General features: G+C 57.6%; 1 protein-coding gene across 1 annotated transcript; it reads left to right on the top strand.

Annotated features, from left to right (window-relative positions):
* Positions 1–28,165: 28,165 nt before the first annotated feature.
* BMP7 (bone morphogenetic protein 7) lies at positions 28,166–99,530 on the top strand. The gene is made up of 7 exons (XM_081288732.1): positions 28,166–29,198; positions 54,559–54,751; positions 74,757–74,905; positions 87,696–87,893; positions 94,045–94,121; positions 95,416–95,526; positions 97,717–99,530. Exons 1-7 carry the CDS (start codon positions 28,781–28,783, stop codon positions 97,864–97,866), a joined length of 1,296 nt encoding a protein of 431 aa, XP_081144858.1. The 5' UTR covers positions 28,166–28,780; the 3' UTR covers positions 97,867–99,530.
* The last annotated feature ends 41,195 nt before the right edge of the window (positions 99,531–140,725 follow it).

Here is a 140,725-nt window from a genome sequence, read left to right as displayed (position 1 = left end):
GTGAAGCCATCAACGAGCATGCTGCAGATGACTTCACAGAGACATCCGAGGATATGGCCAAGGGCCGGCATGCTCCTCAGTCCTCAAGGTCACTGATGAACATGGGCCTTGTGGTAGACTCAGGCTACAACATCCTGGGGAGAGAGGGTCAAGTTTATAGTAGTAGCCATCAGTGCTTCCTCTGGGCCAGGCCCTCTTTAAAACTCGCACGAGAAGGAATTATTATATCCACATCCCAGGAAAGGAAACTGGATCTTGGGGAGGTTCAGAAACCTTCCTGGATCCCACAGCTGGGAGGTCGGGGTTTGGTGTCCTCACTGGTGGGATGGATGACTCCAGATTCCGTATCTGAGCCCTAACCGGTCCACAGTTCTCCTCCTTAGGAAACAAGACCACCTCTGAAGGAGAGAAGGGGAGAAGACGAAGAGAGACAAAGGATGGCAGGTGACAGGGAGTGAGCTGGTGGCCTTAATGGTTTGCCCCAGGCCTCCCAGAGGAGCCAGACCTGTTGGGCAGGAGGGTCAGCGCATAGCCATCTGCAGAACTTGGAGGCATATCTTGGAGGTGTGGTCACCAAACCAGATTCAAAAGCAGCCAGTCACATGCTGCATAACGACCCCGCTGTGCAAACCCCACTTGATCCCTGCAGCCCAGGTGGGTGGTGGGATGTGCCAGGTTTGAGCAAGTGCACTGGGATGTCCACCCACCAGGAAAATCACCCAGTGACGTATTCTCGTTAATCCAGGGTGGCCGTGTGTATGAGTGTGTGTGTGAGTGTGTGTGTGTGTGTGTGTGTGTTCTGCCTTTGGGTATCAGCATAATCAGCAGGACTCCAGGTTGCAAGTGACAGAAAACCTAATCGCACAGCCCAACAGAACAAATATTGGCTCATGTAACTGAAATTTGCTGAGTAGATGCTTCAGGCAAGGCTGTCTCCAGGTGCTCCGACAGTGCTCTTCTCTGCCGTCTCAGGCAGGCACTCTCCCAGAAAGATGGTGGTCAGGGCTGCAGCCTCGTGCCTAATATTCTCAGCAACTCTGTAGGAAAGAAATAAATGCCTCTCCCAGGATTTCAAAGGGCAGCCCAGGCCTGAGTGGCACTGGCTCTGACTCACTGGCCTGTTCGGTGTCCATTGCTGAGCAGTCTCTGTGGCTGGGTGGGGATGCCACCCTCTGATTGGCTCCTGCACACACAGAGCCCCCGCCCCGCCTGAACCTCTTGCTGGCCTGGAGGGTGGTCTCCATGCTGGTCCCCCACACTGCTGAAGCCCACTGCTGTAGGCTGGGGCTCAGGCCACAGAGGGGCACCTCCGGTTCTGGAGGCTGGAGGTTCTGGAGCAGGGCACAGCGGGGCCAGGGAGTGGGGAGGACTCTGCCAGGTAGGAGCACACGTCTGCCTGCTGGTGTGGCTCTTGTGTGGGGAGTGGGCAGCAGGTCGGAGGGGCACTGTTCCCACCAGCTCTCCCCTCACCCTGCCCCCCGCTCCCCCAAAGCCTCCTCTTTGAACACCACCCCCTGGGGGTCAGAGCTGCAGAACCAGGGTGACCCCAATGTTCAGTCCACATCAATCTCCAAAGAAGCACACAGAGGAGGGCGTCGAACAGGACGAGAAGGCAAAGGACTCCGTCTCCCACTAGGACTTTCAATAAACAAAAATCTCATGTCCACACTGCTGCACTTCCAGTGTCACCACGGGAGCCACCGAAACCCTGGCTGTCACTCCCAATGTACCACCTACTGTTCCTCCGGACCCTGAGGGGCAGGCTCTTGCTAAGGGCTGCTCAGGAATCATTTCCCCTCCTAGCTGATCATGTGACCATGTAAGAAAAAATAGAGAAGAACACACCCATAACCTTGCACCTGAAAAAGCCACGTGTCCTTCCAGCCTCTTCCGTGAGCAGAGGCCCTTCTCCATCGCGGAGCTCACTGGGTGTCTCAGTTGTGCGTCTCCGCGGCTTAGTGTGGAGCCATTTCCCTGTATCATGAAAATCTTGTTGTAGGGCTGCGGCTCAGCGGTAGAGCACTTGCCTAGCATGTGTGAGGCCCTGGCTTCGATTCTCAGCATAGGAATAAATAAAATAAAGGTCTGTTGATGATGCAGGGTTGGGGTCCTCCCTCGAGAGGCTGACAGGAGGGTGTGTGCCCCTTTACATGGCACACCCAGAAGGCACTGTCCACGAGGAACAGCCCTCCCAGATGCCAAATCTGCCGGTACCTCCATCTGGGACTTCTCTGCTTCCAGAACTGTGAGCAACACATTTCTGTTGTTTATAAAGAATCCAGTCTAAGGTATTTTGTTACAGCAGCTCAAACAGACTAAAAATCAGAAGATAAACTAGCCCCAGGCATTAGTCATGCTTTCCTGCAGAGCAAATGACCATAAACTGAACAACTCAGAGCCACACATGCATATGATTTCAGCCTGTGGCAGGAGTCCACAGCCAGTCTGGCTGCTCTCGGCCACCTTGTTTCTTTGAAGGTTGCTGTCAGGCCATTGGCTGGGGCCGAGGTCTCATCTGAAAGCACAGAAGGTGTGGCTACGTTCCTAGCTCCCTGAAGTTGTTAGCAGGATCTGGTGTCTCCCAGGCTGTGCAATCCAGGGCCTCAGGTCCTTGTGGTGGGACCTTTCCAAGCACAGAACCCCGGAAGCCCCCATCATCAGGGGGCAGCTGGTCACATGGAGAGCTACGGTCTCCTGTGGCCCAACCAGCGTGGAACACCCCTATATCACTGCCAATTGCTGTTGGTTAAAAGTAAGTCACAAGCCAGCAGGTTCCTGGGGAAGGGTCACACAGGACTTGGACACCAGGAGGTGGGGATGGGAGCAGAGTCTTGGAGTCAGTCATCTGTGCCCAGTTTCAAAGACGCAGGGCAAGCGAAACGGTGGACTTCTCTGCCGAAGATTCCAATCTTGGGCAATGCATGGTGTGAGAGCCCTGGAGAGGAGTTTGACAAACAGAAAAGGTGTCCTTAGTCCTGCTGCTGGTGATGGCTGGCCCTGTGGCCAAGGACCAGCCAGGAGGGCTTCTGGGGTCCCCAGCTTCACTGGGCTGCAGAACTCTGGGACGAGGTCTCCGCCCTGGAGTGGCCCCTCCCTCCCAGCGCACGAGGGCGCCAAGTTTATCGTCTGCCCAGAGGAGAACAACTGATTTGTTCCCATCAACGTCTGAGTCCGGCCTCCTCCTGTTGGATGGGTTCCCTTTGTCTTTCTTTCATGTGTTCTTTCGAGTCACGAGATGAAACACAGAGTTTATGGTCAGTTAGCTCATTAACAGATAGACATCAGCATGAGTAATTAAGGCCACACCTTAAGATCTGCTCCATAAAGAAGCCCACATGTTTTTTTCTTTTGATCATGACAATTTCAAAGACATAAAAAAGTGGAAAAAAAAATCACAAACAAAAGTGAGAAAAAAAATCATACCATCGACACCCCTAGCCCCGTAGCCCCGGTTCCATCAGGAACATTTGACTCAAGTTGCTGTCTCTCATAGCTCACTCCCCGTCTCTCTGCCACCTGTCACTCCATCTTACCTTCTGGACTTGTTTCAGAATAAGTTCTAGACACCAGTATAAGGAAATATAGTTTTAAATGATATTGTGAAAGGCTTCAGATATACCTGAAGCTCAGCAGACTAAGGTTTCATAGGATCAGGGTGGAGAATTAAGTTGTACACTCATTTACGTTTTTGAAAATGTGTAGTGTGTTCCCTTTCCCAACTCATCGAAATGCATCTACTAGGTTTTGACCTAGGAATTTTAAAGTAAACTTTCGGTATGGCAAGTGCAGGTGAAAGATCCTTGTTCACAGCCACTCACTCATTCTTGCATTCACTTCAAAACACTAATTGAAGCTGGAAGCAGTGGTGGATACCTGTAACTCCAGCTACTTGGGAGGCTGAGGCAGGAGGACTGGAAGTTGTAGGTCAGCCTCTGCAACTTAGTGAGAAATCTCACAATAAAAAGGGGCTGGAAATGTAGAACCCTCCTGGATTCCGTCCCCCAAACACACAAAATAATAAAATAAAATATAAATAAAACACTAGTTGAAGTCCTGGGAGGTGTTGGAGCTGTTTGAAGTCCTGGCAGCCTCTCGGGACCTAGAGCAGGTGGACAGGTCGCTGGGTGGCAAAGACATTTGGTAAAAATGTTGGGCAACAAGATGAATCTCTGAAGAGCTTCTCCAGCAAGGACATTCTTGTTCATTGATTGGTTTACTCATTGTTTTGTTTTGTGATGATTTCAACAGGCAGTGAGTTGAAATTCTAGCATTTACAGTTTCTGACAATCGTACCAGGAACCCCAAGATATTCAAATTTGTGAATGTCACCATTTCTGATTTGTGTGGCTTGAGATAAGTCATTTCAGTCTCTTCAGGTTCTTGACCTCCACCCACAGGCTTGTTCCAGGGCGCAGTGTAAGGAACACAGCAAGGGTTCAGCACGCTCGCGGCCCCCGGGGGACCCACGATGACATCCTCAGTGCCCATGACCCAAAGGGCCTGTGTCATTGCATGAACTCACCATGGCTGAGAATGCTGTGTGAGGGACGGGGAAGGAGGGGTGGGTGGTGGCACCCCAGGGTGGAGGAACCCGTCTGTCGCCTCCAGACCCAAAGACACCATCCAGTGATCTCGGTAGGTGGCCCGGGTGGGCTGGTAGCACTGCAATCCCACTCTTAATCGCCTGCACCTCTGACCAGCAGACCATCTCCCAGCCCGGCCCTCGGGTCACCCATGTAAAGCCACACTTGGCCCTTGAGAGTCCCTCTGAACGGTATGTGACAACCCTTCCAGGTCACTGCAGTGGAATCTGACCTCTGTGGCCAGCTCTCCCGGCCAGGCGTCCTCCCACCCTCTCTGGGAGCACCGAAACCCTTCTCCTGTCCACGGTCTTGATGGTGTTATTTTTAGACGATAGAAGTCCTGCGTCCTCCTGATAAAACTGTGGAAATGTGAAGGTAGGAAGCAGATCCTGTTCTCCAGAAATGGGCTGTTTGGGAATTTCCTGCCTCTCCTGGTGACTTTTTTTTTTTTTAAACAAAAAAGGGACAGCACCCTGCACGTTCCTTGGTTTCCTCCTGTCCACTCCAGGCCCACCTTGAACGTCATTCCAAACTGACACCTTCTTTGTCAACAGCTGCAGAGAATCCCACGGTGCGGAGGAGCTGCGTGCACGGCCCTAGGGGTAGGTATTCAGGTGGTGCCGAAGCCTTGCTCGCCCAGGCACTGCCACACGGGCCAGCCTAACACTGTGTTAGAGGGTATTTGAGGAATTGAAAAGGTAACGCTGAAATCAGAATTGGAAAAATGGAGTCCCTGGTGAAGTAGGAGTGATAATATTCACCCAGCGCTTGCTCTGGCCTGGGCAGGAGACACTGCTGGCCCCATTTACAGTGGGGGAAACTGAGGCACAGAGCCAGGAGGTCAGGTGAGATCACGTAGCTGGTAAGGTAGGTTTCGACTTGGGCTCGTGGACCAACAGACTTCCAGGAAGATGGCATCCAGGTGTGCTTCTGTCACCACCCCCCATCAAAGCAGGGCACTGAGAACCGCAGCTCACAGTGGCCGGGCTTTATTTATTTATCTATTTGGATCAGACCATTGGGATCCTCCAGCCCACCTGCTGGGTGGGGGCTGTCATGAGCCCACCTTTCGGAGGAAACCCAGGCACAGAAGTTAAGTGTTCAAGGCCACCGGGCGGGTACAAGGGGGTTTGGGGGTATGGCATCTGTTTAATATCTAAATTAGAAACACTTTACCTGATGGTGATTTTAAGATGTCCATGGCCATTTATTTGATGATGCCCTGGAGGGTGGCTGGGCCCAGATGTCAGAGTTGGGCAGCAAACGGCTCCAGGGTGAGGCTCTGATGTCCTGGGGCAGCAGGAGGAGGCCAGGTGAGAACCTGCAGAGGTGAGGAGGCAGGGGGGCTGTGCTTGGAGATAACAAGGTCAGCCCTGTCCCAGCAGTCTGGGGCGGTTGGTTCCCTTTCAGCCCTCCCTGACTCCCGGTGGCTCTCCTGTGGCCTGTAGGTCCTCCTCAGGGGACCTGGTCACTCACACCCCAGTGCCAATTGCTTTACTGGTTAATGAGATCAGCCCTCCCCCCCAGATGTCCCCTGGCTATCTGCCTGTGCACCTGGGCTGAGAAGAGGACCGCCTGCCCTGAAGGCTTAGCAGGAAGCAGACAGGCTCCTTTCTAAGGAGCAAGTGGGAGTGACAACCAAGACACCTCAGGAGGGCCGCACCAGGAAGTGGGCTTAGTTCCCAGCCACTGAAGAAGGAGGCGGGTGGAGTCGCCCTGAGGTGGGCCAGAGGAAGGTGCTGGGCCTGGGATGGCTCGGAGGAAAGGTGGGAAGGCCCGAGGCTCCCGGTGGCCTTGTGCCTGCACCAGGAACACCTGTCTGATGCAACCCGGAGCTGAGCCCATGCCCTGTCCCAAGTCTGTCCTGGGAACCTGGGTCCTCAGCAGGTTCTTAGTATCTTTGTTGAGTCTTGGACTCCGTCTTCACTCATTCCCTTGGAATGAAGATGGACCCTGAGAACTGGCCAGGGGTCCCCCTGCCCACGGGAGGCTGGGTCTGCCTCACGCCACCCTTGCCGCCCCTCACCCCACCTCTAGCTGCGCCCAGCAGACCACAGCGTGCTCCCCACTCTCTTCAGGTGCTCCTCCTCCGCAGACACCGTCATCCTCCGGGAAGGCAGGATCCACCCTCTGGCTAACCTTCCCACCCCTCAGCTGAGATGACCTTCCCCCCAGCTCACCGCTCCTTGTGGCCGAGCACAGCTGCTCCCACGGATGCCTCAGCATGAATTTTTAAAAAAGATGCCCTTGAATGAGATGATGTTCAAACGGGGGAAAGGGGGTGAGGGGTGCACAGAAACTTGGGATGATCTTTGCAAATTTACTGTAAACCTAAAATTGTTTCCAAAATAAAAAGTTAATAAGCAAAGTTGTTTGTACCTCCCAACAATCTCAGTGGGCTTGATTCCAGTCCCCACTGGTCCCATGAGCGGGGCAACCTGGGTGGCCAGACCTACTGGCCCCATGAGTCCCATAGCCCCAGCCCAGGTGAGTAGCCCCAGCCCAGGTGAGTCCCCAAAATGCACACACTGGCTCATGGATCCCCCTGGACTTGGCTTCCAAACACCTAGCACAGTCTGCCTCCTGACATGCTGTTCGGAAGGGCTGTGCTGCATGTCTCTGCATCAGTTCCCCGAGCAGACCCTGAGCCACCGGTTCACATGCTGGGGCCGGGGAACAGGTCAGGGAAAGGAGGAAGCCCAGCCATGCCGCCTGATCCTAGGCACAATCCCAGCCTGGCCTGACCCCTGAGGAGCTCTGGGCTGTGGACACCCTACAGAACTGGACCAGCCCAGAGGCAGGGACTGCACTTTCAATCATTGGTAGTGGATTGTGGGCTGTGACACTGGGTACTTCTGTTCCTACACCTGCAGGCAGAGCAGCCTGTCGGGCAGGTGCGGTGCCTGGGGGTGTTGGGAGGAGAGTGCAAAGCAGAAGGGTCTCCGAGAACACGGGTCAGAACAGTGGCTCAAGATCCAGACCACGGACAGGAAGGGAGGGCAGAGGCAGAGTGGGGACAAGCTGCAGCCTACAGGTTTGGGCTGCAGCCCAAGAGAATTGGGGCAAAGCCCAGGTCAGCTCCTGTGGCCTCTGACTGTGGTGCGGAGGGTGTCCTGGCCCCTGCATCATGAAGCTGATCACATACCTGCGCAGGGTTTGGAAAAGCTGCAGGAGCTGGAGAAGGTAGATCAATATCAGCCCAGCTGCCGGGGACCAAGGGGCTGGGCCAGCAGATATGGTCACCACTCCTTTTCTGTGGGGATGTACTCTGAGAGCCCCAGTGGTTGCCAGAAACCATGGACAGTACCAAATGCTATATATCCTCTGCTGTTTCCTGTACATACATGCCTCTGATGATCTTTGATCTTTTTAAATTAAAGCACATTGTAGCTTCTCTTTGGTTGGTATATCCAAATTGCCAGCATCACTGCTCTTGCACTTTGGAGACATTATTAACATTGAACACAAGTGATACCAGGGCAGTCGGTCTGATAACTGAGACTGCCACTAAGCGACTAACGGGCAGGCAGTATATACAGCACGGATACACTGGACAAAGGCACAATTCACTTCTTGGACTGAACAGAATAGGATGGTGAGACACGTCAACAAGCTGCTCACAATGAAAACTTGTGAATTGTTCATTTCGGGAGTTTTCCATTTTGTATTTTCAGATCATAGTTGACTGCAGGTAACCAAAACTGTGGAAAGTAAAATCAAGGATAAGCAGAGATACTGGGAACCACAGATTTCAACCAAAGCTTCACTTCACCCTCCAGGCCTTATCCAGGAATCTCTCTGAAGTGTGTTAAAAGATGTCGGGGTTCTAACCCCCAGCACCTCAGGATTTGGAAGTAGTCTGGGTGCACGTGTAGTCAGTTGAGTTAATGAGGAGAATCAGGGCAGGATGGCCCTTGATCCAACAGGACTGTGTTCCTCCTGAGGAGCAGGGCATTTGCACCTGGGCACATGCAGAGGGAAGACGGTGGGCAGCTGGGGAAGGAGGCAGAGCCAGCAGCCACCAGCCAGTCTCACTGGGCTTTGGAACCTGGAAAAGACCGGAAGGACCTGCCTGCAGAGTTTTGCAGGGATCCCGGCCCAGCCAACATCTTGATTTTGAGCCCAGCCTCCAGGACCGTGGGAAAAAAAACACTCCTGTGGGTGAAGCCCCTGCATTTTTGAAAATGTCACAGCAGACACTTAGCGAAGGGGACCCTGGGAAGTGTGGTTTGGCTGGTCATGTTGATGCATCAGAAGCTCCACAGCCTCCCAGATGAAGTCACCTCCTGGTAGAGGTCCCTCGGAGCACCCAGCCTGGCCGGGCCACTGTGGCTCCTTGCTTGGGCGAGCATCCTGGAAACAGAGCAGCAGACTGGACCTGGACAGCTGGCCTGGCTCTCTGGAGCCTCAGGAAGTGTCCCGAGGGTGAGCAGGCCCGCTGTTTCCTTCTCCCCTGTGGCCCGGAGAAGCACCAGGCACCTTTACAGAAGCACGGCCGGGGTGTGCGGGAAGAGACTCGCGCTAGCCCTGGTGGCATGGCAGCACCTGGCCTGGTGGGAGGTGGCCACTTCCAACATGCTCTGTCCAGCCATCAGTGACACCATGCCCTGGAGAAGCCCCAGCCTGTGGGACGGACAGCCCCCACCTCTGGCCTCCCCATTTCCTCCCAGTGTTAACTGATCGGGATAGTAATAATCCTCCTATGATTTACGGTTTGGAGGGATTAGCAGGCCTCCGCGGAGCTGATAGGCGTTTATTACCTCCTTAGCCATTTAGGTAGAACCCCAGGAACCTCCGCGGTGCACAAAAGGTGGTGAGGGTTTCTGCCGAGACAACGATTAAAATGACTCACTAGCGTGACAGAGTCCCCGGCCGCCACACAGCCAGGAACATCGGAGGGACGGGCACTCTTGAGAGCCCAGGAATCGGGGTTGTTCCCTGTTGGGGGGATTCGTGGGCTGGCTGCCTTGTGGGGTGTGGGTGTTTGGAGAACCCAGAGGTCCCACAGTCTGCTCCTTACTGAATCTTCTGCCCGACAAGCACCACCACTGTGCTGTCTGAGGACGGGGCTGGGGGCCCTGCGGCTGACGTGTAATAGGCTGACTGAACCTTGGAGCAACTGACCACCTCGGAGCAACTGACCACCAGGGTTGAAAAGTGGGTCGCGGTGCTTTGGACTGGCCTGGGTTGGCATGCTCTCTGCCCTGCCCTTGCTGTGTGCCTTGAAGAGGCGACTCCTCCTCACTGAGCCTCAGTTTCCCCACCTGTAAAGTGGAGCCGTACTTGGACTTTTTTTTTTTTAAAAAGAGAGAGAGAGAGAATTTTTAATATTTATTTTTTAGTTTTTGGCAGACACAACATCTTTGTATGTGGTGCTGAGGATCGAACCCGGGCCGCACGCATGCCAGGCGAGCGCGCTACCGCTTGAGCCACATCCCCAGCCCCCGTACCTGGACTTTGATCCTGGGTTGTGGCCAGGGTTCAGGGAGAGAAGAGCTGCGACCTGCGGGACAGCTCAGGGTTCCACCTGCCCAGCACAGGGACCTGCTGCCAATGTCACGTCCCTGCGGGTCTCTTCAGCTGCCATGGGGCCTGCCCAGCTCCCAGTTCCACCCTGTGCGCCTCCTCCTCCCCCAGGCTGCAGGGTCCTGTTTCCCAGGTAGGGAGAAGCGAGGCTCAGGAAGGGTTAAGACAGAGACTCTGCCAAGGTCACACGGCCAGTCAGTGATGTGTGTCCAATTTGAGCCCTAATCTGTCTGAATCTTTGCCTTCGGTATTTACAAATGTGTCTTGCCAGTTGGGAGAGGCAGGAAATGGGCAAAGGCTTCTTACAGAATCACAAACCAAATCTCTCCTGCCCTTTATCTCATTGAATCACCACGGCAGCACTTCAAAGTAGATACTCCGTCTTGATTTATAGCTCCTTGCTCAGAACATGCTAGTCCTTCAGTGGGAGGAACAGACTTGGGGAGGGAGGGAGGCTTTGGAAGCGAACCATGTTTGGGGCCCAGGTCACTATGGAGCTGTGTGACCCATGGTAAGCTGCTTAACCTCTCTGGGCTTCAGCTTCTCCACTGGATGTCTTGGCATCCGCCTTCCAGGGTGGTCCCAGGCTCAGTGAGTGTGTATCTCTAGGAAGGGCTCTGCCCAGTGCCTGGTCATGGTCAGGGTTGGGCCTCACTTCTGGGGACCATTTGGCAGCAGCAAACTGGCCACCTTGTCATCGCGCGGTGGACCACACTGATCTATGCGGCTTCGCTGCTGGAAGCCGTCCACACTGACATGACCCACTGATCACTGCAGCCAGCAACACATCTCCCCGTTTCTTTATAGTTTGGAGATGAGTTTATATCTCCACTATCTTCTCTAGGTGTGTCTGAGAGGCACAAAAGGAAGGAAAGAGTAGTTGAAGGGTTGGAATTCGAAGCCCTCGAGCCTTTGAAGCCCCAGCCAGCCGCCAGCCGCGGTGGACTGCAGTCACTCAGGATTATCAGGGAGAGGAAGGTGGACTCCAGACAAAGGCCCTTACCAGGGCGAGGGAAAGTATGAGAGGCATTTGGTCAGATGCCTCAGCACCCGGCCTGCCCTGAGCGCTGGCCAGCAGGCTCCCCACTGCGCGGGCCTCCCCACGCCTGGGAAGTTATTGAGTCGAAAATAATTCAGGTTGCTAAGTGATTTCGCCCCCTGCGGAGCCCCGAGGAAAGGAATCCTGTCGTTGTTTAATTAAAAAATGAAGGGGAAGAAGGAGGAAGAGAGGGAAGGAGGGAGGGAGGGAGGAAACGTGGGATTTGCCCATGGACGGCCCTTTTTGGGGGACACCTCTTCCTATCACCCTGCCATTGCCCTGGGCTGGCTCCTTGCTCCGCAGGTGCCTCCTCCCTGTCCTGGGGGAGGAGGAGGCCTCACGGGCTGACTGACGTCTAAGGGGACGAAGGGACCCAGCGAGAGTCCAGCAGGATTCTGACCCAGGGCCGGCTCCGGCTTCTCGGGTCCTGTGTCCGTAGGGACATGCCCCGTGCACTTGCTGGACTGTGATCTTACTTATCTGCAAGACCCAGAGAGCCTGGTCCTGCCCGGGTGGAGGTAGCCCCACCACCACCTTGGAAGGTCATTTGGAGGGCGGCGAGCAGGGTGCGTGGCGGGCTGGAGGTGGGCACGTGTCCGTGAGTGGAGCTTCTGCAGCAGCCACCAGGCCACAGTGGCGCATCTGTGCATGCTCCCGAGTCCCTGCCGCAAGCAGAAGCTGTGGGACTGCCCCTGTGTGTGAAGCAGGAACCCGAGGCTCCCGGGGCGCAGGGCACGGGCCTGGCGTGTTCCCCGGGGGGGGGGGGGGGGGGCAGAGCAGCCAGCCTGGCTTGAGAGTCTGGGCCCTTGACCGCCTATCAGTCAAGCATTGGGTATCTGCCTTCATCTGTTCAGGAAATGTTTACGGAGGTTTTTAACAAATGTGGTGATGAGGAAGTCACTGTCCACTCGCTGGGGCTGGAGAGAAAGCCCAGCAGGTCAAGGAGAGGTAGGGCCGAGGTGCGGCCCCTGGAGGGCAGGGGAAGTGGGGCTGTTTTGATAGGGAGGCCTGCGTGGTGACGTTGGAGGAGGAGTCAGGGCGGCTGGATATCTGGAGTGGGTCAAGAGAGGGAAGGGCAGTCAGACAGCGGGGCAGGTGCGGACTGCAGTGTGGACTTGAAGGGCCGGGGTGGATGCCTGGCTGCCGTGGTGGCCTAGGCAGAGGTAGCCAGAACCCTGCGGGTGGAGGAAGTGGGCGGAGCCAGCATCTCCTGAGGTCAAGGCCGCGGGACATGGTGGGCCCGACATGCAGGAGAGAAACCAAGTCGACTGCAGAACAGGTTCTAGAAGCCCAGCTCCCTCACCGGCAAAGTTCTCTTCACCCTCGCGCCTTCCTGGAGCATCCATCAAGCGCTACCGTGTGCCTGGCGCGGACACCTTCCACTTTCCTTCACCAGCGCCTTCGGGACCTGTGGTCCGTGGGTGTGGAGAGGGCGGGCCCCAACAACCCACCAGGGTGGTCCCCAGCACTCCAGGCCCCCTGGAGCCTGCAGAGGAGCGGCTACACCCTCAAAGCAGCCAACACCTATTGACCATGTCTCGGGGCCAGGAGTGCACCGAGCAGTGGACACTGTGGTCCACTCCCTGGACCCCAGGGGCGGGGGCCTTTCTCACTCCCTTTGAAGGGATGAGGGATCCCAGGTGTGGAGCCGAGAGGCAGAGAGGGGCGCGGCTGCCGGGGGTCCCATGCCTGAGACTTGGATGCTGCATCTTACCCCGCTCTGTTCAAAACCCTCCCCTACGGCCTTCCCGGAGCTTCCTGGAGGAACAGAGGGTGGTGAATAAATCAATGTGTCAAGTAGGACGCAGGTTCCATTGCAGAGGGTCCCTGGCGGTGGAAGCAGGTGCGTCTCCAGGGTCGCAGGGGAGGTTGAGCCCGAGCAGAGCTTGGTGAAGGGCCAGCGCTGCCCCCGCAGGCTGCACGTGAGCCCCAGTCACTTACGGACTTCACAGGACATGGCTCCGCGTGATTTATCCCTCTCAGAGACGGTTAAGTATCCTAACGTGAACTGGGCTCCATCTCCCTGTGTAGCTGAAGAAGATTTAGTGCCACGTACAGGTGAACCCCAAAGCCTTTCTTCTGAGAGCCACAGGCTGCCCGTGGTCCGAGGCGCCTGGGAGGGAGATGCGCTTCTGTGGGTCAGAAGACAACTTGGCCTTCCCTGACCTCCGAGCCCCGAGACTCCAGGTCCTTCCACCCTGAGGTCAGGGGGTGCTTTGATGGGTCTGGGCACCTCCTCCAGCCCAGGTTCTCGGCCCCAGCCCTGTGGACGTGTGGGCAGACCCCTCGCTGTTGGGAGCTGTCCTCTGCCGCTCAGTGCGTTAGCAGTGCCCCCACCCCCGCCCCGTAGATGCCCTCTTCCCACCGTGACAACCAGAAATGTCCCCAGACCTTGCCACACATCCTCTGTGGGGCACGATCGTGCCCTGCTGGAGACATCCACCTAGATGTCAGTCCTGTGAGGCACGGGGCGCACTCGGAACCTCACTGACAATTACAGGGGCAACGTCTCTTGTCCACGTGGCCACTGGCTTTCAGGTGCCACCTGGAGGCCCTCAGTGACGGACCTCTGCCCACCAGGGCTTCGTGGGGTGTGGAGCAGAAGGCCAGCTCCTGGCCCAGTGCAGGGGTGGCTGGTGCCCAGGGCCTTTTCCTCCCTCTGGGCTCCAGGGTCTTCCTGAGCCCGAGGCCTCCAGACAAAGGAGGTGGCGTGACTCCCCCGCGTGGCCGAGAGCAGGGCAGGCCACACATGTTACTCCACTTCATGGACCTTCCCCGGGCAGTTTCTGGGAAACCCTGTCCCTCCAGACGACGTCTGACGTCACCAGGCGTGCATGCGTGCGTGCCTTGGTATGTGCGTGCGTGCAAGGCACTAACACTTTACAGGCACTAATTATTGAAATTCGAGGGACAGTCCTCGCCTCACCCAAGCCCTTCCCCTTTTCCATCTTAGACAAACAAAAGGGCCCGCTCTCCTCTGTGGCGGGACCACCAAGGCTGAGCAAAGGGCCGCGGCCCCTCCCGTGGGCTCCCTCGCGCCCTGCCCAGCTTGGCTCTTTCAGGGCGTCTCAATGAGCAGCCTTGTTGAGCCTCCGCTGAGGCCCAGCCTGGAAGGGACCATTAAACACAGTTTCATCAGAACAAAAGAAGTTTTGTTCTTATTGTCCCCCGGCTGCAGTTTGGACGCAGCAGCTGAAAATCTATCTGGACCAAGCAGCAAAGCCGAATCCAGCCGGGTCTCTGAGTTCTGGCCTGGGCAGAGCTGTCTGGACAGATCCTTGGAGCAGATAATTTACGGCTGCAGCAAAACACAGGCAGAGGCCTTTTTATTAGGCCCAAGTGTTTTCTATTAAAAGCCTTCGGAAGCCCCTGGAAGCTGGAGCTCGGGGTGATCGCCTGTGTGCACAGAGCCCCCACCCGAGATGCTGGTTTGGACGCTGCTCCCGTCTGTGGGGACAGTGCCCACGGGGCAGATGCCTGTGGAAGGAGAGGACCGTGGAGTTCCAGGGCCTGCCCTGGAAGCGCCGCGGTCGGGATTTTCTGCTGCTGAGAAGTGCCAACAGGCGGGGGCATTGGTGGTGAACCTCCAGAACCTTCCGGTTGCAGAACTACCCCAGAGGGGAGCTGCTTGGGTGTCGCAGGGGAAAGTGGGGGTTTGCAGCCAGCTCTGTGGGTCACGCGACAAGGTCAGTGTCAATCATCTTTGGGGCAGACCCCCCGGAAGACATCATTTAAAATGTTCTAAGTCTGTTCTGGATGGCATTGGCCGTCCCTGTATTGGCAAAGGGGAGGTCTTGAGGGGCCTGGGCTCTGGAGCTCCTCTTGAGTGACCTCTGAGTTCTCTGTTCAGATGTCCAGATGGTCATCCTGAAGCTGCTGGCTTCCCGGGCTGGGCAGGGCCTAGTACAGTCCAGAGCCACTTGCGTTCAGGCTCCTGGGTGAGTTCAGAGGGGTCAGAGGGACAAGCCACAAAGGCGGAGGAGGACCCGCAAGAACTAGCCAGAGAGCGCCGGGTGCTGAGCCATCCTGCCTGATACAGAGTAAAAATCCCAAAGATAACTCCATGCCGGCGGGAGTCGCGAGACTTCCATCCGGGCACCAGCCGGGCAGAGCCAGCTCCGCTGCCCCTGAGGAATTTGGAAGTGCCCACGAAGGAAATATCTTTTTATCATTTTGGTCCTGGGGATTGAACCCAGGAGCACTTATCCACTGAGCCGCGTCCCCAGCTGTTTTTATTTTCATTTTGAAACAGGGTCTCGTTAAGTTGCTTAGGGCCTCACTAAGTTGCTGAGGCTGGCTTTGAACTCCCCATCCTCCTGCCTCAGCCTCCCCAGCCCTGGGATTGCAGGTCCCACTGCACGTGGCTGAGGAAATGTCTTCTGTGCCTCTAGCGATTAGATATGATCCTGAAGCAGGGATGTGACACTTCCTGTGGGTTATCTCAGGGATTCTCTGAGGCAACACGCAGGAGATGAGCAAGAGGAGGAATTCTGCCCAAGATGCAGGAAGGTTTGGGAAACCGTGGGGTCACCCGGGAGTGGCGGGTTCTGGTTCAGGCCCCGGGGGTTCCGGCCACAGGTGGATGGCAGGGTTCAGCGCAGGGCTGGACAACATTTCCTGTAAAGGGTGGGATTGTAGATCTGTTCTGGCTCTGTGGACTACGAGGTCCCGGTCATGACTTCTCACCTGACATTGTAGGAAAAGAAAATCAGCCGCAGAGAAGACGAAGCAAAAAAGCAAAGACCACGATTGTCCAATGAAACCTTTCAGACGAACCCAGGCAACTGCAGCTGGTCCTCGGCCATTTGCTGGCTCCTTGTCCAGTGAGGGACCTGGTCCCTGCCTCGGATGGATGCTCGTGGTGAGCAGAGGCAGCCGCTGGTTGCTGACCTGGCATCCTTTCTCCTCTTTCCTGTCTACCACAACTGGCACCGTGCCAATTAAAAAGACTCACCCTTCTGCCTTCCTTGCAGCTAGGCGGGCCTGTGTGATCCTGTGCTGGCTGAGATGTGAGGATAAGATGTGATGATATCAAGAAAGGCCATTATTTTCTTCAAACAATGGGACAGATTCAGCCAGCAGTTGCCTCTCATCCTTCTTCTTTTTGCCATTCATTCTTACTGGAAGGGTGAGGTGATACCTGGAGCTGGAGCAGCCACACTGCATACCATAGGCTAGGAACAGCCAAGCAGTAAGCTTAAGAGGAGGAGGGTACCTGCAACTCTTTCCAAAAAAACTGCATTAGTCTTCCTCCTTGTAGAATCCCCGCATGGAAAAAAGTAAATAAACAATCAGACCCGCCTGTTGGCATGACGGGCAGGTTTCTGTTACAGCCAAACACCATTCTCCAGATTTAAATCCTGAGCTCAGTGCTCTGCACACGGTGAACGCAGGACAAGCACTCGGTGCGCAGTGCTGGTCAGGGGGAGACCGCGCACCCTCTGGGGCGTCCTGAATGATGGGGTGGCAGTGAGGTGACGTGTTTGGGCACGGAGTTCATTGAACACCTGTGTTTTTCTTTTTTTCGATTCAGTGAGCAGTCGGGTGGGTAGGGAGGTGCAGAGGGCCACGCTGACGGCCCCTCTGCACAGTGTTCCCACTGGTCAGAACATGGCTGTGCCTCTCCCTGGGGCTGGCACCTGGAAGTCGTCCACCACGACCTGCGGAGCCTTGTGCCCAGCGGCCTCTCTCTCCTGCCAGTAGGGTCAGGGCTCGGGACAGCAGGAGAGCCAGACAGGACCTTCCCTCCCAGCCTCCCTTGCAGCCAGGGATGGCCATGTGACCTGCTCTGACCAATGAAGGGCAAGGGGCGGTCCCTGAGCACCTGGGAAAGGTCTCCTCCCCAGAAAAGAGAGGCAGAGGAGGGGCTCTACCCACCTGGCTTCCATCTTAACACCTGGAGCTATGGCAGCCACTTGTGACCTTAAGGTGTCAAGTCCAAAGAAGAAAAGCCAACTGCTGCAGGGGCACACTGTGGGGCGATGGAGACACTGGACTGCCCTTTGCTCAGCTGCTCAGGCCCCCACCTTAGTGCCTCTGGGGCCCTGTCTTCCTCCACCCACGTCCAATCCATCTGAGGATGTTGGTGACCTACTTTCAAAACGGACCTGGAATCCTGCCACAGGGCCTTTGCACTGGGGCTCCCTTGACCTGGATGTGTCTCCCCAGTGAGGCAAGGCCTCCTTCCTTGTTGCCTTCAGGGGTCTCTGCTCAGATACGTCTTCTCCACAGGGCTGTTCCTGAATGTCCTTGTCCATTTCTGAGTCTCTGCTCTGTGTCACCGGCTCCCCGGTCTGACACCCTGTGAGGGTAAAATTCCCACCAGCCCTCAGGACTGGCCACGCTGTTCCCCCTGGACAAGCCCCTCTGCGCCTGGCCCAAAGCGACGCTCACGGATACTTACTGTGTGAGGATGGAGCAAAGCCCTGGAAACATAAACCCGAGAAGACACAGAAGTAGGATTTAAAGGTAGGACAGAGGCGGGAGGCGCCCACCACTGGCCCGAGTAAGCCCGCGGTGCCGTCTGCTCTACTTCAGCTGACCGGGCCCTGCCTGCCTGCCCTGTGGAGAGCAAGGTGGGCCCCCACCCACGGAAGCCCCTTCCAGGAGGTGGGGGGGCGGGCGGGGCGCAGGGCAGTGGGGAGCTGGGCGGGCCGGGGTGGTGGGCAGGGGCTCGTCAGGGGCTGGGCCAGCAGGCGTCCACTGGACACTGACCCTGCAGGGTCCCATGTTGGGCACAGGAAGTCCCGGAGCCTGCAGGCCAGTGGGATAGCCGGGCGGGACAGAACTGTGGGGTGGGCGTCCTGCCAATGGCGGGCGCCGATCCCCAAGGCCAAGCCCCGTGCTGGCCACACAGAGCCCCCCCCCCCACCAACCTGCTTTTGTTCTCTCCCTCTGGCCCCTCCCTGGGCTTCCTGTGTCCTTGGGGACAAGTGCCCCGTGCATGACCTGGTGGGTCCCACCCTGTGCACTGACCCCGCCCCGACTCAGGGTGAGCAGGTGGCTGAGCCCCCTCCATCGCTGCCCTGCTCCAGGGGCTAAGGCCTGGGTCCCCTCCCGGCTCTTCCCCTCCTGGGTCACGAGCCAGCACTGTCCACCTCTAGCCGTGGCCGGGGCCAGCAGTGCTGGGCAGCCTGTCTGTGGCAGGACAGAAGGAGGCCAGCAGACAGGCGCAGAGGGAAGGAGACAGTGGTCGCTCTGGCCCTGGGACCAGCAGGACTCCCCTCTGGGACACCACTCTGGTGGGCATCAGTCCATCCCGGCCCCTTGCTCTTGGCAGACTGGGGTGTGGCTCAGGGGAGAGCCCTGGTCTGTGTCCAGCACCACATGCACACACCCAGACAGGGACAGAAGAGGACAGCTGGGGGCACCCCCCGCTCCCCACCACACAAGACGAGAAGTCCTGGTGGGGGAGCCTTTCCTGAGTGTGGGGCAGGAAGCCCACGGGACAGGTACGGGCATTCTGAGGACCTGAGAGAAGGGACAGAGCGAGAGAGAGTGGACAGGGGAAGAGGGCGGCCCCGGGGAGGCCCAGAGGGCAGTGGAGTCCCCACCTGCCCACACTGTCCAGGGCTGGGGTCAGAGGAAGGAGCTTGCTGGCCACGCTCACAGCGCCACCGCTGAGTCCTGTCCCCCTGTGTCACCTATGGAGACCTGCCCGGAGACGGGCCTGGCTTCTCAACCCGGACGGCTCATCTGCTGGGACGGCTGCTCAGCGCCTTCCCAAGGCCTGGACTCCTCGGCCCGTCCCCGGCCGGGGGCCACTCCACTGGTTTCTTCCCTTCTCCTTCAGACGTGGAAATGAAAGAACCAAACGTCGGCAAATTGAATTTTCTGGTTATAATGAAGCTTTTGAAGCCCGTGGCGCTCCCCTCTGTTCCTGCCCCCCCCCCAGCACCACCACATGGCGTCTGGGAATCAAAGCAAGGCCAGGGCACACGGCCAGAGACGTGGGGGACGTGGGGAGCCGGGGGTCGCGCCCGAGTGGGAGTGGGGAGCCGGGGGTGGGGAGCTGGGAGGGGTGGGCGGTTTCTACTGGGAAACCCCGGACCTGAGCCGCAGTCCCGGGATGTCCAGGTGGGGGCCACCACCTCCTCTGTGAGTCTCCTGTGTCTGGGGACAGCAGGGGCTCCTGGCCTGGCCGCTGCAGCCGGCTCCCTGGGACGCGCTGGGCAGCTGGGCCTGGGCAGGCCTGATGGAGGAGGAGACCAGAGGTGGGCGAGGCCCAGCAGCACTGTGTCTGGACCTTGTTCCAGGTGGGGAGTCTGGGCCGAGGGTTGGGGCCTCCTCACTGCCCCCAAGGAACAAGGGGCACAGTGGTGTCACCTAGACGTGCGGGGCCTGGCTCTAGGAGCCACCAGGCCCCAGGGGAAGCCCGCGTCAGAAAGCGTCTCTGGACCAAGCGCCCATTGTTCTGGGGGCTCCCTTTGGACCTCTGTTCCAGCCTGGGCCTCAACTCTTGGTCACCTGGCAGCCTTGTTCCCAGACCTGACTCTCAGAGAGGCCTCTGCCTCCTTCCCTCTTGGCCCCTTGCCTGGCTCTTTGTCTGTGGCTCCTGTCCCTCGTTTGTTTCCTGTCTGTCTCCCTCAGCTAAACAGAAGGAACCTTGCATGTCTTTCCACAGCTGCTCCCTCAGGGCTTGAAAAGAGACTGTCTCGTGGTATAAATAAGAAGTGCACATGAATGAATCAATGAATGAATGAACTTCCAGGGCAGCTGGGCACAGGCACCCAGGGTGTGCACTGCACAACTCTGGAGGTCACCATTCTCAAAGATGAGAGAGTGGCAGTGATGATCAGAGGGTGTCAAGTGCATGAAGTATACCTTCTGACATGGTGGCCCGTGCTCCTTTATGATGCCAGCCTGCTTGTCATCTGCTGTGGCCCCACTTGTCCCACTCACAAAGCCTCATTTTCATAGAGTGTTCGACCTCAAAAGCCCTAGAGAGTGAGTCTGATAACTCTGATCACTGGTCTGGCTTTGAGCAATAACATTGGTCACTCTGCCAGCTCGGGATGGTGGCCCTGAAGTGATACCGTCTTGGCTGATCATTTCTGCCTGGGAATGGGGCAAGGTCACCTGTGTGGCCACTGCTCACAGCCCCGAGGCCCACACTGTCTCCACCTCGTCTCAGGAAGGCGCATCATTGTGCCCATTTTCCCAGTGAGGGACTGGGCGGGACTGTGTCAGGCTGACCTGGTTCCAGTGTGGCTCACAGCTTCCTGGTCCTGCAGCCCCATGCAGACCGCCTAACCACTCTGAACCTCAGTTTCCTTGTCTGTCAAAGAGGCATCGAAGGAGACCTTTTCTGAAGGTAGAATCTAGGAAAGAGCAGTGTTCCCGATAGCAGCGCATGCTCTCCGAGTTCATGAATTGCCCCTGCAAGCCGTCGAGGCCCTACTGCGTGTGAGGCGCTGTTCTGTGTTGTGCTCACAGTAGTGCACAAATGAGAAAAAATCCACGCCTATATTCATGGGGGGGAGGGGTGACCAACAGATAGGTGACTACTATTTTGGGTGGGGGGTAGGCTGTATGGAGAAAAAGACAACATGGGTGGTTTCCCGCAGGTGGGAAGGGAAAGTGTCCCTGCTGAATGGCATCTGAGCAGAAACCCAGAGGAGGTGAAGGAGGGATGTGGGTGCTGGAGGTGAGCTTCAGGCAGCTGGAATGGCATGTGCAAAGGCCCTGGGTGAGCATCTTGCTGCAACGAGGACAGAGCTGATGCTTCTGGCTTTACCCAGAGGAGCCCCTGGTATAGAAGGGCCGGGGGAAATATCAGATGCCTGGTTACATTTGAATTTCAGGTACAATAATTTGGGACCTACTTGTACTAAAAATGTTTTTCTTTGTTTATCTGAAATTCAAATTTAACCGAGTGTCTTGCATTTTTATCTGCTAAACCTGACAACCCAGTTCAGAGGCCAGTCTTTATATGAGCTACGGAAATAAAATCTTTGGGCTGGCTCTGTGAGGGGGACAGGAAGGGTCAGGAGCCTGAGAACCCGGCGGCCTGGGTTTGAGTGCTGGCGTGGCCGAGTACACAGGGCTGTGCGTCTTGGCCCAGCCTCTGGCCTGTGTGCCTGCCGTATCGGAGGAGGGGGAGACGCAGCGTCAGGCTGCGGGGTTGGGGGTGCCGGAGCATCACAGGCAAACCGCACAGCCCCACAGCAGGTCCCCAGCTCTCAGGAGACGGCGTGAGTGTGCCAGGGGCCCACATCAGCTGACCCTAAGGATCACCTTTTCCACGTGAGTCAGGACTGACCTGTGTAGGGCGAGGGTTGACCAAGGGAGGCGTGAGCGATCAAACCACAGAGGGCAGAAATGGATGATTAAAAAAACAAAACAAGGAGCTGAAGCCCAGCGAGGGAGGTGAGAGAAGGGGGGAAAGAGCAGAGAGGGAAAGAGGCACAGCTTCCAGGACCGGGGCGGCTGCTGACCCAGTTCTGTCCTGGAAGTTCTCTCTAGGTCTCAACTTCTCCATCTTTAAGGTGAAGGAATTTTCCTGGTGCAGTGGTACACACCTGTCACCCCAGCGCCTTGGGAGGCTGAGGTGAGGCAGGAGGACCTCAAGTTCAAAGCCAGTTTTAGCAATTTAGTGAGATCCTGGTGCAGGATAAAAAATAAAAAATGGGCTGGGGACGTGGCTCAATGGTTGAGTGCCTTTGGGTCCAATCCCTGGTACCCTCCCAAGAAAACCCCTCCTAAAATGACAGAGCGGAACCAACAGATTCACAGGACTTTGGTTGTACCCATGACAGCTTGAACTGAAAAGTCCTAGGTAGGGTTGGCTTCAGGCACAGCAGGCTCCAGGAGCTCACCAATGCCGTTGGTCTGCTGCCTCTTTTGCTTCCCTGTCCCCATCACTTGTTTCCAGGTGGGCTCTCCCTGGAGGGAGGAGAACTGCTTCCACACTCTGACCTGGCAACCCCTGTGGGAGGGAAGGACTCTTTCTCGGGAGTCCCAGCAAAATTCTAAAGTTGAGTCTTGCTGGCCTGGATGGAATCAAACCTGTGCTGAGCCAATCACATGCACGGGCTGGAACTGGCCACGGGCCCACTCTTGAATTTGGGAGTGGGGTGGGGTGGGGTTGGGGTTGTCCCACCTGAAATACAGGGACTGGGAGAGAGATGTTGGGGGCACTTTCTCTGGCCACCCTGGCCTCCAGCCCTGCTCTGTTTAACCAGAGAAGCTCGGTTGCTGTTTTTGTGTGTGTGTTGGTGTCTGTGAAAACCTTCCCCATCAAAAGTTTGAGCGGCTATAAAGGGAGATCGGTCAACTTGATTGACAGGACTTTCACCACCCCAGCAGCTCCGTGCCCAGGGCCCCTTCCTGCAGGCGGCAACAGCCATCTTAGGCTGACTGGGCCAGAGAGGAGCTCACCAAAGGATCTTGGGGGGCTCCCAGAACCCCAGGAAGGCCAGGGAAGCAGGCCTGGGGCCTCTGTGGCCCGGAGCATGGCCTCTGTCACTGCGCGGCTTGCACCGGCAGCTCGGGAGGACGCCTCTGATTGGCTGGGACTTGCTCACAGGCCAGCACCCAGCGGCAGGGCTGGCTGGGACAGCTTGTGCTGTCTCCCACCTGTTCAGCTCCTACCTACCTCGGGGGCAGGTTCTGCTTCAAAGACGGGAAATCCCCAAACATAAGGAAGGATGTCACTGTCACGGAGGAGGGAGACGAGAACACTCCTGCTCCTCCACAAGGAATTCTAGGTGTCCATGTCTCTGCAGGGAGGGGGTCTCGTGGAGCAGTCACCAGGGCCTGTTCCGCCTCTCGCTCTGTGCCCTTGAGTAAGGAATCCCACGCAGCTACCTTGAAAAGTGCCAAGCTCGGGCCAGGGGCGTGGGCGGGTGCCAGGGGCAGGGTCTGGATCCATCTTTCAAGCCCAGCAGAGCCCCCCCTTAGGCCAGGGGCCCACTGGACTTGCAGAACCACACCAGTAGAAGTGCCTTCTTTGACATCATAGTTAAAAACAAATTGAGTTCGATGTTAACACAGAAATGTTGAGAGGTGTCACACGGGAACTCAGGTGGCCAGCTGCTCTTGCAGTCAGAACCGTCTGGTAACACTGGAATCACACCCCTGCACTCACCGCCCAGATTGGAGAGGGCTCCAGGTTTCCTGGTCCCCCCCATTGCATCCAGGCTGGTACCCCTTGCCACCTATCATTGCATCTGTGCCCATGGTGCCCTTCGGTGGAATTAGGAGGAAGCGTGTCTTCCTAGGGCTTTCCAGTGTGGGCCCTGCGTCTCTGTGTTGGCCACCTGACTGATGCCTGTAGACATGGAGGTGCATGACTGACTTCCGCTAAAGGAGGGATGGGAGAGGGGCTCAGAGGTACGATGGGCATTCATCCAACACTGACAGGCCTCTGCTAGCACAGGGAGATGTGCCAGACACACCCTGTGTCTTGGAGGCCCTGGAACCAGAGGGTTTTCACTGGGCATCAGTGTGACTTCAGGCAGGTGACCTCCAGTGTTTAGCTGGGATTGCTCACCTGTCCAGTGTGGATAATAATAGTGAATATCTTATAAGGTACTTGGGAGGGACAATCCTTTGATTTAAAAAAAAAATCTAGAAGTGGAGGTGCAGATATTTAATTTTCAATTTGAAGTCTCCGTTTGTTAGTGGTAACTTCAGAGGTCTAGAGCTTTGCTCCTCAACACAGTGGGAAGACAGCAGCTTCAGCAGCCCCGGGAACGGGTGGCTAGTGCAGAGCGGCAGCCCCACCCAGACTTCCCATTTGAACAGATCCTGGGGGCTCCCAGGTCTCTAAGCCCCGCTGAGCACCTGGGCTGTGCAGACGGATGTGGGTTGGGATCCTGGCTCATCCTGGGGTTGTTGTGGGAAGAGGAAGACGTGGGCGGAGGCCTGTAATCACAACAGGAGCTGCTGCAGGAGCCAAGGAGCAAATGATTCCCGCAGGCCAGGGGCTCTGGGTCCTCTCTTGGAAGGAGCAGAGCGAAGGGCTCCTTCCTCAACTGCTCCAAAGACAGTTAATGCTCCAAACCAAACTGGGCTTTCTCCAGTAGAGGAAAGAACAGCGGCCATGACAGTAATGAACAAAACCGCGGCTCCCCTGTGCACCATCCCCTGGAGACCCATGGTGACATGGCCTTTCTCTGGACTCCTGCATGTATCTGTCTGTCTGTCACCTGTCTTTCTGAGTTTTCTATTTGGAACTGGCCACTGCCACAAGTGCATAAGGCCAAGGAAAGATGTTAAGTCTCTTAGTTCACTGTTTTAAAAATTGTGCAAAAAGCACCCCAGAAGGCGCAGGCACCAGGAATCTGCATCTGCGGTGCAGGGAAGGCCTTGCACGGGATGGAGAATTTTGTGACAGGTGTGCTAAAACAATTTCCTTTGCAGGGTGGATTTCCTGGCTGATTGCAGGATTTCCGAAAACACAAGGATTTCCAAGTGTGTGCAGGAGCTGGCTCAGAGGTCCAGGTCATCTGGCCCTGGCCAGGTGGGGTGGGCAGAGGGAGTAGACTCCCAGGCCCCCTTGGCTGTGCTGGGTGCCCCCCCACCCCCGGAGCCCCTGGCCTGGCTGAACTCCCCTCTCCTTGCCCCGTAGATGGAGTAAGAGTCCTGCCTTCTGAGGGGGAAGATGAGGTTCCCACCTCGCAGAACGGTGTGTGTCAGCAGAATTCTTTTCTTCTTTTTATTGCCTTGGAGACATATGCTGACTTGGTCAAAATCACTTCTGCAAGATGTGACGGATGATGGATGAAATGAAAACTCCTCGCCCAGCGCTGGGAGGCCAGCGAGCCCGGGGTGTGGGCCCTGGGCTGGGGCCCCAGACACAATAACACCCCTCCCCACTCCAGGCCATCTTTGATCCTGGCAGAGGCAGGCCCAGGTGTGGAGCAGACTGGGGCAGATCGGATTACGGCCCTGGAGCCCAGAGCTGGGTGCCCTGGCCTGGGGAGCCACAATTGGGGGTGTGCCGGCTGCTGGGGAAAGAAGATAGGCCCCAGGGGGAGTCCCTGGGCCCTGGCCGCCCTGAGCTGGGGGCTGGGGGCCACAGTGAGGAGGGGAAGGCCACGATTGCCCTTTCATCTCTGGTGCCACCTCCCTGGGCCCTTGTGGAGCACCATGGCTCCCCTCTGAGTCAGGACAGTTTGGCTTTTCTCTGCTTGGCTCCTGCCTGCCCCTAAGCAGACTGTCATGAGAAGTTTTGTGGCTGTTAAACTCAGGAGGCTTTCCCGTTAGGACGCGTTCCTCCTTATCCAAGGGGTACGCATTTGTCCAGGGGGGTTCTTTGTGCCCTTAGTTTCTGAAAGCTTACAGCAGTCTGAGGAGCCAGGTGCTTTAGGTCCCATGGGAGAACTGAAAGACACCAGGCTGCCCCCTCCCACCCAAGGCTTTCCCCCAACAATCTTGAAGCCTTTCCTGGTGCCCTAGCTCCCACACCAGTGCCAGCTGCCCCTCCGCAGCACAGTGCTGGCCTGAGGTTGGCATCTGCACTGGCTCACAGGCATTCCCAACCGTCAGGCGCAGCTCTGGGGACTTCTTTGGGGGAGGAAGCAGAAAAATGAAAGAAGCTGCCCCTCCCCCAGCGTGATCACAGGGAGATAAGGTTAAGGAGGGGGTGCGGGAGTTCAGAGGGAACCTTATCTCCCCAGAGCTTGGGTATGGAGAGCTCCTGCTCTCTCATGTCTCCAGAGAAAAGATGCTTCTAGGAGGGGGTGAGGGGCCTGGGAGTCTCCCTAGCCAGGACCCTGCATGGCAGCCCCAGCCAACCCCCAGGCCCCTCCCTTCTTTAGGTTTGCCTGTGCTGATTGCCATTCACTCAACAGGTAGTTATTGAGCACCTGCCATGTGCCAGGCGCAGGGGAGATGCACAAAGAACTCCAGAGCTCGCTGCAAGGCCTTCCCTGCCGCTCAGGGAGGACAAGACTGGCCCCCCGGACAGACTGGCAAGCATATGTAAATCATATGTAAATTGCAGCGCCCAGGGTTGCTGCCCTGCAGTGGATCAGCCTTACTTGCCAGTGAGATGCCCACAAGAATTGGAGGGTGGGTTAAAAGGCAGAGAAGGCTCTGGAAGGAAGCGATCTCTTTGTCTGGCAAGCCAACACTGGGCACAGGCAGGGCTGGGCGGCAGGCTTGCTCTCTGTCTCCACATCCTCCGCCTGGGATGCAGGTCAGTGGCAGCCCACCCCCATCACCTCACCCTGTTCACCTCCCCCTCCCTGTTGTCACTTAAGACAGGCTGAAGTGCCCTGGCTTTTGAGTTGCACATTCTCTGATGGACACTGGACACCAGTGACACTCCTGCCCCTCCCCAGTAGTCTCTGGGTCAGATCTCCTCACTGCACAATGCCATACCTGGTGTGCCTCCTCTGCCTGCTCCAGCACCCTTTCTGGAGAAAGGTGATGGACAAGCACACCTCTGCCCCAGTCCCCAAACCGAGCTGAAGGCTCCTGCTCCGTCTTCTGGGCCTGAACTCGTTTCTCCATGGAGGCCGCACACGGGCCCACTCTCCACTGTGTCCTCCTGCCCAGCACTGGACTTGGCAGTGGGACTGGCCACATAATGTCTGGGGTCTAGTGCAGAATGAAACTGGGGTCCTTGATTCATTGTTTATTAAGAACTGCGGTGTGGTGACTGTGCAGCAGGAGACCAGGGCAGCTGCACAAGTTGCAGGCCCTGGGCCACCCCGCCTAGCCTCGGTGCTGAGGGAGAAGTCAGGAGCCTGGGGTGGGAGCGGGCCTTTCTGTGGGCCTTGACTGGCCCGGAGCTCAGAATCCGTGGAGTCTCCCAGCCTGAGGCCGATGTAGGAATGACTGGCACCTGCAGACTTCAGGTTGCTGCTCCTAACCTGGCCTCAAGCCTCCCAGGCTGCCATGCTATCTGAAAAACCCAAAGGGAGACCCACAGAGCCTCATGCAGGCGACCTGTGCTCAAGGAAACTGTAGAAGACCAGGATGTCTTCCCCAGCCCTCCTGCTCCAATCCCCAAGAAAGGCCTAGCCAGAGTGTCCCCCAACAAAAGCCCTTTTCCCAAGCTCAGTCCCTCTCTGATCGTGCCAGCCTGCCCCAGGATTCTTCATGGAAGCCCAGCTTCTGGGGAGGGGGCCACAAGGGCCAACCTGGGGTGAGGTTCAGTCTTACAGACCAGGAAACAAGCTCCATGGAGAGGTGATGCCCTCAAAGTCCCCCAGAGCACAGATCTTCAGTTCTGAGTTGTGAGGGGGTCTGCGTGGTGGGGTAGGCCAACTGTCCTTTGTGATGGACAGAAGATTAGAGGGAGGAGGGAGGTCAGGGAGGTCTCTGGGCTCAGCCCCCAGGGGGCCCTACCTGCAAAAGCTGTGCTCAGGCAGGGTCAGGGGCGGACTGAGGGGTGGGTGGAATGGTCTCAAAGCCCAGCAGGGCGTGGGGGACAAAGATTTCTCTTATGCACTCAATGAATATGGAATGTGTGGCCACAGTGGCTCCCAGGTTCAAGGCACCTGGGTAGCTCCTGGGTTTCTAGTGAGGGCGACAGGAGGACAAAGACGACGTCATTCCAGACAGTGAGAGAAATCACAGAAAATAAAACAAGTGTACTTGGGGTGAGGGGAGGAAGCGACCTGAGCTCTGCTGGTCCGAAAAGGTCTCCTGCAGGAAGTGGCACCTGAGCGGGGGAGGGGACCGGGAGACTTCCAGGCCCTGAGAAGGGCCAGCGCGAAGTTATGCTGGGGGAGCTGTGGAGGGGTCGAGTGGCGGGAGTAGGGGGAGTGATGGGAGAACCCAGTGACGAGTCGGCGCCAAGGGTCGCCGCTCCCTAGCAGCCAGCTCCTATTCCCGCGCTTCCCCCCAGCTTTCCTTTCCCCACCGCAGCCCTACTCCGTGGGTCGGCTCAGACCTCCTTCCTGGTCCCAGCTGCGAGTCCCAGGAAGGCAGGGCGGGCACGGATTCTTCCCTCCGCATCCCCACGGCTATCGTTCCGGTACTGGGCACCCGGTGGGCGCTTGGTAAATATTTATCCAGCGCACTGTAAGGAATGAATGAACCCATTGGGCACAACTGGGGGAGGGCGGGGCCGAGGGCAGGTGGGAGGCCGCCGGCGCGGGAGGGGCCCTGGAAGCCCGTCCTCCTCCTCCACCTCCTCCTTCCAGGCCCCAGCGCTTACCACTCCGGGGCTCCCGACGCGGCCTCTCGTGCGATCCAGCGCGTGCAGGGCTGGAGGGGCGACTCCGGGCTCTTGCTCTCCCCGCCAGAGGTCGGAAGAGGGTGGGTCGCCCGCGCCCGAGGGCGAGGGCGGGAGAGGAGCCAGAGGAAGGAGCGCTCGATCGCCGCCGCCTCTCTGCCTCCCCGGCACTCGCTCTCCGGACTCTTAGGTTTGCTGGCTGCTCCTCCCACCCGCGCCCGCCTCCTCGCTCTCTCGCTCGCTAGCTGGAGCTGGTTTCCAAGCCCTGCGGTGCGTCCCGGCAAGTGCGGGGCGAGGGGCCCCGGACCAGCGCCGAGCAAGGGGCGGGGGTCCGGGCAGAGCTCAGCCGGCCGGGGAGTGGCCATGTCTGGCGCGGGCGCAGCGGGGCCCGTCTGCAGCAAGTGACCGAGCGGCGCTGACCGCCGCCTACCCGCTCTGCCACCTGGGGCGGCGCGGGCCGGGGTGCCGCGAGCCCGGATCGCGCGTAGAATCGGCGCGATGCACGTGCGCTCGCTGCGCGCTGCGGCGCCACACAGCTTAGTGGCGCTCTGGGCGCCTCTGTTCTTGCTGCGCTCCGCCCTGGCCGACTTCAGCCTGGACAACGAGGTGCACTCAAGCTTCATCCACCGGCGCCTTCGCAGCCAGGAGCGACGGGAGATGCAGCGTGAGATCCTCTCCATCTTGGGCTTGCCCCATCGCCCGCGCCCCCACCTCCAGGGCAAGCACAACTCTGCGCCCATGTTCATGCTGGACCTGTACAATGCCATGGCGGTGGAGGAGGGCGGCGGGCCCGACGGCCAAGGCTTCTCCTACCCGTACAAGGCCGTCTTCAGTACCCAAGGCCCCCCTCTGGCCAGCCTGCAAGATAGCCACTTCCTCACCGACGCCGACATGGTCATGAGCTTCGTCAACCTCGGTGAGTGAGGGCAGGAGGGAGGGGTGTGCATCTGTGTCAGGGACGCTTTGGGACAGGGAGGGGACCTCTTCTTACTTCCAGCCCGCCCATCTTTCCATTCCTGGCCGTTTGCAAAACCGCAGTGCCTGACCGAGGGTCTCCCACCCCGGGCCCCAGTGGACTCCAAGCTGAGCGCCCCCCTACCCCACCCCAGGTAGTGAGGGCCGGGCTCAACTTGGTCTGTGGGGGTTACTAGGAGGAAGGGATCAGTCCGAAGTCTCCTCGGCATTATGCCGTCGGCCCGTCTCCTGGGCAGGAGGCGCCCGCCCGCCCCGCCGCGGCTCAGTTCAAAGAGCCGGGCTGGGTCATGTGAGCTGTCCCGGGCCCGCGCGGCCCGCGCTACCTGGATTTAAAGGGCCCTTTTCGGCGAAGCTGCCTTCCGGCCCCTCCTCGACCCCACGGAGGCCTGCCTGGCCGGGGCATCGCGGGCGTCGCACTGCCCTCCCCGCCGGGCAAGCCCTACCTGCTCCCTCGCGGTGCGTCCGCCTTAGCCTGCCGCGCGCCCCGAGCGCCTCCGGCCCCTCGCCCAGCCGCCGGGCGCCCACCTCAGCTCTCTTGGCTGGAGCTGGGGAAGAAACGTTGCCATTGCGAGCTATTTTAAATATTTAATGATAGGTCCCGGGCGGGCAGAATCCATTTTCAGCGTTTATCACGTGTGGCGCGCAAACCACGGGTTTTAGCCCTGGAGTGGCGTGGGATCTCCGAGCAGCCGCCGCGGGGGTGGCTGGGGGGCCTGGTTCCCGACCCCAGCCTCAAGGACCCCGGGACGTGAGGCTGGGGCTGCAGCGCGCCCGGGTGGCTCCCCCTCCCTCTTTGCTGCATGTTCACCGGACTCGCTCAAACTAACCCCCGGCAGCGCGCTGTAGGACTGACGATCAAATATTTGGTTTCCGAGATAACGCGCCCGGATAGTGCTGTTTCCTGAGCCTCTTTCATTCTACTTGTGTAACTTGCTGCGAAAACCCCGAACTAAGTCAAGAAGGCAAACACGCCCACGGGCGCTGTGTCAACTTGGAAATAATGTTGCTCGGAGCCCCACGCTGGGCACCTGGGGCGTGGAGGGGGCGCTCCGGGAAGCGCGGGTCCGCCTGGAGGCTTCCATTCCAGATAAGGTCCCTGGGGTTCCCGGGAGCCCATTGTCTGTCCTTAATAATAGTCAAAATCAAATAGTGAAATGAGGTTCAGCAAGCAAGGGGTGGGGGAGGATGAGTTGGCAGAGTAACTGAAGGTTGACACTAAAGCAATCAGGTAAGAATGAGGCAGCCCCCTATGACCTGGTTCACAGCCATCTTCCAAAATGTATGGGAAAGCGCAAGGTGCGGGCTAGTGAGGTGACACTTGCTCTCCTACATCATCCCTGCTCCACTGGAAGAGGACCTGGTGAACTGGAGAGAGATTTTACTGGGCTGGGGGCGGGGCTTTGGGTGGTGGGAGCTTGGGTCTGATTTTTCATTGTCTGCGCTGTTGTCTTTGAGATTTTAACCTGTGTATTTATTAGCAATAGCCAAAACGAAAGGAGAATTCTAAATCCATGCATATCAATACAATAATGAATGTCAGAGTTCTGTAGTTCTCCTGAGGCCAGGGTTGAGGAGAGTCCTTTCCTGGGGGAGGTGGGGGGGCAGGCATGTATTTAGGGCATCTCCTGTTCTGCTTAAGTCCTGTGACTCTCACTGAACACAGCAGGTCCCAGTGGATGCATTCAGAGCCTGGCTAGGGTCATTAAAAAAGTATTTGTAATCCCTGGCTTCTGTAGCAGGCTCTGCAAACCCAGCTCAAATAGTGCCCTGGTGCTTCTGGACCTGCGGTGTGGTGGGACCTGGGCTCTGCATCCCAGAGAAGGACCAGGCTGCTAACTGGGTACTCCTGGGAACTTTGGGGCAGGGCCTGTTGCTCCCCCCAAGGCTTTGGGAGCAAGCTGGGACTTGCTTGGGCAGGCCAGAGCTGGGTGGTTTTCCTCCTCTGGCTGTACACCACCTTTGAATCCATTTCTTTCATCTTGAAAGGACAAAGACCAGCTTGTCTGAGCCTCTTAATCAGTCGGGCTGGCTTGGGCTTTGTGGGAGGGTCCTGACTTTCTCAGGTCTAGCTTTCTGGAACATCACTCCAAATTAGATGGCAGAGTGGCTTTTAACAGCACACACTGACCTTATTTTCTTTTCCACTCTGTCCCTAAATTAGTTAGGGGAAGACCTGGGCTGCCGTTTGGCAAGAGGCTTCCGGTAGGTGCCCCTAAGGGTGGCCTTTAATTTCTGCCCAGGATTTAACTAACTGCCTGTTCTTTCTGTTGTGCATGACTTGAAATTTCTCCATAAGAGGGATTTGGGGGTGACAGTTGGGAGAGAGGTGGGGGGGGGGGGTGGGATGAGTCTGCTGGGTTTGCTGAGGAAGGGCATGTCTTTCCTGGGACTGCCAATCCTGTTGACCTGCAACATGCAACGTTTTCTAAGGCCAAGTTTATTCTCATGTTGTCCCTAAGAGTGAGAAAGTTCCACATGTTTGTGTCCAGCCCCGGCTTGTTACCATGGGGAGGATTTCTTGGGCCCACCATGAGGGTCTTGGGGGGCGGCTGACTTACTCTGCTGCCCCTCCCCCTCCGGCATACCTCTGCTGCCTGGCCAGGCTGCCTGCCTGGGGACCCCTGCCTGGATTCTGAAGGCTTTTGCAGACCTGGTGCCTTTATTCTTCCTCTGTCTGCAGCCAAACTGGTTTTTGTTCCTATAAGTCGTTCTTGGAATCCGAGCTTTTTGCCAGGCTGAGCGGGATCTAAACTAGAGGGGAGATTTTACGACAAAACCAGGTGCTGGGAGTGGGAACTTTAGGCTGCACCCATGACAAAGATCAGGGTGTGAGCAAGCCCCGTGGCACTCCAGCTGAGCTACAGGAGGGGGCTCACCTCCTCCCAGCCTGGCCCCCTTAAGTTCAATGGCAAGATTTGTAAACTGGTTTGGATTAACAAGCCCCTGACTCCTCTGGGTAGACTTAATTTTGGAATTCAAAACAGGCTACCCTCTCTTAAAGAGTCCCCAGGCGATGGCAACCCTGTGGACTGCCTCTCGAACTCTGAGTCCTCCCCACTCTTTCTTTGGAGAAACCCAGCAGCTCTGTTTGGAATCTTCTGAGGACGCCGGCTGGCATGGGGTGTTCGACTCGTGTTTATCTCTGGGTCAGGTTATGAAGGAATGAAATTTGTTTAATCTTCGAAGCTAAATTGAAAAAAAAAAGGAGAAAGTTGGAAACCTATCATTATTGGAGTCAGCGTATAAAAGTGGCTTTTGTTAATGCAGCCTGAGAGGAGGGGAAGGGCGTGTAGTTCTGAGTTTTGCTTTATACCATCTGGCTATCCTTTTTGTTGACAAGTGTTTGGCATTACGAGCTCTCCTTTTGCCCCTTCGGAACAGGCCCTACCACTGTAGAGTATTAGAGAAAGATTCTGTTACAGTTTAGAAACGTCCTTCAGGGAGTGCTCCGCGCGCATGGCCGCAGGCATCTGCAGCTGTAACCTGGCTTGTGTTAGAATTTGGAAGGGGCTGCTCCGCATTCCAGCCCTGCGCGGCCCTCCCTGGTAAGCAGCCAAAGGTTAATATAGATGTCACACAGGCTTTCTTTCCTCTTCTTTCTTCCTCTCCTTCTTGCTACAGGAGTGTACCAACAGCTGTGTTTTTAGTAACCCTTTCAAAATCACTTCTTTTAAACCTCATTTTCCTGCTTATATAAATCAAAGATTCTCCCCCCCCCTTTTCCCAAGGATATATGTGACCCAGATTTGAACTTTTTGGATCTTCTATGTATTTGCCTCCTGGAATCAAGGCAAGGTCCGCCTGAGCCCTTGGATGGCAGCTTGGATGGCTGCTTTGGGTTTTTAACTCTAGGTCGTCATTTCTCTTGTCCCACCCAAAGGCCCAGATAAGAGCTGGTTCCGGGGCAGCGAAGGGGGATGATTCTTTGCATCCACAGAGAGGAAAGCTCTTCTGAGATGCAGCTGGTGAGAGCTGAGATTCAGGCCTCACCTTGGTGCTGCAGACACATCAAGCCTTCGCCCAGATAAACACAGCTGGTGGACGATCCCCTGACCACCGGCATGCCTGTGATGTGAGCGAATATCACATGTCCGCTGAACTCGGAGGCAAGTGATGATTTCATTCCAGGGAGAGCCCAGTCTAAGTTGATTGATCACGCGTATCGCTTTAATATCTCGCCCTCCCCCCCCTCGGTAAGGTCATATTTGGCCCATGGTGAGCATCAGAGTGTCCTAATGCTGCCCTCCTCCACCCTTCTCCAGCCTGCCCAGGCATTGCACACTGGGGATGGGGAGCCCTTTGCACCAAACTGCTGGCCGTGGTCATTTCTTGAGTTCAGTCTTGGGAGTTAGCTGGGGGCTGTCGACACGCTGGTTTCTTGGCGTTGCTGCTGCAAAGCTTCGTCTTAATGCGCTGTGGCAGTGTCGCTGGGTGAGGGCACAGGCAGGGATGTGTGGGACCTGTCATGTTATTGTCAGCAGGAATGTGAGGATTAGCCTTGGAGCTGGTGGCGGGGAGTGCTGCAGCTGTGTACACTTATTATGAAAGATTTAAGCCCCACTGGTAAAATCAATATATTGAGTTGCACGACCCTCTGCTTTTAATTAGTTTAAATCAAATGCGCTGGTGCCATTGCGCCTCCCTTGCCTCCGTGGGGTGAGGAAATACCAATATTTACATAGAAACTGTTAATTTGTGGTGAAAATGATAACACATTTAGCTTTACACACCCCAACGGCTCCAGCCTGATGGATCCCAGATCGGTGTGGACTTGAGGGCTGACGTCATCGGGATGACGGAGCAGGGAGGAGACGCAAGTGACATCTGGGGCTTGGGTCCCAGATGCCAGGACGCAGGTGGGTATGTCTTCAGAGGCCGGTCCTGAGGAGGCTGGGCTTGCCAGAGACTGGCAGGTCAAATACTGGACCCCCGCTCACCCGTCTAAGATCCTTTCCCCTAGCAGTTTTGCAAACTGAGAAGTGGCGCTTGCTCTGCGTTGGCTGTGAGTCTGTGCTGCCAGCCTGTGGGTCCTGCGTGCTGGGCAGCCTGGGGCAGAGTGCTCTGTTTATCACAGAGTTTTCCTTCCCAATCCCTGCAACCGTTTATCCAGGCAGGAGGGCTTGCTCACTGCAAATGATCCCGTGTACAGCCGCGGCTGTTATGGGAGCCAGTTGCTGAGAGCTGTGTGCTCAGCTGGGATGGAATTCCGGGTTTTGCAGCAAATGGCATTTGACAAATACTATTTGACAAAAATGCAACTCGGTATTTCTTAATGGGGAACAGACATTTCGTCGTTAACCTTCTCCACGAAAAAATCGCTCGAACCCCAAGTGAGAGGGCACTGCCAGTGAGCCCCAGAGCTGCCCCGCACCCCCACCCGGGGGAGTGTTTATGATGGGGGTGTTAGGCGTGCCCGGAGTCTGACACTTCCTGACGTCAAGCCCAGGGTAGTGTGTGCCACACTGTCCTTTCAACATTCGTGTCGGAAGGCGTTGTGGGGAGCGGCGCAAAGCCTGCGCTGATCCTCGTGGAGTGGATTGAATTAATGGCGACTGGAGAGAGCACCAGTTTTAGGGTAATTGCTTTATTGTTTTGGAGCCAGGGTGCTTATAATCCGGTTCCTGTACAAACATGTTTAACGTGTGTTAATGCGTTTCCAAACCAGAGCCTCTCAGCACAGCCCTGCTTTTCATTAATTGATGTCGGTAGCATGGTACAGTATTTCAAAGGCCTGGCCAAGTATAGACTGTGTTTCCAATTTCCTTCCTTTCCTGTGTTTGGAATGCCAATGTTAATTTGTTCCCATGCAGCCGCGGGGGCTGCCAACCGTGGCTTTCTATAAAGGGCTTCACAGTGAACGCTTCCAGTCCTCACCGATGCTTGGGGCTGCCTGGCCAAGTTTCCTGACACTTTGCAGCTAATTCTGGGTGATATATGGAGTGGGGGGTTGGGGGGTTTCACTGCCGTGTAACGGAAGTTCTTGGTGACAGCCGTGGGTGTGGTTTGGCAGGGAGAATGGAATGGCATCCACAGTGATTCTCTGTAGACAGTTTAAACCCTCGTGTCTGTTTCCACTGGTTGCCTATTAGCTGTGTGACCTTGGGCAAGTTACTTAACATCTCTGAGTTTGTCTCCTCCCTTTATAAAAGCTGGTTGGTAATCTCCTCCTCAACAGATACTGAAGAAGCGCAAATTGTATCACCCGTGCGCAGAGTAGGGCACCATCAGTGGTAGCTCTTATTGGGGTGGCCAGATCAAGCTTGGCTTTGATATGTGGGTCCATATTTTTCAGTCTTGAATTACTTACTCTTAAAATACTGAGGTTAAGCTACTCAGGTTATTTTAAAGATGTCAAGAAAGTAGCCCTTCAGTTGTGTCCAAACTGCACTTCCCTCCTCTTTCAGAGAGCGATGAAATTCAGAGGACACCAAACTCTTTTGAAGATGAACAGAATGTAATGCTGACTCTCTCCATTTTAGCATCGATGGGCATTTCAAGTTTTCAGGGCTTGAGGACTGAAACTGAGGAAGCTGGCACTCAGCTCTCTCTGTATTATCATTGCACCTGTAAATAGGAAGTGATTCCAAAACGAAAAGGCTTACTTTTGAAAAATTGCATTACTGAGAATTTCTTCCCTCCCCTTTCTGGACGCTGGTCTGAGTGCCACAGCCGTTCCCTTCGGGGAGCGACCCGCACCTCTACTTCCTACCCGAGCAGGTGCCTGCAGCCCACTGCTTCTGCAGCAGGGCTGGGGGACAAGGTTGAGGCCCTGTGTGGCCCCGGGGCCTGAGCCCTGCTCTCTCCGGCTGCCTGGGACCCTCCGCGCTCCTGTGCTGTCTGAGAATCTGACTTCGCGAGTCCAGGCCGCAGGGGTCAGGTCTGTATCTCCCCAGTAGCTTTCCAGGGTCAGTCTTTTGTTGTCTGCCTTAATTCAGTTTGGCTCTGGATGAGAACTTGCACCGGTTCCCAGCGCGAGGACTCGCCTGTTTTGAGGCCTGGGACCGAGGCCTGCGCTGTTTTGTAATCCCAGCTCTTTCTGACTTTCGTGTCATTTGGCAAAAAAACAAAGCAAAACAGAAGCTCTGAGCGCCTCGCCTGGCACTGCACCTAAGGGTCCCAGTGCTCAGCACCCGGTGACCTCGCACACCGCCCCTGAGGTGTCTGGCGGGCTCTGTGGCCGTGCGCTGGCCTGTGGTCGGGGTCTCTTCCCCGAGGGGGTTTTCCCACACATCCTCGCTCCCTGCTCCGGCTGGCGGACGAGGACATCCTGGGCAGCGTCCTTTGTGTCTGATTCTGCATCCCACTAGTGAACCTTTGAGAGTGCACCCTGAGTAACCTGGGTCCCACACGGTGTTGCCGTCCTTTCTACTTCATAAAGCTCCGGTGACGACGGACGATGAGGCAGGGGTCCTGAAGAGGAGCCGTACAGATTCTTCAGGAATTAATGCGACGCTGACTGATGGTGGCCAGAGGCGAGTGGTGTCGTAACAGATGCCGTTTTAATGAACAAACTGTATTAGTTTAATTTCCTTTGTGGTCCCTAAAATTCGCAGCGGGATGGGATGCCCTTGGCTTCCTTTCCACTCCATGTTTAGCAGTTTGGGATCGACCGCCAAGCTCAAGGCCTGGCCCCCAATTTGGATGATTTTTGAGCCTTTTCTCGTCAGTATCACTGAAGTGGTGACAAGACGCCCACAGCCTCAGTGTCTGGCGGTCACAGAGGTGGGTTTCCATGGCTCAAGTTACGGCTCCACCCAGAGTGCCCCCCCCACTTTGGCACATCACGGGCACAGGGCAACGCAGGGCAAGCTTGGGTCCTGAGTGTCACTGGTTTGACTCCAGAGGGAAGAGGTGGGAATGACACTCCAGGTGGCTGGAGACTGTGGTCTGGGCTGGGAAGGGTGGGGAAAGGGTGGTGGTCACTGGGCCGGTCACTGGGCGCAGGCAGGCATGGGGCGCAGGCGTAGGGGGCGCAGTGGAAAGGGGAGCCGTGCTGTTCCCTGCGTTATACAGACAAGGTCCCTGTTCCCCGGTCTAGCCTTGGGCTTGGCAGTGTGTTGACACTGGGCTGGTAGATTTCCATGATGTCTGTCATTTTTCGTATTTATTTAACAATTGTAATTTTTTCCTGCGTCCAATGGAGCCCTCTTGCTTTCCCCCAAGGACTCATACCCCCTTTGGAGACCAGTGTTTCTGGAAGCTTCCATCTCACAGGTACTCACGTGGTTCCAGAGGAAAGCTTCTCTCGGTTCCCGCTCGGGAATGCCTGGCCCCTTTAGGCCCTGTCACTCAGCCGAGGGGGCTTCAGCCTGGGCCAGGCGCTCTGCTCGGAGACAGGAGCCCTGTGTGGTCCTGGAGACCCAGGCCACGGCGGCTTCCTCCAGACGGACTGGGTGGTTTCCTCCTCCTCGCACCTTCGCCCGCGCTGGAGACCTGCTTAGGCTGCCTGGGCCTCGGAGGCTCTTCCCAGCCACACAGGGTCTTGTGTGGCTGGATGTAGACACGGATTTCAGAGACACTGTCCTAAGCCACTGCAGTAGGGGATGGTGCTCGGGCGGAGGGTGAGCAGGGTCCCTCCCGTCCTATGGAGGTGGGTTCTGCAGCAGCCCAGTTGGGTGTGGCGGGCAGTGTTCACGTGAGTCCAGCTCTTGCTGAAGGCAGAGCCTTCACTCTGGCCCCCTGACCGGGTAGGGCTGTGTAAACGGGGGGGGGGAGTGGAGGAGACCCTGGGAACGAAGCCCCTCCCATGACCTTGGCCTCTAGTCTGTTCTGGTGACTGAGGTGAAGATAAGCAGGCCCCCTCTCCTTCTGGTCACCCATCCTGCTGTGATGACGCCTCTCCCCTCTGTCTTTATGGCTTGGAAATAGATGTCAGGGCAGAGGCCCTGCCCGCCCACGTGTGGGCCCCTCTGTGCACCTCACACCCCTCCGTGGGGAAATTCCAGAGGCAGCTGTCGATGGGCACTTAATAGCCATGCCTCAAGACTCTGCGTGGGAGAGACACAGGAAGGGCCTCCCCTGCGCCCTGGAACACCTGCCGCCTGTGGCTGGTGGTTACACAGTGGCCATGGGTCGGCTGTCCCTGAGCAGGGACTGGAGGGGGAACCGGTGCAGGTCTGGGGAGCAATGCCATAGAGTGCTCCCAGTGCAGGGGCCTCCTCTTTATTTATCTAGGTAGACTCAAAACAGGAGGTCGAGAGAAAGCAAATGTGACCTCCGTCACCTGAACACGCACCCAGGGCACCACAGGCCACTGCCTGCTCTTGGTGGACCTGCCAGGAGGCCTAGTTGGAAGGACCCTTTCTCTCCAGGGTGACAGCAGCCTCTGGGGAGGTGGGCGAGGGAGCGGGTGGGGAGAGGTCCTAGACAGATTCTGTCTGCGCCTGTCACGTTTTCTTTCTTTTAATAATAAGAAAAGGAAGTGCGGTGTGGTATTCTGGGCCTGATCTTGGAACTGAACAGGGACATCAGTGGAAAGACTGGTGCCAGCTGAGAAGAGCCTGTGGTTTGGCTGATGTGATGCCGGTGCCGATTGCTTAGTTTTGATAAATGCCCTGTTTTCGGAAGACGGGCCTCTTGGGGAAAGGTGCGCACGTGGGACCACACTGTGTTCTCTCTTTGCCACTTCCTTGTAATTCCAAAGCTTTCCCAAGACAGAAAGCTCGTCTAGAAACGAGAAGGGAGCCACCCTGGTTATGGCACCTGGTCTCGGCGAGGTTTCCCTCTGCATTCTTCTTTGTGATGAAGCTTTTCCAGGTCCCAGCAGACCAGAAAACCCCTCTGCGGGAGGCGGCAGGACGCAGCCTGAGTGTCCTGAGGTTCTGGGGAGTGCTGTTTCCAAAGCCAGGGGCACGAGGGTCAGTCCTGCAGCGGACATGGGCGCTGGGCCCCACAGGCCACAGTGAGTCCATCTTCAGCCCCATTAACATGACGGGTCTCGGCGAGAGCAAGGGAACCCCACACGCGGGGCCCTGGGACCTTTAGATGCCCGACGGGAAGCAGCTTTTGTTCACGGGTGGGGAGAGCCTGGGGTCTCGGTCTCCCTCCTGGCCCCGAACTTTGTGAATGCCCCCCACCATCATCCCCTTCTCAAGTTCCAGTTTCTGACTGACTTGCCCTCAAAAGAAAAGCCCTTAAAAAATGGCAGCGGGGCCTCAGAACCTTCCAGGGCTAGTAAATGTTTATGGGACCGAGGCGCTGGCCTGTCGTTTCCTCTCAGAGGAAACCATAAACGGAGCTACTTGCCTGTGCCCACTGGACCCGGCTCCTAATCGTCGTCACGTTCGGTGGGGAGGGGGCAGGGAGGAGGTGGGACAGGGCCGGGACCCAGGGACTTGGAAGCGGCCTGACTTGTCAGGTAAGTCACTGGGGACATTTTAGCCAGGTGTTCTGGGGGTGGGGTGGGGTGTCTTTGCACTGTGGGGTGCTCAGTGGCATCCCTGGCCTCTGCCCTAAGCGCCAGCTGCACCCCTGCCAGACACTGCAGATATGCCCTGAGGACAGTCACACCCAGGGACAGTGGCCCCCACTGAGAACCAGAGCTGGGGGACGCCTTTCTCACTGGGGTCCTCTGGGGAGGCTTTGCCTGTGCTGAGCGGGAAGCGTGGCTCCTGCAGAGGGATGGGGCACAGTGGACACGCAGCCCTGTCCTGCCCGGAACACCCTGAGACCGAGGGAGGCCCGGGTTGTCCTCCGCTCCTGGGATCCCAGGGGTTTCCTGCACCTTTCGCCCGACCGTGCTGAAAGACCATCATGGACACACGGGGTGGCCTCTCTGGTTCCCCTCAGCCTTCCCTGAGGGAAGCTGGGCAGCTGCCCCTCATCGTGCTCCCTGGGGCCAGGGTCCTGGGGGCTGGGCAGGGGCGGCAGAGGGGGTCTTTCCCACCTCCCCTCCAGGCCTGCGGCTCCTTCAGGCGGAAGCTGCTCAAGGCAGGGGACCTGCTGGCGGTGGTTCGCGGCTGTGGGCCACCTCAGCCGCTGCCTGGTTTAGTAGCCGGCGAGCCCAGTGCGGTTTGTGATAAACTGTCAAAAGGAGGTGGACATTGCACAGGGAGAGGACAGGAAGTCCACACACGGGGCTCTAGGTGCAGGTGTCCCCTGCTGAGCTGCTCTCTGGGGCTCCTCTGCTCCGCAGCCACAGGGCAGAGTGGATTTGTGGGGCTGTCTGACGCCCAGGGCCTGGAGGGGTCAGTGTGGGCCCCTGAGGATCCCTGTCCCCTACCCGTGGTGGTGAGCTTCATCTGCCCTTTGGTCCTTTGTGGGCTGGCTCCCTGGGCTCGCCTTTCTGGCTCACTTCTCTCTGGAGAGGGCCCAGGAGTCCCCCGTGGGCCGTGGGTGCCCCGCGGTGCCCACCTCTGCTTGGTCCAGGCCCATCCCTGTGCGTGGCCGGGAACAGGGGCTCCGGTGGGCGTCAGGACTGAGGCGCTGGGTCTGACCACCTGGTTAGAATCCCACCTCTGCCTTGGGTCAACCCCGTGACCTTGGGCAAGTCACTGAGCTGGAGTCCCGGTTTCTCCCCTGGGGGGGGACGTGGGGCCTGGCCTGGATGTGGTGCAGACCCCCATTCCCTGGGGCCGCGGGCCTCGTGGGACTTGTGGCATCAGCCCTGGCTGCCTGCCGTCACTACGCCGCATGCTGGTGCCTACCTAGCTCCCTGGCAGCCGTGGAGGGGATGTCACAGGCTGTGTACATGATGGGAGTCCTGGGCGCCGCCTGTCTCTGGGGATGTGGGTCTGTGGTGACCCTCCCAGCTGTGACACTGGCTAAAAGGGGAATGGACAGGTCCTGAGGCAGGCGGGGAGCTGTGGAGGGCCAGAGGCCTGCTGTGCTGGATGGCCAGCTCCTGTGGACTCGGATCTGTTCCTCAGCACTGGACCTAGATCCATGGGAGCCACCAGACCTGCTCTAGGTGTCCCCGCTACCCCAGGCCCTGTCACATTCAGGCTCTTTAAACACCCCATGAGTGGGGTTCCCCTGGAATAACGCCCGGGTTCCTCCTCATCTCTCGGGTTATTGTCCTCTGACTTGGGGGTGGCATGTCCAGGTCCCCTCCACTCCCTGACCTGGACCTTGCCCTCTCTCTGTCCTCAGTGAGGGCCACCGGCACCAGCCACTCTGAGGGCGTGATGCCCTGTTTATTTTGAGTGTGAGGAAACGGGATCAGGGTGACCAGTGGCTTTCCCAGCCTTGGGGACGGCAGGCCTGTCTGCCCAGGAGTCCAGGTCACTGGTGTGTGGCTGAGGGGGTCGGTGTGCTCTGGGCCTCAGTGCCCCTCAATTGCCAGGGGGCTCGGGGCTCAGGTGGCTGAGCTCCATGAGATTGTGGGGCTTGGCCCCCTTGCAGGGGGCCCTTCTGGGGGGCTGTCTTTGCACTGGGGGTGCTCATGGCATCCCTGGCCTCCGGGGGGGCGGTGCCTTAGTCCGCTGCAGGGCGCCTTCCAGGCCCGCCTGGGAAGTGACGGTGACCTCGGTGGTGGTTTCTCCGCCCTCTGAGTCCTGGGAGGTCAGTGTGGCCTCGTCCGTGAGGCTCTGCGTGTCCCTGAGAAGCCTCCTGTCTGGAAGCCTGTGTGATGTCGTTTCTCAGTTCCCGCCGTGGACCTGGGCCAGGGCCAGGGCATGGACACAGCGCTGCGCGTCCCTCCCCGGGGTCCAGGCTGACAGTGGGGGCAGGATCGAGTGGGCAGAGTGACCCTCTGTGCCCTGGTCATCTGCTCCCTCCTGGGTCCCTGCATGGAAGGTCCTTCCTGCTGCTTGTCTCCAAGCTCAGGGCCACGTGGCACCAAAGCCCTCTCCCCACACCCTGGAGCTGCCCTGTCATGGTTTGGAGTGTCCCCCAAGACTCTCGAGTTGAAGGCTTGGTTCCAGGGCAGCGGCGTTCAGAGCCGGGGACGTGGGGAAGTGACGGATCATGAGGACCCTGGGCTGGTCAGTCAAGGCTGAGGGGACCACTGGAGGGGGTGGACATGGGAGGGGGTGGGACCTCGCTGGAGGGCGTGGTTGCTGGGGCCTGCCCTGGGGACTGTGCCTTGTCCCAGGCTCCACTGCCGCGAGCTGGCTGCTCTCCGCCCGCCTTCCCTGTGACGTTCTGCCTCACCTCAGAGCCTCGGAGCTGTGGCCACGGATGAAACCTCCGAAGCCACGTGCCAGAACAAAGCCTTCCTCCTCCACATGGTTCTTAGGGCTCCACCACAGTGATGGCTGCTGACGGTCACCCTCTGGAGATGTCATGAGATGCCCAGGTCAGCTTCTGTGCAGAGGAGCAGTGGCTCATTTAGGGCTTTCTCACTGCGGGTCACATACCCGGGGTGGCTTCAGCACACAAGCACATCATTGTCCCCCAAAACAGCAGGTCTTCAGGGGCATGAGTGCAAGTTTAGGGTAGAGCTCAGTGATTCCATCCAGGTAGCCATAAGCTTCCCTCAAGCCCAGGTCCTCCGACCAGCCAACCCTTGGATATAAGATAGCTGCCACAGCCCCAGGCATTGCATCCTCATCCAATCTTACATTCCAGGCAGCAGGAGGAGAAGGGTCCAAAGAGCTCTCCTTCTTGGCCTGGTTTCCCTGAGGTAACTAGAAGACCTCTTGTCTCATGGGCTGAACAGGTTCATGAGGATAGCTCTTGCCACAGGGGAGGAGAGGGGAGGAGAGGAAGCTGTAGAAATGCCCTGGAGCCTACGCAGCGGGAGGTGAGGCACACAGGCTGGACGTGCTGCTTGGGTGGCTGCATTTAAGCCATTTAAGTTTTTTCTCTCCCTCTGGGGTGTGTGCTGTGTTGGATGTTGGTGGATTTAGGAAGTGTGTGCATGGTTTGGCTCCACTGTATGCACAGACAGATGGAGGCCCTAGCCGATTTCCAGCCTCTGATGAATAGAGTCCCACAGTGAACACGCAGAGTGGGTTGCCGCTGGCCTTGACTGCGGCCCACAGAGAGGTCTCACTCTCCAGGCACACCGTAGCTTTTTGTGACCGTGCCCGGTGCTCAAGCCAATGGCAGTGGTTGGCTGAAGATCCTCCTCGAGGTTGGCACTGTTCCTGGAGGAGGCTGAGGCTGGGGCAGCACTTGGCCTGAGTCCTGCTGGTGGCTCAGGTGCTCCTGCTTCCTCTGAGCAGATGACAAGCAGACAGAGGTACCCCCGACAAGCTGAGGCTCCTCCAGTGCCTGCTAGCCAGGGGTGGGCTGGTGGGAAGAGAGGTCCACCCTGGTGGAGGCTTTGCACTCGGAGCCCGGGGAGCTTCTCCCAGCAGGCAGGGTCCAGTCCAGGCACCCGGGCGCTTCTGCTGCTCCCCGGGGGCACTGATGCGACGGGGTCTGGGGTTGCAGGAGGAGGGGGACCGTGCTGTTTCCAGGAGCTGATTCTCTGCAGTGTACACTTGGTGTGAACAAAAGTACGTTTTCCAGAATTCTCTGGCTGCAGGCAATAGAGGTTGATCCCGAAGGCCTTGGTGGTGTGGGATGGGGAAGGCTGCGTCCCGAGCCTTAAGGAAGGACCCGCGCAGCTGGAAGGCACTGGAGGATGTGGGGATCGCCCTCTCCATGCCTCCCGTCTCGTTGCTGGACAGCTTCCCTCCTTACTCTGCCTCACTCATTCCTCGCTACCTGGTCTGTGGGTGGGAGGGGGCCACTCGCAGCAACCTGAGGTCACAAGAGGAAATCTGCTGGTGGCGGAGGGGCCAGGAAGTGGTGCTGAAAAACATTTGCTTCCCGATGAGGGAGATGGTTGAGCGAGCAGGACTCCCTGTCCTTCCTGCCTTTCTTGCCTCGTAGGGGGCTTTATGGGGTGTGATGCTTGGAGCCAACCCACGGTGGAGCCCAGAAAGTGATAGAAAGAAAAAGTCAGAGTGAACCTGAGATCCTGGGGGTGAGTTGCAGTGCTGCGTTCAACTCGGGTTTTTTTGGGTGGGAGGTGGCTTGAGTCACATGTTCGCCCATGAATCAGCTGCTGTAAGGTACATGGGACACATCACAGCGCTGTTGGGAGCCAGCCCCGGGCCCCCCGTGGCGGAGTTGGGGGCGTAGGCGTGTCTGCTATCTAATTATAGAGGAGTTACTCATTATAATAATAATCCAAGTCGCTGAAATTTGTTGAGGGTTGACTGTGCCAAGCGCCCACCCACCCCCTGCTGTTATTTATTTATTTAAACTTTTGTGACCTCTGTTTCAGGGGTGGGGGGTGCTATTATCATGCCTGTGTTACAGACTGGAAAACGGAGCACCGAGGTAAGTGGCTGGCCGGGGGAGCACGGCCAGTCCATTCATTTGGATTTGGAAGTCCAGTATCTGAGCTTCGTCCCGACACCCCTGTTCCTGGTTCAAAGGTCGGGGTTGGAGCAGCTAGCAGGAGCACCCCGCGGGTGGGAGGGGCCCCGTCAGGCTCCTGTGGTGCTGTGGGTTCGGCCTGGTGCTCCGTCCTTGGCTTTAACGCTTCTGAAGCCCGACGTCTTAACGCTGGTTGAGGTGTTGGCGTCTCCTTCCAAAGACCTGTTGTCCGTCGATGGTGCCTCTTATGCAGAGTGGGGTGACGCGCATGCCCAGCAGACCCAGGTGGACGAAGCCCAGGCACTTACTGCTGATGCAGCTGTTTGTGGAGATGAACGTGTGGACAGCACGGTGTGAGATCCAGAACGCTGGTGCTTTTTGAGGAGTGAGCACATGACCAGCGCGTGCCCAGATGGAGGCACACAGTGTGTCTCAGGGCCGTGGGACCTGCACCCGCTATTACCACCGCCCTGTTCTCACGGCACGGATTTCCTGCCTGTTGGTGAACCTGATTCAGATTTAGTTGTCCAAGAATCCTGTTTGAAATGAGTCCTAGGAGCCCGAGGGCTGCCTGGGGTCTGCGTGCAGATGTTCTGGTCACATCTGTGCAGGACACAAAGTGTGACTTAGAAGCTGTTCGCTGGCTGGAGCTCACACCAGAGACAGGCTCAGGGTCTGCAGTGCTGTTTCGCGGGTGTTTTAGTGGTGCAGACCAGGAACACGTGGGGTCCTGGGAGACTTCTGCGTCCCCCACAGTGGCCCCGCCATGGCACCCCTGCACCAGCCCCTTCCCAGAGGTGATGCTGACACTCTGGCCACGTTCTGGGGCAGGCTTGGCTTTGCAGGATACTCTTATTTTGAAGGGGAGGTGGGGGCCCGTGGAAGGCAGCAGGACCGTCTCTTCTTCTGCACCTGCGTGCCCTGGGCCTAATGAGCCTAGGTTGATGGGACCCAGACCTCAGGAAGGATTATAAATTCTCATTTGATTTGATTTGCTTCTGAAGTACCTTAAACCAGCTGTGCCTGCCCAGCTGACCCGGGCGTCTGGCTGCCTGTGGGGAGGGTCTGTGCCGGTCCCTCCTGCTGTGGGGGGGGGGAAGGGAGGGCGGGAGGGACACAGCTCTGCCCCACCAGCTGCTCTGCCACTGTCACATCAACCCCTCACCAGGGGTCTCTGTATGTCCCCATTTCACAGGGGACGTTGAGCCTCCTACAGGTGGGTTAACTTGTTCTGAGTCCTTGTGGGGGGTTGGCAGAGCCTTCTGTCCACACTGCCAGGTCCGAGGGCCCGTGGGGGACCCTGCAGCGTCCTCAGTTGAGTGGGGTCAAGGGGGTGAAGTTCTTCTCCCAGGGTCCTGGGGGGAACTCTAAGACTCTCCCCCGGGTTGCTCGGGAAGCTGCCAGGCCAGGCACGTGGTGTGGCGTGGTGGTGGACTGGTGCTCACAGCCAGAGACGACAGCTCACGTCTCAGGGCTGTCAGTGTGTCAGAGACTCCAGGACGCGCTTTCAAAGTGGGCCGAGGCTGGCACCGTGGCCTGGGGGTGGGCTGGAAACGCGTGTTCTCCGCCCACCTCAGGCCTGCTGGGGTGGAAGTGCTGCCCGTGGGGCCCAGAGGTCACTGTGTTCCCGGGCCCCCGAGGGACCCTGGACCACACCAGAGCCGGAGAATCCCGGGTCTGTTTCAGTCCTGCAGTGCGAGTGGCGGTCACTCTTGTCACAGATGGGTAGATGCCCACCTGGCCAGGGGTGGTAGGGCCAGGACTTGCTCTCTGGCTGAGTGCCATGGTGGAACCCGCTGGCCTTCTCCCCTCAGTTGAAATCAGCAGAGAGGACAGAGACGGAGCAGTCCTCAGGCCAGGCGATAGGTGGCCTCAGCGCAGGTCCTGGGTCGGCAGGTCCTGGGAAAGGAGGACAGGCCGGAGGGCAGCGTGGGATGGGGCAGGGCTGTGCGGAGCCTGGGGTTCCCTGAGTGTGGCGTGTCTGCCCAGGGACCTTCGTGACGCTCCCCTGCCTGGGCTTGGCAGTGCACGTCCCCTCCCAGGGACCTTGCGACTACAGCAGGACCGTCCTGTTTTACAGAACCAGGAGCCATGGGCCACCAGCCACCAGGGCCAGCCGGGCCTGACACCGCAGCTCCGGGGTGAAATCCTCCCTGCTTCCCAGCCTCGCCACCCTGGGATTCTCTTTTTAAAGAAACCCCACGTCACCTGTCTCGCTCCTGCAGTGGGAGCCCTGTTTGCAGTAGCTCATAGAGACCTCGGCCTAGTGCGGCTCTGCGGCCAGTGCTGTCCATAGAACTGTCTGCCGTGAGAGTCCCGCTCTCTGGGCTGTCTGGCGTGAAGGCCGCCACACGCAGCTCCCTGGGTTTGAACTGATCACAGTGAAGTGAAGGGACGCTCTCCGGTCCCCAGCCTCAGGGCCACCTCTCCATGCTCAGTGGCCACCTGTGTTTTGTGCTGGGAGACTGGACAGTGCAGACCCAGGGTCTCAGACCTGCAGAGGCCTCGGGCCCAACTGTACGTAGGCCACAATTGGAAGATGCTGGCCGCCGTGTGACATAGCCCACCGGAAGGGAGAGGGCTTTCAGAGTGACCACTCCATTCCTTCACTGAGGGAAACCTGGGCCGTGCGCCTGGTCATACCCAGCCAGGTGACAGCTGGAGGTGTCCTCGCCAGCTTTCCGTCCTGGAGGTCTGTCTGGTTAGCTTGGGGGTTCTCAGCTCAGCCCTGTTGACATCTGGGGCGGGTCTCGCTGTCCTCCAGGTGGCCTTGAACTCCTGGGCTCAGGCGATGCTCCTGCCTCAGCCTCCCAGGGGCCTACGACCACAGGGGCGTCCTCTGTTGTGGGGCCATCCTGTGCATGGTAGGACACACAACAGCGTCCCTGACCTTGGTCACTCGATGCCAGTCCACCTACGCCAGCTGTGACAGCAAAACTGTCCGCAGATGTTGCTTGGCGCACCTGGGTGTGGGGAGCAGGGTGGTAGCCGGAGCACCCTAGCCAGGGGTCCATGGCTCTGCTGAGGATCTCCACCGACTTCCCTGTGTCCCCCTTGTTTTCCATTAGCTGTGGTGAGGGCTAGGACCCAGGGAACCTGGGGACGGGTTCCTGGCTCTGAGTGGGATGCCGCAGGTCAGGTCAGGGCGGTGCCTCGGTTGCCCTGGGGGCTGCAGGTGCGTCTGCGGCCCCTGGGTCTCTCAGCTCCAGGCGTCTGGGTCTTAGACAGACAGCTGGGCCCAGCTCTGGAGACCATCAGGTCTTCCTCCTCTCCCTGCCCGAGCCCTTGGGTGCTCGGGGTTCACAGTGACGTCGTTTAGCAGCCGTACACGTGTGGACGCTGAAGCGTTCAGTCCTGGGTTCAGTTGCTCCCTGACCCCAGCCCTGCCCAACACCTGTGCCAGCTGCCAGGTCCAGGACAGGAAGGCCATGAGCGATGCCTGGCCTGTGGTCTCCCTGGCCACACCCCTGGACATGGTCCTGTGTCTTGAAGGTGGCAGCCCCTCCCAGTCCTGCAGGGGGAGCTGCAGTACACCCTGGGGTCTGGGTGATGACTGGCGCGTTTGGTGGAAGGTTCCAGAGCAGCGGGCAGTTCGGTGGTGGATGGGGTGGCTTGTGTGCTGCTCCAGGCAGGGCCCTGTTCCTGGCTTGGGAGAAGGGGACACGGGTGATGCCACGAAGCCTTCGTGCTGTCGACTTGAGGATGGTGCAGGCACAGGCAGGAGCAGTTGCAGCCAGGGGACCTGGTCCCTGGGGAGGCTTCTCCCTCCATGTGGTGTCTGAGGAGATGGACGCTGTGACCTTGAGATGGAGCTTCTGTGAAAGCAGGTGCTGGCAGCGACTCTCCTTGCCCCTACAGAGGTTCTCCTCCCACACAGGGGAGGCCGGGAGGCTTGCCCACAGGGCACAGGGCACGGGAGACCTGGTGCTTTCCTGGTGCTGTGCGTCAGTTCAGGCTGCCGTGCCCTGTGTGTCCCCTGGGCCCCGGGAAGCGTCCTCGTCCTCCGGACTGTGTGGCCAAGTGCTCAGGTCCCCAGGGAGGCCTGGCTCACGCTCCTGGGAGCACGATGCACGTCCTGTTGGAACGCTGGCCCTGCGAGCTCCCACGGCCGGCCTGCGGGGCTGTCTCAGGCTCCTTAATCTTGCCACGTAAATCTCGAATGAATGAACAGCCCTGGTCCAATTTCATACCCCGGAAGCGGCAAGGCCATGAGTTGCCTCTCAACAGCAGGTTGGTAAATTAAGTCAGTTCCGGTGAGTTCTGGTGGGTGCCAGAACCTTCCAGATGAGTCTTGAGTTGTGTCCCTATCGGAAGGGAAGGCGCTTGCGTTGGTGGCTTCTGAGTCAGGACTGGGCAGGTTCTGGGCCGTGGGACCCTCAGTTCTGCTGTGGTTCTAGTGTGGACTTCAGCGGGTTCTATGATCCCTCCTCACTGAAGGAGTCTGTCCCCAACCCGCCCAGGAGCTGAAGAACCCGGAGGAGTCTGAGCTCAAGAGTGAGGAGCACAGGCCCCTAACAGGGTCTTGTGGTTTTCCAGGTGTCCCCGACCCATGGAAGATTTCTTCCTGTCTCACAGCCTAGTGGCCTCTTGGGGGCAGGGAGAGAACCTCGTGGTCTGAAAGGTCAACCAGTTTTCTTAGGAAACCCGTAAAGTTCAGGAAGGTGCTGGCGGGTGACTAACTTGCTTTATCTCTCACGGTGCGCGGGGAGGGGTTCAGAACAAGTGAGGACAGCCCTGCGTGGCTGACAGTGCCCTCCGTTAGCACAAACGTCCCTCGTGGGCAGCTGGCTCGGCTCTTCTGCTATCTTTTCTGCATGGCTGTCCCCAGAGAGGTACTTTCCAGGGTCTCTGAGCAGCCAGTGACGAGGTCTAGTAAGCAGCGTCCCTATTCCCTTGACCTGAACTGGCCACTGTTGGGTCATATGCCCTGCCTGGTCCTGTTGCCTGGTCCTGTCCCCCCGGGCCGAGTCCTTAGGTGTTGTGGTTCTCCATCTCCCACAGGCCCCTGTGTGTAGGGGGAGGAGGATGGTGGTCCCTTTGGAGAGGAGGGGCCGGTGCTGGGAGGGAGCCGCGCGCCTGCGTCCCAGGTGCTGGTGGTGAGTGCGTTGGGTGCTGTCTGGGGCTGGGGAGCTCCTGCTGTCTGTGCTCATTACTGAATGCACATCATTAATCAAATAGGAGGACTAGATGGGAGCTCTGCAGAGAGGACTCTGTTTGACCCAGCAGAGCCGGATGGAGACGGTCATTGTCCCTGTTCCTAAGAGAATGCTCAAGGCTGACATCTTGTATTTGGAAATCATCCACGTCTAAAGAAGGCCGTTGGAGCTGACCGCACGACCACGTGCCTGCTGCCCACTGCTTCTGGATGTGCGCTGTGCTGGCTCAGGGCTGCATCTGCAGGGGCCCGCACTTGAAGCAGCTTGGCAGAGCTCCCGGGTTGGGAGAACGGAAGCCCAAGCTTCAGGGGTCGGGGACCACCAGACCCGGGGACCCAACCTGGCGCGCTTTGTCCTCAGTTCTAAGCTCGCCCACCTGTCCTGAAGCTTCTCGCTCACACCCCAGCCTTCTCTGCCTAGTGGTGGGGAGCAGCTGCCCCGTGAGCTGGGTCACATCCTTAAAGTTCAAGCAGAGAAAATGAGCCAAAATAAAAGAAACGCCATGTCTGGTTGAGCTCCCATCCTATTCCTCAGGAGAAGGGCGTCATGGGACAAGATGGTGGCCTCACCACCCCGTGGCTTGACTGGGAAGGTGACTGGGGACTCTCCAAGAGAAAGATGTACCACCTACCTGTGGCATCACACAGCTGTGTGCCCGCTGCCCTGCTTTCCACCTGGCTGTGCCCCAGCTCAAGGGGATCCACTGGGAAGGAGGGGAACTATTGCTATTTTCTGACATTTGTAAGAATTTGTTGCATCCATGTGCACCTGTGTATATCAGGGTTCCCACTCCTAATTTTTAGGGTGTTGGATCCAGTTCTGTAAAGAGGTTCTGAATTCTCACACCTGGTTCCCTCTCAGCACAGGCAGCCTGTTGCCGGTCTACACTGCAGGCTGCTCTGCGTGGGCTATTGTGACCCCCTTGTATGGAGGTCTCTCACCTGCTGCAGGGTTTACCTGAGCATTTTCTGAACATGCAGGTGGCAGGGAGGTCTCAAATGCCCAGGGAAGGCCAGATGCTTCTTGGTGACACTGGGGGATTGGTGTGACTTCCATCTGGGACCCAGATCTTCCTGACATGTCAGAGGGTCGTGAGAGAGTCACCCAGTTTGGAGGCTTCTGTTCCTTCCTGCCTCTAGCCCTTTACTGATGCCTTCTAGCACAGAACTTCCCCTCCCAGGGTCAGTTCAGGGCTTGGCTCAGCTTTTGGAAAGGAAGGGTGCTGGACCTGTTTTTGGGGACGAGCATGGGGCAGTTGCCGCCAGGATGGTGTTTTCTGGAATCCACTTTCTTTGGACTTATCCTTTGGTCTCGGGGATTTGGGCCCCTTTAATCCTGGGAAGATGAAAGTCCTTTATTAGTGCCTGTGAGCTCTCTGGTCCTAGAACTCAAAGGCGGCCCTGGCTCCAGGGCTCCAGGGCTCCAGAGCAGGCTTTTCTCCACGAGCTTGGACAGATATCAACTCTGGACACTTATTTAAACCCCAAATCCTGGGTAATCAATTCTGGAACTTAAGACAGCATCAGCCACGTTTTTTCACTGTTAAGTACCTGCAAGCTTCGGTGTGCTTTAGTCTGTGAGTACAGCAGGCCTGGGGTGACCTTGGTGCTGGCAACGAATTCACTTTGCACCTGAGTTGAAAGTGCGTCGAGTGTAGTCGTAAAGTGGGAAGATGAAATTTGGAATTTGGTTTGTACTTGGAATCACTCACGGCTCATTTTGTGTGCGTGTGGTGGGGCGGTGAGCTCACAGTGACAGTTTCAGAAAGAAAAGGAGGGACATCCATGGTTCATGCCTCTCCATGTCTTCAAATAATTAATGAAGGCAATTCACCTAGGAAGCTGTCCCAAAGCTCCCACAAGTATTTACAAGAAATTTAGTTGCCTACTTTATCTGTGAGTTCCTTTAATTAAAAAAGAAAATCTTTAAAACCTCAATAGCTGACCTGTCTTAACAGTACCATACACATTAAACGTATTTTGCATAAGCTGGGCGCCGTGGTGCACACCTGTAATACCAGCTCTACCAGGGACTAAGGTAGGAGGATCACAAGTTCGAGGCAACTTGATGAGACCATGTCTCAAAATAAAATAAGAAAGGGCCCAGGAAATAGCTCAGTGGTGCTCTGGGTTCAATCCCTAGTACCAAAAGAAAAAATAAAGTTACATTTAGCTGCTGCAACAACCCCAGGTTTGTGATTCTGTCTGTCTTTGTCGTTGGGTGTGACTTTAATGACTGTACCTGTGCTTATGTCATGCTTACTCAAACGTGGCCTTTCTGTTTGGTCTATTACAATTCTTGTTTTCTTTTGCAAGTAAACTCGTCGCAGCTGAGCCACGGGGTGCCCACGTGCACCCTGCCTCTCCTGCACTGGCACTCACCAACCCGGCTCTCCTTTTAGCAGCCCTATCACGGTGGCAAACACGTATTGCTGCCATCTGCCAGGCACTGTCCCAAGTGCCAACCCCGTGGCTCTTGGAGGAAGAGGAGGCTCACAGAGCTTAACCAGCGGCCAAAGGCACTGACAAGACAGTGGTGCAGCTGACACCTTGGCCGCTGGGCTCCGGAGTGTGAAGAGTGTGGGCTGCAGAGCTCAGCACCCGCTTTGCCCGAGGCCTTCTGGAGCCTCACTGGGTCCCTCAGATGGTGGCTGAGCCTGCGCAGTGTGGGGCACATCAAGAGGGGCACTCAGGAGACATGCTTTTTGCACCGTGGTTCTTCAGCATCCTCAGTTGTTCACTGGAGGGCGCCCACCCCCGTGCTCGGCTCTGGTGGGTCACTGGGTTTGCATTCTGATGGCGTGGTGGCAGGGTCCATCCTGCAGCTCAGAGGATGCGGTTTGCTGGGGACCCCCTGCATTCCAGGCAAACACCCCACTGGGCTCCTGTGTATGATTGCAGGGCGGCCCCTGCTAAAAGCTGAGGGTGCTCAATGAGAGACTCTGCCAGCCCTCCTCTGCTGGGGTAGGAGCAGAAAGGGACTTCATGAGAGCTGTCTGCAGCAGGGCACCTGCAGTGTCCCCATGCTCCAGAGCCCTGTGCACACCTCTAAACAGAATTAGCTAAGGGCATGTTCCCACAGTAGCCCTTCCCCAACTCCTGACAGAGTCCCTGAGACTTGAGTTGGTGGAGCTGCAGAGAAATGAATGATTGAAGAGCTAATTGATAGGACCTGGTGTGGACATGGGACCGTGACTCTGGGGAGTCTGACTTGAGCACAGGCATGGATGAGGGTCCATTCAGCTGAGCAAATGTTAGAAGAGAACCAGTTTGAGCAGAGTTGATTCATGAGAGCTCTGGGAATTAATTTGGAATTGCTTTTTGAGTCCTACAACTGGAGACATGAAGAAGGTAATTGGATGCATGTGCAGAGTCAGGGGAGACATCCTGGCTTGAGATAAAGCCATCTGCACGTGAGGGTTGTCTGCAAGGAAGGGCCATTTGTTTGTGGGGTCATTTGCATGTAGGGAGGGGGACATTTGTATGTTGGGGTTTTCTGCACGCAAGAGATTGTTTGTATGGAGGGGTCATTGACATGTAGGGATCATCTGCAGGTAGGAGTTGTCTGCCCATAGGGGTCATCTGCCCACAGGGGACATCTGCATGTGGGCTAGAGCCACCATGTGTGGGTGGAGGAGTTCTCCCATGGGAGCCTGTGGGGTATGAAGAGGTCAAGCCCGTGTCTGGTTTGGGTGGGACCTGGGTTTGAGTCCCAGCTCTGTGACCCTGGGAAGGCCACTTGACACCTCTTGGGTCTCAAGTGCCTTACCCATGTGGTCGCTCACCACCTATGGTGGCATGGGGGCTGGAGGAGGAGCAGGAGGCAGGACGGGCCCAGGCTCTTTGCCTGGCCTCCTTACCTTGGGGTCACCTTTCTCTTGGACTGTCTGTGTCTTGGTGTTGGCCACCTGGGAGATGGACGTGCTTTTGCAGTCTAACGTCAGTGCCAGCAGAAGGGGCTGGGCTGAGTTCCTTTCCCTTGTTTTGTCCTGGAACCAATTCCAAAGCTCCCGGCTCCGACCTTTGCCTTCCTGCTGTCAGCCCACGGCTGTGGTTGTGACCCTGGCTGCTGGTTAGAAATATCTGGGGGTGCTTTAAAAAGAGTGCGCTATCCCCTCCCCCAGAGCTGTGGCTCCCAGCTCAGGGCAGAGCATGAAGCCTGAGTTACTGTCCACTCCCTTCCCAGTGCCTCATTCAGGGGCCTCACCAAGGGACCTTGAAATCTGCCTGGATTGTGGCATTTACACCATGGAAATTGGCAAACTCTACAGACCAAGGCCCAGAGAGCTGGCCAGTAAACGTTTACCAGCCCACCACGGGTCAGGGCATCCTTATTTTTTCAGAAGCGTCCACAGTGACTTATGGGCAGCGGGCCTGAGAGCCACTGGCCTAAGTTCCCCCGGGTAGGCCCAGTGAGCTCCGTGTTACCCACAGTGGCTAACAGTCATCTAGTCCTGAGAGAAGGCGAGCTGCTTCTGTGAATCAGGCCACTCACTCCTTGCAGCATCCCGTGAAGGAGGGTCCTCATCAGTTTTTAAAATGGTGAAATGGAGTCCAGATGGTCTGCCTACACCTTGTCCAGGGCCACCCTTCTAGTTAGTGGCTGAGGGGGGACTTGGAACCAGGTCTGAGCTGCTGGAACTTGAGTCTGGTCAGGGCCTCCTGGGTGGCTGTGGGCAGTGCCCACTCTTCCCAGCGGGTTGGATGAGAGTGAGGCTCTGGTTGTTCCTGATGACCATGGGGTCCGAGCTGCAAATAGGTCAGCATGGGGTGGGGGAGGTTGTAACCAGGGCCGCGGTGGGCGAGTCTGCCTGGGCAGGGTGCTGGACTCTGAGCCGGGACAGGGAAACCCAGAGACTCACGGGCACTGCTGTGTGCTTTCCCCCTCCAGTGGAGCACGACAAGGAATTCTTCCACCCACGCTACCACCATCGGGAGTTCCGGTTTGATCTTTCCAAGATCCCAGAAGGGGAAGCCGTGACGGCAGCTGAATTCCGGATCTACAAGGACTACATCCGGGAACGCTTCGACAACGAGACCTTCCGGATCAGCGTCTACCAGGTGCTTCAGGAGCACTTGGGCAGGTGGGTGCCGGGGTCTGGGGGCCGTATTGCCTCCAGCTACTGAGGAAGAAAGGGTGCAGGCCCAGGATGGGCCAACAGGGCAGCGGCCGTCACACAGCTGCCACCGTGGGACACCAACCACATCTGGACTTGGTGTCTCTTTAAAAGAGGGTGCATGATGTGTGTCACAGTTTTCTAAGATGATGATCATCAGCAAATCTGGGCAGGAAGGCAGGAGTCCAGGAGGCCTGGGGTGTGTGGCCCATGCAGGGATTTATGGTTGGCCTGGATCAGGCGGGCCCAGGGGGAGCATCCTGGTGATGGTCTCCCACTCTCTGATCTTCACTCTGAGGCCCCACGTGGTGTCAGGCCACCAGTGAAAGTGGCCATTGTAATAAAATGTAATTAGAGGGAACACAACCCTAATCCCCCCCAAACATCCAGAGAAGTCCCAGTGTCAGAAGTCCCCAGGTCAGGAGCCAGAGTTGGTGCTGAGAGACTTTAATTTCGGGCTGTGACACTCCTACTGTCCCCTGCTGCTATGACATGCTAGTTCGTGAGGAAGGGTGGTGTTTGCCTCTGATGGTCAGCCCTTGCCCTTCAGGTAGGAAGGGGACGTGTTGACCACAGACAGCAACCTACAATGCACCGCCGCATGCCCGCTGAGTGTCGCTGTCACGGGGGTCATCTTGACAGTGGGGAACACGAAACGTCAGTGGGAGGGTGCTTGCCTGGCATGCGTGAGGCCCTGGGTTCCATCCCCAGCACTGCAAATAAAAGAAAAAACAAGACAAGAGAATGAGGCTTGTGTGGGGCGTCCCGTGTCTTGCCTTATCTCATGTCACGCTCACATAGCCTTCTAAGGAAACTCTGCAAGGTGAGAGTGGAAGTGGCCTGAAGCCAGAGCACATGGCCACCTGGTGAGAACTTGGCCACATGGGGACCTGGAGCCGTGTCTACAAAAGTATTTCCTTAAAAACTTGTATTTGGATAGGTAAGGCTCCCCCCGCACCTTGGAGGCCATTCCTGTCCCTGTTATGGCCTCCTCGGGTGCCTGAGTGTGTGGGGCCTCTCATCCTGCTGGTCAGGGTGGCGCCATGGCAGGTGGTCTCCTTCACACTTGCCTGTTCATCTGAGGTCCTAGACTGTGGGCCACTGGACACACACGGTGTTGGCTGTGGTGCATGTTTCTGGGTTGTTCCTGTGGACGTTGTATGGTCGTCTCTCCTCGAGCCAGGGAGGGGACAGGGCCGGCTCCTCTGCGCTCACCAAGGTTGCTTAACCAAGCTGTCAATCACTGTCAGTCTTACAGGGGACAGAAGGTGTCCCTGTGTGGTTTAAATTTTCCATTCCAGAGGGCCCCGCCCAAGGCCACCCTGTGCCACTTCCCTGCTGGAGGAGATGGTACTGGGAAGGAGCTGGGATGGCCTGAGGGGCAGGGCCAGTGTCTGTAATCACCTCTGGGTCTTCCTAAAGGCTTTCGGGCAGGTGCCCTGGCAGCCTGGTGGGCCGTACCTGGTCCCTAGGCACAGCTTCCAGAGAAGTTTCGGATTCATTCTTGGGGGTTTTAGAGGTTTGTCTACCCTCTGACAAACGCCCCAGGACTTTATTGTTATTTTGCAGAGCTGGAGATGGAGCCGGGGCCTCAGGCATGCTTGGGGCTCCAGCACAGCCTCCCCCCAGGACTCTTGGACAGACCTGTGCTTGATTTTTCTCATGAAGGCCGGTGACTTGGGGCAGGGCAGGCACCCTGAGGCTGTTGGTCAGCAGCACTAACTGGGCCCCCTTGTGCCATCCTTGAGCCCACTCCCCCCACCCCACCGACCTCCTGGCAGACTCCCCAGAGCTGCCCTCAGCCAGCAGTTCTCTTTGCCCTGCTGCGGACCAGGTGATTGGGCCTGGGGGCGCCTCTGCAGCCCCGTGCTGCTCTTCCCTTGAGGGGTGTCTCCATCCATGGCTCCCAAGTCCTGTGCTCGCCTGCCCTGCTCCACCTGGGGAAGGTGCTGGATGGAGGGTCAGGGATCCGCAAGTGGGGCCCGGGCTGCTGTCGTGGAGGTCAAGGCTGCAACGTTTGCGCAGAGACGTGGGTTCCGTGATGTATTTGTTGAAGCTCCACTGAGCACCCCACGCCAGGCACCGTTCTCCGAAGTCAGATCACCAGAGCCAGTGAGAGGGGCTCATGAGGGCAGGCCTCATCCCATGTTGTTTTGGGTACCGGGGATTAAACTCAGGGGCACTCGACCACGGAGCCAGCTCCTCAGCCCTATTTGGTATTTTATTTAGAGACAGGGTCTCACTGAGTTGCTTTGTGCCTCGATTTTGCTGAGGTTGGCTTTGAACTCGAAATCCTCCTGTCTCAGCCTCCCGAGCCGCTGGGATTACGGGTGTGCGTCACTGCATCTGGCTCATCTAATGCTTTGATTGAGGGCGTTATCTTTCCTAAGGAGGCGATAACAAGACCGCAAATTGGGGTGGCTTAAAGCAGCAGGGCTTATTCCTTGAATTCTGGACTGAAGCTCTCAGGGTGCCCTGTTCCTTCTAAAACCTGTCTGGGGTCTTTGCTTATCTCCTGCTTCTCGTGGTGACCACTGGCTGTTGTGCTCCCAGGCTGCACATGGACCAGCCCCGTCTCGGCTGCTGTGGTCATGTGGCTCCCTGTTTTCCCATGGGTTCTCCTTGTATGGCTCTTCCTCTTCTCACACAGGCCTGGGTGCCACCCATAACGGATTACGCCTGCAGAGACGCTACTTCCAGATAAGGTCCGAGGCCAGGTGCCAGGTGTTAGGACTTGAGTGTCTTAAGGGGGCTCTGATCCAATCCTTGCAGGATCCAGAAAGTGAGAAGCAAACACAGGAGCCAGTAAGCAGACCAGACAGCTGTTGGGACTGGCTGGAGCAGGTGTGTGGGCAGGTGTGCCTTAGGTAGGGTGGTCACGGAGGGCACTGAATGACAAGAAGTCTCTGCAGCAGAGGGTGGGGCTGCAGTCCTCAGGTCAGATGGGCTGATGAGGGTCGTGGGTCTTGCTGAGGGTGAGATGGAGCCTTTACGGGAAGCTCTTTTTTTGGGGAATTGACTTGAGGGCTCTGGACCACTGAGCCATGTCCCCAGCCCTATTTTGTATTTTATCTAGAGACATGTCTGACCCCCTCTGGGGGTCTCTGCTCCCTGTGCTGCCTCTGTCACTTGCTGACTTCCTAGTCACTCGGTCCTATTTCAGTTTGAGGTGGCTGCCTCCTGCCCCTTACAGGGATCTAAGGGTGGGTCCTGGGTGCCCAGGTGGGGAGAAGGCCTGAGTCACTGCGGCTAATGGAGGGAAGGTGAGACAGGTGTCCTCAGCTTCTGGGCAGGTGGCCAGAAGTCTGTCTCTGATGGCTCTTGGCTTGCTGGGAGGTCATGCTCCTTGTTAGCAAGTGTCCCAGCAGAGGAGGTGACCACAGGGTCTGGGACAGCTGGTGGGCAGGACGTACCTGGCAGCCAGGGGGCAGAGTTGGAGGCGGGGGCGGGAGGAGGGCTCGTGCTGTGTGGATTGCTCGGTTTTCTTCCTGTGCCGGAGAGAAGGATGAAGAGCTCCTTGCTTCTCCAGAAACGAAAAGGATAAAACTTTAAAAAAAAGTTTCTTATTCATTTCCCGAGAATCTTGTTTTAGTGTTGACTCTAGAGCATGGATTTGAATCCGGCCACCAGGCACCAGTGTGGCCTTGGGGACCAGGAACCTCAGGGCCTCAATTTCCTCCTGCATAAATTGGGGGTACCTGGCCCTCCCTCCCAGGCCTGTGTGGAGGGAGAAAGGAGTTGACCTACTCAGGACAGCGCTTGCCACCTGGGGGTTGCTCACTGCAGGCTCAGTGGTGGCCCGTCATCGTGGGAAAGGGAGAGCTGCTGGCTTCGCCATCTCTGCCTTTTCTTTGTCTTTGGCTAAATCGCTGGGCTTTGTAGTCGCTCAGCAGGAGAAGGTCTGAGCTCAGGATGCTCTGTGGGCCTCCAGGCCTCTAGCCTCTCACCTCTGCAGGGGTGGAGCGCACCTGTGCTGCCCCTAACTGGGCCCCTTGTCTGAGTTCCCCAAAGAGCCCAGATCCCACCCACCACCCCGGCCGTGGAGCCACCCTGGTCTTTGTGCTGAGGAAGCCGTGGCCTTGCGCCAGCAGCTGCCCAGCTGTGCAGGGCTGAGACATCTGGCTCCCTGGCACGCTCTGCTTGAGCTCCAGGAAAGCCCCGGGGGTGCCGGGGATTAGCCGGCTTGGGTCGGCCTCGGCATCTCCCCTCGTGGGAGTCACTTTCCACCAAGTCCTCTTGATCTCTCGGAATCCAGATTAAATTCCGATAATGAGCTGAGCTGGAGGCCTTCCATGGCCCTGGGCGCTGCATGAGCTCGGCCCCAGACAGCTGGTGAGACGTGGAGGAGCCGCCCTGGGCGGCTGTGGAGCAAGTGGGGCTTCGAGGCAGGTCTGGGGCTGGTGGCCTTGGCTCTGGGCACCTTGTGGAGGGTGGGGAGGTGAAGGGCTCGGTCTTAACCCCGTTCTCTGAATCATGGCCTGAGTCTGGACAAGCTGGGCCTGGCTTCCAGGGGCTGGACCTGCCCGTCCCTGTTGGCTCCAGCTTTGGTTCCAGCTGCTGGGGAGGGTATTTGGGGTGGGGGTCTCTTCAGTCATGAAACCAGGCCAGCCTCCCCAGCCCAGGGAGGGAAGTGTTGAGAGCTGGCCTCTGAGAACTCTAGGGAAGTGGAGGCCAGCCCCCCTGGCCACCATCAAGGTCGAGATGATGTCGGCAGCTGGATGAAAAATGTCCCTTGCTCCATCTCAGGGATTTTGGCTGCCAACAGGGTGACCTCAGAGTGGTCTCCTGTGCCAAGATTTGGATCAGCTGCAGCCTGAGTCACTCCGAGGAAGAGGGGGCTGTTCTGTGCCTGTCCCCCACAGGGGAGAGGTCGGCAGGGGAGGCCGAGGTGTGGCTCACAAGCTCCTTTCAGCCAGGCCAGCCCTCTTGTCCCCGCCCTGCCCCGGGTGGGCATGCTCTGTCCAAGCAGCTCCTGTGGCCCACCCCAGGGCACGGGGCCCTGCCTGCATGTGCAGGGGTGGTGGGGGGTCTGCTCGGCCAACCAGCGCTCCAGCCTCCAGGAGCACAAGCACCTGCCCTCAGCCCGATCCTTCTCCTCTTGCAAAGGAGCTTCCTCAGAGCTCCCTGGCCTGGGCCAGTGTCCTCCTCCTCTGCAGGGCTCAGCTCTGCTGCTCTCGCCTGCCCCCGGGAGCCAGGCCAGGGCAGCCTCTGATTCTGTCCTCTGAGGGACTGAGCTTCTGGCTCAGAAAGGGGCTGGTGACCCAGGAGGGCTTGTGAGGCTGGATGCAGTCCCTGTACCCCAGGGCGGCCTCAGGATGGCCCCAGGGATCCTCACCCCACCCAGTCTTCCCCTGAGGCCTTTTGGATGACGATCACGTTATATGCAGGTTCAAGTCTTGGTGACAAAACTCTGGGCAGGCTTTGATCTGACTTTCAGCCCCATGAGCATGTTGGGGCAGAGAGAGGGACAGCCACGCTCCAGAGCACGTCCCCACCCCTGTGTTGGAGGCATCTGTTTGGGTGCTTACTGTTGGTGACTGTGTGGCGAACACTTCACCTTTGTTATGTACCTTGGGTATGGCCCTTTGAAGACTTGTGGTCCCCATTTTACAGGTGAACAGACTGGCTCAGAGATGGGAAGTAACTTACCTGAGGTCGCGTAGCTAGGAAGTGCCCAGGTGGACTTGAACGCGGGTCTCTTAGATTCCAGCGTCACACCCTGAGCCACAGTAGCACCGTGGGCTTGTCTCTATGGCATCCCTCACCTGGGCTCAAGTGTGTGCTGTCTCTCTCGACCTTGGCTGTGCCTTAGAATCGATAACGCTGATTGATCAGAATCAGTTAAAGCCTGAATACGTGGCAGGTTCCACTGGGCACTGGGGCTTTTTAAAAAGTGGTGATTCCTGGGTACCAGGCTGAGAACTGGCCGTTAAGATCTGCGTCCCACCTGTGGGCTGACGGACGCGCCCAGGAGATGGAAGGGGAGAGAGCTCTCTGGCCCAGGCCCTGGCCCCTTGGGCTTGCTCTCTCAGAGAAGACTATTTTTCTTCCTCCAGGACAGAGCCCAACTCGTGGTCCAGACCATGATTGTCAGTCTCAGTGGCACAGGAAAGGGCTGGCTGCGGGCGGAGATCCCTTCCGGCCCTGCCTCTGGAGGCTTCTTGCTGCTCCTGAAGGCCTACGTGCCGGGTCCCATGTCTCCTGGCTTCTGCCCCTTGCCACTACACCTCAGCCCCAGGGCGTGAGCTCTGGTTTGGAGCTGCCTTCTCAGGAGGTGCTGTTCAGCTCCCCAGGAACCTCCTCAGAGGGTTAGGCAGGAGCAGCTGGCAGTCCCCGCACAGCCAGGACATCCTGGAAGGCTGGGGACAGCCGCCCAGAGCAGGCTTGGTCAGGGCCACCTTGGTCCTTTCCCCTGTGGGCCCCCCTCCAAAATCCTAGCTCTGAGCTGCTTGGGCAGGAGTGATGAGCCCTTAGAGCCTCTTGGTTCCCCTTGGGGTCCTCTCACTGGTTTGCACAGATCATTCTGGAAGAAGCCTGTGTTCAGCACCACCCAGCTGGGCAGAGACGGCAAGCCACTGTGTCCAACCCAGGGAGTGCTGGAAGTGCCTCTGGCCTGCCCCACTCAGCATCCCGCTGGCTTCCTGTCCTGCGGTCTGAGGCCATCTGGTGGGCCTTGGTGGCTTTTTTGATCTTTGTGCCTTTTATTTCCTTCCGTATTTCCTCTCGAGCCTGGCGTCTTGGGGACGGTGCCGGTGGTGGTGGCGCATCAGTTGTAACCGACTTGTCTGCCCACAGTGGATGTGGAGTGGGCCTGGTGGTGGCCAGGATTCTGACTCCCCATAGGCGCTGGCCCACCTGGGGCAGGGTGGGTGGACATCAGTTTTGCTGCCCACGTAGGCCCGGCCTGGAGAAGGGCTGCTCTCTGGACCGCTGGGTGGATTTGACCACAATCCCCACGCAGTCCTTCAGCCTCTACTTTGCCACAAAGCGGCCACGTACCAGGAGAAGAGGGTATTGACGACAAAACCTGCCTCCTGTGTGCCCCTCCTGAGTACTTTCCATAACAGCTTCCCGTGGTGGGAAGCCGGGCAGGGCAGGACGGGAGGGGGAACGCGGCCGCAGCCTCCCAGCACCCTCCCCGACGTGACCTCTCGACGCACATCTCCTTGCTCCTCATGGTGACCTTATGAATTGGGACACATTGTGTTTTCCCCAGAAGGAAACCGAGGCAGAGAAGACAAACGACCTGCCCCCTTGAAGTGGCGTGACCTTGGGCAGGTCCAGGCGTGACCTTGGGCAGGCCCGCAGGCCGCGGCTGAGCTGAGTGGGTGCTCAGCGGCTGTGTGGGTGGCCCCCTGCCACGATGGGCGCTGCACCTGTGTGGGGGTTCCCTCTCTCTCTTGTCATCTGTCCTTTATACCTGGAGCTGGGCGCACAGTAGGCGCTAAGACATCTGTCCCGTGGGTGGATGGCTGAACCAGATTATCCTCTGCTTGAGGGTGTGGGCTTCCTGGGCTCACAGACGGCGCTGTCTCTTGCGTGGGGACATCGTGCTGGCACCAGGACACGCAGGCCAGATACCTGTTGTATGAGTGAGTGGTGGCCAGTGGCTTTGCCCCGAGGCTGGTCCACCCCAGCAAACTTTCCAACGCGACTTCTCTTCCAGAACTGAAAGAAAGAATGTCTTATTTGCAATCTTTCTCCAGCATCTGAGCTCAATTTCCAAAAAGTGAAAATTGCCTGTAATTATACTACTTTCGATCCTATGCAAGTTTCCCTGTGATGATTATAATTATATTATTTGGAGCTGGTGGGCATCCAGGGGTAGGCTGGCTCTCACTGGCAGCGCGGGGAGATGTCCGTGTGTGTGCTGTGACCCGGGTTCCTGAGGCTGGAATGTATCTGGGGAGAATGGGTTTGAGGATCGGGCTGTCTGGATAACTTGATCTGGCACTTTAATTCCAAAAGCTCTTCGTACTCGGATCAGGACCTCTGCTCGTCTATAGAAGCCTATTTTTCCAACTGTATTAACATCTGTGTTTCATATCAGGCCTGTAATTGCTTTAGCCTTTTTGGCAGGAGACAAAGAGAATTAATGTTTTTCAATTTGGTCATAAGCGGTCATCTGTAGCTGGGAAGAAAAGTGCCTGTTCAAATGTGAACTCTGTAGGGATGGGGAACTCGGGCGTACCAGGAGGACGCGTGGAAGAAGCAGCGGTGGTGAAGGCTGACCTTGGTTAGGTCAAGTGCAGGCCAGGGGTAGGCCTCTGGGTAAATGGTCGGAGTTCTTCAGACACTGGCTCTTCCTTTGTCCACTCCGGTCAGCCCTGTTTTCTTCTTGTTTCTTAAAAACGACCGTGGCTTTCCATTTTGCCACTCTAAGAAGGGAAAAGAAAGCCGACATTGGCCTGCATTCCAGCGCGCCGGCCACCCTCCTCCTCTGAGAGACGCCATGGTGTGGCTGGTGGATCTGGGCCTCTCCTGCTGCCCCTGGGCTTTTCCTGACTCCTCGGTGAAGCTGCCACCAATGGAAGCCTCTGGGCCCCTGGTCTCGGGTCGGGTTTCCCCAAGGCCCACACTGAGACAGGAATTGCATGGGGACAGATGCGAATGATAGAAACTGCTTCCAAGAAAGGCCCAGGGGGACAGTGAGGCCTTGGTGTCACACAGAGTCCCTGAGGGTGACTTGGGCTCACTCCTGCAGGGGGTTCCGAAGACCAAGTCTCACCCCTCCTTCTGCCAGGGGCTGGGGACTCAGTATCTGTGTCTTTATGAGCCTCCATTTAAGGCAGTGTCTTAGCTTTGGCACGGCTGGCATTTGATCTCTTTGTGGGGCCGTCCTGCCTCCACCCACTAGGTGCCAGTCATACCTCCTCACAGGTGTGTGTGACCAAGACACTTCCAGACTCAGGTTGTGTCCCCTGGGGTGCAGATTGGCCCCTGATGGAGTAGCAGGGAGCATGTCAATGTGCAGGAATGCCCAGTTTGGATGCTCATAGGCATCTAGAAGGAGAGCCCCTGGGGCCTGGTGCCCACCTAGGTGGAAAGATCTAGAGATACTGCACAGTGGGCTAAGGTGAGGTTGGTAGAGCTGGCCACATGTGTCCCCTTCCTGCCTCCTTTTCATCTGCTCAAGCTGCCGTGCCACCACCACCAACACCACTCAGCTCCATAGCCCACAGACTTCTGTCTGGGGCAGCAGGGCCTGAACTAACCAATGGTTGTCAGAACCACCTGGCAGCACTAATGCCAACTGATCTGATGCAGGAGATAGAAGATGCTGTCCCTGGGGTTGAAAAACAAGCTCCCAGGACCAGACACACAGCTTGCAGGGCCCAGAACCAGGTGTAAATGCGTGCTGAAAATGTGCAGGGATTTCAAAATGGCGGCAGCAGAGTGCTAAATGGAGTGTGGAGTCCTTCAGCAGGTAGCCCTGCTCTACTGCATGTCACAGTATGTCACGGCTGAGGAGTGGCTCTGCAGGCTCACCAAGTGGAGATGTCCCGTGGTGCCTACATGCATTTGGATGGTGACCAGAGCTGGTGGGTGAATCTGCAGCCCCCCATCCTCCCCAGTTGGCCTACAGGTCTCCATGGGTTTGTGCCCTGGATGCCCAGAGCCCTGTTTGGTTGATTTTCATGCCTGTCCCCCTGCTCTGCCCTCCAGTTGGTTCATGGAGTCACCTCTCAAACTACTTGCTTTCAAGTACTGACTCGATGTGCCTCTGAGAGTCCCTAAAACATGATAGGGTGAGGGTCTGTACTGCTGGGTGGCCGGCAGGATCTGCGGCTCGAGGGCAGCATCTGGCCCAGCCCCGGTGCCCCGAGTGCAAGATATTTTCCTTCGCTTTCCTCTTCTTGGCACCCCCCTTGCTTGGGGACGCTGTCCTCAGGTTGAGTCTCTGACAGCCCCTGCACCTGTTCTAAGTGTCCCACTCGCCTTTGCCATGGAGAATCTTGCGCCTGGTCAAGGCCTTGCTTTCATCTGCACGACCCACCGCTGGGTCCAGTTCCTTTCTGAGTCTGGTGCACTTTTTAGTCTCTGGATTTGGAACCTTAAAACAGCCTCCGGTTCTTCTTCTTTTTTAACGTTGGGAAGATGACGCAGCCTGAAACTGTTTGTGTTGGTTTGTTTATTCCTTGAGTGTTCGCAGAGAGGCCGAGTTTACCTTGTTCTATTTTGGTCTGGAGCTGGAGGCTGGAGGAAATGGGGCAACCAGGGAAAGTCTAGAAAGATCCACCTCCGCACACCAGACCCAGGCAGCTGCTCTCGCCCGTGGGACTTCCCAGAGCTGTGGGGACAGCTCGACGGGGCTCCCTGCGAGGCCTGGTGGGGGGACTCCCAGGGTCCTGATGTTCACTGAGGTCAGAGCACACAGCCCTCTGCCTGGTTTTCCTGGTGTGGGGAAAGGAGGTGGCCCCAGAGTGACAGGGGACAGGAAACAGGAAAGGGAAGCTGGAAGCCCAAAGATGTGGCAGTTTCCAGATGGGGCAGTTTGGGGTGGTTTTACAACTGGAATCCACAGTCCCCAGCTCACAGTGGGGCTTGGGGAGGCAGCCTGGGGATGGCCTGGGATTCCGCCCAGCCAGTGTGGATGACCAGCCTGCGACCCGGGAGTGGCTCCCAGGGGGTTAGGGCAGAGCTGGTGGGCTAAGTGCCCCAGGAAACGGGGACTCAGTCGTTTCTGGAGGTGCCTTCCTAATATGAAAACACATTTTCTCTTCTTTCTTTAACAATAGGAATTATTGGAAGTGAAGCTGGCTGGTGAGGCTGGTGGCCTCCTCTTCCATGAGGGGCCCGGAGGTGCCTGTGTACCAGTCCACATGTCCTCCAGGCCCACTGCTCCACTGGGTGCTAGACGCAGGGTGCTGGGCTAGTGCAGTTGTGCTTTGCCAACAAGAAATTTAGAATTGGTATGGAATGAAGGGAACCCAAAGAACGGCATGAACCCCCATGAAATCTGGCCTTAGGGCTGCACGGGGGGCATGGGCTTTGAGATGCCCAGTCTCTGGGGACTGGAGAATGGCAGGGGTGATGGAGGTGAGAGGGTAAGGACTGGTGTTCCAGGAAAAGAGGGAACAGGGTGTGCCAAGGCCCGGGGTGGGCCGGAGTCTAGATGAGGGCCTGAAGGCAGCTGGGGCCGCTCCACAGGGAGGGTGACCAGAGCCCCCGAGTGCTCATCTGGAAGTTTTGACAGTATCTCGTTCTCTCCCTAAAGTTTCTTGGTCAGTTACACAGTCTCCCTCGTTAGGGAACATGGAGGGAGTTTCGCTTTTAATCTTAAGAGCTCATAGGGGATTTGAGGCAGGGCAGTTGCGTTTTTATCCTATGCAAGCTGCTCTGAGGAGTGGGTCATGGGCTGAGAAGGGTGCAAGTAGGACCCTGAGGCCGCCCGGGAGCATGCTCAGCTCCCTTCACTTCTGCTGGAGGGTCCAGGCCCACTCCCTGGCCACCAGCCACCTGACGTCAGAGCCTCCGCTGTGAGAGGGCTCCAGGTGTAGGGCCTCAGCCTACTCTAAGATCATTGCTTCTAGAACCAGAGTCCATACGATGTGGCAGTGAGCTCCTTGCTTTAGGGCTGGGGCTGGGGCTGGGTTAGCCCAGTGGTGAGATTCACATTACATTGGGCTCTGCTCCAAACATCTAGGAGCCTCGGCCCCTGGCTCTGTGCTGGCATCTTGACTGCATTATCCCATGTAATCCATCCCCAGAACGAGCCCATCGTTATCCCCATTTCACAAACAAAATAGCCTCCAGACAGAGGTCGGGTTGCTCAGGACCTCTCCGCTGGGACTCCACTCCCACTTTCCTCCACTCAAAGCTCGTGTGTGATACTTACCATCCCAGGCCACCCAATATGTGACCCAAGGACCACCCTGGGACACCCTCAGAGAAAGGATGTGCCTTCCCCCCAGACCTCTGCTTGCTTGCTTGCTGTGATTCCCTTCCCTCCTGACACCCCACTCCGTCACCCTCCCGCATGCACTAGCTGGGGAGTTTCTAGGCACCTCTTTGCCTGGGGTAGACATTTCTTTGCAGCAGGACTTGTCAGAGTCTTGCAGTGCTAATGTGCAGTGTGAACCCTCCAAGGAGTGCTGTGTCACCGGTGCTTTGCAACTGTGTTTAACTACGGAGCCTTTTTGACTTCGGGCCCTCTGTGAACGTGTCTTTGAGACCTCCATGAGCTCTGGACCCTTCTTATTGCAGCTGGGGAGAATGAGGCCCGGCAGGGCCAGGGCAGGCCTGCTACCAGCAACTTAATGGCTGCTGTCTTGCTTTCTGACCCTGACAACAGCAGCCTCCTGGTGCTGGACAGGAGTGGCCCAGGCTCTGCACACATGCCCAGTGGGTTCCCTTTGCAGTGGCTGGCAGAGTCTTGTGGTGGGTAGGAAAGCCGTGGGCTGTACTAGCTCTGTCTGCGGCGGGAGGATATTGTTCTACTTTGTGTACTTTTCCACATCTCTCCCAGGGGACTTAATTTTAGTCTTCCTGGATGTGCACAGCCTTAAGAAAGTGCTTTAAAAAGCTCTGGCCTCCCTGCCTTCATCTTCCTGTCTTGGGGCAACTGGTGGAAAAGCAGGGCATTCCCTGAGGTGGAGGCGGGGTGCTCCCAGCCCAGGGTGGGGGAGGGGCCCTGCAGCCCAATTCAGTGGTGCCCGGCGGCCACTGGTCACCAAGGCCAGCTTCCTGGAGCCCTTTGATCCACTTCCAGGCTTTCCTACTTCCCCACAGGCTGCGGTCTGTGCCCTGGCCTGGCTGCAGGTGCCATGCTCACCCCTCAGCCACTGCCACTCAGCCTAACCTCCCGCTGGCCTGGGAACGCTGGCCGCCATCCCGTGATCGCTCCTCTGAGGAATGTTCTTGGGCCCAGCCGCTGTTCACAGCATGCCAGCCTTCAAAATGTCCAGCCTTGCAGTTTTCCAAAGAGCAGAGTGGGGGTGCCCTCAGCACGGGGAGGGGAGCCGCTGGAGCTGCTTGGTGTGCAGCGCCCTCCACCTGCCTAAAACTCCCAAGCAGCAAGCTCCCGGCACCCGCCTCCCTGCAGCCAGAGCCCTGCAGGTTGCACCCCTGCTCTCCTGCTCTCTCCTGCTGTCTCTCTCACCACGCTGCCCACATCCTGCCCCCTGCCAGGAGCACTGGTCCAGCCCCTGGCTGCCTTGGCCCCGCACGTCCTTCTGGTGTTCACAGGTCGTCCTCTTACACCATGCCCAGGGCTGGGCCTCCTTTCCTCTTCCTCACCCAGAGGACCCTCTCCCTGCACTTGATCAGGGTTTTCAGGACTTGCCCCCAGCCTCTGGGCCCAGGGCTCTGCCTCTCTCCCCAGCTCCTAGCAGAGCCCCGAGGGAGAGGACTCCCGGGTGGCAGGGATGGTGCCTTATTGCTGCTGTGACAAGTGACCAGCAATTCAATGGGCTCACCACACATGGGTGTGCTCTCCTGCAGCTCTGGAGGGCTGGAGTCTGAAGAGGGTCCCCCCGGTGCCCCGCACCATGGGCTGGAAGGGCTGAGCGCCTTCTGCGGGCCCTGGGGGAACACGCCTCCAGGCCTTGCCCAGGCAGGACAGGCGCCTCCTCCTTAGCTGGGGCTCAGCTGTTGCAGCCCCTTGGCCTCTGCTGTCACGGCCACCTTGGCTGCTCGCTCATGAGGACTTCTGACATGACCCTGGGCCCATCTGGAAATCCGGGATCTTCTCTCAGCTCGAAATCCTTTAATCCCACCTGAAAACCCTTCCTCCCGTGTAAGATAGCGCACTCGAGGGCCTGAGGCTGGGACGGGGCCTTTTAGGGGCACATTGTGCTGCCCACCTTGTCATCTGAAGCCCACTTTCCTTTCTTTGGTGGCGGGGCCCTCGGCACGGATGGCCACATCCTTCCACCTGCCTCCCCTAACCCCAGGTGGGCTGTGCTCCCCGTGGCTCTCTGCCTGGGCTTGTGCTCCCTAGCTGAAGAACCTCCTCACTCCTGGCCTGTGCCGCCTGTCTGTTAGACGGGACCGCGTGCCACTCTGCTGGGCAGGAGAGCAGCACTTCAGGGGGTGGTTCTAGGTGCTGAGGCCACAGTCCTGGCCCAGCCTCCTGGAGAGACTGTAGATGGTACCACACTGGACCCTTCCAAGTCCCAGCTTGCACCTGTCCCTGCTGGAGGTGGACTGTGTCCGAGTCCCTAGGGAGTTGCATGGGTATGGACAGCATTGTTTGATCATCCCACCCACAGTTATGGCCGGGAACTAGATTCTAACTCCCATTTGGTCACTGGCAGTCTGCACACAAGATGGAACCCCTCCCCACACTGGTCTGCAGAGCCCAAAACCCAAATGGCTGCAGTGGATCCCAGGTCCTGCTCAACCCCTGAGACCCTGGACACTGGGTGACTGGCAGGAGGCATGGTTCCCACAGCTCTGAATCTGGGCCCTGAGACAGGACAACCATCCCGAGGGACAAGGCAGTGAGCACTACATGACCCAGATGGAATCCACGTTTCCTATGGCCTTTTAATTATGGTGGGAGTGCCCAGGGCCAGGGCCTCCTCAGACCCCAGACTCAGCATGGTTTCCAGGGCCGGTGTCAGGGCTCTCTTCCCTGGAGCCGTGTGTATGCAGTTGGCAGTTCTCCAGAGGTCCTGGTCTGAGGGGTTGCACCTCCATCCCACAGTGGAATCTTTCTCCACCTGGGGGAGGTTGTGGGTGAAGGCCCTTGAGGTCACAGCCTCTAAATAGCCTCTAAGTAGCCAGAAAGCAAAAAAAAAAAAAAAAAAAAAAAAGGACTTTCCTCCTACACTCCAGATTCTAAAATACCCACTTTCCACGGGGTGGAACTTTCCAGGGGAGTGGGCCGAGAGGGGCTGGGAACTGCAGTATGATGAGCGGCTCCTCCGTTGCCCCTCCAGGTGGGGTTCAGGTGCTTCACATCCCCGGGAGAGGTGTCCTCAAGCCTGGCAACAGTGTCCCAGGCTGGCGGTTAAATATTAACACCACAGTGCCCAGGGTCAGGGAGGGCTCTGGTCCAGCTGCGTCATTTGGAAATGATGCTTATGTTTCACCTTTTGGGAAACTGTTCAGCCACTTCCCCACCGATGGCACCATCTCACCTCCCGTGGCCAGTGTGTGGGGCCTCGTTCTTCATTTCCTCCCGGATTCTCGGTGGTGTCTGAGCTTTTTATTCAGCCTTCCTGAGTGGGTCAAGTGCTGTCTTGTAGCCGTGATTTACTTTTTCCTAACAGCTCGTGACGTTGAACATCTTTTCGTGTGTCCTGTGGCCCTCTGTACATCTTCTCTCGAGACGTCTGTTCAAATGGGCCCTCCCCGATTTGGCAGTCAGCGGCACACTAGCTATACTGTGCGGGCTCTGAATTGCCCTCTTCCTCTCACACTTCTGGAAGGAGGAGTTACTACTGGTGGCCTAGAGATCTTGGTAAAAGAGCAGGATGCACCCACCTGAGGTGTGAGGACCAGATCTTTCATTCCTCCTTTGACTTCTTTCATGCCTATTCAACTCATGAAATTTTCCATTTCTTCTCACACTCATTTGAGCATTTTATCTTTCTCCAGAAACGCACCTGTGCCACACTGTGTTTTATAACACCTTTTTCCTGACCCCGTGTTCCCCTTGACTGCAAGTGGATTGACAGGTCCTGTGCAGCAGCTGTACAGGGCATGCTTACCTTGGACGGGCCTCGATGTCTTGGCAGTCCCCCAGGGGGCAATTTCAGCTTTTGTGTCATAAGCAGCGTGACCCTTGTTTGGATTATCTCTCTTGGACTACCTAGGAGTGGCTCAAAACAATTATTTTGTTGCTCAGTAATATGGGCAGGGCTCAGCCAGTGGTTCTTCTGCTCCGGGTGGTTCCCGTGTGGTCCCTGGGGAGGCTGGACCACCTGCACCTGGGCTGCCTGGCTCCTCTCTCAGTCCCTTCACAGACCCTCATCCTCTGTGGGCTCTACCTTCCCCAGTGCAGTTGGGTTTCCTGAAGTGGTGGCTCCCCAGGGGCAAAACCAAGAACTGCCCAGGCCTTCGAGCCCTGCCTAGACCTGGCAGGTCTGGCCCCCCAGGTCCTCCAGTCACAGTGGACTTCAGAGGTGGGAGCAGGTGCCATGAGAGCAGCACGGGGGGGGGGGGGGCAGACAACAGGAAGTGCTGGATGTTAGCCTCCCCTAACTGCTAACATCCTTACATGTTTTGGGGTCAAAGGTGAGGTCTTTGGATGGATATGTGGTGGCTTGCCTGGAGGATCTTGGCGAGCTGTGTAACCTCTGGGCCCAGCTGGAATTCCTGTGGCAGGGAGAGCCCACACCCCGATTGCACACACATCCTGGGAGTGCTGGCCTCTGGGGCCAGGTGAGCTTCCCTTCTTCCTCCCAGTTGTCTACAAGGATGGCCTTGTCCCCGCTTTGCGGAGGAGCAGACTGAGACCCAGATTAGCTGTTCCACCCCTGGATCTGTGCCCCTCAGCACCTGCTCCACCCCATCATGCTGTGAGACAGCAGGATTCCCAGCTCCCTACGTCTCTGGGCCCCCAGGAGACGGTGGGCTAAGGAGGCCGTGTGGCTTCTGTACCGGCTTCTGGAGCAGGTTTCCTTTGCTGTGGCTCGGTTCTGCCACGAATAAGGCCTGCCACTGTGGGCAGGTGGCTTCCCCTCTTCCGCCGTCACTGCCCTCTTGTAAAACGGGACCCGTACCCTTACCAGGGTCTGAAGCTGTCAGGGAGAGTCAGGGAGGGGAGCTTGGAAAGCACCTGGGTTTTCAGGAGTGGCGAAAAGGGAAGATCATCTTCCGGTTCCTTGGGGCTCTTCCCTACCCTCCGCTCTCCCTGGGCTGGGTCAGGGAGGCCATTGTATTCAAGGTAAATAAAACTGTCACAAAGGGCCCATTCAGGCTTTCCTGGTTGTAAGGTCGGCTGCTCGTGGGATGGCAGCTGCCTGGTCCTCTGTGTCTCTCTGTGTCCAGCCTCCCGCCCAGCTGCCTGTCTGCAGGCAAGCCTGTGCTCAGCGCACGTGGCCCGTCTCAGCGAGGCTCCCCTCTCTTGTGCCTTCCGAGGAGGCCTGGCTTCCGGGCGTGCCTGGGACACACTGCACACCATGACTTGGGGCGGGGAGTCGCCTGGTTCCTGCTGGTTCAGGGGTGAGTCAGCGCCAGCCTGCAGCATCTGGCCTCGGTGTCCCGGCCGTGATGAGAGTGCTCAGTATCGTTTGGCAGGGCGTCCTCTGTGTGAGGCCGAATGCTGTTCCCTCGGTTACCATTCATTGTTTTACTGTCCACCAGGGCCTGTCCAGATATCGGGTCATATTTTCCTACAAATAATGATTTTCCAGAAAAATCACCACCCAGGTTTGTGACTTCTGTGCTAAGGTGTGGATGTTTCCTGTGGGGCGGGAGCCGGCTCAGTGGGGGGGGGGGTGTTTTGACTTGGACGGTGTCCCTGCTCCCATCTGTGAATTGTCCAGAGCAGCTCACTGGTTCATGGATGGTCTTGGGAACTCTCCAGGGATGGGAAAATCATCAAGGCACACTGGAGATGAAGACAGCAGGGAATTCTTGTTTGTAAGTTTGAAAGCCGCGTGGACATCCCCTGAGCAAGTTCTGAAATCAGGGCCCTGGGAGAAGCAGAAGGAAATGGGTCGTGAAAAGTCGACTCAATATTTTGATTCACTTTGGAGAAGAAAGTCCAACACAGGGTCTTTAAAATCCCACGTGGCTCTAGAAGGACTTCCTTGCTGCCGTAACCTCTCTGGGTCATGGAGAAGGACAGGCCTCTGGCGCATCAGGAGGGCCTCCAGTGTGGCTGGCTGGGGATGACGTGTTGTCTCGTGTGTGGCTGTTTGTTGGTCCTCAGACTAGAGGCCACTGAGCACTCACACACTGGCCCATTGTCTTAGTTCATTTGTGTCATTCTGACAAAATACAAGAGATTGGGTCATTCATAAGGAATAGAAATCTATGGTTCACAGTTGGAGGCTGCGAAGTCCCAAGCCAACACATGGGCAGAGTCGATGCCTGGCCAGAGTCTGTCTGCGTCCTCCTGTGGTGAAAGGGGGAAGAACAAGAGGGACTCCCACCTCAAGCCTCTACCGAGGGCCAATCCATGTATGGGGGTGGCTTCCTCGTGGCCTAATTGCCTCTGACAGGTCCCACCCCTTAATACTGACACATTGGGAATTAAGTTTCAACATAGGTTCTGGGAGGGACACTAATATTCAGACCAAACCAATGATAGACTTCAACACTTTCTGAATTGAGTTCAGGACTTTCTGAATCTGAATTAAACGGTGGGGTTGTAGGGGCATGGGGTGGGGAAAGCCAAGCCCCACCATACCACAGAGTGTGACTTGACCCAGCCAACTAAACTCTCCGTCCCCAGACTTTTGGAGGGAGAGATGTAAAGAGGGCAAAGAAGAACAGGATCCCCGCCCCAACCGTCCTGCACCATCACACCTGCCTCCTTCGTGTTTGCTTTCTGAGCCTGGTTCTTCATCCCCGTTGGGGCTTCCCTGAGCGGCCTGTTCATTCCCAACGCGTTGCTAGTGAGTTCTGAGTTAAAATCATCAGAGACACTGGCTGATACAAAGACTTGTTTCCTGTGCCGTACTTGCTGATGTGCCTGGGGAATGTCTAAGGGACTGTGGCTTCAGCAGAATGGTAATTCAGCTGCCCTTGCACACTTAGAGGTCTCTAGGAATGATGAATGGAGGTGATTGGCAGTTGTTTGTAGGAAGAGGGGACTGGGGCCAACCTGAGACATGTGCCTCATCCAAAGGGGCATGGCTGCTTGGCTCCAGCAGGAGATTTAGTGGCATGTTTTATAACAAGCTACATCAGAGCCAAGGTAAAGTCCACAAGCTCTGTCTTCATGTGACATTGCAGGCTTGGGCTTGCAGGCAGCCTGGTTGGGCTCCACCTGCCTGGACCCTGTCCCAGTGGAATAACCCTGGGCAGACAACTCCACCCTCTGAACCTCAATTTGAGATCTGAACAATAGCATTGGCAATATTATCTGCCTTGTAGAGTTGTTGTAAGACTCAGTGACACGATGCTGGTCAGACATCTCAACTCAGAGCTTGGCACATGGTAAGAACTCAGTTAAGAGTTGCCACATCCCACATCTTTATGTATGAGCAGAGAAAATTCACCTTAACCCCAAGGAAAGTTAGTTAACTCCAGGGATGATAGAGACTACCAATGCCCTGGGGCAGGAGCCAGACTGGTGGAATAAATTACATTTTATTCATCAGACTGGAGCACGTTCCTGGCCACCTGTGGCCTCTGACTCACTAGACTTCTAGTTGCTATCCACATAGTCGTGCCACTCCAATCCCTGGCACATGGCACATTAGGGGTTCCAGTATTTTAACTGAGTATTGAAGGACCCAAAGTATTAAAACTGAGTCTTTGCAATTAAATGCTCACAAGAGATGTTATGAAGACCTTCTATGCAGAATACATCCACCTACCCACCCATCCACTCATCTAGCTATCCAAACCTGCACCCACCCATCTATCTGCCGATCTACCCACCCACCCACCCCATTCACCCATTCATCCCATTCACACATTCATCCCATCCACCTTCCTATGTACCCATCCATCCACCATCTTCCACAGGGTGAATTTCTGCTGCAATAAGTGAGGAATCGTCACTTCCTGCCCCAGGTCTCTCCCAGCCACATGCAGCCTACAGGCCTTGGGTGTCTTGATGACTCTTCTTGCTAGAGCCCCTCCCCCAACACATGGTGGAATGAGATTTCCTGGCAGCACCTGCGTCCTCTGTATGTGTCTTTTTGTGATTCTTCTGCGCTCCCTTTCCCCACCACGACTCCTGAGAGCCCTTTGTGCCTGGGTCTTGGTCTGCTTGGTCACTTTGGGGAAACAAGTGGCCCCCCTCGTGGCCCCCTGTCCCACAGACTCTTTTCTCTGTTGGCTTTGGGGAAACTGAGCGATGATGGGCTAACGATGGGCCTGTGTCTCTCCTCCTCTCTCACAGGGAATCTGATCTCTTCCTGCTCGACAGCCGCACCCTCTGGGCCTCTGAGGAGGGCTGGCTGGTGTTTGACATCACAGCCACCAGCAACCATTGGGTGGTCAACCCAAGACACAACCTGGGCCTGCAGCTCTCCGTGGAGACTCTGGATGGTGAGTCCCCGGCCACCGCCACCACTGGTTCTGGTGCAGCCCGCGCTCTGGGTGAGGAGGTCCGCAGCTGTGTGTGTGCTGTTTGTTCCTGGAGCAGGCTTTCCCACCCCTCCCCCAGGATTCGACCCCCAGCCGAAGCAGCCCCTTCCCCTCACAGGGAGCCAGCGAGCTTGGCCACAGGCCTCACGGCTCCGTGGACCCACATCCGTGGGGTGCCTCATGGTAGAGATGCAGAATTAGGGCTGCCCCAGGACTCCTCTGTCAGCACCTCACCTTGGAGTGCTCTGAGGTGAGCCCTGTAAACACAGCGGTCCAAGTGCTTGTGCAGCTTCTCCACCTCGTGACGCACGGCAGCCTGGGCTGGCCCGGGCACCGGAGCACATTCAGTGGCACCCGTGGCCTCTCCCCCTCTAGGCTCCGTAGTATCTCCTAGTCTCCCCTAAGTGCTTGCAGACATTGCCAAACGTCCTCTGTGGGACAGAATTGCCCCTGGCTAAGGACCATTGCACCTTCCAAAGCATTAGCGCCCTCGCTGTTAGTGGTTCTGAGTCCTCAGTCCTGGAATCCATTGTAGCTGGGCCTCCCGGGCACCTGTCCTCCCTCACAACCCACCTCCTGGGAGAGGGGCAGACAGGAAGATGAGCGGGGAGCTAGTGGTGGGCCATGTCATTTCTCTTCCCCACAAATGGTGTTTCTAATTAAATGGGAGTGGTTTCTGGGCATGTAGCTTCTTCCTTCCACCAGTTTTAAGGAAAAAAAAAAGTTTTTTCATTTATTTTGGAACAGAAAATATAGGCCCATGACCTCATAGTCAAACAGTATGGGAGTGTGTGACAGTGAATACTTTCCCTCCAACTTCCTTCCCTCATCTGCTGAGTTCCACTTCCCAGAGACAACTCCTGTTTCCCTGTTACTAAGTTCCTTTTCAGAGATGCTGTCTGGGTATTCAAGAGCTGACACAGAGATTCTACTTTCCTTTTGTTCTTCAAATGATGGTGCAGTGTGTTCTTCATCTGACAGCTTATCTTGGAGATTGATGCTGTTCATCATTAAGAGGTTCCTAGTTCATTGTAAGACTTATGTGACTTTGGAGGGTCCATGTCCTCCCACCCTTCCCTCCCTGTGTGACTTTGAACAACTTCCCCGACCTGTCAGAGCCCTGGCTTCCTCATCACCACTATGCAGGTGACAAGAATCTGGGCCATGGGGTTGTTATGGGTTCATATGAGACGAATGTTTAAAATAGTGCCTTAATGTGTATGGGGACTCCCCAGGGTTCTTGTTAAAATGTGGATTCTGAGTTGGCTGGACTGGGTGAAGGTCCTTTTTGGACAGCCCCCAGGGCATGCTGAGGCTGCAGGTCCCCAGATCATACTCTAAGTACCGAGGACTTAGAACATGACCTGACTACAGGACCCACGAAGGAAAGCCATAGTTAACAGAGTTGAAGCTATTATTATTGCCTTTTGGGGTGGATGCCTGGGGTTTCCAATCTCTTGCTCTTACAAACAGGTAGCAATAGCAAACCCAGGCATGCAGGTCATTTTCCAGTGGAGTGGGTGTAGCTCTAGATGAATTCCTGAAAGCGACATTGCCTGTTGCTGCTGTGATATTGTCAGTTGGCCCCGCTCAGACGCCGTTCATCTGCACTCCTATGCATCCATGAGCGAGCCTGCTTCCCTCCTTCTCTGCTCAAGTTCTCGGTCTTGCCCACCCTGGCTAGTCTGATGGAGGACCGACAGCACCTGGGGTTCCCGTTGCTTTCCTCTCCCGGGGAGGTGGAGCATTTCTCCGTCTGCACCATGGTGTTTCCTCTCTACACACCCCGTTCTCACCCTCTGCCGTGTGCTGGTCTTTTTTTCCTCTACTTTGGCTCTTTGCCGCTCAAGCAGCAAATATTTCCCCAGGGTTTGGCTCTCTTTCTACATCGATGATGCTGGATTTTTCCAGGTGGACCCAGACACCAGAGCTGGTTCAGTCACTGTTTCCTTTATAGTTCCTGGGCTCTGCCCCTTTTCCTTCCTGTCTGGGGCCACCACTGTGATCTGGAGCTTGGGGAGAAAACTGGCCAGAATCTTGAGGGTGATTTAATGAAAGAGGTGTCTCTTCCTACCTCTTTCTCAGGGATATGGCAGTAGGAAGTGGGGAGCAGGAACAGTTTACAAGGCCTGTGAGGGTCTGGGTGAGAGGAGGGAGTGCCCTGACCATCCAGAACGCCCCTCTGTTGAGTTTCGGTACCCTCACCAAGGCCACAGGCCATGCCGGGGACCACAGAGTAGAGAACCACACTCTTGCCCTGCTCCCCAGGCCTCTCTCTCTGCTGAAGGTGCCCCACTCCTCTCTCCATTCTTCACCCCCTTTCCATGTTCCTAAGACTTGAAAGGGGGCTCTAGAAAGAACTGGAGTTTTCCGTTGCCCTATAACTGAACTTTGGTGGTCATAATCAGCCCACAGCCCATTTGGGGCACCTGGGAGAAGAAAAGGACACACACACACACACACACACACACACACTACTATTTCATATATATAAATATGTCCTTTTGCAGTGCTGGGGATGGAACCTGGGGCCTGGCACAAGCTGGGCAAGCACTCTACCTCTGAGCCCCACCCCCAGCCCTCATATTTTTAAATGACTGGGGAAAATGGGGAGAAGAACGCCTGGAGACCTGGGAGGTGACGTGCGTGGTGACGTGCCAGTCTGTTGCCCTTTTGTCCAGGGCCGTTTACTTGGGTGCTTTAACAGCGAAGTCGAATGACTGGCACAGAAATGTTGTTTCAAGGAAAAGATTGTAAAGTCTGTTCTATGCCAGCCTTTCTCAAGCTGTGTCAGTAGGTGTCAGTAGGTGCCCCAGGCACAGGCAGAGGGCTTCATGGTCAGCTAGTGGGACGAGTGCTAGCTGGAGAGAGTGAACAGGAGGCTCTGAAGGACATATCAGAGCCTTTATTTTGCTTGTGTCCCTTGCAAATCTCTGGACCACAAATATGGCATGGAGGAATTCCAGACTCACCTGGCAACAGAATCCTCCGAGCCTCCTTTTCCTAAGACATCCCTGGGAGCCTACGGAGAATGGGTGAAAGTAAAGAGGGAGTGGAATTTGAGTCCCCTCTTCCAAGTGACTATTCCTCTGGACTTGTGGATGCTGGCTAGCCCTGCCCACTTGGCCCAGCGGGTCCTGTGTGCCTGTCTGGCTGGTCCTGCTAGCTCGTGTGGCCCAGGGCTGATTTTTCTCACAGGTGACACTGATCCCGTGATCAGTTCCTCCTGATGTCAGGCCGGTGCTCCCCTCTTTCCTCCAACACCAGATTCCTTCTGTCCCTCTGGCCTCCAGCGTCTGCTCCACCCCACACTGTGGCTGGGGCTTGTCATCTGCTGGGGTAGCACGGTGCAGGGCCCAGAGCTAGGGACTGCCCTGGCTCCAGCCCCAGCCCTGCTGTTTCTAGCCCTGTGACCCAGGGTGAGTCACCGAGTGTCCCTCATCTGGAAAATGGGGCTGATAATAGTTTCCGCCTCCGAGGGTGGTTGTGCAGGATCAGATGAGCTCATGCAAGTGAAGTGCTTAGTTGCTTAACACGTGCTGGCCACAAGCACAAAGGGAGTGACACATGGTTTCTGGTGACGCTCCCCGTCACCACGCAGGGGGTGCTGTCATTACCATGCCCACAGCACAGGGGGAGGTCCGAGCACCCGGGAGCCTCCAGAGCTCCATATTCCCCAGCCCACCATTCCTGGTGGCTTGGTGGCCTATAGATTCTGTCCACAGGCAAGACACTGAGGGCTGGGGAACTCATCCAGGTGCCATGCATCCCTGGGGGCAAGCTTGGTGTGGTGGCCCTGGTCAGGAAAGAACCACCCCCTCAGAGCGTCAGGGGTACAAGGCCAGTTGGCTGTGTTCTTTTGGACTTTGGGGGATGAGCTGAGAGGCCAGTGAGCCCAGCATTCCTAAAGGCCAGGTGCATGGCTGGAAAACTCCGTGTCCCAGGGTGCTTGCCCCCAAGAGTGCTCATCTGGACCACCTGAAGGCACCCAGCTTCCGGGAGCCTTCCCTATACCTGTCTCCCCACAGCGGAGAGTCCCTGAGGATGGCCCGAGAACGTGCCTTTCCCCGTCAGTCTCTTAGGCAGCGTAGGACTTGTAGGTGATGGCATCCTGGAAAGACTGTGCCCCGTGTCTGGGACATGCAGGCTCTGCTTGGGTCCTGGTCCAGGCCTTCTCATTATTGCCTACACAGCTGAAGGCCCTGGGGGTCTGCATACTGACTGCCCTGGGGACCTTCTTCACTTTGACCCTGGGAGCCTCCCTGCCTTGGATGGCACCTGGAAAGGCCAGGAACCTGGAGAGACTGTGCCAGGGCTGGTAGCACTTGTGCCTGGTCCCCACCCAGGGAGGGAGGAGTCACTAACTTGCTCTGGATGGAAGGAGGGCTCGCTGGTGGTCAGCTGCCCCTCGGTCTCAGTTCCTGCCCATGCCTTGGGCAGGTGGATGTTTCTGGTGACGCTCCCCGTCACCACTCAGGGAGGGTGCTGTCATTACCATGCCCACAGCATGGGGGAAGGTCCGAGCACCCGGGAGCCCTCCAGAGCTCCATATTCCCCAGCCCACCATTTCTGGTGGCTTGGTGGCTCTAGATCTTCTCCCCAGGCAAGACACTGAGGGCTGGGGACCCGTCCAGGTGCCATGGATGGTACCTGAAGAGGCCAGGAACCTGGAGAGACCCAGACCCCCCATTCCCCAGGGCTTCTTCAAGAACTTGACAGTGGCCTGCCGGGAGCCCTGCTCACCAAGGGCTCCAAACCGGGATTGCACAGGCTTCCTGCCCATCTGGCTCTGGTGGAGTCTTGGGCCAGAGGTGCCCTTCTGAGACCACCCAGGAAGCTGTGCTGCTCCCTCTCCTCCCCAGCTGTGGCCCTCCTGTTAGTCACAGCCATGGCCCAGCTGGGCTCCACTCTGGCCAGCAAGCTGACCGCGTGGGAGGGAAGCCTGTAAACCCCCAGGCACCTGCGTCTCCTAGGGAGGCAGCTGGGCAGCACGGCCTCATCCCCTGAGGGCAGCACCTTGGGACTGGGGCTGGTTCCCCACCTGTACCATGGCCTGTGCTCCCACATCTGGGCCAGCCATGTTCTGCACCCCCAGTGGGTGCTGGGGATGGGGGCAAGCAGAGCATGACCAATCAGGGCAGGGAGGAGAGGTGGGTGCCCTTGAGCAGGGACTCCCACGGACTTTGGGTCCTCCACCAAGGGGTGCAGCAGCCGGAGTGGCTCCTGGGGTCCCCTGGTGTGTCCCTGCCTGCCCCTTCATCTGTTCTTAGACACAGCATCACTTGCTCTGCAGGTGGCCTGCAGGAAGAAGAGGGTGGGCCCTGGGGGTTACTGAGCCCTGGGCGGCTGCACGTCTGTGCCCATGACTGTGGGTTTTATTAGCGTTTCTCTGTGATGGTGGTAGATTTATTTAGTTCTCGCAATAACCCTGCCCATGCAGCCCAGTTGTCACTGCCACGTGGGGCAGAAGAGGAAACCGGGGCTGAGAAAGCTGAGTCCCCTGGCTCCCGGGGTGGACCCAGAACACTGACTCCTGCCCCCTCGCTCTTCACTGGAATGTGGTCACCAGGGACGAGGCGTGGGTGGGGTCGAGAGGGCAGTGCCCAGTAGGGTCCGTAAAGTCATCTACACATGCACCCCGCGAATGCTGGGGCCTTCTGACTGTCCTCAATGTCCTCTTCCCTGGGAAGAAAAGATCCTTTTAAAGAGCCCTCACTAGGGCTGGCTTCCTGGAGGACCATCTGGGCAGTGTGAGACTTCCCTGAGCTCCTCTCCCATTAAAAAAAATTAAAAAGTGTTTTTTATGGCCATGTGGATATAAAGATGGTTATAATCCTGGCTGAATTAAACATTAAAACATTTTCTTTGATACTAAAAGTTCATGTTTTGTCTTATGTTTTAAGGGACATTAAAACATTTTCATGGGCCCTCAATGTACATTGGCTTCCGGCCCCGCATATGCTGGGACGGGAGCAGCACAGATCTCTCCTCCACCTCATTTGGTTGTTAGAAACAGCTTCCTGCATCTGACAGCCTCTTGGCCCATGTTGGAATCACATATATTCACTCAACAAACCGCCTAAACAAGACTTAAGCTTCGGCCGTCACGTGGCTCACGATCTTGCAGGAGGGGGCCGTGAATGAGGGGCCACTCTGTGGAGGGGAGGGCCGATGCTGTGCCCACTGTCCTGCGTGCTGTTCGAGGGTTTCCTGCTGCTCTCCTGGGGCCGATTTCCACCTCCAGAGCCCGCTGTGGGTGATGAAGACCTCTGGAAGCTTGTGCTCCTTGGATCCCAAGAAGAGAACTCTAGCATCCCATCCTGGCTCATGGGGTCACCTCCCCACTCGCCCTGTTCACAGAAGAAATCACTGGGAGGTGCAGGAAGGTGGCGCCTATCAGCCTCTCTGATGAAGAAGATGATCTGGTGGCCCCGCCTGCCCCCCTCCCTCTTCCTCAGGGACCCCTTCTGCAGCACCTGCAGGCGCATGCTCTATGCGGCACAGCTCCAGGCCAGGAGGCATCTTCTCCCCGCCCCACCGCTGCCTCTGGAAGTGGGCACCCTGTGCACAGCCAAGCCTCTGTCCTCTGGCGTGGGAGAGCATGTGTCCCGCTCCTGGACCCTGGCAGATGTGCCTGGGTGCAGAGGGGTCCACGGGCCACGCAGTTCAAGTGTGGTGGTCGGGGAGGACGCGGAGGTGAGCCGCTGGCTCATGGCTGTGCACACCCGCCCTTCAAGCGGCTGCTGACGCCCGCCCCTGGGCAGCTGGCCCCCAGGTGCCTTCGCCTTGTGATTTCTTCACTTCCTGTTTGTCCAAAAGCCGGAGAGGGAGCGGGAAAAAAAAAGCCCGATGGCCCAGCAGCTGGGGTGGGTCCTTCCAGCGCCGGGTGGGCAGCGGTGGCGAGGACGGAAGTGGGTCACGGGGCCAAGCAGATGTCACAGTGTTAACTGTGTTCTCACTTGTCACTCGGGCTTTGGTTCATGGAGACGGGTGGTTGGACTTGAAGTGTTTCCCACCGCTAATGAGGAACACTTTTATGCTGGGGCCTCGGAGGGGCAGCTGGTGGCCTCGGGCCTGGAAAACAAAGGGACCAGAGGAGAGCCAAGACGCTGCCCTCTCTGGGGTGGGCTGTGTCCCCTCTTGTCCTGAGAGGCTCCGGTTGTGCTTCCTGCCTGCTCTCCGGGATCTTTCCCAAGAGCTTGGTGGCTGCCCCGGGCTGGGCCACTGCTCGGCCCGTGGGGCTGAGGTGTACCTGCTGGACTCTCCTAGACCCCTGTGTCCGCCTGCCTCAGCTCTCCGTGAGCCTTCCCTCAATGCCACGGCGGATCTTCCTACTGCTGGGGCCTCCGCAGGCACCCCACAGCCAGCCTGGAATCCTTTCTGGATTGGGGGGCCCTGTGCCAATATCCGCCTGGACTCATTGACAGATGGTGCGGGGGTGAAGTGTGTAGCCTCGCGTCAGCTCGTCTCTGCCCCTGACGAGTGCAGGCGCCCTAGGCAGCCTTCATGCCCATGACTTTGTCCTCCCCTGTTGTGAACGTGGGTCACAAGTCACAATTCTTACTTTGAACATGCTTAGCACAGTGCCTGGCACTGAGAAAATGCCCAGGAAATGGTTTTTATTTTCGTCGAGGACCAGCAATAGAGAGACAGACGGTACCCAGAGGGCCCAGACGTGCGTGATAGAACACGGGCGTGTCCCAGCTCAAGACAGGGACGGTTTCTTCCATAGGCTGGAAGCAAATTGGTCAAAGGTTGGTTGGCAGGGAGCTGCCAGTGTTTTTGTGGTGCCCAGGGTGGGCATCGGAGGCTTGGAGGGTCGGGCGTCTGCCTGCACAGCAGTAGCCTTGGTGGGAAAGCAGACTCTGGTACCCACCATGTGCGCTGGCGGTATTCCAATAAAACTTTATTTGAAAAAGCAGGCGGTGGCTGGATGTGGCCTGACCCCCTGGGCCAGTCATCAGCGCCAAGCCTGTGCCCTTCTGGCCCACCATCCTGAATGTCTTGTCCTGGGGCACTTCACTCACCCTCGGCAGGAGGGCTGCCTCCTTGTCCCCAAGGATGGAGGAAGGCAGGATCTGGTGGGCAGGGTAAAGGACATTTCTCAATCCCTGTGGCTGCCTTTTAGGAGGAAGACACTTCCAGAATCCTGCAGTCCCAGGCCCCAGAGGCAGGGAAGGGTGGGAGGGAGAGCGGGGCCAGGCGGGGCACAGAGTGTGGTCCACAGCTCACGCACCTCTTTGGATCAGGCCTCTGCACTCAGACTGAGCCACCAGGCGAGGGCCCCGCACATGGCTTCCCTCGACCCTAAAGAGTGGAAATGTGAGACACCCGGAGCGTGCAGAGGCAGAGGGGGACAGGTGTGTGGGAGACAACTCCCGCTCCAGACCAGAAGAAACGAAGGGGCGGTTCCCTCAACGGCCTGTGCCCAGCTGTCTCTGATGATCATCATCAGAACTGGAAGGAGCCCCAAGACCTCACCTGGTGAACGGCTAAGCAATGTGTCCATGCGTAGCATGGGACACCCTCGGCCATGCAGAGGACGAACAGGGGCACTCGGGACCACGTGGATGGACCTCAGAGTCGTCATGCAGACCGATGTCAGCTGACACAGGGCTTGGGGAGTCCCAGCATGTGGAATGTCTACAACATGCCACGCCAGGGGGAGGCTCTCCACCAAGACTTTTGCCTCCCAGGGGACACGTAACAAGTTCTGAGGCATTCTTGGTTGTCACAGCCGGGGGTGCTGCTGCTGAGCCCCCTGCTATAGTGCCAGGATGGCCCCCCCAGAGCCATCGGGCCTACTGTCCCTGGAGCCCACCCTCTCTGGCTTGTGTCCTCCCTGTCCCCAGGTGAGCCAGACCGTCCTCAGGCCTGGCATTTGTCTCTGTTCTGATTTTGTGCCTGTTGCTGCTGTGCCACTCACATGCAGCTGGTCACGTGACACTGGGCTCAGTTCTCCTGGGCGCGTGCCGAGGAGCTCTGGTGGGTCACGTGGGCATGACACGGTCAGCTTCTGGGGGAAATTGCCGGCCTACTTTCTGTGTCCCTGTCTTTGGTGAAGGTAAGTGAACCACTGCCAGGTGTCTTTCAGCCACACCTGCTGAGGGTCTGCTCCTGACCAGGCCCACCATGGCCTGCACCTACGTGCCCTGTCCTCAGCCGCTTAGAAAGGGGCAAGCATGGCCCCAAACATCGGCGTGGACTCCGTCACTGGGGGAGGTCATTCATCTTGCTGGCCGGCTCGAATGTGCCGCTGGTCTGACCATGACCTGGTGACATCATGAGAGACCCTGCCTCTCTGCTGCTCCTTCTGCTGGTCAGCTTTTGTTGATCCTGCTCTCCCTGTGGTTGCTAGGTGGTGGCTGATCCTAGGACTCCCTCCATTTCTCTTCCCTCAGTCCTGTTTGTAGAGAGAAAATTACTTCTGAAAGTTAGAGTGGAAAGTTTCCAGAAAAGAAACTTCCAGGGCACTTCTCTTGCATTCACTGACTGAATTGGGTCACATATTAATCCCTGAGCCAGTGACTGTACTAGAGGATTAGTGGCCTCTTATTAAACCTCAGTCCCACCCGTAAGGCCAGGTGGAGTCGGCTTTCGGCACAGCTGCCTCAGTGAAAAGGGGTTGGTTACCAGGAAAGGGACGGGCAGGGCTTTTGCAGATGAGGAGCTCGAGGCCCTGCGGGCAACGTGTCCAACCCTTGTCGATCTCCTCTGTCCCCTGACCTGCTGTCGCTCAGTGGAGCCTGTGGGTCCCTGGCCAGGTCCTCCCACGGTGCTGTGGACTCCATTCCCAGCACTGGGACTTAAGGTGTCTGGAACGGCACCAGGTTTTCAGGTCAGGCATTTTTATTTTGCTCTAAAATCCTTCCAGGGGGGAAGCATAATTCCTAGGGGCTCAGCTTTAATGGTTTCTTTTATAGAATCATTCGAGTTATAGGTGGATGAACTCAAGGAAACCCTGCTTAAGAATGCAGGACAGCCGGCGCTAAGAGGGGTGGAGGCCAGGCCACGGGGGACGGAGCGGGTTTGTTTCTTTAAACATGAGCTGTTAAAAAGCCAAAGTGAACCCCTGGTGCTGATCTGGTCTTGAGAGATTTCCTTGACTCCTGGCCCGTCTGGGGGACTCCAGGCAGAGTTAATTCCAGATGTGGATGGGCCAGGGCCCTATGGAGACATTGTTCTTGTGGCCTTGACTCCTCTTGCCTGACCTTGGGGCATCCTAGCTTCAGTGGTCAAGAGTCCTCGAGAAGCCGGGCGCAGTGGTGCATGCCTATAATCCCAGAGGCTCAGGAGGCTGAAGCAAGAGGATTGAATGTTCGAGGCCAGCCGCAGCAACTTAGTAAGATTCTGTCTCAATTTAAATAAATAAATAGGAATTAGGGTGTAGCTCAGTGGTAAAGTGCCCCTGGGTTCAATCCCCAGCATCAGAAGAAGCAGAAAAAAGATTCCAGATTCTCGGTCAGCCTGACTTGGGTTCAAGTTCTGCACTGTGGCTCCAAGTTGTGTGTCCCTGGGGGCAGCACTCCGCCTTCCCAGCTGTCCCCATGTTAGGTAGGCTTTGTCTTCATCGGATGCTTCTTTCTCCCCTTGGAACTTGTACCCCACCCCAGACCTGACACTAAATACAATTTCCAATGATCTCGTCGTTGTCCCAGCCCAGAGACTGACAGTCGGTGCCCAGGCCCTGTCTCAGGCTGTCAGCAGAGGATGGGACACGGGGATCACTTCCTCCACCGGATGATCCCATCCCCTCCTGGTGTCCCCTTCCTCCTGCCGGGATTCTTCTGGAACCTTCCTTTGAGGTCTTCCTGTGCAGTCTCTCCATATGCCCCCACCTCTTTGTGGAAGAGAAAGAGCCCCTGGGCCCAGCTTGTTCAGACACACGCTGTCCCTGGGCAAGCTCATCGCCTCTCCTTTAAACCCCTCGCTGGCCCCGCCTGCGGCCCTCGCTGGCATTTGACAGCTCCTCTGAGCTCCGCACGTGCACTGTGCCCAGAGGTTGGCTTTGAACGCAGGTGGCTGGCCTGAGCCTCCCCAGGCCAAGCGTCTCTCTTTGGCTGGATCCATAGCCACACTCCGACTGGGACCTTTGGCCACCTGCCTGGCTGCTCCCCTCGGGTGTAGGGACTCCAGACAACGTCCCCTAACCCAACGACTTCCCTCTCCACTGCCCAGCCCTGCCTTGCTTTCCCCGCCACGGCAAACGAGCGGCCTTCCTTTCTCGGGTCCCCAGGGAGCGTCTTGTCTCTGGTCTCCACATCCTTCAGCACGTTCCGGGAGGTTCCTTTTCAAGACACCCAGAACCTGCCCTCCTCTGCTTGGGACGTCATGTTCTAGTTGAGATGTTTCCATTAGGGACACTGGGTGAAGGGTAGGTGGGACCTCCTGTGGATTTTCCCCAACTTTCAGTGAATCTATACTTATTTAAAAACAAAGAGTGAAAATAAATTCCAGATATGGGTTTAAAAAACGAACCTGGGGAATCCGACCATTTCTTACGGACCACTCAGCGCCCAGGCTGGGCCTTCTTCACCTCTGTCTGGGTGGTTCCTCCACCTCTTCCTCTTCCCTCTGCTCCTGTCCTTGATCTCTGAAGTCCAGTCCCCAGGGACAGACCGAGGTGGTCTTGTAAGAAGCGGTGTCTCCCACTCAGGCAGTGCCTCGGTGGCCTCCCTGGGCTGTGGGATCACAGTTCCACAGCCTGGGTGGCTCAGAACAGCCTGGCTTTGTTCCCTCACTGCTTGGAAGACCCACGTCCGTCACCGGGGTGTCCGCAGGGGGATTCCTTCCCAGGCTCCAGGGAGGGATGCTTCCGTGCCTCCCTGCTGAAGGTGCTCCCGGCAACCCCAGCGTCTGGCCCGTCTCCCTCCCTGGTGCCTGTGCCTCTGCCTTCACCTGGCCTTCCCAGGAACAGCCTGTTGGATCAAGGCCCATCTGGCCTAGTTTGGCCTTTCCTTGAATTACATCTTAAATTTCCAAATCGTCCTCTCCTGAGGCTCTGGTGGGACCACTGCTGGCCCCGGTGGACAGTCAAGGCAAAAGCTTGCTGCTGCCCACAGGACCAACACCATCGGGGCTCCTGCTGCCCCTGCCCACTATCCACCCCCCTGCAGCCCTCACCCGTGGCCCTCTGCCCACCTCCAGACAACTGCCTCTGGGCTCCCTCTGTCTGGAGGGGTCTCCTCCTCATGGTCCTCAGCTCTCCACTCCAGTGGTCTCTCTGCAGTCGTTAGGGCTGTTGGAAGCTGTGCCCACCCTTCTTGGCACAGAACAGGAATGCCCCCCTCCAAATTAGGTTGACTGTGTGACCCACTTTGGCCATGGAACTGTGTGGTGACCACGCAGACCTGGAGCTGCCCTGTGTGGTGGTGTGCACCAGGGTAGTGGGCAGGAGCTTGCTGCTGTCCACGTAGCTCTGAGTGGGACTTAGATGCACCTGGCGTGGGACCCTCTGCCAACTGCAGCCTGCCCCTCCCCTGCCCGTTTTCCTCCACACCTACCGGTCCCACTCAGTACCCAGGGGGTCCCTCGGCCGCCTCCCCCCTGTGCAAAGTCAGGGAATGGGGGCTTTTCTCTTTTGCTTGTAGCTGCTTCCAGGCTGCTAGGACAGTTCCTGGCCCGGGGTTGGCTGCGGCCAGGACTGGCGGGTGGCAGAACCATGGATGAAGGGGAAATGATGTCTGCAGCACGGAGCTGCCCTGTCCCTCCTGGAACCCACCGTCTGTGCGTCTGGCTGCTTCCTCCCTAGGGCAGAGCGTCAACCCCAAGCTGGCGGGCCTGATCGGGCGGCACGGGCCCCAGCATAAGCAGCCCTTCATGGTGGCCTTCTTCAAGGCCACCGAGGTCCACCTCCGCAGCATCCGGTCTACTGGGGGCAAGCAGCGCAGCCAGAACCGCTCCAAGACGCCCAAGAACCAGGAGGCTCTGAGGATGGCCAGTGTGGCAGGTACGTCCAGGGTGGGTTGGAGCAGGTACCTGAGGACCCCAGGGCCCCACAGAGCCCCGGAACGAGAACCACTCCAGATCAGTGTGGGAGCTCCACAGGCGGCTCCGGAGCACACACAGCCAGAAGCAGACCCACATCCTTGCCTGCCCAGAGCCTACCAGCTTGATTATTAATAAAGCTAATAAATCAACTTAGAAATGCAAATGGAAAAGCATTAGCATAGCATGATGCAAATTTGTCCTTAGAGAAAACAGCGGCCACACTGACACCTCGGAAGGGGAGTTAGGAAGACAGGCAGTGGGCGTGGGTGGGAGGGGAAACGGAGGGAGCTGTTGGCTGTATCTTTCACTTATTTCCTAAAATGAAAAATATTGAGAACTTGTGACCAATTTGATTCCTTGAAAAAATAATATGGGTGGAAAGTGTTTTTGTATATTATTTGGTATACTTTTAGGTTTGTTTGAAATGTTTCATTACTATAGGAAAAAAATTAAAAATAGAGACACCTGTAAAAATAGAGACACCCAGAACCTCCAGAGGCTGAGTCAGGAGAATCTTGAGTTCAAAGCCAGCCTCAGCAAAAGCGAAGTGCTAAGCAACTCAGTGAGACCATGTCTCTAAATATAAAATAGGGCTGGGGATGTGGCTCCGGAGTCAAGTGCCCCTGAGTTCAATCCCCACCACCCCCTCCCCCAAATAGAGGTAATATCTTCATTAAAAGAAATTCAAAGATTAATGAAAGTACTAAATGTAAGGCATCCCCAAAGGACATTTCTAGGGGTGGCAGCATTCAGATCCTTGCTATAGAGCGGGACAGTTTTTAGCACATGAGGTTTTACAGTTCTTGAGGCTCCGAGACTCCAAGGCTTCCTATTTTACAGAGAGATAAACTGGGGCTCAGTTTAAGTTAAGTAACTTGTCCAAGGGCACGGAGTAAGTGGCAGCCCTGGGATTGAGCCCCAGGAGCAGGCTGGCTGTCCACTACACTGGAACCACGTCCCTGTTTAGAATTGCCTGGAGATATCTGCCTATCCTAGATGAGCCTTAGTGTCCCCAGTAGTCCTCTTGAGGGGTTTTGGCGATTCCCCAGGCATTTGCCAAGTCCATGCATGAGCCTGTCCTTGTCTGGGGCTTTGGGAACATGGCTGGCTGGCACATGGTCCCTTTCCCCACAGGCTGACTGGACAGTTGGACACTGATGGTGTCTGGTGGCGTAGGTTGCTGGAACCCAGGATGGTACATCTTGATCTTGATTTAGGAGCCAGAATTGCCTTCCCAGCCCTGTGGTCACCTGTGGCCACCCCCACCCTCACCCATCTCATGCTCCCCTGCACGTGGAGTGGTCCCTGTGCTGGTAGGAGACGCACCTTTATTTTCTCCCAGACTGAAAGGAAAATGTCAATTAACATCTCTAGCAGACGGTTTCCCAGGGACTGTGGTGGCCACCCAGATCCTTGGAGCCCAGGTTATGGCTGAAAAAAAAAACCAAAAACCTCTGAGCCCCACTTTCCAGGTGACCTGAGCCAGGGAGAGCAGGTGACCTCTGGAAGCTGGAGAAGGTGGTAATGGACTCTCCCCAGAACCCCCAGAAAGAAGACAGCCCATGACACTTAGACTTCAGCTGGCGGCTGTGCTGGACTTAACTCCTGTGCTGCCAGATGGGCAGTTAGCGTGACCTGGAGCTGCCCTGTGTGGTGGTGTGCACCAGGGCAGTGGGCAGGAGCTTGCCGCTGTCCACATAGCTTTCTCCTTTGCTGATGGGCTGGGTGTCCCCCTGAGCTCAGCTCCCAGAGCTGGGACCCTGGTGGCTGCCAGGAACAGTCTGAGGCACAAACCTGCCCTGGTCAGCAGCTGTGGCAGCTGGGGCCTCTGAGCACACTCCCAGGCCTGGGATGGTCCATGGAACCACCCAGAAAACTGGGGTGTTTAGAGGTCTCATGGCGAGGCGGCAGCAGCGCCCCCCCCCCAACCCAGCTCCCATTGCCAGTGGCCCCTTCCGCCTCACCCAGCCCATCCTAAGGTTCATTTTACTTTCCCAGGGAGAGGCAGCCTGCTGGGCTGAGGGGCACTTTTGAGAGCAGGACTTCCTGACCCCAGTGGGCTTCAGTGGCCCAGGTGGCTCTGAGTGTGTGCAGGGTTGTGCTTAGACTCCATTCATGCCCTTTTTTTAGGTTTCTTGAAAGGGTCTGTGATTTGCTAAATCAAAGATCACCTGATCTGTTCCTTCACATCAGGGGCTCCTCTGAGCTGGGCCTTAGGGCTGGGGCTCAGTGGGGAAGCTCTCCAGGCCGGGCAGGAGGCAGGCATCATTATCACCCTGTGTGAGGAGAGGCCCAGGATGGAGGACAGTGATGTGGGACTCCAGCCCATGCCAGGGGCAGGCAAGGCTTCCCCTGGGAAGTGAGGAGGAGGTGCTGAATGTGGCCAGGCTGTCCCCAGGGTTTGGCCAGGCAGTGGGACCTGCAGCTGCAGGGCCCGTGGCGGAGGCTCCCTGGCATGCTTGAGGCCGTGTGGCTGGGGCAGGTGAGGAGCAGGTGTGGATCCCCCCCTGCAAGCTGCAGCTCAGGTTTGAAATTCAGCCCAAGAACATGGAGAGGTTTCTCAGAGCTCCACGCTATGTGCAGTGGGGTGGGAGATGGTTCTGGCTGCTCTGAGGAGGGTGAGTGGGGTGGGACACGGGGCTTCAGCCAGGGCCTGGGGGCTTGGCCGAGGCTTGTACATCCTAGCAGGCTGGAAGTGCTGGCACGTTCCACCCCAGCAGGCTCTGTCCTGGAGCCCTGTCAGAATGAGGGGGCAGGAAAGAGGCCTCGAGGTCCTGGCCTCCCAACCCGATTCTCCAACAGATCCTCACCAAGTGTCCAGGAACGGGGCCCTCACTCCCCATGGGGCAGCTACTCCACCTGCCACTTCCCTCCTTCCTGTGGATTTCAACTCCCTGGCCTTGTTAAAGCTCTTCTAAACACGGCCTGGAAGTTTAATTAGAAAAAAAAAAAATCCCAGGTCTGGGCCCCACCCCAGACTTCATAAGCCAGTGCCCGCCCCCGTGCATGGGCGTGTGTGCCCTGTGTCTTGGAGGTGTGCCCATCTCACGTGATGTGACAGGCCAGGAACCCTGCTATGGGGCCACACAAGCTGAATCCTCTCTCGCACGCAGTTCTTGTGTGTGGGTTGGGGACACAGGCTGCAGCCTGCCGCCTGCCATGGAGCTGTTTGCCTGTGAGCCACCCCCAGGGCCCAACGGCTCTTCAGATGGCGTGCTTGGGTGGAGGACCTGGGCCCTCGCCCCACTTGAGCCCAGTGCCCTGGTGATTAGCCATCTCCACCAGACGACCCGTGGGGGTGGCAGCTGGGTCTGCGCACTGGTCGAGACGTGCTGGCTGCTTGGGCAGGGCCTCGTGGAGGTGGAGGCCACCAGGGCAAGTGGCATGTGCTGCCTCCCACTCTGCTATGTGGGCAAGTGGGACAGGACTGGAGAGCCGGGGGCTGGGAGCCTTGCTTGGCTTTTCTGCTACGAAGTCCTAGTGAGACACAGGAGTTCCAGCCACTTTCTCTGGGGCCATTCGGGATCCCGAGAGACCAGAAGTGCAGAGCAGGTGTCTAGGGTCCCTGATGGTAGTGCCAGTGTCCAGCCCCACAGCATGTCCACAACCCCCTGTTGGGCTTGGGGTTTGAACATTGAGTCAAACTTCATTGCTTTCAGATATGGTTGGGGAAGTGGCACTTGGGCCTAAGGACCACTCCTCTGCTCCTGGCTGACAATGTTGATCTACCCTGGTGCTGAGCCCTCACGTCAGCTCAGGGTCTTCCTTTACTCCGGACACCATGTACTTGGCAATGTCCCAGGCCCGAGCTGACGTGCTCAGACCTCTTTCTCATTTGGGGCACTTCACTCAGGCTCCTTGGCCTGTAGGATGCTCCCCACCTTCTGCCTCGCCCTAGGCAAGAGCGAGGAGGCTGTGGGTGGAGGGAGCTTCCTATGACCCCGCATTGCCACAGCGAGGGTGCTGATGGAGATTTCTGGGCAGCCAGGGGAAGCTGCCTTTCCAGCGCCCTGGGCCCTTCTCCCAGAGTGCCCTTGAGCTCGACCTTTGTACTTTAGTGACAGCCTGGCCCCCACCCACTTCTCACTAACCTAGGATTCCTGTGGATGGTGGGGAGCGGGTGTTGGGGGTGGTTCCCTCTTCATCAGACACCCTCGTGGTGTGCCACTGGTTTGAGGGACACAGCCGTGATACTCAGTGGTTAAAAGGTGTGCCTGTGTGCAGTTCTAAATGTCCCTCGGGTGGGCTGGGAGCGTGGTACGATCCTCTGTGTGAGAGCCCTGGCGAACTGCTGCCAACACTCAGGCAGCTGGCCTGGCGTGGAGGTGGCCACTGGAGCCGGCGGCTGGGAGAGCCCCCGGCTGGGAGAGCCCCCGCTGGCCTGCAGGGCTTGCTGTGTGTCTGGGCCTGCACCTCCAGGGCATCCCCGGGGAGACTCAAGCAGACCACACTGTCCATGGTGGGACGAGCCTGCGCTGGCAGCACCAGTCGGGATGGACTGCCTGCAAATTCAGAACCCCATGTTCCGTGCTCATCAACACTAGAACATGCACTGCCCACAGAACCGAGGGGAGGTTCTGATCCAGGAGCTCAGCAGTGGAATCACGGCCCCAGCTTTAGCACTCCCTGCCCTGCCATCTCAGCAGCGCTTCATCTCAGGGCCCTGGCTACCCAGAGCCATCGGGGCCTCATTATTCTTTTGTTGCCAGGCAATAGGAGAAAGCAGGGCGTCTTCCCATGGGTCTTCCTTAGGATGGAGGGCCCTCTTTGCAGAACCCCCAGGTCCATGGTTTGAGCTGAGCTCCTTGCCCTTCCCGACAGGGCCTGCCTCTGGTGGCAGGACGTGCTGGCGAGCTCAGGCCTGGGTGTCCCAAACAGTCACTGGGAAAGGGGAGGTTGCCATGAGGGGCCAGTACCAGATCTTTCAGGAGGGCCACACTGGGTCCATCAGAGAGGCGTGGGGACACAAGCACCTGAGTCCTATAACCTGGGTCAGGTAACGCAGCAAGCTCTCCCTCACCTCCTGGGCCTGCCCTTTCCCTCCTCTCAGACGTTCTCCAGGCCACCTTGCCCACTGGGACGCTCATTCTCTGGGCCACCTTGCCCACTGGCATGCTCAGCCCCAAGAGCATTAGAGGGGTGAGTGAGACTGAGGCTTTGACCCTCCTTTACATGTGCAGTGTGGACTCGAGGCTTTGGAGATGCAGCGGTGACTTCACAAGGCCTCTTTAAGGAGGTGACATTGGAGCCAAGACTAGAATACACAGTAGGAACCAGACACAGAATGGAGGAACACGCACTGGAGCCTTCGGGCTTTGAGAAACGGCTAAGCACAAAGGCCCCTGTAGGAGCAGCCCGTGGCTGATGGTTCAGGGGTCAGAGCCACCCAGGCCTTCCAGGCAAGGGCCGGAGGTGGACATCACTCTGGGTAGATAGAAAGGTGGAGGATGGGCAGGTCATGGTTAAGGAGAAAGCATGCCCAGCCGCAGGTGGAAGCGGGCGTTCAGAGCGTGCAAGTGCGAGGCATGCGCAGACTCTGCAGTGGTCCCGAGTGCCTGGGCCTGACCTGAGGCTCACCAACGTACGCTTCTGGAAAACCCCGGGGCACTGTGGCTGCTCCTGTGGGAACCGCAGTGGGGTGTGTGCTGGCCATCAGTGTGGTTTGGCTTCTGTCATCTCTTCCTGGTGCTGTGGGGGGACTCTGTTCCAGGTGTTTCTGCACACCTCTTGCCTCCCAGATGGAAGAAAGTCTAGGGGTGCTCTGACCTCACTCCTAGGCCGCACAGTTGAAGCAGACCCCTCTGAGCAGGGCTGTGCAGCCAGGTGGGGTTGCTGTGGGGTTTGACCCCTCGTGGACCCCAGGCACATGCCAGCATTCCCTCAGGGAAGCCAGTGTCCAGAGGGGTCCTGAAGGTGCTCTGGCTGAGCTGGTGAGGGAGAGGAGGGGCCGGGCACCTCCCCTGGCAGGGACCTGTGTGGGCAGCACCAGGCCAGATCTCCCAGCCGCCCCCCGGCTGGAGTGATCAGGCTCCCACTGCGTCACGCGGAGGGACGTGAGCGCGTGTGCTTTCCTCCCTGGGTGCTGCTCCTTCATCTCTTCGGCCACACAGAGAACAGCAGCAGTGACCAGAGGCAGGCCTGCAAGAAGCATGAGCTGTACGTGAGCTTCCGTGACCTGGGCTGGCAGGTAAGGGCCCCGCTGCGCTCCCTGGGGTAGCGCCCCTGTGTGCACAGGAGTCACAAACCTCATCCTGCTGCTCAGGCTCCAGGTGGCACGTGGCCTAACTAGGGAAGAGGCTGCGGGCCAGGGTCACGGGGATGTCCCAAGAAACCCCCAACAGAAATGTGAGCCTCAACCCAGATCCAGGAGCCCCAACACTGTGGACTCTGAGCCTCATGGCCCTCCTGCCCCTCATTCCCATCCTGTGACATCTGTTTCTTTGTCACATGGCTGGGCCCTGTGTTAGTGGGCGGGATCCCCTCTGCCCACCACTCCTCCCCTCCCATGGTTCCACGGGGCTGATCCCTCTGGAGCCATTGTGGGGAAGGGTCCTGCAGGCCGGCAGGCGTCCTCCACAAGTCCTGATGGTCACTCACCCAGCACCTCATGGACACTCGTGAGTGTCCACAGCCCCTGGGCCTGCTGTGGGTGCTGAGGTGCAGCCAGGAACCTGGTCATGTGTCTGTCCCACGGAGGTCATGCACTGACCCAAGATCCCTGGGCAACTCACAATGTTGTTCAGCCCGTGGGGAGCTTACAGTTCAGTGGGAGAGTCCAGATTCTTCCATGGGGACTGTGCCCAGACACCCACAAGGCAAGGTGCATGCAGCCAGCTGGGCACCCTACTGTGAGTCTATCCTTGGGGCCAGTGACAGCATCCGTGTTCCAGGGAGTGTTGCGGCAGCATCCACACTCCAGGGGTCACGGCTGGAAGATTTTGTGCCCCTGAGAGTCAGTGAGGGGTGCATGGATTGCTGGACAGTGTTCCTGGGCTTGCAGACCCTGGAGGCAGCGTGGGGTGTGTTGCTCACGGAGCTGTGCACACAGGTGGTGCACACTGCTGGACTTCCCCCACAGTGCTGGAGGGTCACTGGCCTCTCCTCCAGGCGGGTACACCCAGGCATGGAGGGTTGGCTTACAGTAAACTGTAATGTGTCATCACCTGGCAGGGACAGTCGGTTCTTGACTGGTCCCCAACACTAGAGTCCTCTCTGCTGTGCCACCTCCTGTCCAGGAGCACAGCCCTGGCTCTGCCTGCCCTCTGGTGACTCTGTTTCTTTCTGCTGGGGCTACAGGCTGCTCTTGTTCCTCCTGCCTCTTCTGGACCCCCCTGTTTGGGGGTATGGCAGAGCCCTGAGCCCGTCTGGCCGTGGCCCACGGGAGGGGGGTGTCCACATGGGAGGCAGGGCCCTGCTACTTAGGTTTTCTGTGTGGTTCTGAAAGTGGCCAGCCACTCCCCAGCCGCTGCCCTCTCCTGCAGGACTGGATCATCGCCCCTGAAGGCTACGCAGCCTACTACTGCGAGGGGGAGTGCGCCTTCCCTCTGAACTCCTACATGAACGCCACCAACCACGCCATCGTGCAGACACTGGTGGGTGCCGCCGGGTGCTGTCCAGGGGGTGGTCATCTGGGGCTACAGGCTGTGGGACCTCAGGTCTTGCTGTGCTGCCTCCAAGCCAGAGCCTGAGATGCTATCTGGTGGGCCCTTTGCTCTATAAAAAAGATACTAAAAATTATATTTTATGACTTCATTGGAGTAAAGATGATCATGCGTCTGGATGTGAAGTTCCTTCCTTTGTTCTAACTTTAACAGTAGAACAGGTTCACGAGCTCCCAAAATCTCAGGCGCTGGTTACCATGCCTAACCAAGAAGTGGGCCTGGGGCTGCCCGTCCGTGAGTCTGGACTGTGCTCTTGGGGTCAGATGTCTGTGCTGTGTTGAGACAGTCTTGTCTGCAGGCTCTCTGCCCACCCCAGCGTCTGGCCATCCCTGGGGAGGGGTCAGTTCGAGAGTGTCAGGCCCCTTGACGAGCTCGTGCATTCCTCTCTAGGCCCTGAACATGGGGAGGCAGTCCTTCCAGGGCCTTTGTTGTATTGAGGGTCTAGAGTATGTAGACCCCGTGCCCAGAGCCAGGGGCACTGCTGGGAATAACCTGGAGGGGGTCCCTGGCCTCTGGCTTCATTGTCTAGTGTGGAAAACAGTTCAGTAAACAGATGGGGAGATTTTAGAGGGGAAGAGCGTACCAGGAAGAGGGCAAAGAGGATCATATGGTAGAGAGCTAGGAAGCCCTGGGCTAGTTCACATTCATCCACAGGGTCACTGGGAAGATTCAACATGCTGTTGAGGTCCAAGCTCGTAGCTCAGTGCCCAGCACACAGAGATGCTCAGGACATGCCATTAGCACTACTCTACCCAAATTAGCAAGAGTGTTCAGAGATAGGCACTTTGTTCTTTAGCTTGGAATCCCAGGTGCAAGGACCTCTGGCTCCCTGCCACCAAGGCTGACTGGGCTTTCCCTGGCAGCTGGTCATGCACCTGGCTGCAGTGCTACTGGTGACCCGGAGCCCACCGCCAGGGCTGCTCCCTCTGCCGGCTGCTGCTTGATCCTGGGCTTCATGCCTATGCTGCGACCTGCTTCTCTGCTCATCCTGGCCGGCGAGTTCAGTCCTGGAGAACAGCTCATCTGGTCCTTTCATCTGGTCCCTTGGGGGCAAGAGCTTTTTTTTTTTTTTTTTTTTTTTTTAAGTATGTGTTTTCCAAAGCCTTTTCTTCCCTGGATTATAAACTCGAAAGCCTTTCTCGGATTGAAGATCCTTAGCTGGAAGCGGAACGGCCCTCCCCTGCTGGGCCTGGGCCTGGAGCGTCTTGCTGCAGGGAAGGACTGCCTCAGTGCTCTTCCAGCCCTCCCTTCATGGCCCATGGGACAGGGTCCTGGTGGCCTCAGTCAGCATCTCACCGGAGTTCTTAAGATGAAAAGGGGCTCTCGAGTGACAGTGAGATGATGCTCTGTGGTCATGCTTAAATGAGGGTGATTCCCGGTCCTCAGGGAGTCCTGGGGGATGCTCACAGAGGAATGGGATGATGTCTGGGGTTTGCTTTAAAAATCATTCAGAGTGCAGGGTGGGGGAGGGAAAGATGGACAAGGGCCCATCCTCGAGGATGTAGGAAGCCATGTCAGGCCCGAGCCTGGAGGCTGTGGGCAGAGGCCCAGGTTTCTGCATGTTGGCCTAGCATACCTCCTGTACTTGTGATCTAGAACATTCTAGAATAGCTCCATCTCTGGCCTGTCTTGAGCACTGGCCACATCCTTTGACCTGCGGTCAGCTTGGGTTGAGTGGCAGCCTCTCCCTTCGCTTTGCCCCAGCTCCCCCTCTCCCTGTGGCCTACTCTGGGCTGACTTGGCTGGTTAGTGGCATCATGTGGTCTCTGCAGGCATTTGGGGGTTTATTTTGCTCCTGTTCCAACCCATGCTCTGCCCAGGTCCTGATGCCCACAAGCAGGAGAAAGCACTTTCAGTGGCAGGACACAGAATACCTGGCCCCAGACGGCCCATCCTGCTCCTGGCATAGCAGCTGTATCTTGTGAGGATGCCCTGTGCTGTGGTCCCCTTATCTGCAACAGGGGGACAGTCCCAGAGCCAAGGGAGTGTGTGTAATGTGCTTAGGTCAGGGTCTTCTTGCTAATGTCATGTGGGTCATCTTGCCCAGGCAGTAGATGTCCCTTAGGGAGAGATGAGGGCCAGGCCCGCCCCTCACCACGGGCCACGTTGGGTGTGTTGCAGGTCCACTTCATCAACCCGGACACAGTGCCCAAGCCCTGCTGTGCCCCCACCCAGCTCAACGCCATCTCCGTCCTCTACTTTGATGACAGCTCCAACGTCATCCTGAAGAAATACAGAAACATGGTGGTCCGGGCCTGTGGCTGCCATTAGCCCCTCCTGGAAGCTGAGCCTCTGGGGCCACGTTTTTCTGGATCCGCTGTGTCACCTGCCCAGTATCTCTCACCGCCTGCCTTGGTTAGGAGCCAACGGACCAGCTGCCTCTTTTGAGACGTTCCCTTCCCCTCCCCAGTTGTAAAGGTGTAAGAGTCTCAGGGTTGGAGTGCCAAGTGGCTGTGGATCAGTTTTGCCTCCGCAGCCTCCTGTGGACAAGCTCCTACAAGCTGCTGCAGGCAAAACCTAACAGGAAAGAATCTCCACAAGGAAGATCTCGCAGCCACAGTCATGGGCTGTGCCGTCCCCACGGTGCTCCGACTCGTTGACTCTGGAGGCAACGAGGAGACCAGGAGACCATCCGCCAGGCCACCAAACAGGGAGGAAGGCATGGCCAGGGGTGGGCCCTTGTGGCTGAGCTGAAGGAAAACTGGTGGGAAGGTCCTGTAACAAATGTCACAATAAAGCCAATGAATGCAAACGGCTAGGACGTTACAGATATGTTTTCCTCAACAGTCTATCCCCATTTCTTGATTTATTCTGACTTCATAGAAGCTGTGGCCACTGGAGGGTGGGAAGTCCCCAGTTCCATTCCTGTTTCAGTCCGAGCCTGCAGGGCCCCATGTTTACCCAGATCTGCCCCAAATGCAGCTGGAGGGAAGGACCAGGAGCACCCGGAAGTGGCCATGTTGGCCCAAAGGAGAAGGTGTGCTGTGGCAGGGATGGACTTGGTGACTGGTTTCCCCTGTGAGGATGGAAGTAGGGCAGAATTGGGCTGCACCCTGAGGTTGGGAAGCACAGAGGAGACGAGTCCGCCGGCCTGCGGGGAGCAGAGTGTGCTCCTCCTCTGAGTGGACCCGTGCTCCTCTCTGAAGCCGGGCCTGCGGGGGCACTGTAGCTTCCTCTCTTCACTTGCTGACCCCTCTTAGAGGGCTCTGCAAACAGACTGTCTCCTTGAAGTAGGTGAGAGGCACCTAGTGGGAGGGCTGAGAGGCTCAGGTGCGCTGGACTCCAGCTGCCAGCAAGAGGGTGACCTCCCGAGCATGTATCCTGCTGGGGTGACAGTTCTCACATGGTTCTTGGTGCACACCCCACCTTTGCCTTGGCCGATGGGCCCCCCAAATGCTGTTCACAAGTTTCCAGCTGCAAATGCAAGGCCGTGGGGAGGGCGTTTCCTGCCCCTACAGGAAGGGGAGAGCTGTCCAGGCAGCACCCGTGGCCCTGCAGAGCCCAGGCTGGTGAGGAGCTCGGTCCTGTGCCTCCTGGAAACATCGGCTCTGCTTTTCTTTTTTCTTCTTCAGTAGCTTGGGCTGCAGCCTTTGCTGCCTGGTTGTTGGGGGAAGAGTGTTTTTGTTGCAATTTGCTTTGTTTAAAGGCAGAGCAAGGGCTTTTGTGTGACTCCCTCTTGGTTCTCGATGCGGCTCCCGGCCTCTGGTGAGCATGGTGTACACTTCGACCTGTAAATAGCTGTGATGAGACAAAGAAGTTATTTATTTCTACCTGAAGCTCTTCTGAAACCCTCCTCGCCGCTCTCCCTCGGGACCGTGAGCGCTGGCCTTCTACCTGTATGTCTTCTTATTTAAGACTATTTATTAACCGTTGGATCAATGTACCCACGGCTGTGGCCGAACAGTCCTCAGTGAAAATTCTGTACAAAGAGACAAAATAAAAAGGGTTTTGATTTGTAATAAAAGGAGACGTTTGGTTCTGGTTCTCGGGCTGCGTGTCTGTGCGCACCGCTTTCCCTCTGCGCTCCTGGACGGCGGGGGGCTCTCCAGCTGCTGAGGACCTGGCCTTGGCCTGGCTGCAGGGGTGTGGGGTGCGCTGTTTATCACACAGGCCTGGGGGCAAGGCGCTGGCTCTTCAGTGTTTGGTGCAGCTGTGTGGGCTCCGGGAGGGACACGGAACCAAACAGCAAATGTGCATTTGGTCGTCGGGGCCGCGGAGATCCTTGGTTGGATTATAGCTCAGCTGTCAGCAGCTGTTTCGAAGAGGCAGGGGGTAAATTAGCTGTGTTTACTGCTCACATAGTTGAAAGATTCAGTCATCCCAATAAAACAGAGGCACAAGAGAGAGAAGGGGGGCACACACCCAAAACTCTGAAGCACCGCTGGCCCCAGGGCCGGCCTTGTCCGGCTGCCTCACTCGGGCAGTTCAGGGGCTGCGGTGGAGCCCAGCTCTGGAGGTGCCCGGCTGTGGACCTGGTGTAGGCGGGTGTCCAGCGCCCGGCTGTGCTCCGGGTGGCCCTCAGTGGGCATGGGGAGCAGACTGTGGCTGCCTTTTCTCCTCGAATCTGCAGCCCAAGCACCTGACGCTTCCAGCATCTCAGCCCGCTGCGGACACGCCGCTCTCTCCTCCCCTGTTGCCTCAAACCAAGCTCCTAACAAGTTCCAGCCCCTGCGATTTCCAAACGCTCTTGACATTGTCCTGACGTGCAACGTAGCTTTTGTTCTATTTTCCAGGCCCAAGACCAGAGTCCCAGGCGGAGGCCCAGATGCAGCTCTGCAGACAGGCCTCGTCCCTCGCTTGCTGTTTACACGTTTCTAAAAATGTGAATTTGTTGCCAATGGGTTTTTGAAAATCTGAAGTTGGGGGTGAAAAAAAAATCCCTTCATCTGGCTTCTCTTGAGCAATCGGCAGATGTGACCACCCTGGGCCCCCTTCCCGCGCAGCAAATTTTGGGCTGAGCAGAGGGACAGCCCAGGCCGCAGTCCCCACCATGCGATATGGTCCCGCTCACCAAGGGGCAAGGCCCAGTGGCCATTTAGAAAATGGTAGACAAATTCATCTGCACCCATGTCCCTGTGAAGTAGCAAAGTATCAGGAGAGGACAGAGCCGGGGAAGGGCCAGCGCCTCTGCTCCCTGGCTGGCCTGCTCCGGCCGTGGGCAGGCCCTGGGCAGGCCCTGGAGGCGAGCAGGCCCTTCCACCCCTGGCTCCCACCCCCTTGTTCGCACGCCCCTTGGATTCTTTCCTTGTCTCTTCTCAGCCCTGCTGCCTGATGGGCACAAAGAGGTGATGGAATTTGCCCCAAGTCCCCCAGCTAATAACCGCGGGAACTGGAAATGCGCCACCAAGTTTGGGTTTCCCCCTGGGGCTCCCCTAAGTTGACATCTCCTGGGGCTGCTCTGGAAAAGTGGGGGTTCCCAGGCCCCAGCTCCAGCCCTCCGATGTCCTTCCCAACCTGAGTATCAGTCCCTAGTCCAGGCTGAGTTCTGGACCACGTGCTCGGGACCTGGTCTCCCTCCTGCCTCCAGGCTGTGAGGGCCTTCCTCTGGGGACATGACCCCCCTGGCTTTCCCAGGGCTGGGCGATGGCCTCACCTGTCATGGACCTTGCTCATTTGCAGACCTGCCCCTCTGTTTTCTGTGCCTGGTGATCGCCCTGCGTGGATCTTGCTGGGCACTGGGAACATGGCCAGTGGCCATCGGCCGGCTCTGTAGGAGCTTCTAACATGGCTGTTTGAGCCTCCTCTCTCCAGATCGTTTGGAGAAGGTGACCATGAGTTTCCTGGGGCTGCCATAACATTTTTCTACAAACTGGTGGCTTAAATATTTATTCTTGCAATTCTGGAGGCTGGATGTTCAAGGTCAAGGTGTACATGGGCTGCGTCCCTCTGAGGCTCGGGGGCAGGCCTCCCCGTCTCTTCCAGCCTCTGTGGGCTCCTGACGTTCTTTGGTTGGTCGCTGTGCCACCCGCCTCTGCCACCGCTTTCACGTGGCCCTCTTTGTGTTTGCTCTGTCTCTGATAAGGACACTTGTCATGGGACGTAGGATCCACCCAGATAATCCAGGTTCATCTCATCCCTAGATTCGTCACTAATCTCATCTGCAAAGACCTTTTTCCCGTGTGGGGTCCCATTCACAGGTTCCAGGGCTCAGGGGTGGACAGACATGGTTTGGTGACACCATCCAACCCGCTGCAGTGAGAGTACAGGTCGCTCTCCCAGGCCGCGCCCCTACCCAGCCTCCCCATCTTCCCCCACCCCCCACTGGTGATGCCCTCGGGGCTGGGCCAGGAGCAGGGCTGTGGGGCTCAGGAGGTGTCCAGGGGACCTGGCCGGCTCTGCAGGGCGAGGGTGGCCCTCAGGAGCAGGGACTGCTCCACAGACCTTCCTCTGGCTGCGGCTCCTCGGCTGACTCACGCTGTGTCTGCGCCAGGCACTGCTCTGGGCAGTGGACAAGGGACAGAGCTCAGCATCTGCAGGCAGGAAGCTGCTCTCGGGCGACCAGTGAACACACGGCGGCACAGCCCACTTGTCGGGACCCTTCTCCATAAAAATAAAAATAAAAATTCTATTTTATGATCCCGTCGGCATAAAGACGAATATAAACCAGGCTGATTTATATTCATTTATTTTCTTCTGATTTTAAAGGTCATTAAAATATTTTTTGTGGGCCCCTCACAGCACCACGACCCGAGCACGGCCCACCGTGTCGATGGAGACGCCAGGCCCGACGGCAGCTGAACACGACGTCGGGCCGTGGGTTGGGGAGCCACTCGGAGGCGGCCCTTTCAGTGGAGACCTGAATGGGGGACAGAGGGGGCCTGTGGAGGGGACGGTGGCCAGAGGGAGGGCATCTCCACCTGCGGGGTCCACAGGTGTGGAGGCGGAGGTGTTGCTGGGCAGGAGGGAGGAAGGGTGAGATACTCGGGAGCTGCAGCAGAGAGGGGTAGAAGTGAGGCCAGTCAGGCAAGGGGACACTGGCCATGCACGAGCCCTGAGCCACAGAGGGCCTCTGGCTTCATGTGAAGTGCTCAGGGCCTCTGGAAGGGCCAAGGCCAGGGACGGCACGATGGGGAGGCGGGAGGGCTGCCAGGAGGAAGTGGCACTCTATCCCTTCTAATCACTCATCCCCTTGGGAGGCAGCTCTGTGGCGGGCAGCGGGGGGAGCCCTCAGGCCTCTCCGCCCAGGTGTGGGCCTCGAGGTGGCAGGAACTGAGAGCTCAGCACTCACCTCTTCTGGGAAAGACACCTGCCGGCTTCCTAGAGAAATTCACTGAGACGGAGGAGCTTCTCCGGCCACAGAGCAAGAGCAGGGTGCCCAGGGCAGAGGAGCACGGGCCTGCTCAGCACAGAGCCTGCCCAGTTCCTGAGTTACCTGCGAGCCCTCCACCTTGGGCAAACTACTACCCTTCCTGTGCCTCAGTTTCCTCATCAGTGAGATGGGTTTGGTGCCCACCCTTATTAAGGATGCTACTAAAATGCTAGTAGCTTGAAGAAGACAAAATCTCTCCCTTAAAAGGGGCCTGAAGGTCAGCCCTTCAAGGTCAGGATGGAGCTGCCCTGTGGACTTTGGTTCTTCTTCTCTTTTTGCTGTGCTATCTTAGTTCATGGTTTCGTCCTCACTCTGAACTCAGGGTCCAGGAAGGCTGCCACAGCACTTGCCTTCACAGTCAAGTCGGGCTGTATGTTGCCTGGGTAGCCATCCCAAAGGTCAGACCAAAAGGCCCATTTGGCTCTCATTAGCAAAAATGCAGTCACATGGTCACTCCTAGCTGTAAGGAGGACCGAGAACTACAGGCATTTATCCCAGAGGCAGTGCACACAGCCAGGTCAGGGTCCTGTGACCATCAGAATTCTATGGATTCTGGACCTTGGCGATTCGCTGTCCACGCTAGTCTTCTGTGCAGTGTAGCAATGACTGCAGATTCAGTGTCTTCCTTCACCACCCACTTGCCATCTTAGGAGCCCATGGACAGGAGTCCAGGCGTGGCCTGGCTGGGTTCTTTGCCCAGCGCCTCACAAAGGAGAGCAAGATGTTGGCAGCATGTTCCCTGCAGCATGGGGGCCTCTTTCACACCCGGCCAGGTTCTGGCCCAGCCTGTTGTCTTGTGCTTGTGAGACGGAGGTCCTCATTTTCTTAGGGGTATCAGTCAGGGCTCTCCTTCAGCTCTGAAGGGGGCCTGGTCCTGGGCCCTCGGGACACGACAGCCTCGCTCAAGGGTTCACCTGACTAGGTCAGACCCACCAGCATGACCCTGCCATAGGTCAAAGCCAACAATTAGGATCACGCTTCAGAGTGATGGCATCATGCTCACACCAGGGGGCACTTTTCTTTGGGACCAACACCATGTTCACTGGGGCTTTATACAGAGGACAGAGCTCTTGGGAGGCTCCTTAAAACTCTGCGGCACCTAAGTTACACTACCCACCTGGGGATCTAGAAGGCAGAGATCATGCACCATCAACAAAGTCCCTGACGACCGTAGACGCTCCATGAAATAATAGGGCCTATGGCTGAATCCACGGTCCTCCCACCAAGAATCCCCCAACTCACCAACTGTCTGAGCAATTTGACTGGAAAGTCTTACGCACCTGAGAAGGGTCCTGGGAAGAGCAGTGGAATGTCCTATCTGCATGTACAGAGCACAGGGCCAGCCTGCTGCTCCCTGGGGGCAGGCACCTGCCCACGGCTTGCCTGCTTCTCCCCTGAGAGCTCCGAGTGTGCCTGGCCTTCCACTTCAGACCGTGGCCGTGGGTCAGGTGATGTCACCGTGTGTGGCTAGCTGAGGGTGGTCTCCTGGGTCTGGGCCTGGCGACCATCAGTAAGAGAGGGGCCTCTGGGTGGGGAATTCAGGCTTCCCTGACAATTCAGGGCCCCCACAATCAGGTTGGAGTCTGTCTGTCCCCCAAGGACACTCGCAGTGACCTCTCCAGACGTTTCCCTCAGCCTGCGGTTCCATCCCCTTGGCTCAGACCCCTCAGGGCTCTGGCGCTGGCCTTTCTTGGTCCTAGATTTGAGGAAATAAAAATAGAAGAGGAAAAACACACAGCCCTCCAAAGCCTTGGATTCTCGACAGCTGCTTGGCCCGAGGCGGACTGTACCGGACCTGGCCAGCCGAGCTGCCCGCGCCTCCCAGCCCTTGCTGGCTCTGAGGTGGTGGACGGGGCGGGCAGGGTCAAGCCAGACTCTGTGATGAAGCCCACCCACGAAGCAGGCCGTAGGTGGGTGTGAGGACCAGGGCCGTGCACAGGGGTCCCGCCCAACCCCAGTGGCCAGTGTTTGGCCAGCCAGGACACCGGCTCCATGCTCGGAAGGGCCCAGTATGTTTTCACGTCCCACGGTTGCCGTCTTGAATCTATCAGTCACCCTGGGACAAGGCGCCACCTTTTCATTCTGACCTGAGCCCCGCAGCCTCTGCTGAGACCCTGTGCCCAAGTGCATGGAGCCAGTTCTCGGGGGCCAATTGGCTTCTGCCATGGTCGTCATTCAATAAGCACATTGGGCATCTGCAGACTCAGACGGTGTCCTAGGACAGAGGACACCCTGTGGCCAGCAGGTGATGAGGCCTCTGCTCTTGGATGGCACTATCCGTGGCAGAGAAAGGACAAGTGAGACCTTAAGTAGTGAAGCAGAAGGCTGGGCAACGGCCAGGCCAGGCAGGAGAGTGGTCAGGGCCCGGGAGGAAAAGCACCCACGTTGGGGACCCTGGGCGAGGAGCCAGGGGAGGGCAGGGCCGTGAGCCCAGGGCTGTGAGGACAGGGCTGCATCTGCAGGGCCCAGGAGCCTGAGCAGAGAGCCGCACAGGGAGATGGCGGGGAGGAGCCGCTGGGTCAGACGGGCGTCCCAGCCGGGCACAACTCGGGGTCGGACCGTTTCCTGTGGCCGGCCGGCCTGGGCATGGCAGGCCGTGCAGCAGCACCTCCGGCCCCTACCTTTTAGGTGCCAGTCCCATCCCCAGTTGTGACAGCCATAATGTCCCCAGACAGGGCTATCTATCCCCTGGTGGGCACAATGGCTCCCAGATGACAGCCCTGCATGAAGAACTGAGAGCGTGGCCAGGAGGCTGCGGCCACGGGGGTGAAGGGGTGAGCCTGGAGAGTGAGGGGAGAGGTCCACTTCCTGAGGGACCCTGAGGCCTGCCCCCTGGAGGCCCTGAAGACGGCCAGCCTGCCACGCCGGTGACCACCTGTCAGCGTTTGGCCCCAGGTTCCCCTTCTGGAGGACAGAGGGAGGGGGCAGCTGTCCATTATTTTAGGAGAGGAACTCCTGCAGCAAGTAGGGGCCATGAGACACAAGACCTTGATGTCCACTAAAGGAAGAGCCTGGACCTCTGGGAGCTGAGGCCCCAGGCACGCATGGCCCTGAGGCTGCAGGTTCCCCTCTGTGACTCTGACCACAGTCACGACCTCTTAGGGACCTACAGGACGTATCCCTGGCTCACAGCTCTCCAAGGCTCTCACCTGTCAGGTGAAATCTCAGAATCTGCCCTCCCGGCCTCCTCGGCCACAATGAGGGACCACAAGCGAGCACGTGAAAAGGGCACACATTTGTTCTCTTTGAGCTGGAAGTCTAAGGAGCTGGCCCCCTTGTCCACTGGCTCTTGGGCCTTTGAAGCCAACACAGGGCCCCCTCCCTCCTCTCTCTGGCCCTGCTCGGTCGGTCTCCAGGTCTCTCATAGGGACACTCTGATTGCGCTGGACTCAGCCACACAGTTCAGGATAATTTCCTGGCTCAAGATCCTGACTTCATTACACCCGCAATGTCTTTTTTTGAAAGGTCTCATATAATAAAAACGTATATTTGTTCTTTGTCCCGGGCACGGAGCTCCTACAACCCTGGGAGTTTCCTGATAGAGGGGACGGGAACATCCTTCATCATTCATAACCCACCTTTGGCCACACCTGAGCTTATGCTAATTAGATGACTCTTGAATGGCCAATGATTGTCTGCCACTGGGACCGGGGGTTGTAGCTGTCGCTGGAAGCACCGCCAATCCCCAATGACTGTCAGTCACACTTGTGTAATGAAAAGCCCCTTGGAGGCTGGGCAAGGTGGAGTAGGCCTATAATCCCAGTGATTTGGAAGATGGAGGCAGGAGGATCACAGGTTCAAAGCCAGTCTCAGCAACTTAGCAAGGCCCTAGATAACTTAGAAAGACCCATCTCAAAATAAAAATTAAAATGATCTAGGGATGTTGCTCAGAGGTTAAGTGGCCCTGGGTTCCATCCCTGGTACCAAAAAAAAAAAAAAAAAAATCCCTTTGCACACAGCACAGCTTACTGGACGAGTCTTGGGGACTATGTGTCACTATCATTATTAACAGACTGGAAATTGAGAGACCCAGGCCCTGGTCCTCAGCCCACTGAAGTGCTGGCCTTACTTGGGGGCGTTCATCGCATCGTCCCCTTGGCTGTGCCAGGCAGTGTGTGGGACGCGCCTCAGAGGGCTCCAGTGGAGCCGTGGCCTTGCCCGCTGGCCTTCATTCCAAAGCCCGTGCCGCTGCCCGCTGCCTCCGCTTCTTCTGTTGCTGTTCTGGAAAGGAAGTGGCTGTGGGCGTCGAGTGACGCATCTGACCTTAGAGCCGTGTTTGCCCAAACTCACGTCATTGTTTAATGCCACAAGCAAGCCGCGGAGTAACAGACTAAATAATCCTTGGAGAAGTTTACGTGCGCGTGAGGGAGGCGTGGGCGAAGGCGGGTGGGTGCAGGTGGAGGCTTCGCCCAGTCAGCTCAGGGGTCCTCGTCCTGGAGCTTGGCCCCAAGGGCACAGGTCCCCCTCAATGAAGTCAAAGAAATCCTGAATAAAAATGGTTTTAACTGCTTCCAGCAGCACAGAATTCACAGAGCTGAGTGCTGACCCTTTCTAACTGGATCCACCTGGACCTCTATTTAGGAGGTTGTGGCCTGTCACCTTAGAGATTCCCTCTGGCCTGAGTTAGGTGGCAATGCTTTGCCCTTCCACCTTGAAGGTCACCTTGGCCTGTGGGTGTGTGCAGGGTGGGTCACCCAGCGGTGCTGCGCACGGGATGGAAATAGAGACTTTGAACCATTTCCGTTCCCAGCCTTGTGATAGTGTCCCCGCCCACCGGAGCCTCCCCAGCCTCCAGTCAAGTGCTATTCTTTGTGGATTCTTGTGTGGGGTGTTGATGGAGGAAAGGATGACAGATGAGCAGGGCTTCCATCCCAGCCTGTCCTCTGAGTGGTCCCTAAAATAATACCATTAGTGAGGCCAGGGCAGAGCTCCTTATCTGTGGACGGCCTGCCAATGACACTGAGCAGACGGGCGAGGTGGGCGGAGGCCTGGGTGTCAGGCGACTGCGGAGGCCTTTGCTCCCAGTGGGTCTGATGGCATTCCAGGGGCATCAGGAGTCTGGCTGCAGTGACTATGTAGCTGATTATGCAGCACAACGTTGGCCCACAAGCTGGCATCTGGCGTGAAATCCACCCAGAGCCACATGCACAGGGACCTGTTCCACCCCACCCAGAGCCAGAGCTGGGACTGGGCTCTGGGGACATGGGGGAGTCAGCCTCCCAGCCTCTGCCCACCATGACCTCCTGGTCCCTATGTCAGCCAGGTGGTGCCACCTTCAGGGTCATGCTGTGGCACCTCCTGGATGCTGAGAGCTCATCATCAGGGTGCTCCTGTTGTGCACATCTATCATTCCAGATGCTGGCTCTGGAGGCGAGGCGAGGCATGCAGGGAAGGTGGAAAAGTGCCTGAAGTTCGGCTGCTCATCTCCCTGGTGCATGCATCTTGGCTGCACTTATTTCCATATTTTTTCCTAACCTTAGTTATACTCTTCTGTTAACTTTTGTTTTAATACAAAGGGGATTATATTCTATTTTGTATTCTCCTCTTCTCACTAGATCACAGATGTGGTTCCAGGACCATAGTCCAGTTTCAACACCCTCCTTGAGGGTGGCCTCTGGTCTGATTGAGCAGGCACCTTGGGGCCGAGCCATCTGGGGTTCACACCCAGCTCCACCACTTACAGCTGTGTGACTTTGTGCAAGCTACTTAGACTCTGTATTGGTTCTCTCACATGTAAAATGGGGTTTGCAACCATTTCTAACCTTGTAAGAGTGTTGTGGGGACTAAATGAGTTAATACATAAGGTGCTTTGAAGTTGCTGAGTCATCATTGTCCTCAGTCACCACCTCCACCATCACTGCCATTCACCACAACCACCACCACCACCATCACCAACACCACTACCATCACCACCACCACCACCACCATCATCACCACCACCACCACCACCATCACCATCACCGCCATCACCATCATCATCACCACCACCATCACTAACACCACTACCATCACCACCACCACCATCATCACCACCACCACTACCACCACCATCACCATCACCATCACCATCACCATCACCATCGACCACCACCGCCATCACCACCACCATCATCACCACCACCACCACCATCATCATCACCACCACCACTACCATCACCATCACCATCACCACTACCATCACCATTACCATCACCATCATCATCACCACTACCATCACCACCACCACCACCACCATCATCACCACCACCACCACCACCACCATCACCATCACCGCCATCACCATCATCACTACCATCACCATCACCATCACCATCATCATCACCACTACCACTACAACCACCATTACCACCACCATCACCACCACCACTACCACCACCACTACCACCACCACCATCACCATCACCGCCATCACCATCATCATCACCACCACCATCACTAACACCACTACCATCACCACCACCACCATCATCACCACCACCACTACCATCACCATCACCATCACCACTACCATCACCATCACCATCACCATCGACCACCACCGCCATCACCACCATCATCATCACCACCACTACCACCATCACCACCACCATTACTGCCATCACCACCACCACCATCACCATCACCACCACCATCATCACCACAACCATTACTGCTATCACCACCACCACCACCACCATCACCACCACTACCTCCACCACCATCACCACAACAATTACTGCTATCACCACCACCATCATCACCACCACCATCACCCTCACCATCATCACCAACATCATGATCAACACCATCACCATTGCCTTCCCTTTGCCTACTGTTCTCCACATACGTGACACTATTAAATGGCTTTGGGCAGGGAAGTGAGTGCACACTGAGTGGATGCAGTCAAGGGGCCAAGCAGCAGCCAGCTGGAGTGGCCACACTTGAGCAGGGGGTGGCTGCCCACAGTCCACCCTGTGCTGGCTGCTGCAGAGTGGCCTGGAAACTCAGACGTCCCAGGGAGCTGCTCGTGTGCCAGAGATCCAGCCCCGCACCAAGCCCACACTGCCAGACACCCACTTACACATGGCCACTCCACAGCTGGGGACCAGAGGCCAGGAGAGGCCCAGGAGATGCCCAGGGCCTAGCAGCGAGGAGGAGGCCTTTTGGTCAGGGATAGGCTCTCCTTTATGATCCTCGGGCCTCGCTGTCCTCTGAGCCTGTGTTCTCTCCTGTAAAGTGTGAGGCTGATCTCATGAGGTTGGTGCCGTGTTTTATTATCAATTAGCACCTTAACAATCTGGACCAGACACGAAGTGCTCTGGCTGTTCCCGGCAGTGGTACTCGGTGTTTGCTATGTCCACATCTCTGGGTTTCAGATTTTCCACCTGCACAGAATGTAAGCATGTGTTTCTCCTTGTGCCCACAGCTCAGACCCTTGGATGATCATTCCCCCTTGAGTCCCCGTGACAGTCCATGGGTCCCGGGGGTGGAGTCTCCCTTCTTGGTCTTCTCACCCTGCGCCAGCACACTGTGCATCCACTGAGATTCTGGACCTTCTCGAGGTCTGGGGCGATTTTGTGGTCCAGCCCTGTCTCTGGCCCACTTCAAGTCCCCCAGGAGACCTAGAGCTGGTCCCCTCCACCTGCTTGGGCCCCTGCAGAAGGCTGTCAGCAGAGTCAGCAGATGGGCCCTGACAGCTCCCAGCAGGCTTGCACCCCCTGCAGGTGCTCAGGGACAAGCCTCACCTTTAGGTTGGGTTGTGAGCGCTCCCTGATGGCTACTGCCCTGCTCCTCATGCAGGGTCCTGCTGGCCCCTCCAGGTCCACAGGCAGGAAGCTGCCCCATCCCAACCCTAGCCCGGTCCAGTCCAGTCATGTCCCCACTGCAGGAAGCCCCAGGTACACCCCCTCCCTAGGCTTGCTGCCTCCCCCCACTGCTTGGGCTCCCACCAGCCTCTTCCTGGTGGCCTTGGGCCTGCCCTGAGCTGACCTCTGCCTGAGGCATCTGCACTTCCCACCTACTGCTTGGACCCTGTGACTCCCTACGTCCCTCACACCTGTATTTTGTAGGAGAAAATCTGGAAGAAAATACATAAATTGTTGATATTGTCCTCATAGCTGATCAGGGGTATTTATTTTCTTCTTTTTGATTTTCTGTAGTTTTAGGACTTTCTCCAATGAGTAAATCTTTATTTATATTTAAAGAAACATTTAGATACACCTGAAATATAAGTATGTAAGATAAAAATACATGACACTTTGGTGGCCTCCTGTTGACTTCACGGGGAGGGGTCAGTGCCCCTGAGGCCCCAGGACCCTCTCCCTGTCCTGTCCTCAGCTGCCACCTGCCCCTCCAGTGTTCAGCCTCGTCCCCCGGCCACAGCGGCTCCTCCCTGTGGGCCTGCTTGGCCAGGACTGGCACGCACATTTCTGCTGATAGAACTCTGCCTGGTCCCTTCCACCCCTGGCCCCCACGAGTGCTCATTCTGCTCTTATGCTGCACCAGGGAATGTTCTAGAAACAAGGCACGCAGCAGGAAGCAAGACAGATAGGACTTGCATTCAGATGCTTATAGTGCGAGGAGGAGATGGGCAAGACTCAGTCCACAGCAAGCGACAGCTCATCAGCCCTGGGGAGCATGGCACTTCCCAGGGAGCTGGCAGACAGGGCCACAGTACTCCACCTCTGACAGGTGGCCTTCAGCAGAGACAGTGACAAGGGGACTCACTGTCACCCTGCATGCATAGCCTTGTTCAAAGGGAAGCAGGATCCCGTTTATTCAGCGTCTTCATCTCCAGCTTTCTGCTCAAGTCTGAGAGCCACGCAGGAAGGGCCTGGAGGTGAGCATGTCAGCAGAACAGGTCAAGAGACCATCTTCATCCCTTCCAGCCCTCCAGTCCTTGCCGCTCCCCTGCAGGTAGCAGCTGCCTGGCTTCTCAGGATGGGAATTGGCTTTGCTGTTCCAGAAGTTTCTATTAACGAGCACGTAGTCCGTGCCTCTTTTCCTCAGCTCGTTTGGAAGGTCAGTTGCAGTTCACCGTGCTCGTTCCTGCACGTGCTCCATGAGTGGGGGCAGCCAGGGGTCCCCCTGCCACTTCTTGCAGTGTGTGGTGGTTTCCTGCTTCTGCCTGCTGAGAGCAAGCCGCCATGAGCACCGTGGGCACCGTGGGCACCGTGGGCACCGTGGGCACTCCCGCAGTCTGGAGAGCCCGTACGTGCTTCTGTTGGGTGTGACCCCAGGGTAGCCCTATAGGTCAATTTTGCAGTTTGTCCACTGTTGCAGTTTCTTCCACCTGCTGTCCAAGGGCATGGGTGACCTGCATCTGGCCAGCAGGGCGGGGGGCTCCAGCATCCTCGCCAGCGCACGACCCCATCTTTTTCATCTCATGTGTCCTGGTAGGCTCTTCCTCTGAGTCTTGGTTTAGGTTTGTCTTTGTTCTGTCCGCGATGCTGGGGATGAAACCCGGGGCCTTGTCCGCACAGGGCCAGCCCTCGACCTCTGAGCCCTGCCCCAGCACTAGGCCACAGGATTCTGAATTTCCTGATTTAAATTTATCTTTGGGGGGATCCTGATCACACTTGGCTGTTGAGCGGCATGATTGGAACCAGAGGCAGGAGGGGGGCCTGCTCTCTGCCTTGAGCTCTCTGGGGCCGTGGTCTGCAGGTCTGAGCACGGACGTCACCAAGCCTGGGCCTGGGATGGCTCTGACGCTGCTCCAGCTGACCCGGGGTCTGAAAGCCGCCCAGGTCCTCTGCCCAGCTTGGGGTCGGCTTCCACCATAAGAGCGTGCTCCCAGGAAGACAGCTGTGAGGAGGGGCGTTGGTTGATTCAGGACTTATGGACGGTCTGCTTCCAGGAACAGGCGAGAGAGGCTGAACAACAGGGTTGAAAATCAAATATGAAAAGGTGGGGGGTGGAGTAAAAGTAGAATTGGGGTGAGGTATTGTTGAAGGCAGCAGAGTTAAGGTGATGGTATGTGTGGCGGGACAATCAACCCACGGCCAGAGCCACCTGTCAGATCTGAGTGTAAGGTGGCACCCTACGGGCCCTGGTAGGACGAGTGGCCATCTGGTCAACCTGGATGACCGGCTTTCTCAGGAGGCCAAAATGTTTGGGCTCAAACCATGAGAGTCTCTGGTGCACAAGGTTGAGTTGTCCACCCAGCCCTGGTGACGTCACCTGAGCCCTGGATCCAGCCACCCCAGGCCTTGCCTGTGTATCCCCATCAGGACTCTTGTTGTATTTTTTCTGTATGGAAAACTCCTTTTGTTTCTTTTCAAACTCCATTCTTGTGTATACAATCGTAAATAAAAGTCGAGCTGAAGAGGTCGTGAGCTACGCTCTGCCATCACTGGCTCCCTCTCAGTGGCCTACAGACGGGCACCTTTTGTCTTGAAGTTTACTGTACAGGTGCTTGCTGGGCCCTTGGAATCTGGACATGTGTGCCCTCCTGGGGAAGCCGCTCTTTCTTCTGACTCCTTAGCTCTTCTTTGTGACAGACACACTCTTCTTTCTCCGTGTCCTGTTCCAGACGTGTCCCCTGCTGTGGTCTGTATGTTCCCCCTAAATTCCCGTGTTGAAATAGTGACTCCAAGGTGGTGGTGTAAGGTCTGTGGGCGATGGGGTCTTCAGGGGAAGCCCAGGTGGCACCCCTCGCCCGCCAGCCCCAGGCTCCATCTCTGGACCAGAAAGCAGCCTCCACCAGACACCGGATGTGCCGGCCCTTGGTCTCGGGCTTCCAGCCTCCCCAGTGGTGAGGAATTGTCTCTGTTATACATGAGCGTCCTCAGGGCATAGGATCGCATTGGAGCGGCGGAATGCAAAACAAAGACTGGGATCCTGACGCCGCTGGACAAGTTAGATAACGTGGACGATGGCCGTGGGAAGACACCACACGCTGGACGAGGGCACCACCCAGGCTTGCTTGACTTGGAGTCTATAGTGGCCTTTAGACGATGACCCTTGGTTTCCTTTACGTCCACTCTCTCGTCTCATCCCAACTCTCCCAAAGAACCCCAAGGTCAGGCACCCAGGTCATCTTTTGGGGGGTCTTCAATTTGCTCCTCCTGGTTCCTTCCAGTGGCTCCCAGGCCTGCTGAGCTGTGGGGACCTACTGCCACCCCCGGGACGGACCTGTGCTTCCCTCTGCCCTCCCCTTCCTGGTTCCTGGGCAGCCAGAGCGGGCTCCCAGCGGAGGCCGGGGTGAGGCATGGAGGCGACATTTGAAACTGTCAAAACCTGAGCCGGGACCATGCGTCTCCCACCCTCGGCGCAGTCCTGCCTGGGGGTGGTCTTGCTGCCCATGGGTGAAGACCAGCAAGGCGAGGCCCTGCCCCTCCGGGCTCTGGCTGGTGTCCTGCTGTGGCTGTCCGGGGGCTGGCTGCCCTGACTTCTGTCACTTGCATTTAAACTTTCCCTTCTTTCTGCCACCTTCTTTATCCCCAGTTTTCTGGACATGGAGCACTGCGCCATGTCCCCTCGGTTCCCTTTTGTCTTTCTGAAATTCCCAACTGCTGGAAGTCGGGTCCCAGGAGCAGCCCCAGCTGTGTCCTCCTGTTCCCTCTTGTGTCCTCTGTGTGCTCTTCGCCTTCTCGGGGGCCTTCTTCACCTCTCCCCTCCTCCGTCGCCTCTCGCAGCGTGCCCTTGCTCCTTGGAAGATCTCCTTTTCTTTGTGACAACTTCTCCTTCTAGTTCCATGAATGCGGTCTTTGGTGTCGGTGAGGACATGAACGATGGCCTCTGCGGGTTTCTAGAGAGCATCTCCTTTCCCAGCACCCTCTCGGCTTCTCTCCCTCCTCTGCATGCTGGTTTCGGGTTCCCAGAATGAGGCAGAGGCCTAGGGTTGTCCATGTGACCAGCGCTTGGGTCCTGTCTGGCAGGGCTCCTCCCCCCTCCCCGAGCTGCCCTTGGCTCAGGGGACCCTAGGGCTTGGGGCCTCCTGTGGTGCTGGACGCCCGTCCTGAGCGGCCTCCTCCTGTGGCTCTGTGACCTGTGCTCCTGCATCTGCTTCACAGGACCCTGGGGGTCCCTCCGTGGGCCACATCTCTTCATCTACCCTGTTGACCCTTTGGCTCGTGCCTTTAATGGACGATTCACACGCTCCCTTTGAATACAAGTCTGAGGAAAGAAAACACACATGTTCTGTTCCTTCGGGCCACAGAAATCGGGTGACCCAGAATCCTGGTTTGCCTGGGACTTGCTGGTTTAAAAATTGCAAGTCCAGCGTTCCCCCAAGCACTCACCAGTGCCGACTCTTGCCAGCTGTCCCGCCCTCCTGTCCTGCGCTCCGGGGTCTGAACCTGCCCTGCTCACTCCACGCTCCTGGCAAAGCCACTGAGAGCAGCCGTCCGGTCCAGGCTGCCCTCGGGATCACTCCTGTCAGACACAGGCCGGTGTCTGGAATAGTCCTTGTATTCCTGGAAACCCTGGGCATAGGTGGCATCCACAGCTGTCATTACTGAAATTGCCAGCTGCAGCAGGCGCACAGGTCCCGCGGGCTCCTGGCCGGGCAGCCCCCGCCCGCGAGGCCCCTGTCATTATAAGACATGTTTCAAATTGTTCCAGTCCCAACAGGACCTGTGGGGGCAGAGCGCGGGCTGGTCATCAGGGCTGGGGATGGTGGCATCCATGGAAGAGTCTGGGTACGCTGGGCCAAGGACCGGCAGAGGGTGCTGGGCCAAGGGCTGGCGGAGGGTGCTGTCCCTGTGTTGGGATGTGAAGCTGGGAGGGGGCTAGACGGGCCTTTCTGGGCACCCCCGGTCCCCGTGGGGATGGGCGTGTGGGAGAGGCCCTCCAGGGGACTGGCGCTGCCTACGTCCCACCATTAACAAGCATCCAGATGAAGTAGCCCTGGTCGGAGATGAGCGAGCGTTCAGGGCTGAGCTGAGCTCCACTCAGGGAAGAGGAAATTCCTGTCTGCAACGAGGGTGGCTGTGGGTGCCCGCCCCGCTGTTGCTAGAGGCCGAGCGGGAGGTGGCAGGGGGTCAGGGGAGCCCGCCGCCCCATGTGGCTTGATTCTCACTCCCTGGACACTCCCCGGCTGGGCCGCTGGCCACCCTGCCTCAGTTTCCTTATGGAAAAAGTGGGTGTAACTCTACTGCCTACATCACAGGGCTGCGGTGAAGCTGTAGGAGAAAAGGACCCCCGGTGCTGGGCACGCTATGGCCACAGGCACCACGCCCGGCTACCATGGCTCTTGGTGTGACTGACACTTTTATCTGGCTGTTCTCCAAGGACCCAGTGACTGGTGGCCGTGTGAACCTCCCCACTCTGCTGCAGGTGGCCGTGGGGACCCAGCAGGCCCGGGAAGGGATAGCCTCTTGCTGAGGTTTAGCAGAGACCACCATTAAATGAAATTCGACTCATCATCCTGCCCGTCCACGAGACCCTGCTCCTGCCCCGCCTTAGCTGTCCACACTGGGCTGAGGTGTTTCCTGCAGTCCTGGGCGAGGGCTGGGCACGGCCAGCCAGAAGCCTGTCCACCCACCTCCAGCAGGCGGGCGATGCCCCAACTTCTGGCTGGAGGTGCTGATGGGGGTCTAGCCCAGTGTGGGGTCTCGATTGTGGAGAGGCAGGCCCAGGGGTCAGCCAGATGTCCATATCAGGGGGCATGGAGAAAGGTGGCCAGGAGCATCCAGGGTCCCCATCTTCTCTGATCCAGAGTGTTCTAAATGGGGGCGCTTGCCCTGGGCGGGAGGCACCGGGTGCAGTCTCCGGGCCCTGCACCTTTGTTCTTTCTGACCAGCACACAGCACGCAGGGTCTCAGTCCGCGAGGACTCAGCAGCCCCCGGCCCCCGGGGAGACTGACAGGCACCAATCACAAGAATGGCCAGGAGGAGGCCAGCCATGAGCTAGGGACAGATGAACAATGGAGCACCTGCTGCAGTAGTGACAGGTGCCACCTCAGTGGGACCCAAGGACGGAGCTGACGCACCCCGGCCTCCCCGAGATGAGGCACTCCCTCGCTCCCCCCGTGCTCTGGCCTCCCAGCCCCGTCCCTGGCAATTCTCCCACCTGAGCTTCCTGAAAGTCCAGGCGCAGGCAGGGCTGGCTTGAGCCACAGAAGAGGGGCAGAGGGGAGCAGGTGAAGTGAGCGCTCCCTGCAGGGGCCGTGGTCGAGGGTGCACAGCAAAAGAAGGGCATTCAAACATGAGTCCATTTCCTTTTTGTCTCTGTCACAAGTATCTGGAAGAAAAATTTTGAGATGTTGATGAATGTTTCTTCTACCTTTACTTCCTCCCTGGGATATGGATGTGACGTCTGGAGGCACAGCCACCTTGCTGCAGCTGTGAAGTAAGAACCAGACGGTCAGAGAAAAACACAAATAAATATGTGGATTATACAGAGAGAGAAAGGAGGAAGAAGGGGAAAGGGTGGGGAGACCAGTCACCCAAGTCACCACAGCTTTATTGGCATGTCCATTGCTCTGGGAAGCTCCCTGTCTGGAGCCCTCTGTCACCTGCATCCTGAACCAGGCAAGAAGTCTCTTCACCTCCTGGCTCAGGCAGGAAGCTTGGCCTTCCCTGAGGAGGGCCCTCGTCCCATGTGTCCCACTGGGGACTCTCTGGCCTGTTTCTGCCTTGGTATGCAGGGGGAGTGGGCAGCAGAGGGGCTCCTGGGCCTGGTGCTTGGTTCCTCCTCATGGGGCTGCTACTGGGGCCAGTCCCCAGAGGACTCGGGAGGAGCGTGGTTTCCCAGGGATGAGGAGTGAGCACCGATTAGGGCCCGGCGCAGCCTTGTGACCCGGCCCAGGGCGTGCTCCTGCCTGTGGGTGGTGGGCTCCGTGCTGAGCTCACGGTCCTAGCGCATGGCCTGGCAGAGTGTGCGTCTTTACTGAGGCACTGCTGCCCCCAGAGCACCGTTCCGTGGTTTTAGGACCCTCTCGGAGCCAGCAGCCACTTGGGGAGCGTTTCACTGCCCAGAGAAACCCTGTGTCACACCGTGGCCCTTGTTGGGAAGGGGTGCTCGAGTCCTCTAAGTCACCTGTTGGGATCCCAGTGCCCTGTGGTGGGGTTAGCACTGGGCCTTCTGGGAGGCCACTAGTCCAGGGTGGTGTCCTGCATGGGACTGGTGTCCTGTGGGAGCCCTGGTGTCTCTGTGAGGACACAGGGAGAAGTCAGCCACTGGAGCCACCAGAGCCACCCACTGCACCAGAGCTGGGACCCGTCTCCGGACACACAGGCTGCAGCTCAGAAGCAGCCGGACCCGGTGTCCAGCGCGGCCGACTCCTCCCAGCCCTGGCCACCGCCTCTGCTTTCTGTGCCTCTGGATTTTCCAATTCTGAAGTTTTCCCCAGCGGCGGGGTGGGGGACCCTCATGTGTGGCCTTGGTCCACTCCTTCCTCCAGGTCCCACCCGTCTTGTCACCCTCGGTGCTTTGCCGTCCAGGCCCAGTAATGCCCACAGGACGGACGGGCTGCAGGTCCCTCACCTTCCTCAGTCGATGGCACGGGCTGTCCTCCCTCTGGCTGACCCGTGCTGCCGTGTGTGTGGACAGTGCTCGTGTGGCCTGCGTTTCTTCTCCCCTGGGTTTGCGCCTCAGGTGGGTGGCCGGCACGGTGACCGTGCTGGCCCCTGAGGTCTCGCGAGGCTGCTTCCCAGGCGGCTGCTGCTTATTCTTCTTGCGGGCAGGTCAGAGTCTCCTGGCCAACGCTCGCTGCTTCCCGTCTTATCGCTGGAGCCCTGTGGGTGCGACCTGCCACGTCCCCGTGGCTTTGACTAGTGACGTGACGCTGGGCACCTTCCCTGCCTACAGACCTCCGCACGTCCTTGTCAGAGAGCTGTCTGTGCAGACCCTGGGCCGGGGTTTTGGTGGGGGTTGTCGTCCGTTGGCAAAGCCCTGGTGCAGGCCACGCTGAGCCGGCCCATGATGCTCCGGCCTGGCACCGCACCCTCCTCTCACTTGCAGAGGAAGAACTAAGGCCCAGAGCGTTTCACTGGGAGCAGCCACAGGCTTTCCCAGCCCCAGGGCAAAGTGGGACCGCAAAGCCCCTGTTCACAGGTCACTAGGACATTCAAGGCACAACAGGACAGCGTTACGGGGCACGCGGTGCCTGTGTGACTGCACAGCCGGGTGCCAGGAGCTGCCCGGGCGCCAGGCCTGCTGCAATGCCACTAGCGCCCTCCAGGTGCCCCAGGGTGAGGCCGAGCTGCACCAGCCCTCACCACCCAGCACGGAGCCTGCCACCGCCTGGCTCGGGGAGGCCTGTGCTCAGGAAGGTGTGTCCCTGGCCCTGGCCACAGGTCCCCATGTCAGAACAGCCAGCAGGGGCTGGAGTTATCTGGGAGGCCTGTGGGTGGGGTGAGGCCAGGGAGTGAGGAGGCCAGCCAGGGACGGGGAGTAGCTAAGGGCCTGCTCAGAGGAGGACACGGCTGTGGGGACTCAGGGGACGGGCACTTCAGAGTGGGGGAAGGTGAGACACTGATTCCTCAACTCTCCTTTCTTGCTGAGGCCACTCTCGGCATGGACCTGCCTTTCTGGCGTGTGCCTGGCTGGCCACACGTGGTGCTGACCACCTCCCTGCTCCAACAACCCCAGAAGGTAGATATTGTCCTTCCGATTTTATAGGTGGGCAAACTGAGGCCAGGAGGCTGACTAGCCGGGGCGGCTGCCCTGCGATCTGAGCTTGGGTCCTCTGGTCCGGGGCCCGGCTCCCACCTCTGTGGGCCGTGGCACCTGGTGCCACTTGGCTTGTGGTGGAGCAGCTGTGACCCTGCTGTGCCTCACTGACCCTGAGCCCCGCCAGCCCCCTGGGCTCGGAAGTGCAGGAAGCTGGGGGTCCCCAGGTTCTCGGCACCATCCCATCCCTGTGTCCCCCGCTGGCCCTGAGGGACAGGGCTGGGGCTTGGTCACTGCTCTGTGTGCTTCCTCAGGCCCTTCCGCTCCGGCCGGGGCGGCGGCCACTTTGATGTGGTTTGGGCTCCTGGTCCTGCATCTGGCCTGCACATGGGGTGGCTCTCAGCTGACCTCACCGTGTCCCTCCTGTGCTTCTCCACAGCCGTTCGAGGTCCTGTCATCCCCCAGAGTCCCTCTTCCCATTCGGAGCTCTGCGTGTGGGGGCTGGGGCGGGGTTCGGTGGCCGCTCCTGGGGACGCGGGCACCTGGCTCCCAGCCCGCTCTCATGGCAGCAGGACAGCGCTGGCTCTCACTCGCTGCCGGGAAAGGCTGCCAGTTGGTGGGGCTGGCCCCACACCAGGCCCCGGGCTCAGTGCCCCCAGGAGCCCAGCTGCGCAGCGGGGCCGCCCAGCACCCTGCCGAGTGCTCCAGGCCCCCAGCTCAGACAAGCACCTGGCAGAGTGAGGGCCAGGCAGGGGCATCCGGGCGAGGGACAGGCCAGCTCTCAGCTACACCCTCTCCTAGGCCCATGGAGCCTAAGGTGAGGTCCCCTCGGACTGTGCACCTGCCGTCAGGACCTGTATCTGGGAAGCCCAGGTCTTGCCCCAGCTTCTCCTTGGGTGGCAGTGAGTGGAGCTGAGACCCGGCCTTCTGCGTCCCCACCTGCAGGACTGCTGGGCAATCTCAGAGTGCCCACTGCAGCACCCAGCACCCAGGAGCACCTAAAAGCCGGCATGGCACAAAAGTTTAGAAATAAGCGGTCATCCGTGCCGATTGGTGATCCGCCTTTTAAACTCAACTCGAGGAGCTGGCCACGGGAGGAGGGCTGCTCCGCCAAGAGCAGCGGAGCCGACGCAGACGGTAGTCAGGCTGGACGGCCAGTGCCGGCCTTTGCAGTCGGGAGTCGTGTGGCCTCAAGACGTCACTCAACCTCTCTGAGCCTCACTTTTCCCTTTTATGAAATGGGAATGAAGTCAGCAGCTGAGCAGAGTGCTGTGGTGAGAGTGAGATCAGCCAGTCCTGGAAGCGCTGGGTCCCGCCCTGGCTCGGAGCCGGCTGTCGAGATGAGTGGATCATTTCTTTCTGGGTCATTCTCGCTGCCAGGACGCCCTAATTTCGTTAGTCCGACTGCTCATTAAGCGCAGTGGGATCCGGGGAGCTCTCAACTCTGGGATGGAAGTTGAGAAGGAAGGGTTTTCACAAACCCCGAAAGTGCCTGAGGCCACCCCAGACTTAACACCTGCGTCTTCCCCTTGGCCAATGGTCTCAGTCCAGGCCCCTGAGCGGGGTCGTGAGGGAGCCCCTCAGGCTGGCTGTGAGCCAGACATGGCGGTGAGTGGCAGCCAAGCCCGCCGACCACTCTGCTCTTAAGGTGAGAGAGCTGAGCGCGAACCAGATCCAACACTGCCCTGCGGTTCAGAAGTCAGCCGCCACCAACCCTCGGCTTCCTTGCCTGAAAAATGGGAGGAAAATAGAGAGGTTTTCCTGAGAATCCAGCGTTGGCTGGAGAGCGTGGTCCCAGCCTGGAGACTGGCGGGGAGGCGGCTCGCATCACCCCTACAGTTGGCCAGGAGTCAGGCGCCGCCCTAGAGGGTCCAAAGCCTCCTGTGTGGCTCAGCTCCAGTCCCTGAAGTCCCCCTATCACCCAGGTGCAGCACAGGCCCTGGCTGCAGTGCGGCAGTGGACCCTTAAAGTGACCAACTCTGGTACCTTGCTGCATGGGGCAAGTGGTACCAGCCTCCTCCTCTGCTGGTGTTAAAAATAGCCCCGGGGGTTGGGGTCAGCACAAGAGGACCACCACGGATCTCAGCACCATGGACCAAAGCCTCAGAGGTCAGGGCTGCTGGAGCCTGAGGCCCTTTAACTACGTGCACTTTTATTGACTTGCTTTTAAGAATCATTTAGGGGCTGGGGTTGTGGCTCCGCGGTGGAGCATTCGCCTGGCATGTGCGAGGCGCTGGGTTCGATCCTCAGCACCACATAAAAATAAATAAATAAAATAAAGGTGTTGTGTCCAACTACAACTAAAATATATATATATATATGAATTATTTAGTGCGTTGCAAAGAGCAGACATTATTTTTTTTAATTTTTTAAATTTTTTATTTATATATGACAGGATGCATTATAATTCTTATTACACATATAGAGCACAATTTTTCATATTTCTGGTTGTATAAATAGTATATTCATACCAATTCATGTCTTCATACCTGTACTTTGGATAATAATTTTCATCACATTCTACCCCATGCCTCTTCCCTTCCCCTCCAACCCCTCTGCCCTATCTAGAGTTCGTTTATTCCTCCCATGCACCCCCTCCCTACCCCACTATGAATCAGCCTCCTTATATCAAAGAAAACATTCAGCATTTGGTTTTTTAAGATTGGCTAACTTCACTTAGCATTATCTTTTCTGACTCCATCCATTTACCTGCAAATGCCATGGTTTTATTTATTTATTTATTTATTTATTTATTTTTAATATTTATTTTTTAGGTGTAGATGGACACAACACAATACTTTTATTTTATGTGGTGCTGAGGATCAAAGCCAGGTCACACCAATGCTAGGAGAGTGCTCTACCGCTGAGCCACAATCCCAGCCCTGATTCAGACATTATTTTATAACAAAAGAAGAAAGCACTTGAGTTAAACAGATAGCGAGGTTGTGCCATGAGCTCCAGCTGCGATCCTCCAGGCCTCTCTCGCGGCACGTGGCAGGCCAGGGTGGGCAGGGCCCAAGCCCTGTTCACTGCTGCTTCATCTTGGTGAATTTGCACTATGACTAGGACCCCTCATCTGCAAAGTGGGCAGAAGTCTCCCACGAGGAGCCAACATGACCCAGGAGCCCCGTTCCCAGATGCACACCCAGGAGGATTGCAAGCAGGGGTTCTCCTGGAGGAGAGTGACTCGGGAGGCTGAGGCAGGAGGATCCCACGTGTGAGGCTGGCTGAGCAACTTAGTGAGACTCTGTTTCAGAATATAAAAGAAAAAAGGTCTGGGGTGCTGCCCAGTGTTAGAGCACCCCCGGGTTCAGTGCCAGAAAAAAAGATGAGGTTTAACCAAAATCTGAATCTGAATGTCCACAGCGGCAATAGCCCAGAGGAGGAACCAGCCTGACCCGTCCACTGGTAGAAGAAAGGACAAAAGGCGTCCGGCCAGTTAATGGCTGTTACGCTGCCCACATGGCAGCAGGAGCTGCACCCTGCAGCGTAGCTGAGCTTTGAAAACAGCTGCCCAAGGAAGCCAGCGCAGAGGACCACGTGATGCCTGCTCCCAGTGGCAGGCAGTGCCCAGAACAGGCAGATCCAGGAGTCAGAAGCTGACCTGGTGGCCAGGAGCCAGGAGGGGCGTGGGGAGGGGCTGCTGCATGGAAACGAGGGTTCTTCTTGGGGGGATGAGAGTGTTCTGGAAGGATGGTGGTGATGGCCCCTCGGCCACTGAACTCTCCTCCTAAAGGTAGTTGATGCAGAGGAGGTTAACCTTAATAAAAACAAGACCAGCACCACTGTCCTAGGGAGTCGCTGTCACGGAGCCCCTCTGTGCCTGTCCCTGGCGAAGCTGGCCTGGGAGCCCCGCTAGGAGCAGACCGGAGCTCCCCAGAGGCCATGTGGGATCACCCTCTCTGCCCTGTGCGCGGGAGGCCTGGCTCAGGCCCTCTCTGCCCGGGGAACTGGGAAGCCAGCAGCAGCCCCAGCTCTGACCCCCTCCAGCCCCGGTTTACGTGGAGGCCCAAAAGGAAATGGAGGCACCGCAGGGAAATGGCGAGAAAGCGAGCCGAGGGGCTGCAGAGCCGTGGAGCCCTTTCTTCACCAAGACCAGCCCAGGAAAAATAAAGCTGCTCCACGTGACGGTCCTTTTCCCTTTTAATAACGAGCCCTCGTTAAAGTGCGTCCCCATTAGCACAGCCTGTGCACTGTCCGATAACAGTCGGGGTTCCGGGGCCAGCTCCTGCCTCTGAAGCAGAGGCTGTGGAGCCCCAGGCAGAGGCTTAACCTCTCTGTGCCTCGTTCCTCTTCTCTACCTACCCAGCTGGGGAGTAGTGACAATTTGATACATAGTCCTTGGGCCTGTGTCTGGCACCACAGGATGTATGTCAGGCCTTCCTCAAGACACTGTTGAGTGACAGCTCTTCATGAGAAAACAAGCCCTATTTTCCAGCTACCAAATGTGGACTTGTGGGCAGACTTCAGGTCCCTAGTCCTGCAGGTGGTTGGACTTCGGGAGGGAGGCGGGTCAGGTGATGACAGGCCAGGTCTCTCTGGGCATGTGGGGAGCCAAACCGTCCCTGCTGGGGCCATTCCTGGCCTCCACCTGCCACATGCCCTCCCACCCGCCATGGTCACAAAAGTGTCTCCAGGCCTGGCCAACTGTCCCTGGAGCCGGTAGGACCTTAGCTGAGCGGCAGCTCTGCAGAGGAGAGAACAGAGGGCCGTTGCTGCAACGTGTCAGGCTCTCTCCGCGGCTGGGGAGTCTCCAGGGAGCTGCACTGGGGTGCGTCTGAGGACATCTCACTGCAGAGAGGCATATGCTTCCCGGTTTGGGGGTCACAGGGGACCCGGTGTCTTGGCCTTGGCTCGACAGCAGTCTGCGGTGACGTCAGGCCGTGGCACCTGCGGCTGCTCCCTCCATTGGTCATCCGTCCAGTGTCCCCAGTCTCCAGCCAGTCAGCTGCGCCCTCTCTGCCCTCACCCACACCCTGGCCGTGTGACACTTAGTTGAGATCCACCTTCTCTGTGATGTAAGCAATCCCCTCTGTCGCAGGATTGTTATATTTTTTCTAACACATTAAATTCTAAAGACATAAAATAAGGAGGACATTGTTGTCCTCCCTGAAGCCACCACATGGGCCACTGGGAGAATTCAGAACGGCCCCCATGGACTGAGGGGAACTCACAGGTGGTAATCCCTGTGACATGGGGTTTCATGGTCAAGTTGTGACCGGGGTGTGTGGGAGCCAGGCTCAGCCACAGCCCCATGGGCTTCTGAACCAAGCCTCGGGCTGAGGCGTCTGTCCTGCCCCGCCCTCCTTCACCCTCTGCAGGGCCGTGTGGACGTGAGGGAAGGGCTCCTGCCCTTGATGGACGCTGTGTGGGACAGCCCCAGGCCCATCGTGTGGGAAGTTGGGCCGGCCCTGAGGCCCCGGCACCCCTGCAGAAGCCTCTCCTGTGTCTGGGTGGCAGGACAGGCTCACGGCCCAGCAATGAAAGCCTGTACATCAAGGACTGAGGAGGCCCTCAGGGGGATGCTGCTCAGAGCCCCAGCCACCATGGGGCACGTCCCAGTGTCCTGGCCCCTCCGAGTCCCGTGAGCCGGGAATGCCATCGTCAGCAGAGACCACCGTCCCCAGCCCACAGCTCTTCTGGGAGCCTGGGCCCCAGGAGGGTGGACCCTCAGCTGACTGGCATGGGCAGGACAGGTGGCCTGTCCTGGGCCTGTCAGGGGCTCCACTGGGATTCCGACCTGGAGGAACCAGAGCCTCAGGTAGAGGTGCCATTGAGCCCGACTCCACCCTGCAGACCTCCCCTGGGCTCCCCGGGCAGCACACCCTGTGCTCACACCCCCCAGACCTCCCTCTGTCCAGCTCCTGAGAGCCCTGCCCAGGTGGCCCAGCACAGAGGGGATGGGGAGGCAGGCCCTGCAGGCACCTCAGGGGCCGAGCCCTCGGCCACCAAGATAAAGACGTTTTTACAGGATGTTTTAAAAAATCAAAACCAATGCAAAGAAATTCAACCATGAGCAAAACACCAAGACTGTAAGAAATAGAGCCATTTGCAGCGCAGATCACCATGCTGCTCACTGCCAGCTCAGGGACAGCCAGCTCAGGGGATGACCAGCACAGGGCACAGCCAGCACAGGGCACAGCCAGCTCAGGGGACAAGTCAGGGCATAGCTGTGGTCACAGCTCAGGGCAAAACTCAGGTCAAAGCTGATGTCACAGCTGAGGTCACAGCTTAGGGCACAAGTGAGGTCACAGCTAAGGTCACACCTTAGGGCACAGCTTGAGGAAAGTTAGGTCATAGCTGAGGTCATAGTTCAGGGCACAGCTGAGGTCAAAGCTGAGGTGTCACAGCTCAGGTCATGGGTGAGGTCACAGCTGAGGTCACAGCTCTGAAACTGCATAGGGCACACGTGAGGTCACACTTTAGGGCAGAGCTGAGGTCACAGCTGAGCTCACAAGTCTGGATACAGCTGAGGTCATAGTTCAGGGAACATCTGAAGTCAGAGCTGTGGTCACAGCTGAGGTCACAGCTGAGGTCACAGTTCAGGGCACACCTCAGGGCACATCTGAGGTCACATACCAGGACACAGCTGAGGTCACAGCCAAGGTCACAGCTGAAGTCATAGCTCAGGGCAAGGCTGAGGTCACAGCTCAGGGCAGAGCTCAGGGCAGAGCTCAGGGCAGAGCTCAGGGCACAGGCCGTAGGGCAGCTCTATGTCCCTTGGGAGCCTGAACCCCAGACTTCAGTGCACACATCAGGTCTAATCTGACTCCTGCATGGCATGCTCTGCAGTCCTCCCTTCTTAAATTTGAGGCTCCAGGCGAACACCTTGGTGGCCTCGCTGCCCAGCCCTGGCTCAGTGAGCCGGCCCCCCGCCCCTGCACTCAGCCCGCCTCCTGCTCCCGCAGCCTGTCCTCTTCTCCTGGCTCCAGAGCCCGGTGCCCAGCCTGCTCTCCTAGAGGAGCCTGCGGGACTGTGAACGCACACCAGAGCCTGCTCCTCTCCTGCCCGGACCTTCCAGTGGAGGCCGGCACACGAGGGCCAGCTGGGCTCTGCCCCCAAGCCTCACAGCTGCTCCTGGTCCTCCACCCTCCCCTCCCCCAGTTCCAGCACACAGAGGAACTTGCAGTGGGGGACTCCCCAGCCACCCCACCCCGAGCCTCAGAGCAGCTGCAGTCCCTGCTGGAACATTCCGCCCCTAGTGTCCACCTGGCTCGGTCTCCCCGCGGATCCCAGGCTCAGCTCCCCTGTCTGCCCTGCCCCCTCCACGCTGGATCCCTGGGCCCTTGGGTATTTCCCACCCTGTCACCCCACATGGTGGCATCATGACCTGGAGTTTCTTATTTGTTATTCTGTTTCTCATTGGTTCAAGGTTTTTGTTCAGAACGTATGGTCCCCAAATGTAGGAACCCAGTCTGTATGGTCCCCTGTGGATCCCTGAGCCCAGCCAGGGCTGTGAGTGATTTTAGAATGAACCAACAAGTAAATGAAGTCGTTTTCACATGAGGACAGGGTCCCCAACTCTGCTCAAAGCTCCGAAGGCCTTCGCTCAGCGCTCCAGCCTGGGACCCCTTTCCTCGTCAATCCCTGGGGCATCCTGCTGGGGGGTTTCTGACCCCCCATCTCTCCAGCTCCCCACGCACTCAGTCTGGCTCCGATTACCGGCTTCTGCCACCCACCCAGACCAGCAAACGTGGACCAGCTGTGTGCAGGGACTCGCCTCCGCCTCCGCCCGATGGTGTGGGGATGTCTTGAGTTAGCGTGAATAGGCTCTTAACATTTATTTTTTCCCCTTTGTGCAAAATACCTATCATTAATTCTGACTTGCGAGATCAAACAGTTAACAACGTGTTGATCCTGGCTTCCCCTCCAGTGATGTATTGTATCATTCTGCAGAGTTATGGGGGCCCATATTCTCTTTGACAAATGCATCTGAGTCCGTGAGAGAGGGGCCACCAGCGTCCCGGGGAAGGAAGCAATTAACAGCTCTGTTCCGAGGCCTCCCAGCGCCACTGCGTCATTCCTCCACGTTTTATTGAACACGGCCTTTTTCTTGGGCTTTCTGGCTTTTATTTTATTTTTTTATTTAAACCAGTGGAAGTGAGCGTCTCGAGTTCGTTACTTTGAGCAGCATCAGAGGTGGACGGGAGAGAAAAGGCTGCTGTGGGCAGTGCCGCGTCCTTCACCCTCTGCGCAGGCACTGCCAGGTGGGCATTCTGTCTGTGGACTTTCTTTCTAGTGGGCCTTCTCCGTCTTCCCAGGGAAGACTCCGTGGCTTTTCAGCACTTTGCACCCCAATACCAACGGTTTCAAAAGCACATCCCAGAGGCTCCAGGGTCCAGGTGAATGTATCAACCCGTCACGCTGGCTACGGATAAGACACTGGTCCAGTCAGAAGGGTCCGCCACCACTCAGACTGTGGCCATGAATCAAGAGAACCTGAAAATTTAGATTTTTTTTTCCTTTTTTGGGGAAAAACTTAAAAACCTTCTACAGGCCAAACAAAAGCTGAGCCCAAGGCCACCAGGTCACAAGGCCTGCTCTCTGGCCGCGCTTCTAAAACTGCAGTGTGTTTGGCTGCAGGGCTCACGTCAGTGGGTGACAGCTGGAAAGCCCTGGAAGAAATGAGGTTCATCCTCTGGAGAGAGTCGTTTTATTAGAAGGTTTTCTGGGGGGAGTTTGTGGAATCTCACTGATGGACAATTAAATGCGTCTCTTTGGTAGTAAAACGAATTGAGATGTAGCACAGACTGCAGAGAGAAGAACAAACCCACGGAGAACACGGAAGCTCCCGGAAGGTCGGTCGAGGTGGGCTTGGGAAGCCCCAGGCCTGGCCGGCTCTCTCCTGTTCTTGCTCTCCCTGAAGCCTGTTGGTAGGACAGTCGGGAAGGCAGGGAGACTGTCCTCCTCCTTGTATCCTGGGCGGGTCCTGACCCCTGTGGAGTCCCAGCCAGGAATTCTCAGTGCATTTCAGCAATGGTTGTTGTCATTGCTCAGAATCCAGGAAAGGGGGCTCAGCGAGGCATCCTAATGCCAAAGGCACAAGGACCTTCTCACCTTGTCACCCTCCACCCCTAGCTCCAATGCTCACTCACTGTCCCTGGTGGGAGGGTGACTTATGCCAGTCCCTGTGCAGAGCTCCTGGCCTGGGGCTGTCTGGGGACCCTCTGGCTCCCCCCTTCCACAGAGATAGCTCTCCTCCCACCTGCCGTCGGGCCTCCCCAGCCTCCACCCTCGTCCAGTCACCACCTGGAACAGACATAGTTGGGTCCCCTGGCTGTCTCCTTATTACACAGGGCAGAACCTGGAGGAGGAGGCATTGCAAGCTGACCTTGGACTTCACATCCTGCCTCCGCGAGAAGTTGGTGCGTTTAAAACCACCTCGAAGAGACAGCGGGATCTGCAGCCATGGTTTCCTTGGCGGACTTGCTCTGCAGCCGCCCTAAGCCTGTGGGGCCGTCACCACAGATTCCAACAACTGCAGACTGGAAACATTTGAAAAAGTTGAGTTTGCACAGACTTCTCCTGTCATCAGTGTCTCCCAGTCACACACACAGCATTAACATTGCATCAGGGGTCACAAGTCACCTCAAGGAGATCTGAATAATGTGGGAGAGGACGTGCGTCGGTTCCATACAAATGCGAGGCCACAGTAACAAGAGACCTGGGCGACCTCAGAGCTGGGGTCCCTCACGGAGACCGAGGGGAGACTGTGCTCTTGAGCATCTTCCCCTACTTCCAGCTCTTGCAGGATGCTGGGTATGTGCCGGCACACAGTAGGAGCGCATTGCGATTGGCAGAAATTGAAGCATGTGAACTGGCTTCCTGCAGCTGCTTCAGCAGATCCATTTCTGGCAGAGCTTTGAGGAGACTAGGGGTCTGACAGGTGATTTACGGAGGCGTGAATCAAACACTAAAACAATTTTCCTTTTTTTTTTCCTCTCTCTTTTAGGTGGGAGTGGAGAAGCAGGATCTCTTGGGACAAATAAAATCTCTGAGCTGGCGTTTCCACCCCGGGACCTGGTGCTGCCCAGAAGGTGGCCAGTGCTGTCACAGGACCCCGCCAATCAACTCGAGTATGATAGTTTTAATATTCCCCCAATCTTGCAAAATGTGCATCCAATTAACCACTGCTGAAGGGCCTTATTTATAAAATAATACTTCTGTGGTCAGGTTGCACTTTTTCCATTCATTTCCAGTGCATGGAGCTCAAGTTGCAGATTCGGCCTGTGATTAATAGAGACCAACGTGGGATTTCTGCTGGCACTGCAGCCGGGCAGAGTCGGCCGGAGCAGATTTCCAGGGGGAACACGAAGCCAGAGACTTCTCTTTTTCTTGTGGCCTCTCGTGAAGAGCAGCGGGTGAGAAGTACTTGGGTGGGGGAGGAGGTCATGCAAGCATGAGAGACGAGGCCTTAAACTTGGACAAAGGAAGAGCGTGAATGTCGCCTGGTCCAGGCCACCCCCCATACCGTTTGCCTAGTGGGGTGCAAAGGCTCCCTGGTGCACCAGGGTCTGTGGAGAGCCATATGGCCAGCGTGGCATGGGGCTGATGGGAACCCAGCACAGGGTGCAGCCACGGGCGAGCTGCCCAGAAGCCTGAGCTGTAGTGACCAGCCTGCCTGTTGCCTCTCCCTTGTCCTGGCAGCTGTGGACACTATGCAGACCAGGGGCATGGCTGTGCCAATAAAACTTTATTTGATAAGCAGGCAGTGGACTGGATTTGACCCTCGGATTCCAGTTTGCTGACTCTGGTTTAGTCCAGTGGGGACTGAGACACACACAAAGCCGACCGCTTTGCCCAGGGACTAAGTCAGTTCCCTGAATCTACAGTGAGCACCGGTGTTGGCCCACGGTCCACGGTGGACAAATTGATTTCTATTCCAAGTGCCCGTGCCAGGGGCAGAGGCCTCTTGGCCTGGAGTATTGCTCCAGGTTGGTGGACCAAGGGGCATGGCTGATGGGCACCTGCGGGTGCAGGCGAGTGTGCACAGGGTCCCTCTGTGCTTCGCTCCTGCTTGAGTGACACAGGGCGGCAAGGGGCGGGGTGGCTTGGTGCAGGTGGCCAGAGGGGTCCTCTGCCTGGGGAAGCGGCTGGGAGGTCAGAGGGAGACGCTCGGAACTTGACACTGGAGCAGATTTCCCCACGCAAGGCCTCGCTTTGGCTTTATGCTCTGCTGGGAGTGAAAGGGACCCCGTAAAACTAACAGTTTATCTTCAGGACGTGGATACGCTTGACTTGAGGGGTGATCAAAGGAGAGGGAGGGGAATGTGAACCCCTGTGGGGTCACAGGTCAGCCCAGGGCCTGCTCTTGTCCATGTGGTGGGAAGTCCTGGGACTCGGGAGTGGGTGGACGGCACCCTGGGAAACAACCTGGTCCTGCTCCTCCCGCTGCCGCCTGCCCGGTGCACACCGGCCTCCCCTTCCCTGTCCGCCTGGGGGGATCTGCTCCTTCACAGCTCCGAGGAAGGGGCGCTGAGTCCTGGGAGTCTGCACACACCCTCATTTCTGGGAGACCCACAGGCTTTGGGGTCGCCCTCACAGCAGCCCCCCATCCCTTCCTACCCTTGGTCCTGGACTTAAGGATGCCAAGTTCACTGGGCTCTGGGAGTCCAAGTCCGGGGGAGATGTTGTCGGGACTTTTAGTCATCCTGCCCACGGGGAACTCATTACCTGGCCAGCCCTGTGGCACACATGGAGCAGAGAACTCGCCTCCTGGGAGGTGAGACAGGAGGCACGGCCCCTGTGCCAAGGGAAAGGGTCTACAGGAAAGGAAGCGAGGTGGTCACCAGTAGCCAGGAGGGGCAGCTCTTGTTTCAGAAGGTGACCAGGCAAGGAGCCTGCCCTGCAGCAGCATAGGGTGGCACCACATGTGTGATGCTCTAGAGGGGCCTCCTGAGCCTGGTCCATCTGGGACCCCAGAAGACCAGCGCAACCGCGGGACTGTGATCGAGAGCAGGAAGCGAAGCCAGGTGTGCGGCGGCCTGGGCAGGGCAGCAGGCCTGACCTTGCAGGTGGGAGCAGGGAAAACGGCAGCCGTCGCCTGGATGGAGAGGGCTGTGCAGCACTGGCCTTGAAGTGCAGCTGCCCGTGCCCTTTCTGCAGCGCAGCAGCCTCTGTGCACACACTTCCAAATCCCAGAGCGTCCGCTCCATGGATTGGAACAACCACGCGTTGCAAATACTGGGGGACAGATGCAGCTAAACTGAACATGCGGATTTTTGGGTCATTTTCCCTAAACAATACAGTATGATGAGAATTTGGGTAGCATTTATCTTTTACCAGGGGTCAGTCATGTAGCCGAGATTTAATGAGCACCCAGGAGGCTGTGCAAACGCTACGCTGGACGTGAGCATCTGTTGGTTTGGGGGTCCTCGTGGGGTCTGCAGCCAATCCCCATAGACATGGGGGAGCAGCAGCATTTAGTGAGCAGGTACTGTGTGCTGGACCCCATGTAAGGCCTGAGGGCACCAGAGGGGCAGAGGGCTCTAGCAGAGATGCCGGGCACCAGGGTCTCCAAGTCCCTGGGGCCTCCTGCAGAGATGTCCCACCTTGGGCAAAAAACCAGGACTCTCTGCCCCATAAACCTGGCATTGGACACACAGCCACTGTCCTGGGCTGGACATGGCTGGGAATCTGGCTGCCCGCACCCTGGCACATGGGGAAGGCCTGTCCTGCTCCTCAGTGTCAACCCAGGGGCCTTGAGTTGGCACGGGGACACAGGCAGAGCCATTAGGAAGAGCCCATTGGATTGCAGTGCTGGGCACCTTGAGTTCCTGCCGAGGGACGTGGTGTATTTGCTTTTCACCCACGAGACTCCGTGGGAAAACCCACCACCCAGAAACGGGCACTGCAGGGTGTTCAGCGCATTCCCGGGGCTGCACAACCACCACCTCAAGATCCGAGATCCTGTCACCCCAAAAGGAAGCCTGTGCCCATGGGGCAGCCTCCAATCCCCTTCCCTCGCCCCAGCCCCTGGCAGCCACAACCTGAGTGACTTTAGGGACGGATGTGAAGTTCTTTCCTGTGGGTATTGGACTCACAGCATGTGGCCTTTGAAAGGAACAGTAAAAATCCAGCTGCAGAATCATCACCTGGGGTGCACCCCCCAAGCCCCCGAGCTTGAGGTTCACAGGAATCCACCTGTAGCCCTGAGGGTGAGCCCAGGCCCAGAGCCCCTGGGACAATGCCTGTACCCCATCACCCATTTAGCATTTAGACCTATATGAGAGTGAGCCTGCAATGATTGTGTAATGTATTAACAGTAATTGTTTACCCCCTTCCCATTTTATAGATGAAGATACAGTGGGTCAGAGAAGGCTGGTGAATTGCTCACAGTTAATGAGTGGAATCTGGAACTAGAGCCAGGTCTTCTGGATCCTCGAAGATCTTAAGAATCAGGAGAGGGGCAATACAGCCCAGGGCAAGGAGGAGTGACCGCAGGACAAGGTAGACCCTCCTCTGGGACTCCCAGGAGATGCTTGCAGTTAGTTAGGTGATGTGGTGTGCCTGGCTTGCAGGATGTGGAGCTCTGCAGCCAATCCCCATAGACATGGGGGAACAGCAGCATTTAGCAAGCCTGGCCCCCGGGTTCTCCTGTAGCTCTGTGTCCCCCCCTTCCCCTCTGCACATTGGCTGCCCCGGGCCCACAGAGCCCCAGGATCACAACATGGGCAGTGGGCTCCCTTCCTAAGATGGTGAGCTGAGCCGGAAGTCCACGTCGCTGTGCCCCAGCACCCTGCAGCCTCGTCCCCCAAGGCCTGGAGGTCAGAGTCTGGAGTCAAGGGTGGGCAGGGCCATTCTCCCTCTAGAGGGGCAGGGGAGCCGTGGCCTCGCCTCCTCCACCTCTGAAGCCTCCCCGGGCCACGGCTTCTCCCCGCAGCCTGCCGAGCAGCAGCAGGTCACCTTCAACCCTGCCCTCCGCCCTGTGCCCCTGTTGTCAGGACCCTCATGGGAGGTGCAGGTGACCCTAGGTGGTCTCTCCATGTGGCACTCACTCCCAGGCTGTGGCAGTGAGGCTGTGGTCACCTCCAAGGGCTCTTCTCCTGCCTGCCACCGTACTAGCCACTGCGCTGGGCGGGTCACTTGTCTCAGGGCACACGGTGCCCCCCCACTGTTGTCTGCGGCACATGTTGACCACCAAGACCAAACATCTCCAGCCGGTGGTTGTGCCACGGTCAGGCCGGATGGATTCAAGGGAAACGGAAACGGGTTTCCTAGAGAGAGGGCTTCCCATTTGGGGGCGTGTGAGTGACCCGAGGAATTTCTCTGGAGAAAACCCCAGTTGCCAGCCTCAGCTGCTGGTGGGCCAGGGAAGACAGACTAGACCAGGGAGAACCGAGGGCCGAGTCCTACGCAGCTGCCGGACGGCCGAGGGCAGTCGGCTTCCCTCAGAGAGCCTCCCTACTTCCTCTCAAAACGAAGGGCTTCGCCAAGTCCAGGGTCTGCCTGAGACTCGCCCCGTTCTGCGCTGGGCCCGCAGCAGACATGACCAGTCCATCACGGGCACATTCCATCCTCGCAGTCCAGTCCCGGCCTCACTCGCTGGCACAGGGCATCAGGGAGTCCTCCCAGATCCGGCCACCCTCCCAGCTGTGCCGGAGGCCTGGCTGACCTCTCAGCTCTGCGGAACTTTTTGCATTTGATGAAAACGCAGTTTGGCGAGTAGCCCGTCCCTGCAGGGGGGAGGCTGAGCGGGCCGTGGAGTTTTGGCATTTCTCTGACAGTTGGGGACACGCAGCCCCCAGCCCTGCCCAAAGACTGCCCTGGGCAGCTTCTCCTGGGAGCCAGACCCTCCTCCTCCAAGCCCAGCTTCTAAATTACACGTTTCAAATTCTGGTCCCCCTGGTTTGGGATGCCACGGTTTGGAAGGGAGAGGGCTATTAACTTTTACAACCACGGAACACAAATAATATTTCTCTTGGAGACTTTTCTCGTTCCCAAGGCCATTTAGCCGAGATCTGAGAGTTCAAAGATACAGCAGGGTGCTGTCGAGGGTGGAGAGCTCTCGGGCTCCCCTTGCACTCTGGTGACTTCGGCCGCAACCTCCCTGCCCCTCTCCCCTCCCGTGTCCCCTCGCGGCTCCCGTGGGATCATCCCAGTTAAGCTGGCGTCTGGAACATGCCATGGGCTTCCTCTTCTCCGGTGAGACCCCTGATCTGTGTGAAGCAGGCCTCGCTCCCCTTTGGTTGTGGGGGGCGGGTGGTTCAAACACTTTTGCACGTGGATCTCTACATTGGCTGCACTCAATCGTTAGTGTTTTACAAACTGCTAATGGTAGAATATCCAATTTGCTTGAATGTTAGATTTTTTTAAAAATATGATTTGCCAAAGTCAGTTACTTACATAACTGGCATTTATGAAATCTAATTAGGAGGAATTATCTGATGTGGCCATTGTAGGCACAGTCTCGGGGGCAGGCTGACCACCCAGTGACCTGGGTGAGGTATCTAATCTTCCCGAGCCTCAAAATCATCTAAAAATGAGGTCCTTGCTACCTTTTGGGGAAACATCTGCTCAATGTCTCTCACTATGTCTTTTTCTTCCTTCATGAGCAAGAAAATTTCTGAATCTTTTTTGAGCATGAAACCAACTGGAATAAAACCTGTGCCTGGCAGCTTTTCCTGTACCTAGGTCACCTGAGTTCTAATTAAAGGTGCCTGAATTGATGTGCATTTGCAATTTCTAGAAAGTGCCCTCAAAGCAGAAAGGGGAGGAGTACTTCTTTGTTGCTGCCTCTTTTTTTGCTGACTGGAATTGCTTTGTAATGGCTGGATCTCCGGCAGACATCTTGGACCCTGGAAGGTGACTGTTAGGGTAGAGTCTTGTGTTATTCCCTCTGAAGTTTAAACTTTTCTTTAAACACTGACACTGGGTTTTCTGCCACACGTATTGCCTCACTGGTCTGCTTACCTGAGAAGATCAAATGCGTTACTGGACGGTTCGCAGCTTAACATGCTTAGCATGTGTTCTGAAACCAGCTCCCTCCGTGGAGTAGTTATAACCTTCATTATTCTTTTAAGCAAAAGTGTCACATTTGAGTTGTTGCATTTCCCACAAGAGAAACTCGAGGTGACCTGTGTGTAGGGTGGGAGCCGTGATGCTCCAAGGCCTGCTGTGGCCACAGGCCCCCTGGGACCTGGGTCCTATATTCTCTGTGCCATGACCCTGTTAGGGTTGTCAATAAAACCCACGACACCCAGTTAGACCTGAACTTCCCTTCCACAGTAGATCATGTGTATGTACAGAAACCCAAACATTGCAGGGGAATATTTACACCAAGAGTTTATTTGCCACTGATCTGCAATTCACATTTTACTGTAGTTTGATTTGCTAAGCCTGACGATCCTTGGCCCGGGCCTCTCTCTCTGACCCAGGGAGTGTGACCAGCTGGGTTCCTGACCGTCCTGTAAAGTGGAGCTGGAGAAGCTGGGGGGAAGGTCCCTGGGGAGTGTTCTGGGGATGTATAGGGAGAGACCTTGGGCTGAGACTAGTCCCCACCAAGTCTGCAGCCACCCATGGGAACTCTGGAGGCGGGATGGCCCCTCAGAGTGGACAGGAACAGGGTGACAGGCCTGGGCTTCCTGCTTCCTTAATGACCACTCACTGAGGTGAGCCACAACGGGTAGGGCGAGGCTCTCCTAGACAGGTGAAGCTAGGAGCTGCCTGTCACTGATGTCCCCAGCAGCTAGGGACTGACCTCAGACCAAAGGGGATCCAGCAGCACATCCTGGTGTCCAACCCAGGACAATTCCTCAGAATAATTAGCTCAGTCAAGGTGGGTCACTCAGTGGGCTTGCACCAAGGCCAACCTCAACCACAGGAACCACCCAGCAACACCCCCAATGAACCCCACCCAGAGACAGCGCCACCCTCCACCAGCAAGAAGAGCATCCCACCAACCATCCCTGACCTCTCCTCCTCCACCACTGACATCCACCAAGCAACCACCCTCGACCTCACCTCCACCACCACTGACACCCACCAAAACCCCCGACCTCACCTCCACCACCACTGACACCCACCCACATCCTCAATGTCACCACCACTGACACCCACCCACACCCCCGACCTCACCTCCACCACCACTGACACCCACCCACACCCCCGACCTCACCTCCACCACCACTGACACCCACCAAAACCCTCGAACTCACCTCCACCACCACTGACACCCACCCACACCCCCGACCTCACCTCCACCACCACTGACACCCACCCACACCCCCGACCTCACCTCCACCACCACTGACACCCACCCACATCCTCAATGTCACCACCACTGACACCCACCCACACCCCCGACCTCACCTCCACCACCACTGACACCCACCCACACCCCCGACCTCACCTCCACCACCACTGACACCCACCCACACCCCCGACCTCACCTCCACCACCACTGACACCCACCCACACCCCCGACCTCACCTCCACCACCACTGACACCCACCCACACCCCCGACCACACCTCCACCACCACTGACACCCACCCACACCCCCGACCTCACCTCCACCACCACTGACACCCACCCACACCCCCGACCTCACCTCCACCACCACTGACACCCACCCACACCCCCGACCTCACCTCCACCACCACTGACACCCACCAAAACCCTCGAACTCACCTCCACCACCACTGACACCCACCCACACCCCCGACCTCACCTCCACCACCACTGACACCCACCCACACCCCCGACCTCACCTCCACCACCACTGACACCCAACCACATCCTCAATGTCACCACCACTGACACCCACCCACACCCCCGACCTCACCTCCACCACCACTGACACCCACCCACACCCCCGACCTCACCTCCACCACCACTGACACCCACCCACACCCCCGACCTCACCTCCACCACCACTGACACCCACCCACACCCCCGACCTCACCTCCACCACCACTGACACCCACCCACACCCCCGACCTCACCTCCACCACCACTGACACCCACCCACACCCCGACCTCACCTCCACCACCACTGACACCCACCCACACCCCCGACCTCACCTCCACCACTGACACCACCCACACCCCCGACCTCACCTCCACCACCACTGACACCCACCCACACCCCCGACCTCACCTCCACCACCACTGACACCCACCCACACCCCCGACCTCACCTCCACCACCACTGACACCCACCAAAACCCCCGACCTCACCTCCACCACCACTGACACCCACCCACACCCCCGACCTCACCTCCACCACTGACACCCACCCACACCCCCGACCTCACCTCCACCACCACTGAAACCCACCCACACCCCCGAGCTCACCTCCACCACCACTGACACCCACCCACACCCCCGACCTCACCTCCACCACCACTGACACCCACCCACACCCCCGACCTCACCTCCACCACCACTGACACCCACCCACACCCCCGACCTCACCTCCACCACCACTGACACCCACCAAAACCCCCGACCTCACCTCCACCACCACTGACACCCACCCACACCCCCGACCTCACCTCCACCACCACTGACACCACCAACACCCCCGACCTCACCTCCACCACTGACACCCACCCACACCCCCGACCTCACCTCCACCACTGACACCACCCACACCCCCGACCTCACCTCCACCACCACTGACACCCACCCACACACCCAACATCACCTCCACCACCACTGACACCCACCCACACCCCCGACCTCACATCCACCACTGACACCCACCCACACCCCCGACCTCACCTCCACCACCACTGACACCACCCACACCCCCGACCTCACCTCCACCACTGACACCCACCCGCACCCCCGACCTCACCTCCACCACCACTGACACCCACCCACACCCCCGACCTCACCTCCACCACCACTGACACCCACCCACACCCCCGACCTCACCTCCACCACCACTGACACCCACCCTCACCCTCGACCTCACCTCCACCACTGACACCACCCACACCCCCGACTCACCTCCACGACGGACACCCACCCGCACCCCCGACCTCACCTCCACCACCACTGACACCCACCCGCACCCCCGACCTCACCTCCACCACTGACACCCACCCACACCCCCGACCTCACCTCCACCACCACTGACACCCACCCACACCCCGACCTCACCTCCACCACCACTGACACCCACCCACACCCTCAACGTCACCACCACTGACACCCACCAAAACCCCGACTCACCTGCACCAACACTGACACCCACCCACACCCCCGACCTCACCTCCACCACCACTGACACCCACCCACACCCCCGACCTCACCTCCACCACCACTGACACCCACCCACACACCCGACCTCACCTCCACCACCACTGACACCACCAACACCCCCGACCTCACCTCCACCACCACTGACACCACCAACACCCCCGACCTCACCTCCACCACCACTGACACCCACCCACACCCCCGACCTCACCTCCACCACTGACACCCACCCACACCCCCGACCTCACCTCCACCACTGACACCCACCCACACCCCCGACCTCACCTTCACCACTGACACCCACCCACACCCCCGACCTCACCTCCACCACCAATGACACCCACCAAAACCCCGACCTCACCACCACCACCACTGACACCCACCCACACCCCCGACCTCACCTCCACCACTGACACCCACCCACACCCCCGACCTCACCTCCACCACCACTGACACCCACCCACACCCCCGACCTCACCTCCACCACCACTGACACCCACCCACACCCCCGACCTCACCTCCACCACCACTGACACCCACCCACACCCCCGACCTCACCTCCACCACCACTGACACCCACCCACACCCCCGACCTCACCTCCACCACCACTGACACCCACCCACACCCCCGACCTCACCTCCACCACCACTGACACCCACCCACACCCCGACCTCACCTCCACCACCACTGACACCCACCCACATCCCCGACCTCACCTCCACCACCACTGACACCCACCCACACCCCCGACCTCACCTCCACCACCACTGACACCCACCCACACCCCCGACCTCACCTCCACCACCACTGACACCCACCCACACACCCGACCTCACCTCCACCACCACTGACACCACCAACACCCCCGACCTCACCTCCACCACCACTGACACCACCAACACCCCCGACCTCACCTCCACCACCACTGACACCCACCAAAACCCCCGACCTCACCTCCACCACCACTGACACCCACCCACACCCCGACCTCACCTCCACCACCACTGACACCCACCCACACCCCCGACCTCACCTCCACCACTGACACCCACCCACACCCCCGACCTCACCTCCACCACCACTGACACCCACCCACACCCCCGACCTCACCTCCACCACCACTGACACCCACCCACACCCCCGACCTCACCTCCACCACCACTGACACCCACCCACACCCCGGACTTCACCTCCACCACCACTGACACCCACCCACACCCCCGACCTCACCTCCACCACCACTGACACCCACCCACACCCCCTACCTCACCTCCACCACCACTGACACCCACCCACACCCCTGACCTCACCTCCACCACTGACACCCACCCACACCCCCGACCTCACCTCCACCACCACTGACACCACCCACACCCCCGACCTCACCTCCACCACTGACACCCACCCGCACCCCCGACCTCACCTCCACCACCACTGACACCACCCACACCCCCGACCTCACCTCCACCACTGACACCCACCCACACCCCCGACCTCACCTCCACCACCACTGACACCCACCCTCACCCTCGACCTCACCTCCACCACTGACACCACCCACACCCCCGACTCACCTCCACCACTGACACCCACCCGCACCCCCGACCTCACCTCCACCACCACTGACACCCACCCACACCCCCGACCTCACCTCCACCACCACTGACACCCACCAAAACCCTCGACCTCACCTCCACCAACACTGACACCCACCCACACCCCCGACCTCACCTCCACCACCACTGACACCCACCCACACCCCCGACCTCACCTCCACCACCACTGACACCCACCCACACCCCGACCTCACCTCCACCACTGACACCCACCCACACCCCCGACCTCACCTCCACCACCACTGACACCCACCAACACCCCCGACCTCACCTCCACCACCACTGACACCCACCCACACCCCCGACCTCACCTCCACCACTGACACCACCGACACCCCCGACCTCAACTCCACCACCACTGACACCTACCCACACCCCCGACCACACCTCCACCACCACTGACACCCACCCACACCCCCGACCTCACCTCCACCACCACTGACACCCACCCACACCCCC

This window comes from Spermophilus citellus, assembly GCF_964194105.1.
Source record: "Spermophilus citellus genome assembly, chromosome: 4".
Taxonomy (NCBI): Eukaryota; Metazoa; Chordata; class Mammalia; order Rodentia; family Sciuridae; genus Spermophilus; species Spermophilus citellus.
This window is presented reverse-complemented; position numbering and strand designations above follow the sequence as displayed.

Bases quoted from the DNA above. Each gene is read 5' to 3' on its own strand.
- BMP7 (XM_081288732.1), top strand. From the start codon at position 28,781: ATGCACGTGCGCTCGCTGCGCGCTGCGGCGCCACACAGCTTAGTGGCG. The intron at 29,199-54,558 runs GTGAGTGAGGGC...TTCCCCCTCCAG, and splicing joins CATGAGCTTCGTCAACCTCG to TGGAGCACGACAAGGAATTC. The intron at 94,122-95,415 runs GTAAGGGCCCCG...CCTCTCCTGCAG, and splicing joins TCCGTGACCTGGGCTGGCAG to GACTGGATCATCGCCCCTGA.